General features: G+C 41.4%; 3 protein-coding genes across 3 annotated transcripts; 2 read left to right on the plus strand and 1 right to left on the minus strand.

The window, feature by feature from the left end:
- Positions 1–29739: 29739 nt before the first annotated feature.
- LOC133425010 (dolichyl-diphosphooligosaccharide--protein glycosyltransferase subunit STT3B) lies at positions 29740–95307 on the plus strand. Its single transcript, XM_061715653.1, has 16 exons — positions 29740–30262; positions 59991–60099; positions 62535–62822; positions 67809–67874; positions 69866–69965; positions 76316–76414; positions 76992–77138; positions 79608–79656; positions 82094–82248; positions 85296–85507; positions 86852–87039; positions 89822–89993; positions 90971–91144; positions 92013–92126; positions 93025–93234; positions 94591–95307. The coding sequence occupies exons 1-16, from the start codon at positions 30027–30029 to the stop codon at positions 94669–94671; spliced, it is 2400 nt and encodes a 799-aa protein (XP_061571637.1). The 5' UTR covers positions 29740–30026; the 3' UTR covers positions 94672–95307.
- A 2738-nt stretch (positions 95308–98045) lies between these two features.
- On the minus strand, positions 98046–103283 carry LOC133440852 (uncharacterized protein KIAA1143 homolog). The gene is made up of 3 exons (XM_061718180.1): positions 103071–103283; positions 100524–100671; positions 98046–98744 (listed from the first exon to the last, which is right to left on the minus strand). Exons 1-3 carry the CDS (start codon positions 103182–103184, stop codon positions 98455–98457), a joined length of 552 nt encoding a protein of 183 aa, XP_061574164.1. The 5' UTR covers positions 103185–103283; the 3' UTR covers positions 98046–98454.
- A 4132-nt stretch (positions 103284–107415) lies between these two features.
- On the plus strand, positions 107416–112147 carry LOC133440853 (transmembrane protein 42-like). Its single transcript, XM_061718181.1, has 3 exons — positions 107416–107571; positions 109545–109691; positions 111703–112147. The coding sequence occupies exons 1-3, from the start codon at positions 107434–107436 to the stop codon at positions 111844–111846; spliced, it is 429 nt and encodes a 142-aa protein (XP_061574165.1). The 5' UTR covers positions 107416–107433; the 3' UTR covers positions 111847–112147.
- Positions 112148–115646: the final 3499 nt, after the last annotated feature.

A 115646-nucleotide genomic window follows, 5' to 3' on the forward strand; every position in this document is an offset into this window, starting at 1 on the left:
TGCTCAAATAGCATGAAAACAGGCAGAGCAGTAAATGTGAGTAGCAAACCATCCGTCTTTGTTAAGAAAACTAAATTGTCAGCAGGAATTCGAAACTTTCCCAGCTGCCAAGCAGACAATCAAAACAATGAGCCAGACAAACATTGTGCCATCCATAACAAGCCTCACCCCCCCCTTCAAGTGTCGGGCCTTTAGGATTAAGCACCTGGATGACCATAAGGCTTATCTTAGAGAAAATTGTATTTGTTAATGTTGCTGTGCCTCCACTAAACATGTTGCAAAAGACTGCAAACTGTCTGTAAAGTGCAGAGAATGTGGCAGTGACAAGCATGTGTCTGCCCTACATCCTGGTCCCGCCGCGTGGTCATCTGAAAAGACCAAGAGTGAATCAGAGCCGAGCGAACAGCAACTTCATGTCACTATGAAATGCCTATAAATATGTGTCACTTCTCCCCAGACCAGGTCGTGCTCCAAAGTATGCCTGATGAAAGTTTATCCTTCAAAACATCGTGAAAGAGCCCAACATGTTTATGCAGTATTGGCCAAGACACAGTTCTGCGATCTGTTCCGTATTGAAGGTGACTCTTCTCCCTACACTCTGAGGACAAAGTTGAGATGGCGGGGAGAAGAGCATGTAGCTTCACAGTGGAGTCACTCGATGGGAAATCTACAGTAGCACACACAATGCCAGATGACAAATCCAGAAATTCCAACGGCAGACATCACACAACACTTTGCTCACCTCTTTCCAGTGCAAGACAAGATACCACCTCAGATACTTCTTCTCCTGGGGAGAGACATCCTGAGTGTGCACAAGGTACGTGAGAAGTACAATGGACCTCACAACACACCGTATGCATAGCGATTAGATTTGGGCTGGGTCATCGTAGGCGAGATCTGCCTCGACAGGGCCCCATCAGCCAGCTGAAGTTAATGTCTACAAGACGAACATACTCTCTAATGGCAGAACCTCATTCTTCACACCCTGCATAAAAAGCATCCAAGTCAGAGAGCGAGGGGGCCTTCGTTACCTGCTGCGCCGCCCTGATTCACCACGTGAAGCTCGTCACTCATGCACTCCCCTCATCGACCAAGACCGCCTTGGAAAGAGCGTTTTCAGGAGAAACGCAAATGACGAAAAACTTGCCCTCTCAATTGAAGACAAACTTCTTCCTGAAGGTGATGGAGAAGGGTGTGTATCGCAACGAAGACAACAACTGGGTGGCGCCATTGCCATTCGGCTCGCCGAGGACCGCAGGCCAGCCCGCAGCTCCTGAAGCTCCGGCCTGCAAACATGCACAAAAGAGGAAAAAGGGGGCAAGCACAAGAAACTACAGGAACGATGGACAAAAATGATATACTTATAATAAATAAAAATGGAAAAGGAGAAGAGAGGAAGGGAAGAAGAGAAAAGAAGAAGGGTGAGAGGCACCGCCCAGTGGATGTTGGTGCCCCCCTGCAGCATAGGCCTATAACATATGACTACTGACTCTAACATACTTTACACTAACTAGAAATGATGATGTACTACTCATGGGGCCTGACCTCAATAACGCTACCGCAAAGAAAAGATTGCCATTATCGCCGACATTGAGCAAATGTTTTAGGCAAGGCAAGGCAAGTTTATGTGTATAGCACAATTCAACACAAAGTAATTCAAAGTACTTTACATCAAGCTTACCCTTGTCACAACAATGAAACGAAAACAGCCTAGTACAACGGACATTAAAAAAAAAATGTCAATGTCAAAATGAAGGAGTCAGAGAGTCCCATCCAGGAGGACGATGAAGCAGACAAAAATGCTTCCACGACCTGCCGCCTTCCCGCCTCCACCCACCGCCCTCCAGGCACCTACAGCCTCTCTTTACACTCCGATCCTCCAGTCACTAGCCTACCTCACGACGACGACCCCCTCTCTCCAGGTAACGACCACCACCTTCCAGTCACCGGCCTACATGCAAACACCTGCTGTCTCCCTTCAGTCACCGGCCTCAGCCTCCCTCTTGACGCCGCCTGTTCATCTCCGGATACCGGATACCGCTCTACAGTCTCCGGCCTCCCTCCAGATACATGCTGCCCATCAGATTTAGGGCTAAGTATAGTGGTCCTGCGCAGCCGATTTTACCAGAGTATCCCAAAACCGAATTTGGTAAACAGACCAGAGCTTTTAGCTCTGAATATTTCAAAGCTTATTCATGGATTGAGTACAGCAAGCAAGTAGATGCCATATTCTGTTTCCCTTGCTGACAGTTTCTGTGCGAGTGTTAGGGACCAGGCTTTTACTGTTAGTGGGGTCAGAGATTGGAGAAATATTAAGAGAAAAAATGATTAAACACACGGAATCAGCTCAACACGAGTAAAGTGTGGAAAAGTGGCACAGTTATCAGCAGTCAAAACAAACCGGCTCTATTATTGCGCAAATGAGCACAGCTCACACGAAAACTGTAAAAGAAAACCGATCATATGCAACATCCATCGCTGAAATCGTCCTGTTTCTGGCAAAACAAGGGCTTGCTTTTAGAGGACACGATGAGACTGAAGGCTCAAGCAACCGTGGGAATGTTTTGGAAATGTGCAGCTACCTTTTGCCAAACCAGATGCATCATTCAGTATGATGCAGCAGAAATCAGCGTCATGACATCCAAAACAAGTTCATACAAATAGCCTCTGAAATGGTGATGAAAGAAATGATCAGAGAAATCGAGGCAAATGTTTTTTTCACTCTCATGGTTGATGAAGCTTGAAGCTGAACAAATGACTGTCTGTGTTCGCTACACAAACAATATGGAAATACAAGAGCGCTTCCTTGGATTTGGCAAAGGGAGCTGTACACGTCCATTTCAGAGAATCCCAAAGACAGATGGGCAAAACATGTCCTCTATCCCGTCATTGACACACTTGTTGGGGCCTGTAACAAACGCTTCTCAGGAGAGGCAATGCAAGTTGCAAAAAGTGTAGATGGCGCTTCAGGACTGATTAAACAATATGCTTCCACACTCTCCATCAACACTGGTCTTGCCCACGCCGAAATGTCCATGGTGAAAATGAGTTCAGGTGGAGTAACTTTGGAAAATCTAAAAGCTGCTGCCTTGACTGGGTTTTACCCAAACTTCACTAAAGTGCTTAAATTGGCACTGTCGCTTCCAGTTGGGACAGAGACTTGTGAGCGCTCATTTTCTGCGATGCGCCCGGTCCGCAATGAGGACAACTATGGCCCAGCAGAAACTGTCATCTCTGTCCCTTCTGTACAACGAGAGTGACATAACAAAGAGGATTAAACCTGAGGAAATCGTGGAGAAGTTTGACGCAAAGGCCCTGCGGCGAATGCTGCTTCATTAAGGTAAAAAGAGAAAAAGAAAAGAAAAATTAATTAACAGGAAAATGAGTATGATACCATTTTAGTGTAATAACAATAATAATAATAATAATAATAATAATAATAATAATAATAATAATAATGTAGCCTATCCACCTTTGTCCTGTAGCTTCCCCATACCTCTTGCCCTAAGGCCGCCTATGATCACCTCTGTCTTTTCTGCATTTAACTGGAGAAAATTCTGGCACATCCACTCATTGATTTGGTGAATACAGTTACTCAATGAGAGTAGGGGACTGTAGTCACGTGGTGACACTGAAATATAGAGCTGTGTGTCATCCGCATAAGTATGGTAGGAAATGTTGTGATGTTCCATAATCTGAGCTAGGGGTAACATATAGATGTTGAATAGAAGCGGTCCGAGAATGGACCCTTGAGGAACCCCACATGTGATCTTGGTTCTCTCAGATTTTCGTGGTTTCCAATTGACGGCCCTAAAAAAAAAAAAGGCCCTATCTTGCAAGTAAGATTTGAACCATTGAAGCACAGTGCCGGTAAGTCCCACCCACTTTTCCATTCTGCTGAGTAGCATGTTATGATCAACTGTGTCGAATGCAGCACTGAGATCCAGTACTACCAGAACAGAGGATTTGCATGCATCATTATTCAGATGAATATAATTTAAGACTTTGATGAGTTTTACAGTTTCAAGGTTAGAGAAGACCACTGCAACTATCTTCGCTTCCTGTGACACAAAGACAACTGTCCCAGCAAGGAAATCATTGACTACAGAATGACTGTACATGTGTTCGGGAACAGCCCTTCCCCAGCTGTATCCATATATGGGCTGCAGCGCACAGCAGAACATGGTGAAGCAGAATATGGCACAGACGCCAAACAATTTGTTCTGCGCAACCTTTATGTTGACGACAGGATTACTTCTGTCTCCAGCGAAAGCCTGGCTGTTGATCTTCTGAGAAGGACACAAAGAATGCTGGCACACGCACACCTGAGACTCCACAAGGTGGCATTTAACAGCGCCACAGTCATGGAGGCTTTCCCAACTGAGAAGAGAGCAAAGGAACTTAAGGACTTGGCTTGAGTGCCGACACATTGCCTCTTCAGCAGAGTCTTGGCATTAGCTGGGATCTAACAACTAGGGCTGCAACTAACGACTATTTCAATAGTCGACTAGTCACCGACTATTGAAACGATTAGTCGACTAATCGGATAATTAGTAATTTTTTCTTAAATTTAGTATGTCGCAAAGTCCTTTATTTTCTGTAATGCAAAAATGTCATACATTCTGGGTTCATTACAAATCAACTGAAATATTGCAAGCCTTTTATTATTTTAATATTGCTGATCATGGCTTACAGCTTAAGAAAACTCAAATATCCTATCTAAAAAAAATTGAATATTCTGGGAATCTTAAACTGTAAGCCATAATCAGCAATATTAAAATAATAAAAGGCTTGCAATATTTCAGTTGATTTGTAATGAATCCAGAATTTATGACATTGTTGTTTTAATTGCATTACAGAAAATAAAGAATGTTTATTCTAATTTTCTGAGACAATCCTGTAGATATTTTATTCAACTTTGCCCCTGTTCATACAGAAAATTAATAAAATGTCCTATTTAAAACCAAGGACAGGCACAGTGATCAGTCAGACATAAATCCATGAATAAATAAACCTCTGTCCATTATTTTTCAACAGGCAAATGTGTTATATAAAAAATAAAATAAAACGTCTCATATTTTTTCTCTGTCAAGTGGGTGAAATCGGTTCTGGATGGCAGGACGTTCTCTGGGTTGAACTGGCGTATCATTTGTTGAAACACGTCACCCAGACCCGACGTGCTTTCTCTTCAAATGCTCGCATTACCAACGTGCTCCCGTGATAAGCAAAGTCGGCTTTGCAAACCTTGCAAGTAATCTTTTTATTTACCGTATCGAGGCTAAAAGGCTCCAAAACTTTAGAAGTTTTGCTACATGCAGCTGCTACAGGTCGGGACGCCGTCATTATTGTTTACCCGCTACCGCTCGGCAGAGACGCTATCGTGCATGCGCGACTCTCGGCAGAGATTGTATTGAAGCCTCACTCCGTTGGAAAAACACATCTGGCGACTATTGTCGACAATGGAATTCATTGTCGACAATTTTGATTATCGATTTTTGTCGACAACGTCGACGAATCGTTGCAGCCCTACTAACAACAGACTGCTTCACATTCAGAGTGTCACGAGAAGTCAAACCGTTCACACGGAGAGAGACGCTCTCAACGGTCAACAGCGTGTATGACCCCCTGGGGCTTGCTTCTCCCATCATGGTGCAAGGAAAGGATTTGTCAGAGACTTCACCTCTCTGCAGCAAGACTGGGATGAGCCTCTCCCTACAGAAAAGTGGGCTCAGTGGGAAGCATGGACGACATCCCTCACTGACCTTGAGTGCCTGCACATTCCAAGAACTTATGTTCCAGTCTCGCTCTCTCAAGCCCATGACACAGAGCTGTGCGTCTTCTCAGATGCGTCCATTCTGGCCATTCCAGCAGTGGCGTATCTGCGGGTCGAAGATTCTCAAGGTAAGTGCCATTTTGGATTTGTGATGAGCAAGGCTAAGCTAGCCCCAGTTCCTGCTCACACTATCCCACGCTGTCGAGCTCAGGGAGCTCATAAAGGAAGAGTTAGACACGGAACTGTGTGTGAAGTTCTACACGGACAGCTTAGTACTTGGCTAAATTCACAACACAACAAGAAGATTCCACATGTACGTGGCAAACAGAGTAACGTGTACGAAAATCCACATCACCTTATCAGTGGCAATATGTACAGATCAGAATGCAGCCGACCATGGCACCAGACCCATGCCCCCAACTCACTTGAGCCTCACAAACTGGTTTTCTGGACCAGCGTTCCTGCAACAGCCAGTTGCAGCAGAAAACAGTGTGGTGGAGCATTTCCAGCTCATAGGCCCAGATCTGGACATGGAGATTCGACCCCAGGTAACCACATTAGCCACCAAGGTCACAAACCCGTCCCTAGGCACACACAGATTACAACGCTTTGTCACAGACCTGAAATGGCATACGTGCATGAAACTTGCCACTACAGAACTTTCACAAGCCAAGTCTACAATCATCAAAGCTGTATAATGAGAAGTGTACAAAGATTAATTTGAAATCCTAACATAACACAGAAGGGTGTCACAAGACAGCTCACTCAGGAGACTAGATCCCTTCATCGACAGCGAGGGACTGATGAGAGTGGGTGGACGCATACAAGCAGCTGATCTTTCTGACCAAGAAAAGCATCCTCTGATCATGCCACCAAACCACCACGTAGCCAATCTGCTCATTCAACATTACCACAGTCAAGTAGCACATCAAGGCCGTCACTTTACCATGGGCACGGTACTAAGCACAGGACTGTGGATCAAAGGTAAAAAACGCATCTCTAGTCTAATCCACAAATGCATTACGTGTAGGAAGATGAGAGGATGGCTTGAACATCAGAAAATGTCAGATCTGCTAGTGGTGTGTCTGTTGATCCTCCATTAACACAGAGGGCTGGACGTCTTTGGCCCATGGAGTGTTGTGACGCGCCGCACCAGAGGCGGCAGTGCAGAAAACAAAAGGTGGGACGTCATGTTTAGCTGCCTAACCCTGCGTTCACACTGAAAGCGTCACAGCCGGCTGCCATTCATTGTCTATGAAAACGCGGGTCGAGAATCGGCGGGAGCGGCCGGAGCAGCGCGTCAATTTGAAGTTGAAAAATCGGAACTTTATGCAAATGAGCAGCGGCGACGCCGAGGCGGCGTCCAATCACAGACCGGGATTCCTGAAGCAAGAAGCCTCAATGCAGATTGTACTTTCATGTACACACAAACCTTCACTCATTCACATGCGTACAGGAGCAGAGCTGTGCACTAACAAACTTATTTTATCAGGAATTAATATATTTCATCCAGCTAACTGACATTTTTGCTGATTTGACTGCCGTTTTTACCTGAACTGCTCATGTGAAACAATAACTGATGGTTGAGGAGCTGGATGGTCCGAACTATTTTATTTGCTACATTGATCCAACGCAAAATAATTAAAAACCGTGCTTATTAATCACAAAACACAGGTTAAACATCATGACCAAATCCGCTCCGACCCGGTGTGTCAGTATCAGCGCAGACAGACTGCAGCTTCGCCTGAATTAATTGTTTCTGCGTTAAATTGACGGGGTAGCCGACGGCGTAGGGTCGCGGTACAGTGTGCGTCGCCGCGAACCCTACGCCGTCGGTTCTGCGTTGGTGTGACGCTCACCGGGAGCAAGGACTCGCTGGCGGTTGATGTTGATCCGCGGACCAAACTTGTTAAGGAGCATCAAACTCACTCTTATCTACGCGGAAATAACGCTAAAATATAAAGAAGGCGTCCCAAAGTGTGATCTATGGTGAAAAAATCCAGCTCTTTCGATGTTCTGGAGATTTTTGACGCTTTCAGTGTGAACGCAGGGTAAGCACCAGGGCTGGAGGTGATCGAGTCAATGTTGACGTCAAGCTTCATCAATGCCTTCCGTCGTTTCCTGGCTACCAGGGGGCCAGTTCAACATCAGCAGTCAGAGGCACAAACTTCGTATCAACACGGAAGACCGGTCTTCTTGCAAGGTCTTCTTGCAAGACCGGTCTGCACCTGGTCATTCAACGCACCGCATTCCTCCCACATGGGAAGAGCATGGGAGATAATGATTGGCGTCGCACGGCACATTCTCGATGGACTTTTGTTGATAAACAGCGCCACACGACTCACACACGAAGTGTTGACCACACTTATGCCCAGGACATGTTTTTGTGAGAGTAGCTCACATTAGCTACCCAGGGGAACACGGGGAGAACATGCAAACTCCACACAGAAAGATCCTTTCGCCAACCCCACCCAGGGTGTGGGTGCTGAAGTCATGGGGAAACCCAGGACCTTCTTGCTGTGAGCGGGCTGCACCACCAGCTGCGCCACCGTGCCCCCCCAGGAGGCAGGAATATTTAACAACTCTACAGCCTCGAAGGAAATGGTCAGAGAACAGGCCGAACCGAAGGGGACATTGTCCTACTCAAAGTCTGTCAGGTGAAATGCAAAAAATGACCAGTAGGACTTATCACAAAGGCCATACCGAGCAGTGACAACAGAATTCATAAGGTCATGGTCAAGACTGCAAATCAAGGGACTGTAAAAGAATATCTGAGACCCATCAATGATGTTGTTTTGCTACTTTCCAGGGATAATAATTGAGTAAAATGTAGTAATGTAGTGGTATAATATTAATCACACCAGACGGGGAGTGTTCTGACTTAATTTACGGTGTTTGCTCCCTTTATTGTTTATATTTGTCCAAGAAGGACACCTACTGGTGTATTCTGGTACTGCACCTCAAGTGCCTTTGTTTTGTCTCGCTCGCGAGAATTCAGTTCTAATGTGTTCATAGAGCTGTGTGCATTGAAAATGGTGGAATGAGAGCAACAAAGATTTCTGTAAAGAGTGAACATCTAAGGAGTAAAGTTCATCAACAAAACATTCTGGAGCATCATTCATTCTGCATCATTAGTTAGCTATCTGTCTATGCCTTGCAAGGATGCACGCAATTGCTAGGACAGAATAACATCCCATCACTACCACCCATAGGTTCCTGAACTCGTTTGTTTCAGGTGAATAAAGCGGGAACTGAAGTCAAGTGATGTTGCAATTTAGTGTGGAAACATCCTTTCATGCAGCTGCTCCACAAACACGAGCGTCGCAGAGTGAGAGAACTTATTGGTGGAGGTAACAAGCACACAAGCATTTTTATTTCTTTCTTTAATAAAATAAAAAAGCGGTGGGAGATGTGTCAGTACGTGCACAACAAATGAAAACATGCGAACCCGCTAAATCTGTTCCTGCTGCGTCTTCACCTTGATTGATCTCATACAAGTGAAAGCATCAACATGTTATCACACCTTCATTTGCGTAGCGTGTGTTTATGGTTTGACGATACAACAGGAAGACAGCTCACCACAAACCGCTTCCTGTGTTTCAGAAGGGAAGTTTCACAGATTCTTCAGGTGGCTGGTGCACGAACGTGGCGGATGAATGGATTGGGCATAGTTGGAAAGCTCATCCTCTTCTTCATTCATTAGTTTAACAGCCTGCGCTGTTATTAAAACCTTAAAACCTATTTAAAACCTTTCTGTTTAGTAAAGCCTATAGTTAGTGTTTAGTAAACCTCTAGCTGGTGTTGGTAAATCTCTAGGTAGTGTAAACTCTAGTGTGTTAGAGTCAGTAGTCATAGTTGCAGCTATAGAACAAAACTATAATAGTTAGTCTCAAATATAGCTTGGTGGTAGATATGCTGCTATAGGCTTATGCTGCAGGGGGGCACCGACATGATCCGCTGGGCGGTGCCTCTCACCCTTCTTCTCCTCTCCTTTTCCCTGCCTCTCTTCTCCATTACCATTTTTATTTATTATAAATATCTCATAGCTATCATTTTTGTCCATCGTTCCTGTAGTTTCTTGTGCCGGCCCCCCTTTTTTCTCTTTTGTGTATGTTTACAGGCCGGAGCCTCGGGAGCTGCGTTCTGGCCTGTGTTCCCGGCCCTCCCCCCCCTCTGGTCATCCCATTGCTTCTTCCACCTGCCTACGTGGATGTCCGCTGTTGCTGCTTCCGCCTGCCTGCACCCCCCCCCCCCCTCTGGTCATCCCGCAGCTGCTTCTACATGACTGTTGTGTGCTGCTGACGCCCCCCCCCCCCACCTCTGGTCATCCCGCTGCTGCTTCCACCTGCCTGCTGTGTGCTGTCGACGTCCCTGACTCCCCCAGTCTGGCCTTCGGCAGGAGGGTCCCCCCTTATGAGCCTGGTCCTGCTCAAGGTTTCTTCCCTCCTAAAGGGGAGTTTTTCTTGCCACTGTTTGGCTTAAGGCTTTTCTCCCACTATGGGAGTTTTTACCAGCCATTGTTTATATAATAATTGCTCTGGGGTTTATGTTTATGTTTATGTTTATGTTCATGTTCATGTTCTGGATCTCTGGAAAGCGTCTAGAGACAACATCTGTTGTATTAGACGCTATATAAATAAAATTGAAATAAAATTGAATTATAACATGCACAGGAGCTGGGATTAATGCTGATGAATGAAATGCTCCTTTAAGCATGCGATCTCTCTTTTCATGAGCGAGTTACCAGGAATGGCTCTGTAAGCTACGATGAGCTGAGTCATACTCCAAAGTACAAGCATCATTATGTATTTGATGCTGGAGACAAATAGCCTACAGAGGCAGTAATGAGTGTGTGAGTAAGACCTCCATGTTCATGAACACACACTGAGCATGAGGCTGCCCTCTGCCTCGTCTCAGGTTACTGATGGTGGGAACCCAATAACGCTTTCAGAGGGTGCAGCGTTGCTCTCAGTTTCCTCATCTGTGTCATGAGCATTGGCACATATCTCTCAGTCTTACTTTCACATCTTCCACATCATGCAAAGTAAGTTTGAAGACACGCTGGGCATCACTGCCAATGTGCCTGACCTCTGGCTCTCAGCTGCAACGTCATTTCGTCCACGCTACCGTTGTGAGTCTTGACAGGTCAATTCACCCGGGACTTGTTGGACTTTACTGGACTTTACCCGTCTGTAGGCCTGTGTTGAAAAAAATGGATTTTCCGATTCTAAATCGATTCTCATCTTAATTCCTAAAAATCAATTTGTATGTCTAAAGACTTTACAACTTTTGGTATTTTTTTATTTATGCACAAAAAAGGAATGTTTTGTTGGACACGAGAATAACTACTGCCATGTTTTTGCCTTTAAATATGTTTAAAGGTATGAAAACATTAAAGTTTTAGTTATAATTGCATAAATTGTCTATATTTCCTTACTTTCTGTCTTGGGGTTACATTTGCATAAAATGCTAAAAACCAAATTCTCAAAAATTACAAACCGAAATAGACTGAAAATGGAAAAAATTAAAATGGAATGTGGGATAAAATAAAACCGATTTCTTACGTTCTCTGTTTCCTCCCTGGATCTGTTTGGTAATTCTGCCACACACGATGTTTCTGAAAGCAGTTCTATCAGCATTTTTTTTTTTTTTTTTTTTTTTTTTTTTTTTTTTTTTTTTTTTATTTGAATTTAATTTACAAACAATGTCAAACATTGAACATATACGTTAATACACACAATAAATGAGAGCTGTTTACCAAATACAAAAAGACAGTTAATAAACAGTCATTTAACAGTTCATAAACAAAAACAAATAAATACATACTGAATAAATAAGTGAATACAAAATTAAATAATCTTTCATCAAAAACATCAAATTTCAGGCAGCATAGTAAATATTGTAGTATACAAAATTCATTTTCAACAATTCATAAACAAAAACAAATACATAAATAATTAATAAATAAATACAAAATTAAATAATCTGATCAAAAACTTCATCAAATGTCAGGTAGCACAGTAAATATTTTATCATAGCTATCTAAAAATGTTTTATTCTTTTTATTATTAACAAGGGCTAAGGATTTATAAAGTGAGTTAAATTCGATGAGAAAATGTGGAAAGGTTGGCTTGGAGGCTGCAAATTTTTGCTTATGAATGAAATATTTTCCAAACAAAATGAAAAAATTAACTAAGTACTGAAGGCACTTGTTCTTATTTTCATAATAACATATAACATCTTTAAGAGAAAAACAGTATGACATATCAACAAAAGTGAAGATATGAGAACACATGTTCGACCAAAATTGCATTGTGATGTTACATTCAAAAAACAGATGGTTTAAAGTTTCATCAGCATGCCCACAAAAAACACAAGAGCTATCCACATCTGTGAATTTTGAAATGAAAACGTTAACAGGATATATCTTGTGAAGAATTTTGAAATGAGTTTCTTTTACTTTGTTATGAATACAGTACTTGTAAGGTAATAGCCATGCTTTTTCCCAGTCTATGTCCTCTAAATAAGAGCGCCAATAAAATTTTCCTCGTGGTGAAAACCTCTTTTTATCTTGAAAAATGTTCCTTATATGTTTATTGTTACATTTCTTATCTTGTATGTTAATACCATTCAAAAGTAAAACAGACAAGCCCTCTGGTCTACTTTCTTGACAGAAAGATAAGTGACTTTTCATTAAATTGAGTAAGCCAGAAGGGATTGCTTTTATCACCGAGTTGTATTCCTTGAAAGGTATAGGAAAATTATGACGAGATATGAAACTCTCATAGGACAGGACAAGACCATGTTCATCCAAAACTGATAAGATATTATTCATATTTCTCTCAGACCATTTGGGATAGAAAAGAGACTTATTCCTAATAGTTATACATTGGTTATTCCATAACAAAGTTTTGTGAGGAGAAAAATTGTGAATGAAGCACAGCTTCCAGGAAAGAAGTGACTGCTGATGAAATTTAGACAGTGTGATCGGAAGTTTGTCAGGTAGGTAGTTACAGTTTAAAACAAAAGCAAGTCCACCAATACTATTAAAAATATGATTGGGGATGAAGAACCACAATGAATTTTGATATTTTAAACATCTTTTTAACCAATTGACTTTAAAAGTATTAATGATATCAATGAAATTAATCACTTCAAGACCACCTTCCGCTCTGCGATTAGATAGAACTGCATCTTTAATTTTGTGCGTTTTATTTCTCCAGATAAAATCCAGAAATAGCCTGTTAATTTCATTAGCAGTTACATCATTCACAAAAAGAGAAAGAGATGGATAAACAAAATGAGAAATCCCTTCAGCTTTTGACAAAAGGACTCTTCCATATAATGTTAAGTCCCTCTGAAGCCAAAGGTTAAAAATATCTCTAGTCTTTTTAATTCTTCCAGAAAAATTGAGATGTTGCCTTGCTATTAAATTTTTTGTTATTTGAATGCCTAAATACTTGACTGTGGTTTTTACAGGGATATTATCTATGAAAGTATCAACACAATTATGTATGGGTAATAATTCACATTTGGATACATTGAGTTTCAGACCTGAAGCTAATGAGAACTGTGTAACTAAGTCAAAAGCTTTGACCAACTGTTCTTTGTCTTTCAGGAAAAGTGTTGTATCGTCCGCCAGCTGAGAAATTCTTATTTCTCTATTAAATATAGAAATGCCCTTAAATTCTTCATCATGTACTACATTTAATGACAATAGTTCGACAACTAAAATAAAGAGAAATGGTGCGATCGGACATCCTTGTCTTACGCCGCGATTTATATCAAATCTATTCGAGGTGTTGTGATTGATAATCACCGAGCTATTAATTCCTTTATAAAACATTTCAATAGTATCAATGAGTTGACTTCCAAAACCAAACAATTTAAGACATTCTATAAGAAACTTATGCTCTATAGTGTCAAAGGCTTTGTAAAAGTCTAAAAATAAAATGAACGCTTCTGAGTGTACTGAGTCTGCATAGTCCAATAGATCCAAAATAAGTCTGATGTTATTACTTATGTGTCTATCTTTAATGAACCCTGATTGTGTTTCAGCAACAATATGAGGTAGACCTGTTTTTAATCTAGTTGCATAAACTGAGGCCAGAATTTTGTAATCAATAGTAAGGAGAGTAATAGGCCTCCAGTTTTCTATCAATAAATTGTCTTTATCTGGCTTTGGGATTAGCGAGATAACACCCTGTTTCATAGTTGTACTCATCTGTCCCTGACCAACACACTCACAGTACATACAAAATAGAGGTTCCTGAATGATATCCCAAAAGTGAACATAAAATTCAACTGAAAGCCCATCTACACCAGGGGCTTTACCCTTTTTCATTGAGAAAAGAGCAGTTTTGATCTCCTCTCTGGTCAGATTAGAGTCACAAGTCTTTTTCAAGTCTTCATCAATTGTGACTATGTGTTTTTTAATTTTATCCATAAACATTTCACAAGAGGGGTTGTTGAATTCTGATTTGTACAAATTGCTATAAAAGGAAAAAACAGAATCAGATATTAATTTTTGGTCCATACAATTACTACCATTAATATTTAGCATACTTAGTGACTTCCTTTGATCATTCCTTTTCTCCAAAGCAAAAAAATAGCTGGAGTTTGCTTCCCCTTCTTCCAACCACTTGGCTCTAGATCTAACAAATGCACCCTTGGCTAATTCAATGTAAATCTGATCTATTTTTAATTGTATCTCCTTTACTTCTAACTCCTCTTCAGAAGACATACTGGGCTTAGATAAGAGGAGACCAATCCTGCTCAGTAACTCAGCCTCAGTTCTATTTTTTAGAGCTTTTAACTCTTTACCTCTCTTTACAGCAATATTTATTGTCATAAATTTGAAGTATTCCCATTTTTGTGTATATTCATTGCCCCTAATGTTATTAAAAAGTTCACTAGCAAGATGTTTTATACTGTCATTGAAGCAGTTGTCATTAAGGAGGGCATTATTAAATTTCCAGTATCCTCGTAATTTAGATCTGTTTTCTAACCTCCCTAATTTCAATGTGATCTTCTTATGATCCGACAAAGGGGCAAAAGAATGGGAGACATCTTTCACATACTGAAGTGCAGAGGAAGAAATTAAAAAAAGATCGATTCTAGATCTAGATGTAAGGTTACTCTTAGACCATGTAAAATCCTGTGTATCTGGGTTGAAAAACCGCCATGTATCGGTCAGGGAGAGATCCGAGCAAAGTTTTGAAACAATATTGTCGCTCACAAGAGATTGACAGAGCTTTGGGGGGAATCTATCTAATGTATCATCAGGACACTCATTAAAATCACCACCTAATACTACATAAGAGTTAGGATATTTGTGTAAGAGTTCATTTATTTTTGAGGTTATCCGACAAAAAAGTATCTTATTGGACGAATGAGAGTTATGCCCATAAATATTACATGCTATAAAATTTGAATTATCATGCTTCAAGATGACAAGAATCCATCTACCATCATGTGAAGACACCACCTCTAAGACCTCCCCTTTAAATCTATGCAAAAAAATAGAAACTCCAGCAGAACAGTTGGTACCATGACTGCAGTAAATCTTATTTCCCCACTGCCCTTTCCAAAACTTTATATCTGACTCACTTGAATGTGTTTCTTGTAAAAATACTAGGTCAGCCTCACTACTTTTACAGAATAGAAAAGTGGCTTTTCTTTTCAGCAAATCACGCATACCTCTGACATTCAATGACATAACCGTTAAAGAATCAAACTTAAGATCCATCAAAAAAATAAATAAATAAATAAATAAATAAAATTAAAAAAATTAAAAAAAAAATACAGAAATACAAGAATGAAGTAGCTCTCACAAATAGATAACCAGGACTTTAAAGTGTGTTTTAAATTCCTGAAACAAGGCTGTGATAGACAGCCAAAACAAAATTGTGACTATAGAAAAATTACATTTAGGCACCATAAATGTTTTTAGTTAAAACTGATTTAACCAATAACAATTAAAGATGTTTAGCTAAACCCAGAATAATGCCATTTTAACATAACACATTTTCCTTCTGTTTTTAACTGTAAGTTATATAAACTAAATATCATGAATATATTGTATAAGCTATGAACACACAATGAATTGTTATGAAAAGGCAAAAGTGTGAATATCTTATAGAATCATTTGGAACAAACAATTTGTATAGACTTGTATAGAAATGTGGAATTAATCCACTGAATGTAACTGCTGGTGGTTTTAACAACGACTTTCAACTACAAGGAGTCTCTTAAATCTCAGTGTGGAAACATCTGCTTCGGTCATCTCTGACCTATAATATTCCTGGAGATGTGAAATGTTTGGAAGAAGCAACCTTCCGTCACCCCCCAGAGTTAATAGTTCATAGTCAATAAGTCTATTAGTTCTTTTATAACCATCCTGGAGGCGTGCAGTAGGCTATATGACACATCTCTTCATTTATCTGACTTACTCAATGTCTAAATGGTCAATTTTCTTCCCCTCTATCAGAGCATACGGTCCTAGGAAGGACGCCTTTTTACCTTCTTTCCTTGCTTTTTCCACAAGTGGCCAGAGTTTTTCTCTGGCCAGTCGGTCTTCTGGAGAGAGCGCCTCGGTGAGACGCAGCTTGTTGCTCCGCAGGTACTTGCAGCCCCTGGCACTTTTCCAAACAGCATCACGCATACGGCGCAGCGCGAAGAGGATGATGAGGGACCGGTGGGACCCGTCCTTCCTCCTCGGACCAAGGCGATGCGCAATGTCGACACTCTCTTGTAGATATTCCTGAAGTCCCGGAGCCACTTTCCCGAGGATGTCAATCACCACTGTTCTCACGTCCTCGTTCACCTCCTCTCTTACTCCGTGTAGTTTCAATGCCCATCTGTAACTGTAGCGCTTGTTTTCAGCAACTCCTGCTCTCAAAAGCCGGTTCTCTCTTTTCAGTTGTTCAATGTCTGTTTCTGTCCGCTTCAAAATTTCTTTGTGGTGATTAATATCAACCACAAGCTGCTCAACTGTATGAGAGAGTTTTTCAATGTGTTGAGACGTTGTTTCCGTCGTGGATTCAATCACTGAAATCTTACGGTACGTCTCGTCATGTTTAACAGAGAGCTCCTGGATAGCTACCAAAATGTCCACACTTGCATTGTCACCGTTGAAGTCTCGTTTCTTCCTCTTGTTAGCACTCCTCGCTTGAGTGTCAGACTGGACCGAGAGTGTGTCCATTGTATCTTCGGGGGTAATTTCTATGTCCTCCTCACTTGTCGCAGCAATTTCAGCGGACTTTTCAGAGTCATTCATTTTAGCATTCGAAGACATCTTTCTTTGACGTTAACGTCCGTTGGCGCGTTAGCTAGCTTGTGTTCAAACTTTTACCTTCACGTAGTTCCCGAAGTTATTTACTTTTTCCACAGGTTTTTAGTCCTGGCACCAAAATATTAATTTATTAAAGTCACTTTTGTATCATAAAAACGTTTAAATTACCGCATGTTCTGTCTGCCTATTCACAAAGCCTCAATTTGTTTGACGGAGAAACTGCGCACCGAACAACCTACGCCACCGCCATCTTGGCTCCTCCGGGGTCTCTCCCCGAGTCCAGTTCTATCAGCATTCTGGGAGCTGATTGGTCCTTACAGCATCATTAGCTGCCAATACTTGCTTCTACCCGGGAAGTCTGGGTTTCAAATAGTCTCAAACTGTGCACCAGCGGGCAAAAACATGATCCAAAATCTGAAATACTAACCAAATTAACGAAATTAAATAGAAAAGGGAGAAAAAGAAATGAGTCAGAAATGTTTCCGCAGGTTTCAGTACTTTCAGTTTTGGCAGATTTGAATAGCGTGTTTGTTGGAGCAGGCCACCCCGTCACACCCTACTGGTTGTTTTGTCCCTTTAACCAGTTTCTCTTCTGACATCCATTAAAAACGCTTGATATGTTTGTCTGTTTGCTAGCGGGATTATTTGGTTAGTTGTCAGCAGTCTTGGCCTGATTTACTTTGGTCCCGATGCCGTTGCTTTGTGTCTTAATGTTTAGTGCCTTTTAATTGCGCTTTGCACCCCGTGTTGTGTAATTCATTTGTGCCTCTTTTAAATGTATTTTCCAAATGGAGCAGAAGTTTCTGGATTGTTTTGTCACCTGTTTATGCGCATGACATGAACTTTTTCATCCGTGCACTGAAATACCGGTCTAATCTCAGGCTTACGCCCTTAAAGGAGCTTGAGGCAGGATTGAGGCAGGATTTATGAAAAAAATTTGTATACGTTTTAAGTTTTCTAGTGATAATGTCAGATGAAGCGTTCCAAACCAAAAAGAATGAGCCCTCTAGTGTATCTCTCCGTTGCCTTGAACAGGCTGTGTGCTGCAAAATGTGCTGCAATTCGGGCCCAAATTTCCCGCGCTGTCCTGTGGATGTGACGTCACATGACGCTGCATGCACGTTCTCCCCGTTCTCCCGTGCCGGCTTCACTGTTGGCTGCAGTACCCCCGACGGCCGTCGTGGTGAAGGGTGGCGCTAGAGAGTCTCATTTCTTAATAGGAGCCTCAAGCTCCTTTAAATGACATTTTTTTATTTATTTTTATTTATGTATTTAATACAATTTTTATTAAAACAGTGCATGGAGGGAACGAAGCCCAAAGGGCTTGTACAGAGTTCCACTCCCATCAACAACTGTGATGAAATAACAAAGATAATGTACAACAAATTAAAAAAAATTACAAATATAAACGTAAAAGAGAACATGGATACAAGGTCTGGATTACATTAAAGATAAAGACATTGAAGGTTAAGACAGAATAAGAGGTTTTTTTAATAACTTTCTGAAGGAGGTAAAAGATAATGTTCAAGTCATTGCAGAGTTTTGGATCTAAATGTAACATTAAATTGATGACCAGATGTTGGACAGAAGGGTAAATGAAGATTGCCACTGTGTCTAATTGGATATGAATTAAAATCAGATGAAAAAGTAAAAAACTGCTGGAAAGTGACAGGAAGATCTTGTTTTCTAGTGATAAACTTATGCACAAACAAGCATGAGTGAAAAACATGAAGTTTTTGAAGGATAATAGTGAATATTTCATAAAAAGAGGTGCAGATGGTTGGTGCCTACCAGACCGATATATCGTTCTTAAAAATCTTTTTTGGATTATCAGTAATTTGTTGAGAAAAGTTGAATAAGTTGCAGACTGGACAATATTGCAGTAATTCATGTATGGAAATAGGAAACTATAATACAGTCAAGTGAGCAGAGGGACGGATCAAGGGACAAACCTTTTTCAGTATGCCAAGCATTTTCATTGATCTTTTGCAAACTTGATTAATATGATTATTCCAATTTAGACCTTCATCCAAAAAAACACCCAAAAATGTTGTGTGTGATACTTGAAGGATTTCAGTTCCGTTAATTAATATTAATATAAGATAAAAAATAAAATATTTGACCCCTATTTGACCCCACATTTGACCCCTGTACCGAGAGTTAGGGCATAACTCAATGCATCGGGGTGGATTTGCTGTAAGTGCAGAAACCCTAAAGAAAGACATTTGTAGAGGTGGGTGAAACAAACAAATACATACATAACCTGGGGAAGAAAACAAGCGAAATATTTGGGGCAACAAACGTACGCTTCACCCTGCTGAGAATCCTCGGTGTCAAGAAGTGGTTAAAACCTGCAGCGAGAGCTCACAGCCTGCAGCTTGTTCACCGGTGGAGGATGTTACCGTGGGATACGTGGGTGATCAGTTCCAAGAGAGGAAAGTGGAATTCACAAAAATCTGCATCTACAAACATCAGTACAAGACAACATAACTGCATCTCTACTACACACATGCTAACAAATACAAGAATAAATCCTCAGTAGCAACTACAACTAGGGTTGCCATCCGTCCCTTGAAAAATGGAATCGTCCCCTATTTATAATCTAAAGTATTGAGCTGAAAAGGGACGCACTTTGACCCGTATTACTGTGAGAGTCAAACAGGCCCGGATGGCCATAGAGAGAACCGGGAGTATTCCTGATGCACCGGTCTAGGATTGGCCTGATGGCTCTCTCTCTCTCTCTCTCTTTTTTTTTACATGCGGCTGGTGCGCCGCGCAGCGCCAGTGTTCTGCCAATTTCTGCTGCTTTGCCAAAAAAGGCTCCCTAATGGTTTTTCTACCTTTGTAGAGCTACAATGTTACTGTGTTTTACTCCCTAAACCACTTCCTTTCCCCCCAAGTGGTCCTTGTCTAAAAACTTACTTTTTTGCACAGGCGTTTGACTAAACTCATGGTTGGCAGGGTGATCGCACTTTTGTTAAAATGGAATTATGGTTGTTATTATTGTTTTTTCTCTTGTCATACTCATCATTTTGTTTGTTTGTTTGTTTATGTATTTTTGAGCACATTGAGTCCATGCTCGTAATGTGAAATGTGCTTTATAAATAAAATTGACTTGACTTGACTTGCCTCTTGCCAGGCCGTCATCGTAAATAAGAATGTTCTTAATGATCTGCCTGGTTAAATAAAGGCCAATGACTGAATGCATATCAAATAAAGCCATAGAATTGTTTTTTTTCTCTTTATCGTATAATGTTCACAAAGTGTAATGCATTCATGTCATGGGTAGTGTATTTTGAAGGATCAAATACTCAACATCCCATATTATCCATTTTACATCGTGCAAGAAATCAAGTGCCAATTAAACTTTGAAAATCCACTGTGCGCGTGCGCAGAACCACAAAGTAGCATTTCTCGGCAGGTAGCAAGGATTGGCAGAACACCAGCTATCTGACTGTTTTTCTAAGTTAGAGAGTCAGGCCCAGCCAATCAGAGGCCACTCAGGCCAGTAGCTTGTGAGGAGGGCAAGATGATTGGTTTGTTTCGATTAACACCCGCCCCAACAGTCCGTATCACCGAACAGACAGCGTGTGGAGGAAGGTGTGTGTGTGTGTGTGTGTGTGTGTGTGTGTGTGTGTGTGTGTGTGTGTGTGTGTGTGTGTGTGTGTGTATGTATATATTATAATTATTATTTACTGATTTTGAAATTATTTATTTGTGCAACAAATGGGATATAATCAGTACCAGACCGAAACACCTGCAGAAATACTGCAGGAATGACATAGCAGCAGTTAAATGCAGCCTTCTGTAAGCTTTAAATATCCACTGGGCTTACATCAAATACATCAAAACACAACAATAAAAAACACTTTTCTGAACTTATCAATATGACTCTGTCCTTCACAGGATAAGTAAAATGGATCACTGCAAAAACTCTAAATCTTAACAAGAATATTTGTCTTATTTCTAGTTAAAATGTCTCATTTTAGTAAAAAAAATCTCATTACACTTAAAACAAGACTCATCACTGGAAAAAACAACAATTTTCACCTGTTTCAAGTAGATTTTCACTTGAAATAAGTAGAAAAATCTGCCAGTGGAACAAGACTTTTTTGCTTATAATAAGAAGATAAATCTTGTCCCACTGGCAGATTTTCCTACTTATTTCAAGTGAAATTTTACTTGAAACAGGTGAAAATTGTCAAATAAGTTATTTTTCAGGTGTTATTTTTCTGGTGATGACTCTAAATGTTGAAATAGCAGTAAAACCACATTCATTGATGAAATGACATAAGGGATGGAAAGGGGGGATGGCAGTTTTACAGGGGGGATGATTTGGACCGTTTTATTTCAGGGGGGGGATGCCACCCCTGAAATAAAGTAGGTCCCATACGTGGACTTCTTTGGTGGTTCAACATCTCCACAGTTGAGTCCTGGCATGACAATGTCCATGTGACATTAGGGTGAGTGTTGTAGTGGCTCTTGTTCTTATATTGGAGTGTATTTTGTTTTAAATCAGCCAAAAACATACTAGTGTGCGCGTGTGGGCAAGGCCAAGGTGGCCCGGTTACATGACCTACTCCTGGCCTGAAAAAGTTTCCCAGTCCGGCCTTGGAGTCAAAAAATAGTTGTAAAATGTCAATGGAAAAAGGCATTGAGCTGTTGAGTTCATAAGTTATTTTTTTCTGTTTTACTACAACTGTAGCTACAGTCATGGCCTTTGAGGCACAAATATGTTTACAAGTTTTCTACACACTTTCTGTTTGCACTTTTGTTATTGCACTAAAAAAATTGCACTATTACAGAATGGATGTTCTGCTTTCTTTCTATTGTTTTATTTTAAGTTAATACAATTTTAAGTTAAGCAGGACAGGTTTCTGTTTAAGAAAGATACTTATTTTATTCCGTTCATTTTGTTATTTCGTATTAAAGGGGACCTATTATGAAAAACAGGTTTTTTCTTGCTTTAACATATATAAAGTGGTCTCCCCTCAGCCTGCCAACTCAGAGAAGGAGAAAGCAACAGAATTCTGCAGGGTCTGCACACCCCACCCGGAGGATCCTTCCAGTGCCATGTGGATCTACGAGCCGTTCAGATTCTGCTCCCGTCGTTACGTAACGACGGGAGTGATTTCCATAGTTTGGCCTCCGCTGCCGAAACCACGTCCACAACTAACTCCGCCGGCCGGAGCTTCTGCCGTTGTTTGGAAGCAGTGGCTGTTTGAACAACGTGGGTTGCCATTTGTGAACATTCAGTGTTGTGATTTCTTTTACAGTTAACATGATTAATTTGTCTTGTAACCTAAGAAATGAAATGATGAGGAATCTAAGTAAATAACTGTGGTGTACCTGTTTAGAATTCAATTAAAGTTTCCTGTGTGAATTAGTGTGAAGACGAGGTGACCCGTTCCCTCTTCAGGGAACTAAAGGCTGATTTATGGTTCAGCGTTACACCAACGCAGAGCCTACAGCGTAGGGTACGTGTCGATTTAACGCAGAACCGTAATTCAGGCTTAAGATCCCAGGGAGTTGTTTACACCGTGTCATAAATGCTGCGAGCGTCCGACTATCGCGTCGAGCTGCGTGACATCGGACGTGTTACGGTTAATGTAGAAAAATGGCTATTTTGCAAAATAGCCGGCTAATGTGCAAAATAACCGTCAGGGCGGCTAATGTAGAAAAACAGCAGTAGTCGGTTAATTCTGTGGATGTGTCAGACGGACCCCACACTTTTTCGGGGAGTGTAACGTTGTTCTTCTTCAACAGCCATAAACAGCCTTTTCAACAACAAGCATGTGCAGCATATGGGCTTGTTCCATTGGCTGCTACGCACCAACTGCACTGATTGGAGACTGTAAGTGACTGGTTTGAAGTGTGAATTTCATCCATTCAACTGAACTGTAGGCTATTCTGTAGTAACTGGACTCTATCTACCAAATGAATTACGTTTGCTTAGTTTGTTTTGGTTTCATCAATATGTGCAAATGGAGGAGGAGGAGAGACCTCATCTCATCATGATTCAGGTTTAGGAGCTTCACCTTCATGAGAGAGACGCAACAACTGTTAGTCTGTTTTGGAGGTGCAAAGAGAAGGTGGAATAGATCTTTCCTCACAAAGACTGTCACACTGGATATTTACAGTACATTTCCCAGACCTATAAGGCTGGTAGAGGTGAGTGACTCCACTGCTCAGTGGTAAAGCTCTATTCTGGGGCCAATGACGTGATCTGTAGTTTGCATTATTCGATTTGGAATACTCAATTGAGGAATATACTGCATGGGATTTGGACTCAGAATAATTGCTATGATTGCGACGGTCAGCTGTGCTCGAGCTGACCGTGGCATCGAGACTGGAGAGATGATTAAAAATGTGATGTCCGCGCACCATGAGCTTAAAAATGTATGTACTTTGAAAAATAGCAGTTTTTCTACATTAGCCGCCCTGACGGTTATTTTACACATTCACCGTTTGGCCGGCTATTTTGAGTATTCACCGCCCTGACGGTTATTTTCCACATTAGTCGGCTATTTTGCAAAATAGCCGTTTTTCTACATTAACTGTAACAGACGCTCTCTGTCCACACTGAAACCGTTAAATTCGCGTTCCAGTTAGGACAGTCCAATAGAAAACAAAGCAATGGAATTGATTTTGTCGCCAAAGCTCGCATCGCATGGGACACGCTTTAATAGTTTACGGAGCCGCTGCTCTTCTGCACAGAGAGGCTTTGTTCCCTCCCCTGCTACACGTAATTCAGGCAGCCAATCAGCGCAGAGCCTCATTATCATAGCCCCGCCCCCTCAGGATCCCTCATAGAGAAGGAGGTTAGAAGCGGTAAAAATAGAGACATGGCCCAGAGACTGAATTTCTGATTTATGTAGAAAAAACAAGCTTTTGATTATTTTTAAGACATTCAAGGCCTGTTTAAAATATACATTAAATGCCATAATAGGTCAACTTTAAAGTGAATTGCTGGATAATAATTAGTTTTCCATGTGTTCATGGCATTCAAAAATATACATCTAATTCAATTCAGGTTTGAGTCAAATAGTCAAAAAATCGTTTCACTCACAAAAAAAGGGGCTAAAAAAATTCACCACGCCAGGAAAGGTGAAGGTAATCAGGTTGGTCGGCCCTGAAGATGAGATGTCCCTTATTTATTTTACAGGGAGTTGGCAACCCTAACTACAAACCTCTATCAATGCTGGTTAAGACGATGAGCTGATCCGACTGGTCAATACAAGCTCGTCAGCGATGCACAGAAATGTGATCTTTCAGGAAAAACAAGAAAATGGTGGAAGATCCTGCAGCAGGATCCATCTACAGGTTCTCCCAAGTCCAGGGACACGCACGTTTATTTGTGTGCGACTGCTGTTCGTCATCAAGCAACGTGAGAGATGGATTTCTACAATGAAACCCTGAACTCATCTGTCCAAGTCCGTCTTCTATCTTCCCTCAGTTCACAACCAAGCATCTTTAGAAGCATTCACAGTCAGAGACAACAATAATGCAAGATAATCTGATAATCTGCATGCAGATATTGAAACCAGCACACTGCAGTCATGCTGGCCCCCAGGACAAGTCTCTATTTAATCCTTCGTTATCTCCCCCAAAACAGCGGTCTTTTGTTGCATGGGAGTCGGTGTCAGCACAAGCCTCTCCAGGCGCTTCTCTTTGTTCTGAACCCTTCGCTCAAGCAGATACTTGATGAGTTAAGAAGCCTTCTGGGTACGAAGAGTATTAGGGCCAGGCAGGAGAAAAATAAAGATAATATTTTAGAGGAAGATTTTTTTTTCATTATGCACTTCGAGAAAAAAGTCGAAATATCGAGAGAAAAAAGTCGAAATGTCGAGATTAATGTTGAAGTATAATTTCGAGAAAAAAGTCGAAATGTTGAGAAAAAAGTCAAAATTTGATGACGATATTGATTTGAAACACATATCACACATATGCAGTTGCATAACTTCAGAAACGTCCCCTTAACGTTCCACTCCAAGGATGTAAGTTAGTTAGTTAGTTAGTTAGTTACGGCTGCTGCTGCAGAGCTGTCAGTCACTCTGCCATCTGGATTTGATGGAGGAAGAGACATTTACACTTTATTCACATAATTGTATTTCAACTTTATTCTCGAAATTTTGACTTTATTCACAAAATTTCGACTTTATTCTTAAAATTGTATTTCTTTTTTCTTTTTGGGGGGGGGGATCTGGCCGGAATAACGTGATCCTTCCACACGCTACGTCCGGCCGGAGAAACCCCACCCTGTCTGGCGAAAAGAAGCGGCCTGCTCACTCCTCAGGGTAAGGAGGAGACCTGAGCTCAGTGCAGGGACTCCCGGGGTTGGTAGAGGATGGCAATGCCCAGGACTGTTACTTAGGTAGGAGCACTGGGTGATAAAATGGCGGAAAAAACCGGGATAAAAAAATATTTAAAAAAATTAAAATTGTATTTCAACATTAATCTCGACATTTCGACTTTTTTCTCAACATTTTGACATTTTTCTCGAAGTGCACAATAAAAAAATCTTCCCCACTCAAATATTTTTTCTCGTGCATGGCCGTGATACTCTTCCGTAGAATTCTGAGAAAAAAGTCAGAACCGTATTATCTCATTCAGTGGTCCTGGTACCCTCCCGTAGGGGGGCACCAGTGCAACCTCACTTAAAGACCTTCCCCCAAACCCTCCAAGGAGCAGCAAAAAGAAGTTACACAGATACTACGCGTGGATGCCACTGATGGTTTTCACACAGAAATGAATGTATTTGCTTTCTAATGATAGAATAATGATGGTGTTAACACACCTGAAGCTTTTGAAATGCTTCACCATGACAACGATGAACCCGTTCACTGGCGTGTCTGGGGCACAGCGTGATGCCTGGTGGAGTCAGCTCGGCGGGGGTTTCCTCAGTCTTTTTCTAAAAACGTCACTGGCCATTCAGATTATGATGGGAGGTTTTTAGGGAGGAAAACGCTTTCATCATTTCCATCTGCCATCAAGTCCATGCCAGGACACAACACTGTGGAAGAGACTCATCTCTCTGCAAACATTATTCCACTAACTTTCAGCAAAATAGTGCCCTGAATGCAGGCATTGTGACGTAGAATAAATTGGTTTAATTCACCGCACGAATCGGCACAGATTACTTTTGTAAATACTGTATTTGACGTTTTGACCGTATAAAAACGTAGTTCTCCTCAGTTGTGTGAAATAAGACCTGGAAACAGGCATTGTGGCATAAAATTCTCAAATTGGTTTAATTCACCGTACGAATTGTTACAGATTACTTTTGTAATACTGTATTTGACCTGGTCTTTGTACATTTTGACCGTATAGAAACGTAATTCTTGCCATTGTAAGAATGAGATGTACCTGCTGTACTCTACTGCCCTTACTTTTTAACAACTTGTACTTTTTATTATTTTACCTCTTTTCTTATAATTTTATGTTATTTACTGTTTAATTGTGTCTTGCTGCTTTTAATGTTGATGTAAAGCACTTTGAATGACCTTGTGTTGAATTGTGCTATACAAATAAACTTGCCTTGCCTTGTAAAAGCAGAGAATAGATCAAAGAAATCAGGGTTGTAAATGACACTATCACGTGTAGAATGTATTTATTTATTTGACTATTATCCAGTTAAATATGTACTTTCGTGGGGACACTGAAGACTTTTGCAGGACACCTTTGCAAGTCATGTTCTCATTCGAGGCTCAGGACCACTAGGTCCTCCGATCCTGGAACCAGCCCGGTCTGCTTCACTGATCAGAAAGGGAGATCAATACAATTGATCACAGTAGCAGTGTGGATGACCGCCAACGGGCCTGGTACCGGAGCTGGTACTGGAGCTGGTACTGGAGCTGGTGTTCTGCCAATCCTACCTGCCGAGAAATGCTACTTTGTGGTTCTGCGCACGCGCACAGTCGATTTTCAAAGTTTAATTGCCACGTCCATCATTTCTTGCAAGATGTAAAATTGATAATATGGGATGTTGAGTATTTGATCCTTCAAAATACTCTACCCATGACATGAATTGCATTACACTTTGTGAACATTACACGATAAAGAGAAAAAAAACAAACAATTCTGTTGCTTTATTTGATATTCATTCAGTCATTCGCCTTTATTTAACCAGGCAGGTCATTAAAAACACATTCTTATTTACAATGACGGCCTGGCAAGAGACAAGGATCACTTGGGAGAAAAGGAAGTGGTTTAGGGAGTAAAAAACACCATATATATAAATGTATAAAATATAAATATAAAACCATTAGGGAGCATTTTTTGGCAAAGCAGCAGAAATTGGCAGAACACCGGTGCTGGAGCCGACTGCAGCCGCTACTGTCTCTTTATCCAGCACTTCCCGGTGTGGGACCTGGATGTCCGTGATTGGCTGCGCGGCTGCAGCGCATCTGCCGTCCGTCCTTCCCGCCGCCGCTCCCCCCGCGCTCGTCCCCGCACCGAGTCGTCTCTGCACCGGCCTCGCTGCCGGGCTCTCATTGGCGGTCCCGGCCGTCCGTCAGGCGCGTCTCCGCGGGATTGGCCCCCCCCGGGGCCGCGTGCTCGCGGCTCTACCTGTCTGGCTGTGAGAGGCTGCTGGCGCTTCCTGCCCGCTGCCCCCCCCGGAGGAGTGAGGGGGGGCAGCGGGGACGAGCCGGCTCAGTTTCTTTAAGTATTTCTCAGCCTAATAATAATAATAAAAAAATATATATATATATAAAATATATATATATGATATATTAAAATATATATGATGTATATATATATTTTATATAAAAAAATGCATATATCTATGCCTTAGGCCTAATAATATATATATATATATATATATATATATATATATATATATATATATATATATTTATATATATATATATATATATATATATATATATATATATATATTTATATATATATATATATATATATATATATATATATATATATATATATATATATTTATATATATATATATATATATATATATATATATATATATATTTATATATATATATATATATATATATATATATATATATATATATATATATATATATATATATATATTTATATATATATATATATATATATTTAAAAAAAATTATATATATTAATAAACTAAATATATGACACATTAAAATATATATGATATATATTATATATTAAAAATACATATATATATATATATATATATATATATATATATATATATATATATATATATATATATATATATATATATATATATATATATATATATATATATATATATATATATATATGCCTTAGGTTTTTACCAACATGGTATTAACCATTAATATATATGCAGACAAGTTAGAAAGTAAAAAAAAGTATTTCTGAGCCTAATAATAAAAAATATATATAAAAAATAGATAAATAAAAATAAATATACATATATTAATAACTAGGGGTGTAACAATATATCGTGCCACAAAATTACAAAAACGTCACAATACGTGTCGTGGAGGTGACAAAAGTGTATCGCGATATTGGAATATTAATATTAATCTATTGTGTTGACTAGTAACGCGCATCCGAAAAAAGAAAAAAGTCAAATCATACACGAGAGAAACTATTCAGTTTGTGGCAAAATATTTGTACTTGTATGAAACTGAAGATGCATAATGCAAGCCTGACATTTACTTTTAGTTCAGTTTGTGGAAAATGGTTGGCCTGGCTTTCTCTTTAAAACTTAAACAGTTATAAAGCATTAAAAACTGTAACAATAGGGCATTGTTTTGTATTTTGTGTCTTTCAAATAAAAGACCATTTATTCCAGTCATATGTTCCTCATGCAAGGTTGTTAAAAAAATACTACTATAATATTGTATCGTATCGTTATCGTGACCTCAATATTGTGTATCGTATCGTGAGATTAATGTATCGTTACACCCCCTATTAATAACATAAATATATATGATATATTAAAATGCATATATATATGCCTTAGGTATTTCTGAGACTAATAAAAAAAATATAAAAAATAAATAAATAAAAATGAATATATATACATATATATATATTAATAAAATAAATATATATGATATATTAAAATATATATGATATATATTATATATCTAAGGCATATATATATGTATATATATATATATATATATATATATATATATATATATATATATATATATATATATATATATATATATATATATGCCTTAGATTTTTACCAACATGGTATTAACCATTAATATATATGTAGGCAAGTTAGAAAGTAAAAAAAGAATAAATTAAATATAATATATATATAATATATATAATAATAGCAATAATGTAAATCCATAGAGTTATAAAGGGGTAGGAACTGGGAAAAAGTGTACACTTCTTCCTACTCCTTTTTTTGAACATATGTGAATATGAAGATGTAAATGTTTATCTTTTTATTTTTACTTTCATTTTATATACATGTTCGAAATAAAAATTCATTCATTCATTCATTCATTCATTCAAATAAAAATACAAAAATAAAGTATTTCTGAGCCTGTATACTACAACACTATAATAAAATCCTGTAATGAAGGCTTTTTATTTTATTTTTACTTTTTTATTTTAGTTTTGGTGTCCAGCCCAAGAATTTCAGTGCCCCCCCCTAGGAAACACTTCCCTTCGCCCCTGTTCGGGAGGAGGGCCGAGAGTCGCGGGCACGAGCCTCGGGAGCGAGCAGGAGCCGCGGGAGCGAGCCGCGCTTGTCACTGGGCCCTGGCCGCTGCTGCTGCTGCCGCTGCTATGAGTCTCCCCCCCGGGACCGTCTAGCCCCGCTCACTGTCTCCGGGAACCAAGCTCGCAGGCTCAGGCTCGGGGGTCGCTGCTGCCCCGCGTCCCCGTGTCGGGCTCCTGCAGGGGGGCCGCTGGGAGACGGTACTGCGCAGGCGCAGAGAGACAGCTTCCCCTGCCGCTGCTGCTGCTGCCACGACGGGAGCGACCAGAAACATGGCGGAGCATCACCCGGCTCCCGACGGCAGCAGGACCAAGTCCGCGCTCAACGCGGGGAACGGGACCCCGGCCCCGGCCCCGGCCGTCCCCGCAGCCGGCGGCCTGGCCCACCCCGCCGGCTGGCAGTCGCTGCTGTCCTGCACCGTGCTGGTGCTGGCCTGGCTGGCCGGCTTCAGCTCCCGGCTGTTCGCCGTCATCCGCTTCGAGAGCATCATCCACGAGTTCGACCCCTGGTGAGTCACGGGGCCCACACGTGAAGGGTGATTTATGGTCCCGCGTCACACCGACGCAGAGCCTACAGCGTAGGGTACGCAGGGTGTGCGTGCCGCGTACCCTACGCCGTAGGCTACGCCGTCGGTTTAACGCGGAACCATAAATCCGGCTTTATTGTCATGCACCAGCGTAAGGTGGTGGTGGGGGGGATAGCTCCGTGCTTCTGTACCAATAACTCATAAATCACAAAGCTTGATGGTCGTTTCGGACCAGGGGCGCCTCCAAACATGTCTCCTAGGGGGGCCAGATGGGGCCACTTTAATTCTTGGGGTGGAACCTAAACTAAAAGCCATCATTATAGGACTTCTTTATTTATTTGACCTGTTGTAGTATACAGGCTCAGAAATACTTTTTTTTTTTTACTTTGTAACTTGTCTGCATATATTTAGTTTATTAATACACACACACACATATATATATATATATATATATATATATATATATATATATATATATATATATATATATTATATATATATATAATTTTTTTTATTATTATTAGGCTCAGAAATATATAATATTTATCATATATATTTTAATGTATCATATATATATATTTATTTTACATATATATATATATATATATATATATATATATATATATATATATATATATATATATATATATATATATATATGCATTTTTAATATCAGATTCAGAATCGTCTTTATTGGCCAGGTTCGAAAATTGTCCAACAAGGAATTTGACTCCGGTTATTTCACTCTTTAGATTTAGAATATCAAACAGTAAATAAACAAATGTGGCACTTATTGACATATATACAATTAAAGAACTAAGGTGCAGCAGTATGAGGTAGAAAAAAAAAGGACGGCTCTGAATAAAATAACATATACAATTATACATAAGATTTTGAAAATGCTTGAATTTGACCTTGGAAAATGTGTGTGTGTGTGTTTATATATTATATATATATTTTTTTATATTTCCAAAAAGTGTCATATCCGCCCCAAAATTGAACTACGGTTTGTTCTTCCTCTTCCTTGATGTCTTTTATCGATCTACCGTTATTTTCTCCCGGCTCTCATGACGAGCCACTCAAGTTCACGACCGGCCAAACCACGCTCATTTGAATGTAATAAAAATGAAATAAAAAGAGCCCTGAAATAAAAGCAGCAATGCAAAATAAGTGCCATGAAATACGTTAACTTGGCATTACAAAATAAATGTCTTTTTACTAATCAAAATATACCAATATGTAATGAAAGTGTCGTGAAATAAATAAATAAATATTCGGTTATGGAATAATTTGTCCTGAAATTAATAAGTTGTCATGTATATGTTTTGGGAATGTTAATGAATTTAAGTATTAATTGATTTAATTCGTCATCTTGGGTTGAAAGCAGAAGTTAGCAGCTGTGGCTCAAGTCCGTGTCCCGTTGTTTACGCAACACCTCTGGTTTTGGTGCAGAAAACCAGCACTGATTACAGGCTCTAACGTGGTTTATGAGCAGCAGCGCGCCACAGTCCTGCTTCAGCTGCAGCGTCATCACTCAAACAAGTGCTTCCTCCCTCCACATGCAGACTTTGACACTTGCACAGGATCCTCCTGAGTTCACAACTGGCCCCGTTTTAAAAACACTCCTTTGTGCACTACGCTGATTAATGTCCTCAACACTTTCACCGTGCAGCTTAATCTGGCTTTTATTCACCTGAATGTAATGCTTTGCCAGCATCAAGAAACAGTGTATTTCTTTCAAGTATGAACACGACTTCCTCCTGCTGGCAGTTGCCTAGTCAGTGGAGCAGATGTTGATCCAAGATAAAGGGTGACAAAGCGTGGCGAACGGACAGATTTGAATCTCGATGTTTGTCGAAACTGAACAGGCGAGCACTCTGCTACCTCAGCAGAAGTGATGCAAACTCCTTCTCATTGTGTTTACATCTACCCGACTTTGTCTAGAGAAGTTTGATTCCTTGTGGAAGTGTCTTTGGGCAAGGCATTGAACCCCCCCCACTGCCTCTGATGCATTCACGGGTGTGTGGCAGGAATAAAGCCGTTTGTAGACTCAACAGAGGAGACGTCTGTAAGATGAGCCCGTGTGTGTTTGGATGGTCGTGTAAAGCACTTTGGAGGGTTAAAAGACTGGAAAAGCGGTGTAAAAATACAGTCCATTTCCCATTTATTGACCCGCGTGTCCCGTCTGGAATTGTCCAAACTTTTTTTACTTGTACTCCGGGTGACTGTTGCCTGGTCCGAGCCCAGGTTGCATCACTGAAAGCATTGGATGATTATTCTGAGAAGTGTGCAGCGTGGGCTAAATGGCCAGCTCCGCGTCTGCCTGCTAGCTCAACACGGGGACTTGAAAGCTTTGGCTGGGTGAGAATCCTTCAGATTGTGTGGTGTCGCCGTCTGAAAGCCTAACATGGCATGACACAGTGAAATGTATTCATACAGCACTTCATTGTTCTAGCGCTCCCTTCACGGCCAGACCGGCAGCATTATGCAAACTAGATATTTGGAAAGCAAAGGAGTTGTGCGTCCTCGTTCGAGTGCTTGACAAAGAGTCTCCTGAAGGTTGTGAGCAGATAATGGGATACAACTATGGCGGTAATCGTTGAACGTTTCACACATAATGTAAAACTGTATTTATATGATTCAGAGAGAGTTCAGACTCCTGTATCAGGTGTAGTGGTGGGGGAAAAATCGATATTGCAATATATTGTTGCGCTCTCTGTCGCAATAAATATTCGATAAACTGACAGCAAATATCAATATTTTATTACAACTCACATAATGGATTTACGCGGTTGTCATCGCACTATTGTTCATGCATTTTAATTTGTCCAGCTGTACAGTGTTTACATTTATTTATTTAAGACTAGGAGGCAGTGAGGTACTATGCAAAATTAAATTGCTTACTTTCAGTATTAGAAACAAAGCAGTGCACTGTCCTGGTTGATATAAAACATGTTATTAATGTTCATACACTTTAATTTGTCCAGCTGTACAGTGTTTACATTTACAAGACTAGCAGGCAGTGAGGCTCTACACAATTTCACTTTCTTTGTACATTGTATGAAGTTTTGGCATCGAATAAATGCACAACTACAGACGTTTTCCTTTTTATGGGTATTTTTTCTTTTTCAGACACATATGTCGTTGATGAAATCTCTTACAATATATCGTAGATATCGTGTATGGTGATATTATCGTTATCGTGGGCCACATATCGCCACAGTGAATCGTGAGTTACCCGTATCGTCCCACCCCTAATCAGGTGTGTGTTTACTGTTTTGTGCACTTTTTGTCTCCTTGGTGGAGGTTTTCTTTGCTTTTTTGCTTTTTTTTGTGTGTTAAAGTCATACTGAGGAAACTTGAAGGCTGTCAGACTCTCTGAGGAGCAAAGCGGGTGATTTTGCCGGCACCCCAAAACGGCCGTTTGTTGCCAGAACCCCCGCCAATGCAGCCCCGCGGCCTCATTAGGAGGTTTCCATCGTTCAGATCATCTTTGAAAGAGCATCGCAGTGGAGCGTCCCCCTATAATCCTCCTCACGTCTCTCCCTCGCACACCCTCTCTGATGTGGCCCTTTGATGTGGCTAGTTAACGTTCTTTCAGAACTTAGATGGAGCCATTAGATCCGAGAGCAAAGAAGGTCATTTCTGCCTATAAGATGGTTAGTGATGCTTTATGTCTGGGCCGTGTTGAACATGCCCAGAGCAGCATCAGAGCAGAGGAAAACCAGCTTACTGCGTACTCGTGTCTCCATCTGAGACATGTAAGGTTTAGGGCTGGGGATCCATTCAGATGTCAAGAACCGATTCGATTCCGATTCTTAAGATTCAGAATCGATTATCAAGATTTGATTTGATTCAATCCAATATTGATTTGGGTTTGTGTTATTAAAACAGTTTTTTGAGCTGTTGCATGAATTATATGACTGTAGTTCTGCAACATATTAATACTAGTATTATATTGAGATTCAACAGCAAGTATGTGCAGCTAATGATGCTGTAAGGACCAATCAGCTCCCAGAATGCTGATAGAACTGCTTTCAGAAACATCGTGTGGGTCAGAATTACCAAACAGATCCAGGGAGGAAACAGAGGACGAATGAAATTGGTTTTATTTTTTCCATTTTCAGTGTTTTTCAAGTTTAACATTTTTTGAGAATTTGGTTTTTAGCATTTTATGCAAATGTAACCCCAAGACAGTATATAACGTAATGAAATATAGACAATAGATAATTCATGCAATTATAACTGAAAACTTTATTGTTTTCATACCTTTTTTAAACATATTTAAAGGCAAAAACATTGTGTCCAACAAAACATCCTTTTTCTGGGCATAAACAAAAAAATACCAAAAGTAAAAGAAAAAAAATCGATCTTTAGACATACGAATCGATTTTTAGGAATTAATATGAGAATCGATTTATAATTGGAAAATCAATCTTTTTTCCAACACAGGCCTATTTATGAATAATGTCTTGCTGGATATTTAGTTGGCGACATAATCGGTTACGTTGAATCTGAAAAGTTGTCGGTTGTGCTCCCAAACCCCTGGTTCCCGATAAGTCGTCTGGTCTCTGGTTTCTAATGAGCTCTTTTCTCCGTTCTTTGTTTTTCTTTGTTCTGAACTTACAGATTTGATCCCTTCCATCACCTTTTTCATTCAGCAATTTTTAGTTCTGTTCACAGATCCACAGATGAGACCAGCGAATGAGACGGATTTCCTTTTCTTCGCTTCATTGACGACTGTCTCAGTTTCACATGCAGTGAAATCTGGTTCTACTAGCGTTAGTTTCATTCGCGTGTGTTTATTTGTGGTGTCAACAGTGTTTTTATATATACCTTTTATGAAGTAAGGGAGTGTCTGCATCCATTCATGGCTACAAATGACGGATATGGATGAAAACACATAATTCTGCAGTTATTGAGATTTCTTTTTTGATACCAAATCCATGAATATGTGTGTGTTTTTATAAAGTTTACAAGAATAATTCTTATGCGGGCACATTTTTAGTTGTGAAATCCCAGATTTCCACGCTGACCCCCAGAAAACTGCAGTAGTGAGATTATACCAGTAGGGTGTGGCGCTAAAGTAAGGGGACCAAAGTAACCAAAGTGACCAAAGTGGAACCAAAGTAAATCAGGTCAAGACTGCTGACAACTAACAAAATAATCCCGCTAGCAAACAGACAAACATATCAAGCGTTTTTAAGTCAGAAGAGGCAAACTGGTTAAAATGACAAAACAACCAGTAGGGTGTGGCGGGGTGGCCTGCTCCAACAAACACGTTATTCAAATCTGCCAAAACTGAAAGTACTGAAACCTGCAGAAACATTTCTGACTCATTTCTTTTTCTTTCTTCTCTATTTCATTTCATTAATCTTGTTAGTATTTCAGATTTTGGATCATGTTTTTGCCCGCTGGTGCACAGTTTGAGACTATTTGAAACCCAGACTTCCCGGGTAGAAGATTGTAACGGCTCTAACTAGTACGTGTGTGCGACTGGTAACTGAGGACAATAAAAAACATTCCCATATTGATTTAGGTTAGTGTTATTAAAACTGTTTTTTGAGCTGTTGCCTGAATTGACCCGTCAAGACTCACAACGGTAGCGTTTGTCCCCACGTCCATTGCGACACCAGGAGACGTCACTTCTAGTTTGAATCATTCAGATTTAATTAAAAACAATGTTTTGGACGGACTTTAATGTACTGAAGTGTCCTTGCACCTGATTGGACGGTGGATTTCGTTGTATTTAGCTGTAATAACATAACACCACCACATCCCCATGACTCGGCGTGATGCTTTGACATGTAGACGAGGGAAACTGGGGCTAAAACCAGCAACCCTCTGGCTGAAGGACAACCAGTCTGCCTTATCAATCAGTTATGGTGCTTTTCCACTAGTACCTACTCAGCCCGTCTCGACTCGCCTCGCCCTCGTTTATTTTCAATACTCAGATCAGAAGTAGGAGGTTGGAGAGAAGCTGCTGTGACGTATTTGATTGTTTAATCTAAACGAAGAAGAAGTAAAGATGTAGAACCTGGAGGAGATGATAGATGTGCTGCTGGGTCTGTGGCTTGTGTTTAATACCAAGTTAAAAAATGAGAGAGAGAGAAGCTTCAAGCGGCAACACTTTTTTTTTTTTGGTCTCTGTGCTGCTGAAAAGTCCGTTGGTAACTGCGAGCTGCTATGAAGAGACAGAGCTCCTGGTGGATCTGGTCGTTCCTTATCGCCCGTCTAGATCCCTTTTTAATTCTCTCCTCAGCACCAGGTTTATGAACATCTGCACCTCAGAGTTGGATCATGAAACAGACTTTTGCTGCCTTTGCCTGTGGAATAAAATGAACAAGAAGCCGTCAGAGTTGCTCTTTCGCTGATTTCCTCCTCCTGACTCAGACGTCTGACTCCAACCCCCCGACCAATCCGTGGCCTGTAGTGTAATTAGAACCTCGGCAGAATAGTTACAGAAAAGTATCTACTCAGCACGTTAGACCCCTGGTGGGAAAGAACCAAACCGAGGCGAGTCGGGCTGAGTAGGTACTAGTGGAAAAGCACCATTACTTCCCAATAATTTACACGTTATTCAAACCATAGTTGAAGGGCAAAGTGGACTCCAGTCATCACTTGGGCTGCCAGCACATGCTCCCGTGTCCGATGTAGCGGTGTGTTCTTCACATCTGCAGACAAGAGGCCGCTGAACGGCGTGACGTCTACTGCGGGCGGAGGCGATGACCTGCGTGTCCCCGTCACGCCAAGCTGCCGCAGCGGTTATCGCTGCCGGAGCGGTTAGAGCTCACAGGTATCAGACCGATACGGCGTTGCTGGTGTACATCTGCCTCAGAAGGTTAAGCACTTCCTCTATGTTCTGCAAGAAAAGGTTTGAAATGGAGAAATAAGTAAGTGCCTGAAGCAGAATCAGCGAAGCGTCCGTTTAGCCCCGCTGGCTTCATTTACTCTTCAGATCGGCCTCTCGTCTCTCGTTTTTGTGCTTTTATCTCTGCTCCCATCGAGGTCCAGTGGCTGCCTCCTTTTATTTCTCCTCCTCGTCTTTACGTTGTCATTTATGTGGAAACGCAGTAGAATAAAGGAGTCATGAGTGTTCTTGTTCATGCCGTTTTAATTTGTTGTGCTACATATCCAGCTGAGGTGAAAACAGAATAGTGTGTGTGAATAACGCCGTCAAGCTCTGCAGTTTTCAGTCGCAGGTTGCGGTTTTGTTTCCTCTTCAAGGAAGGGGGCTCCATCTGTGCGGATGGAGCGCTCAGTAGTGATCTTGCTTTCGTACGAGCGTCCTCCCAGTTTGTGCCTCTGATCAGCTGTGTGGGTTTGTGTGTTTCTCCTTGAGCCGGTCCACCTGGCACAGGATTTTTCAGCAGTCGTGACGCCGCCAAGCACCACGACGGACGGGGGGGACGAGGGGCCAGACAGGAGGCCTCACGGGCGGCTAACACGAGGGCTGGGGATCAATTCAAATGTCAAGAATCGATTCGATTCCCATTCTTAAGATTCAGAATCGATAATCAAGATTTGATTCTATTTGATTCCGATATTGATTTGGGTTAGTGTTATTAAAACTGTTTTTTCAGCTGTTGCATGAATTATATGACTGTACATATTAATACTAGTATTATATTGATATTCAAAAGCAAGTATTTGCAGCTAATGATGCTGTAAGGACCAATCAGCTCCCAGAATGCTGATAGAACTGCTTTCAGAAACATCGTGGGGCAGAATTATCAAACAGATCCAGGGCAGCAAACAGAGACGGATGAAATCGGTTTTAATTTTTTCCATTTTCGGTCTATTTTGGTTTTTAATTTGTGAGAATTTGGTTTTTAGCATTTTTTGCAAATGTAACCCCAAGACAGTATATAAAGTAATAAAATATAGACAATTTATGCAATTTTAACTGAAAACTTTAATGTTTTCATACCTTTTAACATATTTAAAGGCAAAAACATGGCAGCAGTTATTCTCGTGTCGAACAAAACATTCCTTTTTGGGCATAAACAAAAAAAAAAAAAAAAAAGTTGTAATCGATCTTTAGACATACGAATTGATTTTTAGGAGTTAATATGAGAATCGATTTAGAATCTGAAAATGGATTTCTTTTCAACACAGGCCTAGCTAACACATTTACACCTCATTCTTCACATTTAAGGACACATTCACACCGCTGCTTTCCCCTCCTTTCTGATGCCCATCATGTTCAGTCTCTGACAGTAGCGTGAGACGAAGGTCTGCATTACTGCAGTAACCTGAAGCCGACCGCTGAGTTCAGCTCATCCGTCAGCACTGCAACACTCCCAGCTGCTTCTTTCAGCCTCTAACATTTAATGGAAATAATGCAGATGGAAATGGGATATTAAAAAAAGAACTATGTTTCAATTCAATCGGATTGTGACAGGGAGAGACACAATGTTGAGGTTAAATTGCATTATGTTGAAAGCTTTTTCTAACATGTCATCTTTCTAGATGAAAAACGGCCGATTTTACTGCAACACTTGGCAGTGTGGCCAAAATATGAAGAATTAAACTGCGACTTGGAGCCTGTTACTGTCACAGCGTGACTTTTCCCCTCCGTTTTGGCCAACAGCACAGTAATCAGTCCCCGCTACCTGTTTCCTTCTAGCTTTATTGTAATAATTTACAATGGAGAGTGTAATAATTTACAATGGAGAGTTACTTCAAATGGTGCGAGGCGTGACGTGGACTTGGCTCTGCGGTAACCTCGTGGTGTTTACTCCACCAGGAAGTACAGTAAAAAGCAGTTGCAATGGAAAGGCCGTTTGTGGTTAAATAAGAAGGAAATGCACGTTGAATGTTTAGTACCCGTTTTGGAGTTTCATTGTGAGAATAATTTCTGTCAAAAGTAGCTCAGAGCAACGGTACAGGAGAGGATCTGTGACGGCCTTCAGTTGTCCTCCAAAACTGTTTCATAGCCTGTAACTTGTCCCGCAGCATTATTTGCTACTTTTTTTTATGGCCTACATGTAGTTTTTTTTTTGTTGTGTAAGACCATTGTAACGTGTTTCGACTGTGTTAATAAGTTCTTTGTCCCTTCTTCTAACAGACCACCAATGCTTCAAATCTCTTTCTGTCCTGTTCTCTCTTCTTGTGTTTTTAACAACTGTTGTTGTTCTAGATGAGCTTTTTGTTAAAATCAAAATCAGTTTTTGAGCTAAACACCAACGCGACACCCAGTGTTCAGCTGCAACTGCTCAAAACGCTCCCCCATCGGTTGTTTGTCACGTTGATGATGTTAGCAAGTCCATCAGCAGCTAATAGAGTTCAGTTATCTGGGCTACGATTTTAAAACCTGACACTTTTATTGTGTCTATGCCTGACATCAACACACTCCGCTGAGTTTGACCTTCAAAACAGGACAGTTGTGATGTCTCAGCTTCCTGTGAAAGTACAAACCTGAAAACATTTATGGCGCTTTTCCACTAGTACCTCTTCACCTCGACTCGCCTCCACTCGGTTTGGCGCCTTTCCCACTAGAGGTCTAACGTGCCAAGTAGATACTTTTTCTGTATCTATTCTGCCGAGGTTCTAAGCTGCTGAGTTGGGCCGCGTCTGTCATCACACTACAGGCCACCGATTGGTCCGGGGGTTGGCCCAATGGCACAATCGAGTACGTCACAGCAGCTTCGCTCCAACTCCGATTACTTCTGATCTGGGTATTGAAAAGAAACAAGGGCAAGTCGAGTCGGGCTGAGTAGGTACTAGTGGAAAAACGCCATTAAATGCAGTGATGTAGCTGCTAGGAATGGGCGATATTTTACCGTTCACGATATACCGTCAAAAAAATTCCCCACGGTAAGAATTTGTCATCTCGCGGTAAAAAGGATAAATTCCCGTTGATGACGTTTTTGTGTAACAAACATGGCGGAAGGCGGATCTGAGAGCGAGGAGCTCATTAAACGAGGCTCCAGCTCCGTTATCTGGAACTGGTTTGGACTTAAAAAGAGAGACGAGGAGCAAACATCATCTATTATGTGCAGAGTCTGCAAAAACAGAAGGAAATGGTTGTTACATTTTGATATAACGTTTGGCTATTACGAAAAACTATTGCAATAGTATCTAATTTGTGGCATGTTCCAACCACAGGTTAATTTGCACATTTTATTTATATTAGAAAAGGTCATCACTGATAGGATTTTATTTTCAGTGAACTTTAATTTATTTGTAATGTTTCTTTACGTTACTTTTGCTGTTTGCACTATTATCCCACAAGCCATACAGTTTGAATAAATGTTGAATCTGTTCTTACATTTCAAACTTGTTTTTAATTTGAGTCATTATAGTTTTGCAGTACAGGTGTACTAATTTAATTGGTTTTTATTCATTCAATTTAATTGGTGTAGTTTAGTAGCATTTAGTATTCTTTTAGAGCAGTGTTTTGGCTCCAAAGATGTGGTGATAGATTTATAGTTACAAAGGTGGAGTTGAATTGGTATTTCTTTTATCGTTATTGGGATAAATGCCAGAAATTACCGTGATAAATGTTTTAGTCCATACCGCCCATGCCTAGTAGCTGTTTCCTCCTCTGAGGAAAGGAGGAAAGCCATCGTATCCTATGTTTAAAAAAAGAAAAGGGTCAGCAGGGTCATGTGATGTGGGGTTACGTGGTGGGTGTGGGTTGGGCCCCTAGTGTGGACGTAAGTTCAGGCTCACTGTCTCCATTGTTTTTACACGTATTATCACTTGAAACTATGAAGCTGGTGATGAAGGTTCGGTCGTGGAAATAGTTGTGTGTTTACTTTATCTGCTTCAGCTCTCTGAATAACAGCCCATCAGTACTGCGTTACGGTTGACATTTACCTCCTGCTGCTTGTACCAACATCATCAGACGGCCGTTAGATTAATTAACACGGGATTTACTTGCATGCTCACACAAGAAGACGACTCCATTGCTCAAGATGAAGAATCGCTGCACGACTGACTTGAAGTCGTGAATAACGTGGATGAGGCAGTTCAGGTTTCTCCTACTTTCTCTGAAAAAAAAAAATAAAAAAAAAACTTCAGTAGAGCCAACAATTCAAACATTTGACTTACCTAATAACAATTTAGTTATTTCATTACGTAACAGTCGGGGTGACGATGAGTCATGACTTCTGGATAGCTGAACCGGTTCCCTGATTTGACGCTGATGCTTCAGGTTTATCTGATGTTACCTTGGTTGTTCTTACTTGGATTCTCTGGAGGGGAAAAATGTTTGACTTTGCCTCTGATACAAAAGCAAATTAGAGCTCTTAATTTGTTCAGCCAGAAGCCAACTGGATGTTATTCCCTTCCCTGTGATTTACGGCTGCAGCTTCATCCTACATGGCGGCCGGCGCCAGTAAAGGGCGGACTCATTTATCTGCATGTTTGTTCATTTGAAAATAACTTATTCATTTATTTGAATCATTTTAACTACTCAGCAAGGGTTAGTGAAGGCGGATTATGATGGACACTGTAACCACTGCGACGGCTGTTCGCATTTTCTTCTTCTTTTGTCTTATCTACCTTCATTGGATCATTCTTTAGTGGAAAACCCTCCTAAGCAGTTTGTGATGTGACGTCATCAGGAAGTGGGGTTTTAAAATATTCATTTGAAAAGTATAAAACATTATGGAAACCTGATTGAATAATTATACTACAGTCACGTTCGCTCGTATTTGAGCCGACAGCTTTTACGGTTTTGGCTTCATAAACCACCCCGATGGATTTGAGATAAATCAAGATGTATAAGTGTAAATCAAAGTAGCTCCAGTCAAACTCCGTACCTGAAGTCAAACCTTTTATGGGCCTCATTTGGCTTGAAGGACAGAGCAAATGGGCTGAACCGGGCCACTTGAGTAACCGCGTCTAGTCTTCTCCTCATGGGATGAATTTATTCTGGGTGTTACTGGTCATGAGAGAGACTGTTGTCCCCCCGTTAACAACCTAGCATGTTCACAGGATAATTAGTAAAGTGGATCCGGGAGCATCCTGTCTGTCCGGCTGATCATTCTCACAATGAATGTGGACGACGTTAGACGAGGAAGAACATGGTTTTGATCACTAATGAGATTACACCTGCTGTAAGAACCTGTTTTTTCCTATTTCCTAACACAAACGTCCCCTTTTGCCTGCTTTGTCCAACACATGCAGTAGCAAAAATAAGACTAGAGCCACAAGAAATCTTAAAACACCAACAAAACACCAACACCAGGTGCTCACCCTCTTGCCGAGTGTCTTTGAAAAGAGTGTGCCCTCGTGGGACCTGACTTTCATGCTGGAAGGTCTTTGTAGTCCTCCGTTTGAGCAACTACAGTCTGTGGATGTGAAATTCCTTTCATACGAGACGGCTCCACTATTGCTTTGTTTCTCGCCAAGAGGGCGACGACTTTCATGCGCTCTCTGTAGGCTCTTTGCTCGTGTCCTTTGTTTGCATCAGACGGCTCGAAGGTTGCTCCGTGTCAGCTGGGCTGACAAGTTTCCACCCTTCTCCATTTGCATCTGAGCAACCAAGGAGGCCCCTGCTCCCCCGGTGGCCGGTCGGTGCTTCACGTTGAGCACAGAGCAATGCCGCTTTTCCACTAGTACCTACTCAGCCCGACTCGACTCGCCTCAGTTTGGTTCTTCTCCACTAGGGGTCTAACGGGCCGAGTAGATACTTTTCTGTATCTATTCTGCTGAGGTTCTAAGCTGCTGAGTCGGCTGTATCTGACATCATCACACTACAGGCCACCGATTGGTCGGGGGGTTGGAGTCAGACGTCTGAGTCAGGAGGAGGAAATCAGAGAAAGAGACTCTGACGGATTCTGGTTCACTTTATTCAACCAGCAGCGGCAGCAGAAGTCTGTTTGGTGATCCAACTCTGAGGGTCAGATGTTCATAAACCTGGTGCTGAGGAGAGAATTAAAAAGGGATCTAGACGATAAGGAACGACCAGATCTACCAGGAGCTCTGTCTCTTCATAGCTGCTCACGGCTCCAGCTGACTTTTCAGCAGCGCCGAGACAAACTAAAAAAAAAAAAAACTTTGCCCCTTGAAGCTTCTCTCTCTCTCTCTCTCTCTCTCTCTCTCTCTCTCTCTCTCTCTCTCTCTCTCTCTCTCTCTCTCTCTCTCTCTCTCAGACCCAGCAGCACATCTATCATCTCCTCCAGGTTCTACATCTTTAGTGTTGTCTTCTTCATTTAGATACACAATCAAATACGTCTCAGCAGCTTCTCCAACCTCCTACTTCTGCTCCAGGTGCTGAATTGTTATGGAAAAGAAACCAGGCTGAGTTGAGCTGAGTAGGTGCTGGTGGAAAAGCGCCACAAGTGTTTCTGTGATCAGCTGTGTGTCTGTCTGGCTCATCCAGTCTCCTAAGCAGAGTCTCTCTCCCTGGCTTCAACCAGCATCCTGGGCCGGCTAGGGGAGCTCCTGTGGGGGCTGTATGTGCTGTGGCCAGCTGGCTGGATTGGACGGTACCTTCTGTAGCTCACTCTGCTCTGTCTGCTGGGCCCGTTCAGCACTGAAGTGCCGGTGTGGACCTCGGTTCGGTGGCTGTATATATGTCCCACACTACATGTCCTAAAAAAACAAAGAACTGTAATAAACAATATTACCACAAAAGAACTAAAATAAAATAATAAAATAATAAAAATTATTAAAAAATAATAAAAAACTAGCCCTCCCTACACACACACACACCACACACACACACACACACACACACACACACACACACACACACACACACACACACACACTTAGCTTTCATCCAAGTTTGTAGCACCTACTACTGGCTGGGGATGGGTACATACTGGAAAGGGCTGCCATATGTCATAGAATTTCTTCCTTGAGCCTCTCATAGTATATTTTATTTTCTCCACTTTCAAAAAGAACATGACATCCTTAAGGCATTGGGCTATGGTAGGGCTCCTGGTGGACTTCCAGTGTAGTAGTTGTATTACACGTCTGGCTAATAGGGAAGTAAATGCAATAATTTGTTTTTGTTTAAGGTTAAGAGCTAACTTAACAGAAGGGGTTCCAAAAATTGTTCCGTCTGTAACTTCTGTTCCCTGAAGGATAGGAACGAGGTCCAACACTCGCTGTGATGACAGGTTTGTTTAAGTGTGGGCGGGGTCTCTCACTTGTCATCACTTGTCATCGCCTTCCATTTTCCTAAAACCAATATTAGATGTGTTTTCAGTCACCACGTGCAAGAGTGTGATATCCCATCCTGTAAACATTGGGCCTCATTCCTCTCCTTGAAGGAAAAGAGGATATAGACATGACATTTTCTTGTTTTTCCGACAGTCGGCTCCACAGTGCAACATTTTATGGTACAACGTAGTGAAAGGCTGCTTGGGAGAGGAACTCTGCCAAAATACATAGGTTTGCTATCTGTCACCCCCCCAGATCTATGTACAAGTAATTCAGGCTGCAGCATCCTCATTTTAGCTACAAGATACATTTTAGCAGGAGGTCACATCAGCTGTTGATTTAAATGCCATCAAGGAAAAAAAAGCATCCTCATTTTAGCTACAAGATACATTTTAGCAGGAGGTCACATCAGCTGTTGATTTAAATGCCATCAAGGAAAAAAAACTGGAAAGATTCAGTGTTGCTGTCAGTTTGTGTTCGTTTTTTTGGTCTGTTTTCTTGACGTCTCTGCAGCCATGAGTGGGCTGATACGCTGGTTCAGCACCAGACTGGCATCTAGGACGAGTCTGTGTCAATAAAAAGCAGCAGTTTTTGACCATGCTACGACGTACATAGACGAAAGGTGACAACAAAGAAAGCTGCTCGTATTGCTGCATTGAGTGAATATCTCGCACAACCTTTTTTGTCTTTAACTTCTGCTACTCTGAGCGCTTCTATTGCGGCCTGGGAGAATCCCAGCTGGGGGGTTCTTTCCAACTACATTATAGATGGCATGGCCATTAAAAAGTCACCACCTGCATTTAACCAAGCCAGCAAATAAGGCAGGACAATTAAGAACCTCACCCTGTAAAAGTGCTGCAGTGATTAAGTTTCAGATGGAAACAAGTTCTCTAAACCTAGATGGCACAGTGAGTAGTCGCACTGCTGTTGCACTCTTTTATATTTACCAAGAAACGAGGCGTATCCCGGTCCATGTGTCCCGATACGATACGTATCCCGATGCGAATCCCGATACACGTGTCCCGATACGATACGTATCCCGGTACATGTGTCCCGATACATGTATCCCATTACATGTGTTACGATGCGTGTCCCGATGCGTGTGTCCCTATGCGTATCCCGATACGATACGTATCCCGATACGTGTCCCGATACGATGTGTATTCCGATAAGTGTGTCCCGATACGATGCGTATCCCGATACGATGCGTGTCCCGATACGATGCGTGTCCCGATACGTGTGTCCCGATACGATGCACATCCCGATACGTGTCCTGATACGATGCGTATCCCGATACGTGTGTCCCGATACGATGCACATCCCGATACGTGTCCCGATACGATGCACATCCCGATACGTGTGTCCCGATACGATGCACATCCCGATACGTGTGTCCCGATACGATGCACATCCCGATACGTGTGTCCCGATACGATGCACATCCCGATACGTGTGTCCCGATACGATGCACATCCCGATACGTGTGTCCCGATACGATGCACATCCCGATACGTGTGTCCCGATACGATGCACATCCCGATACGTGTCCCGATACGATGCACATCCCGATACGTGTCCCGATACGATGCAGATACCATACGTGTCCCGATACGATGCACATCCCGATACCATACGTGTCTCGATACGATGCGTATTCCGATACGTGTGTCCCGATACGATGCGTATTCCGATACGTGTGTCCCGATACGATGCGTGTCCCGATACGTGTGTCCCGATACAATACCTATTGTAACATTGTGCTATATCAAAGTATTTTACTTTAACTTTACTTTTTACTTTAAAAACACGAGTTGCTGTACATGTACACTGGGGGGATACTGATCAGAGGACAAACTGAGTCAAAATGTAATTTTTAAACAACTGCTTCATTTTACTTAACTGGATTTCTGCTAGGTGCTTTGTAGATCAAGTAAAAAAAAAAAAAAAACTATAAAGATATTAGGATATGATAAATCTATGTTTTAATATGGTGCAATATATTGCTGCATGGATATTTTTTCACACTCCTAGTATATATTAATACAACTTTTTGGCTAAGTATCTGTATCATCCTGTGATGACCTGTCCATGACGAGTGTGGAACCAGCAGTCCACTACAGTTGGAGATGTCGCTCCGGCAGAAAAGCAAGGCAGACCCAGAGAGAGAAGTGATCGGCTCCACAGGATTTCCTCTGTGGAGCTTCCTTTCCTTTCCTCTGAACTTGTCCTCACCTTTGATCCAGCTGAATAACTTATTCAACAGTTTCTACATTGCTAATTTTCCATCAGAGAAAGGCTGTTACCCAAATGAAATGCACAAACAAAACTTGAAATTACCATAATGGGCTTGCCGCCTTTTCACAGCTGATTAATATTTTAATGTGACAACAAACACAATCTCCATGCTTTTCACTGATAATTATTTGTCCCAGTTTGGAGGCTGACAAAATAGCTTGTTTGCGCTGTGCCGTTTAACTTTGCAATATGCAAAAGAGGACAAAAATAAAGTTGATGCACAGGTTTGAAATGTTTCTCACCTCTGGTGGCAGCAGTGAACTGCAGTTTCATATCACTCAGTAAATTCAGCTAATTAGATCTTAAAACAGTGTCTCAATGGGAGAGTGTTGAAATTCCAGCTTTCCAATAAAGCTGAATTGATCATAGATCGACATTTTACGTGGTGTATATTTTAATTGTGAACAACGTGCCTTCTGATGGCTTTTGATGGCTGTTCAAATGACAATCATTCACAAAATTTTTTTTTTTTTTAATTATTCGGAATCACACAAGCATTACAGCAGCATAACATAAGCATACCGACATATCTCTACTGCGATCCATTTTTTACTTATGGGGTGTTTTCATTAAGATAAAGAGAAAAAAAATAAAAACTTTATATAAAGACAAATGGGTAAATGAAATGCATCTCAAACAAAAGCAGGGCGTCTCAGAGAGATAACTTTTCCAATCTTCCCAGATTGCTTCAAATTTGGATTGTTGCAGCCTCATAAAGAACGTTATCCTCTCCATTACAAAGATATTGTAGATTATGTCATACCAATCATCTAGTGAAGGAACATCTGGCTTAAGCCACTTCTTGGTAATAGCTTTTCGCGCAGCTACACTTAGCAAACCAAACAGGTATCTTGATTCCACAACCAGAGATACAGAGTGATCAAACCCAAAAAGACGTTGGTCCCAGTTAAAAGCAACATCTGACCCAAAAATCATCACTAACTCTGAATGGATTTTATGCCAGAAAGCATTTACTTTTGGACAGGCCCAAAACTTTAGAGGGGTCTTTAGAAGAGACAGAAACTTGCATCATTGAAGTGTTTTCTTTGTGTGATCTGTCATCGAGCCTTCAGGGCCACCCAACGTGGCATAAAGTGCACGCACCACGCAGTAAAACCTCGAAGCACATTCTGGCATTTTACTTGTCTGATTTCCAGTGGCTGAGGATCAGCAGAGGCTTTAAAAGTCATGGAAGCACCTCTTCTCCCATCATGTGGGCATCCACCCACCACAGATGAGCCCGAGACCTTTAGATTTAAGAAATGATGCTCCGGGTTACAAGCTGCGTCAGATGTGCGTGCATCACGCCTCAACTCCCACTTCGTGCTTTATTACATTAAGTGTTGCTTTGCACTCAACTCTAATGGTTAACTGTCACATAGCAGCTTGAATTAGTGTCAATGGCTCGGTTCTTTTGGTTTTGTTTTTCAAATGACGACGTGAACAACGGCCATTTTCACTGCTGTGTAAATTATCATGAGGTAATTAACCTTATTATGAAGGAAGGTTTGGGGAGTTAGAGAAGAGGCACAGGAAAAGGTGCCTGGTAAACACACAAAAATGCATTTAGCTACACTTTTTTTTTACCCCTGACATGGATATTATATAATCTTATTTATGAATCTGTACCTACTCACAAAACTGTTACACTTTTCCAACTTCAGCTGCAGAGCTGCCAAGCTCTAACTCTTGACAAAAAAGTGTGGCTGCTTATCTAGTCTCAGCTTCCTTCCTTCTGTTACCAGGCAACCACCTTTTTCATTTAGCACCTAATTGCCTCTTTCTCCTTGGCGTTTTCATGACACCCACACAATTTCAACCCGGACTGAAGTTTAATGTGACCCTTAAAATGTCTTTCAGGGAAAGTCTTTCACACTTCTTCTTTCTTAAATGATTATCCTGATAATGTTATTTAGTCAAAGCCACAATTGACACCAGTGGCTGCAGCTATTCTGTACCACAGCGTTCGAATGTTGACAAACGGTGTGCTTTTTCTTGGTTTAATTGGCTGATTTTTTTTTTCCTGGTTCCAACTTTTAATGATCCTGACATCCAACTACTCCAGAAAAGAACTGTCTTTGCACCTTTTATTTTGTTGTCATGAGTGAGACTGCTTCCTCGTCCATGCTGCGCTGCGGTAGGCTCTGGGAAAGTTGTAAAGCTTGAGGTTCCCTGCAGGACTTTCTCAGTTCCCCGTCTCATCAGGGAGGGAGGATGCTTAACCATTACGCGTTATAAATAAATAAACCTCTAAAATTCCTTATCAAGGCGTGCCCGGTAATGTGCACAAGTGGCTACACACCTGCTGTTATTTTCAGCTCGAACAGAGTTTGGCAGGTAGATGCAGCACTTTGGACAACTTGAGCCAAGTGCTTGTTATGTTGACTTTTCAAGGTCGGCGCTCACGAAGTAATCGAGCAAACAAAACGCTGAGATACACAGACATGCCTGCTGTGTTGTTAATCCAGCTCCTAATCCCACGAAGCTGCTGCAGAGCAGCTGGTTTACAGAGGTGACACACCTGTACCCCCCCCGGCCACGGCTGCACGGAGACTACCGGGGTCACTGCTAACGAGCCTCTGACGGCAGGTTGTTGTGCAGGGTCTCTTACTGCAGCGTTCCTCTGCACTGCATGACTTTCTGCAATGTCACTAACGAGCCCGATGCTGTTAAACTAAGCACGTGGCCTTGAAAGTTGTGCAGGAGGCTGGAAATCACACCTGAATCTAAGTTGAGTAAATTAAACAAACTAAACTGACCTCATTGCCACGTTTTTAGCTGACTGCAGTTGCTGTCATTCATTGTTGGGTCATGGTCATTCGTCTTTAATCCTGTTTCCAGTCGCTGTATGAAACCGTTCCTCGATCCTGTTTGTGGCACACATGCAGTAAATGATTATCTGTGATCTGCACATGATGAGGACTTAAATGCGTTGACCCTGACCCCCACTGACCCCCACTGACCCCTGCTGACCCCTGCTGACCCCTGCTAATTCAATGTTCAAGGTCCACTTTATTGTCATTCCAAAAGACGAAGTACTAATTTCGTTGCCACTGGCTCAAAGCAAGCAATAAAAACAATTAACTCTAAAGACTAAAAGATAAAGACACTAGGCTATAAACTAAAACGCTGCGTGCAGTACTGTAGACAGTCGTTGTGGAGGGTAGACAGGGAACGGGTTCTGTTTATTTAAAAGTCTTATGGAGTGAGGGAAAAAACTGTCATGGAGCCTGGCTGTTCTGCACCTGTCGCTCAGAAACCTGCCCGAGGGCAGGAGGGTGAACTTTCCACGGTCAGGATGGGTGGGATCCACCAGGATTTTGTTTGCCCTTGATAGACAACGACTGTGTGCGATGTCCTGGATGGATGTGAGGGAAGAGCCGGTGACTTTGGCGGCAGCATCCACCACTCTGCAGGGCTTTTCCATTGGCTGCCGTACAGCTTTCATGCCAGACGGAGATGCAGTTGGTCAGTCTGCTCTCGATCGGGCCCCTATAGAAGGTGCTGAGGATGGGCGGTGGTAGATGAGGATGGGAGGTGGTAGGTGAGGATGGGCGGTGGTAGGTGAGCTCTCCTCAGCCCACGTCGGAAGTGCAGCCTCTGGTTGGCTTTCTTTGACAGTGATGCTGTATGTGTGGACCAGGACAAGTCACTGGAAATGTGAACCCCCAGAAACTTTGTACTCTGGGCTCCAGAGCAGCTCCACCTATGAGGAGTAAGGGTGAGGGTAGGCTGGCTCTTTCTGGGGTCCATGAGGACCTCTATGGTTTTGTTGACATTCAGATCCAGGGTACTCCCAGTGCTCCAGCTCACCTATCGTCCGCGTACTTGATGATGTGGTTAGTAGCGGAGCGAGCAACACAGTAATGTGTCATCAGTGTGTAGAGCAGTGGGCTTAATACACAGCCCTGGGGGGCGCCCGTGCTCAGGCAAAGGGTGTCGGAGGTGTTGTTGCCCACGCGTACAAACTGGTGCCTGTTGGTGAGAAGGTCCAAAATCCAGTTTGTTGACCAGGAGCTGTGGAATTATTGTGTTAATGCTTCTGACTGAGCAACAGTTACCGCTGAGATGACCTCCAATCAGCCCCGGACACTCAGATTTTATTAAAAATATGGATAAATGACACAGTTTTAAACTTTGTATGGTTGAAGAGTAAATTTGCTGGAGCTGATTAGAAATGTAAATTAACTTTCTGAAAAAGAGATGTTATTTGATAATATCGTGTACATGCACCAGAAACTCGCCACTTTGACTTCTAAGATGAAATAATGCCCTGTAGGAGTTTCCGTTGTCTTTTTAAACCTTTCAAAACCTCTTCTCACTCTCTGAAATTGCACAGGAACATAAACGCCAGGGAAAAAGACTTGGAAGCTGTTTAATTTCAGCCAATATTTCCATCACGTTGGAAGCAACAGACCCGGTGGACAGATTTTTGTTTGCTCTTCCTCACATCCAAATCCTGGTTCATTGCATCATAGGTTTATGTCCGTATCACAAAGGTCATCCTGGGAAATGTAATGTGGATAAAAACCCTCTTTAAAACGGATCTATTCCGTCATAAATGGAAATGATGGCGCTGATGCAGCATACGGGGATGCCGTGCCAACAAGCTCCTATGTAAGAAATCAAACTAATGATTAGGATGTCAGGAACTATTATGCTTCTTTTTGCAGGTTTCCTTCTTCCTCTTCAGCTTCTGACATTGACTGAAGGAGCCGACGATCAGACCATGAAATAGGCCGCTAACTCAAATAACTTTCTTAAATAGGATTTTTTGGTGTTCTTGGCTGCAGTCAAAAAGCGACTGTTTGAAGGAGGAAAGAAAAAAAGCCAAGCCGTGGTTGCTTGTTGCTCGTCGCTAGGCTCTGAAGCTGCGATCTAACGAGCTCCACTTTTCTGTAGTATGACTTGACAGTTCTTTTATAGAACTAAAAACTTCCCTGGCCTTTTTCAGAGGTGTTTGACGTCCCATTTTCCCCTCATTTTTGAGGGAAATGACAGAATAACACGCTACTTGCTGTGGTCATCTTGACCCCGGCTTCAGAGGGTCAGCTAGTCTCTCTGACTTACAAACTTATAGGTCATTTAATGTAATAATTAGTTGCTACAGAGCCAAGAACGAAACAAAAAGTGACATTTTGGAAATTCACTTTTTCTTTCAAATGATAATTTGCCATTAAATGTCACAATTCCAGGCGAGCTGATAGCAGTTTGTTATTGAACACTCCCAGTAGAAATGTAGTGTTGGTAGAAATATTAGATAAACCTATACGATAGTAATCAGTCAGCTCTGAAGTCGTTTATAGACCTGGTTTCCTGCGGTTTGGAGGCAGCAGGAGATAAAAGACGTGCTCGACGTTTGCTGTTCATAAGAGGCTAACGTGAACCGCGTATTTCAGAAAAAGAGATCCCTGACAAAGTGGAGAGTAATTGAGCTGCTTAAGGCTTGAAAGGGATAAAAAAAAAAAAAGATTTCAAAGCATCCATCAGTCCACAGTCAGACAAATTATCCTTAAGTGGGGAGGGTTTCTACTCTTCCTAAGAAACGGCAGCCAGCTGAGATAATTCCCAAAGGCACAATGCAAAGTCCTCACTGAGGTGCAGAGGAACCTTTAAATAGCTGCTGAAAGCTGAGGATTTCACTGGAACTGGAGTGTTTTCCTGCTCATGACTCTGCCGTACACAGGTCCCTATTTTCATCGCTACAGGCGAGAGACGGAGAAGGACATAAGCTAGGCGGCCGGGCTACTATCAGGGCTGGGGATCCATTCAAATGTCAAGAATCGATTCGATTCCAATTCTTAAGATTCAGAATCGATGATCAAGATTTGGTTCAATCCAATTCGATTCCGATATTGATTTGGGTTAGTGTTATTAAAACTGTTTTTTCAGCTGTTGCATGAATTATAATGACTGTGTAGTTATGTAACATATTAATACTAGTATTATATTGAGATTCAACAGCAAGTATTACAGCTAATGTCATCTCCCAGAATGCTGATAGAACTGCTTTCAGAAACTTCTTGTGTGGCAGAATTACCAAACAGATCCAGGGAGGAAACAGAGACCCATGAAATCGGTTTGATTCTTTCCCAGATTCCATTTTTATTTTTTCCATTTTCGGGCTTTTCATTTTTGAGAATTTGGTTTTTAGCATTTTATGCAAATGTAACCCCAAGGCAGTATATAAAGTAATGAAATATAGACAATTTATGCAATTATAACTGAAAGGTTTTCATACCTTTTAAACATATTTAAGGGCAAAAACATTGTGTCCAACAAAACATCCTTTTTTGGGCATAAACACAAAAATACCAAAAATTGTAATGTAAAGAGGAAAAAAAAAAAAAATCGATCTTAAGACATACGACTGGATTTTTAGGAATTAATATGAGAATCGATTTAGAATCGGAAAATTGATTATTTTTTTTCAACACAGGCCTAGCTACTGTATCAACAATTTACCACAAACTCCCATTTTCTTGCTGCCAGTGTGTGTGTGATTGTTTCTAACAGTATCTACCTGTAAACCTGCTCCCTGACCAGGATGCAGCTTCTGGGGACCCGGGGATGAATCTCTGCTAACAACGTCAGGTTCATCTCCCACAGGAGGAGGATTAGGGAGAACAAAATATGCATCTAGCTTGGGCAATTTGGCTTTTTTTTGCTCCTTTTTTTCTTTTTCTTTGCGTTTTATCGCTCCACTTTTGTGTTTCTAACTCCCGCTCATGTTTAGGCCATAGGATTACTGCTCTGTTGACAAGGGATCCATGATGATGATTTTACCCAAAATACATTTGGAGATTCATTTGCAATTTTTGTTTTAATGTTAACTGAGTGTGAAAATCTCAGCAAAACATATTATACAAAGCTTTATATCTAATATGAACCAAGTGGTGCCACAAAAAAAATAAAAGGTGTCCAGTACATTTGGATGGAAACCCAAATCTGTAAGACAGTGAGAGGGAGAGAGAGCAGCAACCTACTGCTGTGAGCTGGACTGTGAAGACATGGCCGACACGGGAATTGTTGGACTGCATCCATGTTACGACTGAAGCATGAACCACCAGGAAGTAAAGGCACATCCTCCTCCTAGTTAATGATTATTTGGTTAAACAAACTTTCTTATCAACTTTCTGCATTTGACTGGCATGCAAAACTTTTTTCAAACCAATCAAGATCGGGGATCCAGGACAGCGTTAATGTCCCAGTCATTTTCAGCTTGTCAGTAACTCCACGTCACAGATGAGGGACATCAGAGATGTTTTGTGAATGAAACCGTCAGCTCTCCAAACATCTGCACTGGTTCTGCAGCTGTTTGTGTCCTTGCAGGGAGGCGAGTACAGGCAGATCTTTGTTTCCTGACAGAGAGACACTTTGTGGTTTGTGCTTTTGCAACTTCAGGATGCCATTTTCATACTTTTAATAAAAGCAACCAATGAAAACGTTTATCTTTGTGTCTGAATAGAATCAATGTTACCATGGAACCAACTTCCCCCTTTAAAACCAAACTTAAAACCTCTGTTTAGTAAAGCCTATAGTTAGTGTTTAGTAAACCTCTAGTTAGTTAGTGTTTAGTAAACCTCTAGTTAGTGTGTTTCTCTCTCTTTACAAGCAAACGTGAAGACGGAGGTTTTGCAAATCTCCACTTCAGCCGGAGTTTTCAGAACTGATAGTGTTTGGTGACTTTGAGCTTTGTTTTTGTGTAAACGAACGTCCAAAAGACATGAAAACACCACCGTTTTTGCTACATGTAAATGGGGCCTAAGACAACCCGCACTTTTTCAGTCTTATTTCAATATAAAAAACAGTGTGTTATATTCGGAGGCCAATACGGTACATCTGTACATGCTGTAGAAGTGTACAGTCGTGTGTGAGTCAGTTTGAAGTCACCTCCTGTCTTTCCTCCAGAGGTGTGTGTTCACTTGCGCCGTTGGAGCTCCGACACGCAGCATGAGAGCAGCGGGGGGCAGGAGCCCCCGCCAGGGCGGCAGGAGCCCCCGCCGGGGCTGCAGGAGCCCCCGCCGGGGCGGCCGCTGCCCTGCGTGTCCTTGGAAAGCGCTGTAGCACGGCTCATTAAAGGGGACACTGCTCTCCCAGCCACCCTCTCTGTTTCATCTCTGGAAACCAGCCAGATTTTAAAGATGCTGCGTAGCGAATGTGCGTGTGAGTAGAGCAGCCTGGCAGAGCTGATGAAGCGGAGCGGCAAGCCCCTTATTTGACAACATTCAGCCTCAACACGGCCCAAGACCTGCAATGTTTGTTTGAGGGATCCTTCAGCAGATGCTAACTCCGTGTAATCTTCTGCCTTCACTCTGCAGGGGTTTTTATTTTATTTATTTTTTATTTTTTTCTCTTTGTCTGCAAATATATTAATGGTTAATACCATGTTAGTAAAAACCTAAGGTGTATATATATATATATATATATATATATATAAATATATATATATATATATATATATATATATATATATATATATATATATATATATATATATATATATATATAAATATATATATATATATATATATATATATATATATATATATATAAATATAATTTTTTTTAAATATATTTTTCTTATATATTTTTTCTGCAGGAGTTTTTAGTCAAAAAATATTGTCCACAGGAGACTCTGTGGCTGCTGCTACGATACAGGCAGCTGGTTTAGAAGTTTAACTTCAGATGTCCTTGTCGCACTAAGAATGATTTTAAATGTGCAGGAGCAGGTGTTGCCATGGTGATCTGTCTGAATGATTTTGAGTTTTGATTGTTGCTTCACTGCCGTCACCCTGGGAGCACGGGCAGACGTGTGGTCTGTGATGAGATAGATTTACCCCAGAACGCTGAATAATAATAATCCAAACGGCTCACTGGCTGTACTGATACAGCTGATGAACCCGCCATCTCCAAGATGTTCTTGAGAAAATATCAGTCCCGAGCGGGTAATGCACCGAGTTCATCCAGCAGCGCACGTTTGATAAGTCCTTTATTTGTTTTAGGAGTTTATCTGCCAGGCGCAGGGCCGCGTTTGTGTACGATGGAGGTTATCTGCAGCGCCGGCCGACTATTACACTGCAGTCTGAGCTGCCTCCCAGATTCCACACCAGCTTTATCACACTTAGTGGAGATAATGTTGGTTGAACTGTTGCTTTTATGAATGACTGGTTTCTGTCTTTCATACTTGTATTAAAGTTTTGGGTGACTGTAATAAATGGCATCAGCCGAATAAAGCTCCTAGCCACATAAGTTTAGACATTACGGTGTACATTTCAGCCCCACTAGGGTCAAGGCTCCGTCGTACGCAGTCGGTGCACCTAATAACCTAATAAAATGCTTTTTGTTTTAGGAATATTGAGGACTAACCTATTACAAGAAATCCAATCATGTAGAACTTGCAGTTCCTTATTAAGGACATCATTTAATTCGCTGCATGAGGGCGCAGCATAATACAAGGTTAAATCATCCGCATAAAACACAACTTTTGCACTTTCAGTAGCCCAAGCTAGATCATTAATAAACACAGTGAACAGTAACGGTCCGAGGCAGCTGCCCTGAGGCACACCACACTCTAGATCCCTACTGTTCCATATGCCACCATTCAAATGCACCTGTTTTGATCGAGAAGACAAATAATTATGGTTCCACATTAATGCCAGTGGTCCAAAACCATAACATTCAAGTTTCTTTACCAAGAGCATAACTAATGTTTCGGATGCACTAAAAAATCTCACAGACCGTTTTTGCTACTCATTAGTGTGGAAGGATGGGATGTCGGACGCAGCTCGTGTCACCGAGCGTTTACACGAATACAAACGCCCAGGGCTGATTTAAGTGTTTGAACGGTCCAACAAAAAACAGGAAACAGGATGTCTACCTCACAAATGTATATGTGGACATGCCGTGGATCCAAGCCCTCAAACAAGAGGCTCAACCTGCGAGCACAAGCAGAAACTAAGCTGCTACCGAGGTAGACTACGCATGTTTCTGTCCTCTGAACCCGGTGCATCGGGTCCTGCCAGAAAAGGACCTGTGTTAGCGGAGGTTAGCAGCAGATCTCCACCTCAACTGAACAGCGTGGCTCAGGCTGTAGCTCGGGCTGTAGCTCAGGCTGTAGCTCAGGTGCATTTTCTCACTGCCTTGGGTAAAAAAACAACAAAGAAAGTATCAACACTTGCATATTTATTTTCTTTCAAGCAGTTGAGGTTCATTTCATGTCCTTTTCTGATGCTAGAGGAGCTCGGTGGCCTCTTTCTAGTAAATCTGTGCCTTAAAAGCCTCTCTATCTCTTAATGAGTTTGGATCCCATGGGCAGGGCAGGATTTGACTTCATCCCAGGCAGAAGCGCGTTTGAGGAGCCCGTCCAGAGAGTGGAGAAGTGGGCGGTGAGGGCTCCTCTGAAAGCATCAGCAAACCCTTTATTCCCATTGACTACGTTTACATGCAGTCAATATTCCGGTAACTGAAACATTGGGAATAATGTGTTTCCATGCGTGAGCTAACAGGGTTATCCCTGTTTACATGGTAATTAATCATTTGGGATACCTGGATCAAACCAGCGACGCAGGGAGAACATCATGACGCAATTCCCGTCATTTCTGCTTCTTGTTCCTGTATCCAAATCCAAAACAACAACAATAACAGCAACACGGTGGATAATCAACAGCCCAGTAGAAGTTGTTTTGTTTCTCGGCCCTGTAGTTCTCCTTTTTCAGCGTCTTCCAGCAGAGCTTGATCTGGTCTGGCGTTCCTACAAATCATACAAATCCTCCTTCGCGCACCTTTTGTAAATCTTCTATCCCGGTACTTTCTACCGTCTACAAATGCCAAAATGTTCATATCCTTCATTACATTTATGAAGTGATTAGTCTCCTCCTGGTCTTGTGTTTCTCCATGTTTATAAGAACTTCCTGGAATCAAAAGACCAGGATTCCTTGTGAACAGAACACGTGCAGAAAACAAATTCCTGTTCCGTTTGATGGGGATATTCCGTTAGGCGTTTACGTGACCAAATATTCAGTTAGAAAAGGAGGACCCCAGGGGTGTGTTTACATGGCCGTGTGCAACCGGGTTATTGCTAATATTGCAGGTAGAAAAGGGTTATTGACTGCATTGAAATGTAGTCATTGACTTTAACTGTAAGGAGAGAAAGGACTGGGCAGAAACGAGAGCGTCAGAGATGCTGAGGGTCGTCTGCCTCTACTCTCTCCCTCCCTTCATCCAGTTAGTTGGTGTAAATGCCTGCTCACGTCTCAAGGCTGAATTAAGCTTCTGCGTCACACCAACGCAGAGCACACGCCACAGCCGTGACGCCGTCGTGAACCCTTCGGACTTCTCCGTCTCTCCATTTGGTCGCGGTGCAAAACCCCCCGCGACCGCTAGTTAGCGATCTTTTTCTGAATGGTTTATCCGACTTTTTCCAGTCACAGTGAATCAAAGATATAAGGACAACTATTGTGCAAAAAAACAAAATAAAAAAAATCACATATAAACGAAGAAAAAAAGCCCTGAAAGTTCACGACTGCTTCAAACCGGAAACCGGAAATGCTTCGCTTCCAAGCGAACCAATCACAGCCCTCTCCGTCTGCGTGTGGTCTGAGTCGCTCGACGCGTAGTTACAATTTTTGGGAGGTGACGTCAGTGACGGCGCAGGTGACGGCGTGTGGTCTGCGTGGACGAAAACCACACGCCGTAGGCACGGCGTCGTTTTGACGCAGAACCATAACTCAGCCTTCAGGGGGCTGAGCAGGCCGTACTCTGAAACCCCTCATTCCCGTCTCACGGAGGAACCGTTTTTGTTGAGCATTTTAATACTGGAGGAGAAGCTGATCAGATAAGCTGACTAACTTTAGTGTATCAGTAGTCTAAAGCGGAGGCTGTGGGCTACACCCTGGATTTGTACGGCAGCAGGCCGTCAGGCGGCTGGATTTAGAGTGTCACATCTCAGCCTGCACAGCTGTACACAAGACAGGAAGATGAGGTTGAAAAAGAGGCTGAGAGGTAAAATCGAGGTTGACAGAGCTACGTGAGAGACAATTATAACAAAGGTTTTGGGTGTGACATGAGATTGCAGCATTTTGTGAGGATATAGAAGAAGAGAAATGGTCTGTCCAGTCCAGGAAATGTTTCCTGCTGCTCCTCAACTCCATAGTCATCTCCTTTTTGTTATTCACCCTCAAAATGACATGATTGTTCCCACGAAGAGGTCCACCACTTCTCTGTCCTCAGTCTCTTGTCCATCACTGATACACCCCCATCTGCGGAGTAATCAGATTATTTCTGCAGAAGGACTTGTACTGGGAGTCTGAGGTGTACAGAGAAGAGGAGTGGTGAGAGTACGGTACCCTGTGGTGCTCCAGGGCTGCTGGCCACCTGCTCACATGCTGCATAACTACTTACTACCATTTATCAAGTGCAAACCTTCTTTTGTTTGTTAAACTGGATTAAACAAAAGTTTAACGTCGTCTGTTGTCAAAAATAGCGTTTTTGTCAGCGCTCACAAAGCTGAGCCAACAACGAGGAATAGTTAGAAACGGTAGAATAGCTGTAGAAGATTACATGTGGAGACTGAGATGGTCACGCTAAGGGCAGGGCTGGGGATCCATTCACATGTCAAGATTCAATTCCAATTCTTAAGATTCAGAATCGATTATCAAGATTCAATTCCGATATTGATCTGGGTCAGTGTTATTAAAACTGTTTTTGAGCTGTTGCATGAATTATATGACTGTAGTTCTGCAACATATTAATACTAGTATTATATTGAGATTCAACAGAAACATTGTGTGGGTCAGAATTACCAAACAGATCCAGGGCAGCAAACAGAGGCCCAATGAAATTGGTTTTATTTTTTCCCACATTCTGTTTTAAATTTTTCAATTTTCGGTCTATTTCAGTTTTTCATTTTTGAGAATTTGGTTTTTATTTAATTTTTTTTATTGCATTTTATGCAAATGTGACCCCAAGACAGTATATAAAGTAATGAAATATAGACAATTTATAGACGCTATGTAAATCTGCATCTGTGAAGTCAAGGCTTTTCCAAATAAAAGATAAAAATTTAGAAAAATATAACTGATGTCACACATGAACCTGTGGAGGGTTGCAGCTCTTAATGTAATGTAATTTTCTCTTTAAAACTATCAGTTTACATTTGTGTATTTATTTTTGAAAGCGGTCGGTGGTTCAGGTCAAACCTGAGACCAAACAGAGGTTGATCCCGGTATGTGTGACTGCTCTGTTGCTCCTGGAGCCGCGCCACGGCTAACAGCTCTCCGTCTGTGTGCAGGTTCAACTACAGGTCAACTCACCACCTCACCACCAACGGCTTCTACGAGTTCCTCAACTGGTTTGACGAGAGGGCCTGGTACCCTCTGGGCCGGATCGTCGGGGGCACAGTAAGTATCTCCTGTTCCCTCCGTGTGTGTCGGGCAAAAGTACAGGCGTCGCTACAGCACACATCCCATCTCTTCTGTATGTCGCCGTTTTAATCCGTCCCCAGAGACACTTCAGCACATTCTGCTCCGCTTCTAAAACAACCGCTTGACTGTTCTGACTTTGCATCATCCAGCAGATGGTCTCGGAGGAAAGAGAATAATATACATCTCTGCATTGAAATCCCTGGTAAAGACGGGGCTTTGCATGGAGCTGAAAGCAGGAGACCTCGGGGGGGTGTTAAGAAGTTTATGTTAATTGGTAATAGAGGGGTTTGTTACGGCGTATAGAGATCATAGACATAAAACTGGCCAATTATCATCATCATCATCATGGCCGTGATCAGAGGCTGGGATCGCTTCCTCCTCCTCGCTGCAACGGCAGAATTACCTTGGAAGGTTTTCAGCTCTCAGCAAGGACCGACAATGTTTTGAATCCAAGGATCTGCTAAGCTTTTATTCACTCAGCATTATGTCTGTAGCTTTCAAGACGTCTCCAAAGAAATCGGAGTTCACGGACTGTTAAGTGAGCGAGGCCCAGCATGCCGCTGGGTCTGTAGACGGGCTGAGAGCTGCGAGACGGTTTAAAAGGCTCCACCACAAGTGTTACGTTAACTTCCTGTCTTGTGTCAGCAGCTGGCGTGTTTCTGCGTTTTAGTGTGAAGCCACAGCGATCATAGCTGGAGAGTCTCTCCCCTTTTGTCAGTCTCACGCTGCAACCACAAACATGCAAACTAGAAAACAATCTTTCACTGAGAAGCTCCTTTAGTGTTCACTGTAGCAGCAATAAGCTCCGTCTGAATCTCGCTGTCGCTCCAATGTGGATCCTGTTGATATGTTGAACGCTTCTGTGTAGAGATGCACCGATCAGGATTTTAAGGGCCGATCACCAAAATCAGTATCTGCAGATCCCAATATTGATGATCACCAATCACAGCGTGAAATCCATAAATTCGTCAATATTGTTGTCTCATGTACACGACACTGACATTGTATTATTAGGTCTAAAAATTAGGAGATGAGAAAGTATCATGAGCCGCGAACCCTACGCCGTAGGCTCTACGTTGGTGTAACGCGGGACCATAAACCAGCCTGTAACACGCCGGCTGACTCCGCGCTCCCAGCGTAATCAGCCGGCCGAGTCCTAACAGTTTCCCCCCTTTGTTGAAATGTCCACATTGCAAGAATTGTTGCCCTGTTGTCATCCTTTTTGGTAAAATGTAACCAAACCTTCGAGCGTTTAGGCCGCTTTGTCCCCGTGTTTTCCTGCTGGGCGCGAATGCGCACGGTTGGCAACGTGCTTGGTGACGTCATTCGCGCCCACTGGAATCGATAAGGGAATCGTTTGCGAAAAAGGCAAACGATTCCAAGGAATTGAAACACTGGGAACCGGTTCTCCATTCCCATCCCTAATGAGCAATATGTAACCCTTTAGAAACCACTTAGACACGACTCACAAAGAGTAAGTGTAGTTTAGTAGCTTCAGCTTTCCTGTGGTAATAACAGTAGACATTTCATTCTCTAAAAGTTGATACAAGTTGTAAACTCTAAACCTTAGTTTTCCTGTGATAAGAGGAATTAAATCTTAAGATAAAAATGAATTATGATAGCATCCGCCGTGTGTGAGGAAACTCTAGAACTCTTAATGTCACTCTTGAAGCGACTGACACGACTGTCGTCCTGCGTGAGGGTTTGAACTGTATAAATTCTGGTATAACTCTGGGGAACATTCATCAGTGAAATAATTACGACGCAGCAACGCTAGGGGCATTGCTCCTGTTCTCTCTCTGCCTTAGCAGCAGCCAACTTTGAAAACTCAATATACTCATTCGTGTGGAAAAACTTTCAAATGTCTTATCAGCTTCTTTGTGTTGAAATTATATATATATAGTTATAACATTCCTACTCAGGGTGTCTCTTTGCACTTTGCAAACTGCAAATATTTGTCCTATTCAGACATTGTAAAACTCCCACACCGGCGACTATTATTTTCCGATCTCTGATCAAAACCGATAGGGGCATTATCGGCCGATACCGATCGGTTGTCGATCGATCGGTGCATCTCTAGCAAAGCTGCTCTAGAAACGCCGCCGATTCCAATTAGGAGGCTGGAAATGCACACATGCCCCTTTAAGAGGGATAAACTAACAACATTAAGTCTTGTTTTAAATCAAATCTCTGCTGTTTTTAATAGAAACATAAACACAATTTCTGTCCACTAATTGTTGATTATTTTGAAATGCTGTTAGATTCCTCATTTATATATCGCTGTTGTGGACTGAAACCAGCTCTTTTAGCTCTCACGTCAGTCTTATTTATAACACGGGTGTTTTCCACAGGTGAAGAAGGAAATGTTAACCTCTAAAGGAGAAAGTCTGACCCCCTCCTCCCTCCCGCAGGTGTACCCCGGCCTCATGGTGACGGCAGGACTCATCCACTACGTGCTGAACCTGCTGCACATCACCGTGCACATCCGGGACGTGTGCGTGTTCCTGGCGCCGGTGTTCAGCGGCCTGACCTCCATCTCCACCTTCCTGCTGACCCGGGAGCTGTGGAACCAGGGCGCGGCGCTGCTGGCCGCCTGCTTCATCGCCATCGTGCCGGGATACATCTCCCGCTCCGTGGCCGGCTCCTTCGACAACGAGGGCATCGCCATCTTCGCCCTGCAGTTCACCTACTACCTCTGGGTAGGCCCCCCCCCCCCCCCCTACAGTCCTCCGGCTGCAACAGGAAGTCTTTCTCTGCATGAGCTGAGGATCTATTTAGGCCATGTCCCAATATTCCCCCTACCCCTACTTTTCAGCACTACCCCTAAATTTTGCGTGTTCCCGTGAGGGTAGTGGTGTCCCAATTCCTCTTTTCACCTAGTGGTAGTGAAGAAAACTAGTGTAGTTGCTATGAATCTGTCCCTACGGATGGAGGGATTTTGGATGCTGACTAGCTGAACTAGGGCCAGAAAGATTTCCCAGAATGCTTTACGTCATCATTTGCAGACTGAATAAAAAAAAAACAACATGGCAGACATTTCTTATTTTTTAGTGAATAGCGAGAAATATATATTTTACTTTCATAATATTCACTCAGGGAATGTACATAATTACTCTCCCGTTGTTGCGAAGTCTTTTTCAAACCTTGCCAGAATAATGGTTGATTTATGGTTCCGCGTTACACCAACGCGTAGGTTACGCAGCGCCATACGTCGTACCCTACGCCGCTCCCTACGCCGCTCCCTACGCCGTTCCCTACGCCGCTCCCTACGCCGTTCCCTACGCCGTTCCCTACGCCGTAGGCTCTGCGTCGATTTAACGCGGAACCATAAATCAGTTCCGTAGCTGGCAGGCAGAAATCCCGAAATTTTCGGAACAAATTTCTTTACAGGCGTAGCTACAACTGTTAGATTTCATCTATTAAACCAACATTTATCTTCCTAAATGATTTATTTCAGCCAGCGGTAATTCTCCACAAGTGCCCTAAAATCTGTCCCTTCTTTTTTAGGGGGAGTGATAGTGAGGGAGGGCTAGTGGTAGAAAGTAGGGGGTGTATTGGGATTGGCCCTTAGTCCACAGTTCACTTGTCAGTACCACTCAAGGTGACAAAACTTGCTTATGATTTTTGAAAAGATCCATGTCTGTAGATAATATTTTGGTATGATAACCTTCCTGAGTGGCAGCTGGATCAGAGTTTGAGTGACATTATGTGATGATTCTGTCCTTGGTTAACCTTCTTAACACTATCTTAAGTACACACAGAACTTGATAGCCCAACTATAATCAGATCTTGACATATTCCCATTAATAACAATGTTAATTTTGTTTACAATATTATGTTTATAATGTTTATAAAACTAAGCTGGTTCCTTCATGTCCTGTATTTGCAGATAAAGAGCAGTTTGTGACATCAGCCTAGTGGCTGTTATAGTTTAATAGGAGCCTAATGATGCTCTTCTAGTTTAAGTCTCACAATGACCTGTAACAATGATATATTATGGGGTATATTATACATTTCCTGAATCCTTATGGTCCTGTGAGTATTCCAGTTTTTGTATTTTGTGTCTCTGTTGTTCCTAGATGACACAGGGATAAAAGATAGTATATCATTTAAGTGAAAATTGTGTAAAAATGTGTGTTGTTTATAGTTTAAAGAGCTGCAGTGACCTCTATGTTGGTCAGAAAGATTCACATCTTAGCTTGAATGAATGCTTAAAAGGTCCCCTTTAAAATGATACCAAAGACAATATTGTGAAACATTGACAGATATCCTGTACATGAGTCTAAACCAGGATATGCACCAGCATACAAAATGTAATTTTCTGAACTTCATGAGCTGATAACTATGATCCAGCTGCCACTCAGGAAGGGTATCATACCGAAATATCATCTACAGACATAGATATTTTCACAAATTATAAGCAAGTTTTGTCACCTTGAGTGGTTCTGATACAATCAGAGGGCGGAGGTGTTAAGCTTCCTGCTGTGTTTCAGTATCAGTATGCAGAAGGATGTTAGCTAGAACTGAACAGTAGTGCTGTCATGCAATTTTAAAAAAATTGAGAGATTAATTAAGATCTGTAAGCAAAGGCTGGCTTCATCATCACGATTATTGAAAATGCTAATGGCAATTCAAAGGTACACATGGCAAAACTGCAGAAGAGGTTGCAACTAAACTAACAGATGTTATGGTAAATGTTACATCCTGGTTTAACAACTGTTTTTTACAACTGAATGTTTCTAAGACAGTTTGTATGTTCCTCTCCAAGGTTCATAGTCGTGTTGTAGAACAGGGTGTTCTCATCTTAGGAGAGAGACTACAGGTTGTCTCAGAGTACAAGTATTTAGGAGCACACATTAATCTCAAATTCAAAACCCACATCAAAAAAGTCTGCAATAAGGTCAAGTTTAGTTGATCAAATTTCAGGTTTACCCGTGACTTTCTTTCAACTGAAGCAGCAAAGCTTTACCTTCGTTCAATGGTTCTTTCCCACATTACTTACAGTACTGCCTGATAAGTTGGTCAAATGCACACATTACTGATTTAAAACCCCTGGAGTCACTATATAAACAAGCACTCAAAAACCCTAGATAAGAAGCCATTCACTTATCATCACTGCCAGATCTGAAAAAAGTATAATCTGTTTAGCGGGGAAAATCTTATTAAATACAAAAATCTCTGCTTGGTTTTTAAAATCATGCACGGGTTAGCTCCTCCTCCTCTATCTGGCTTCATGGAACTCAAATCTACCTCCACCAGGGTAACTAGAGGTGCAGCTAGGGCTGACTGCACATGCCCAGTTAGAATCAGTGCCTTTAGCCAGGCAGTCTTCTCCTTCAGAGCATCCCGTCTCCATCCTACTACTCTTTAAAAGTAGTGTTAAGAAGTGTCTCCTGGAGAACCAACACTGTCAACACTGATCCGTTGTGTGTGTCTGCTTGCTGAGAAAAGCTGCAACGAGAAAAGCAACTTGAGGTGTTTTCATTTCATTACATTATTGTGGCAGATCAAAACATTGATATATAATATATAAAGTCATTAGGGCCCAAGCACTTACAGTGCGAAGGCCCTATGGTATCTGTAGGAATTTATTTTTCTCATTTTTTTCCCTTGTTTTTATTTTTCCGACAAAGTGAGGGCCTTTTTTCCCCCTAAACGTGCCCCAAAAGTCACCTAATTTTGCACCAAGCCAGGCCTGTCGAAAAATGTGATATTTAATGGTTTGCATTAATGGGCGTGGCCTAATGGCTCAACAGCGCCCCCTAGAAAACTTTGTGCCTCAAGCCCCACAATACGGTTTGACGTACATGCACGAAAATTGGTACACACCTGTATCATGTCGCAACTTAAAGAAAAGTCTCTTGGCGCCATGGCCGAAACCCAACAGGAAGTCGGCTATTTTGAATTAATTTTGCCGCAATTTATGCCATTTCTTCAGCCGCTTCTTCACCCGAACCGTAACGTGCACCCAGGTGTGTTATACATCAAAATGTGCGTCTCCATCCTGCGACGACGCGCATTACTTTTCTCATTCAAAAGCGTTACCGTAGCGACGCTAGACGCACAAAAAGCACGCCCCCCCTTCATCTGATTGGTCAATGTTAGTGTGATAGTCCCTATTTTCTGCCATAACTTTTGAATGGTTTGATACAGAGAGTCGTGGGTGGTTTCATCCACTAAATGTCCAGGCCTGAAGAATCTACATCAAGTCATACAAGCTTCCACTGCAGCCTGAACGTGCACAAGGGTGCGAGGGCCCGTTCATAAATTCATAATTTATTAATATTTTTAACAGACTTGAACAGATGCAGCCATTTACATCCACTTGGCAAGAACAAGCCAAGAACCACAGCACACGTCAGCACGTCAAGAACACATTTTTATTTACTTTGACTGCCCTGAAGAGATCGAGACTTAAAAAAGAAACTGAAATAAAGAGCTCTGCTGGAGCCTAAGCTATAAACCTGGACCCAAAACAAATCAGATATGGAAAACATGAGCAGCTGTAAGATTGTGACTCATTTAAATCTGTGTCTATTGGACGTGGAAAAGGACAATGGCTTGATGAAGTGAACCCCGAGTGAACCACGATGGCCTCGTCCTCCTCGTCCTCTATCTCTGCGTCCCACAATCCCCTGCAGCGGAGCTGCTCATAACTGTTGCTCCCAGCGGAGCTCCTGTCGGGTCGGGGCTCAGCCATCCTGGCTCGTCCTCATTAGTGCCGGGGACGGTGAAGAGCTGGAAGAGAGGAAAATAGTGATGCACCCAAACAGAAAATACAGTAATAATAAACACTTGGCCGATGCCGAATAACATACCAAACATGGTTCTTCGCAGTTTTTCATTTATTTTGCCCATTTTTTTCACCAATTGCATAAATCAAATAAATGTGCTTCAGGCATGCTTTTCAAAAGAAAAAAATCTTTTACTAAATTACAAGGTAGAAATATTTATTGAACATGAACAACTGAACATTTTTTAATTTCCCAGGATTTTTTAAATATTCCAGCAGACATTATACCAACAAAGCACAATAACTTAAAATGAAATATAAATTAGCAAAAACAATTTTTTGGCTATCTTTGAGCTTACATTAGGCCTATAACTGACTGCTGTAAAATTGTAACATGGACCTTAAAATACAAAAATGCAAAAGTGCATTGTAAAAAAAGCACAAAAGAAGTGGATGAACCCACAACAAATGAATAATTGTCCTGGGCATTGATTGCAAACAGCCATTCTAGTATCATTCTCAGCCACTTTTGAAATACTTCCACACTGCTGACATGTTTGCTGCATTTAACACCACACACCCCTCACTCCACGCTGGTCGCTGTTTGATTGCGTCATCTAAACACGCCCTTATTAATTTTTCAGTTTTTTCCCCACTTATTCCACCGAACACCGAAAGTGTTCTTTTGCTATTTTCGGCCGAACAATTTCGGTTACCGAACATTCGGTGCATCACTAGAGGAAACCATGAGGAATCCTGCTGGCTGCCGTGCTGCAGAGCACAGACCCAGAGTTTAGAATAAACAACAATAACCGGCCTAATGGAGCCGGTGATGGTAACTAAGAAATTTGTTCTTAATCTGCTTGCCTGGTTAAATAAAGGTTAAATAAAAAATAAAAAATAAAAACTTGATTGTGTGTGTGAGATTAATGCTCTCCTGTTTCAACTCCAGGTGAAGTCGGTGAAGACGGGATCAGTGTTTTGGGCCATCGGCTGCTGTCTCTCCTACTTCTACATGGTGAGGACTCGCTCTAATGCACCCAGGTTGTTGTTGTGAGGCATCTGCTGGGGATTGTAGCGTCCTTAACTGACTGAAGCCTCCGTTTGAACTTACAAACGTAAAGAAACCACTCAAGAAGTCTCAGGTAGACGTCTGCGTTGCCGTGGTTACGATGAGGGAGTCTGGCCTCTGATCCGCCCTCCCGTTGTATCCTCAAGCGTTAGCTGATGCGTGTTTCTAAGAAAACAGCTGATTATTGAAACCAGGTCCCCAGATACTGAACTTTAACACAGTTAAAGATTAAGATTCCCAGAATATTCTAATTTTTTGAGATAGGATATTTGAGTTTTCTTAAGCTGTAAGCCATGATCAGCAATATTAAAATAATAAAAGGCTTGCAATATTTCAGTTGATTTGTAATGAATCCAGAATGTATGACACTTTTGTTTTTGTAATTGCATTACAGAAAATCACAATATTCAAATTTTCTGAGACAGTCCTGTACAGTCTTCGTCTTAGAAAATTCCATATTGTTTTTCTCCAGTAATGCAGTTATTTAGAGGTGTTAAATTCAGGATATTTTCATATTTGATTGAGCATGATGTCTCTGAGTTTAGGGACGGCCCTCCTAGTAGGAGCAGGGTCCCGTCATAATCACCTCACAGCTCTGATGGCTGTGCAGCTGTGCACCTTCTCTACTCCTCTAAGGCAGTGTGCACGTTGCACGAGTAATCCTGGATTCACACTGAAAGCATCAAAAATCGCCTGGTGAGACTCAGGTCGCCTGCATGGTGTTGCTGGTCAAAGTCTGTCGACGCCTGCAGTGGGCGGGGCTAAAGCTGCAGAACTGGAGGAACAAAGTGCATATAATCTACACATATCTATATATAGCTGCACATCTCCAGTTTCATATTTCACCATGGATCACACTTTGGGAAGCCTTCTTTATATTTTGGCATTATTTCCGCATAGATAAGAGTGAGTTTGATCTTTAACCAAGTTGGTCCTGGATCAACATCAACCATCATCGTTGGTCCCGGTGAAGCTGCAGTCCGTCTGTGGTGAACACTGCAGACAGTCAGTTTGCTGGATGAAATATATTATTTCCTGATAAAATAAGTGTTTTAATGACAGCTCTGCTCATGTACGCATGTGAATGAATGTACGTTTGTGTGTACATGAAAGTACAATCTGCATTGAGGCTTCTTGCTTCAGGAATCCCGGTCTGTCATTGGACGCTGCCTTGGTGTCGCCGCTGCTCATTTGCATAAAGTTGAGATTTTTCAACTTCAAATTGATGCTCTGGACGCCTCCAACACCTCCAACACCTCCGGGGCCTCAGGCACCTCTCGCAGTGCTTTCATACACTGCAAAAACTTAAAATCTTAACAAGAATATTTGTCTTATTTCTAGTTAAAATGTCTCATTTTTAGTCAAAAAAAATCTCACTACACTTAAAACAAGACTCATCACTGGAAAAAAAACAACAATTTTCACCTGTTTCAAGTAGATTTACACTTGAAATAAGTAGAAAAATCTGCCAGTGGAACAAGATTTTATTGCTTGTAATGAGAAGATAAATCTTGTCCCACTGGCAGATTTTTCTACTTATTTCAAGTGCAAATTTACTTTAAACAGCTGAAATAGTCAAATAAGTTATTTTTCTGTTAATGACTCTTGTTTTAAGTGTAATGAGATTTTTTGACAAAAAATGAGACATTTTAACTAGAAATAAGACAAATATTTCTGGTAAGATTTTGAGTTTTTGCAGTGTAGACAATGAATGGCAACCGGACGCCTATGTGACGCTTTCAGTGTGAATCCAGGGTAAGCCGGAGTAGCGGCACGCTTCACCTCTAGTTATTGTTATTGTTGGGGTGTAATACTACTTATCTGCCCAAACTTGAGGCCAGGGAGCAGCGAGCGAGCCCCGTGCAGCTCTGTCGACGTGTGCATGCATGAATGTGAGCTCAGCTCAGCCTCTAAGTGACTGTCCTCTCTCTCTACAGGTGTCAGCCTGGGGCGGTTACGTCTTCATCATCAACCTGATTCCTCTCCATGTGTTTGTGCTGCTGCTCATGCAGCGCTTCAGCAAGAGAGTCTACATCGGTAAGCCCTTCTTCTGCTCACCTCAACTCAGGGACGCAGGCTGCCGCCTGGGGGTGCTGCTTATCTGGCATTCAGTGGAACACCAGCGGGATAAACAGAGAGGGCCCGGTAGCTGCTCGGCCTGCAGCTTCTGGCTCTACACTTGTGTTTTCTCTGCCTGGGGGAGTCAGAGCTGGTGGGGGGGAACCACACGGTAGATCAAGACCCTCTCAGGTCTGGATCTGGGGAGACAATCCATCATCAGCTGCTATTCAGCCATGGATCCTCAGAGGGGTCTGAGGTAAATCTGAGACAAATCTGAAGGAACATTTCAGATTTATCCACTCAGTCCTCCGGTACAGCCATACTGAGTCCTAGATATCAAAACATGGAGAAAGAGAGCAGCTCTGAAGTGTTGAGTGAGGAGGAGGGGGGGCGGGGGTGGGGGGTGGTGGTACTGGTACCGGTGAGCTCTGCATCCTCCACACATCTTCCATTCAGCATCATCTTCACCTAGGGTCGCCAACCATCCCTTGAAAAACGGAATCGTCCCGTATTTATAATCTAAAGTACGTCCCGTATTGAGCTGAAAAGGGACGCACTTTGTCCCGTATTACTGTGAGTCAGAAAATAGTCATAAAATGCCAATGGAAAATGGAATTGAGCTGTTGAGTTCATAAGTTATTTTGTTCTGTTTTACTCCAACTGTAGCTACAGTCATGGCCTTTTGAGGAACAAATGTTTTATACAGACTTTGTTTGCACTTTTGTTATTGCACTAAAAAATGTGCACTATTACAAAATGGAAAAAATCGATTTTCCAATTCTACATTTTTTATTTATCATTACATTACAACTTTTGGTATTTTTTTTGTTTATTCCCCAAAAAAGGAATGTTTTGTTGGACACGAGAATAACTGGTGCCATGTTTTTGCTTTTAAATATGTTTAAAGGTATAAAAACATTAAAGTTTTCATCTAAAAAGGGTTTTATTTTTAAAAACACTGGACTTAAAACATACTTAAAAACACAAGACGTTTCGGTGTTCATCCAAACACCTTCATCAGTTGTTTGGTCCACAGGAAGTAGCTCTGGCAGTTATAGACTCAAAGGAGTCACATGACTAAGGTCACATGACTGCTCAATGAGTGAGCCAGAGAAGATGGTGTCCCAGGAGCCTAAACAGATGCCCCTCCCCCCACCTGTGAGGTGGAGCAAGTTGGTGGGGGGAGGGGCATCTGTTTAGGCTCCTGGGACACCATCTTCTCTGGCTCACCTTCCCCTTTCTGAAAGGGTGTTCAACTCAGGGAGGAACAAATATTGTTCAAAATTGTTATTATTGTTTAAATTATTCAAAGGTTTGTGTAAAGAAGACAAGAGATGTTTATTGTTATTATATTTTTGTTCAGCTGTTGCAAAGTTAAACTAATAAGTGCAATAAATTTTATATTGGAAAAAAATCGTGAGAGAATCGTGATCTCAATTCTAAGCAAAAAAATCGTGATTCTCATTTTGTCCAGAATCGTGCAGCCCTACTTTATATACTGTATTGGGGTTACATTTGCATAAAATGCTAAAAACTAAATTCTCAAAAATTAAAAACCGAAATAGACCAAAAATGGAGAAAATAAAAACGGAATGTGGGAAAAACTAAAACTGATTTAATTCGTCCTTCTTTTGCTGCCCTGGATGTGTTTGGTAATTCTGCCCCACGATGTTTCTGAAAGCAGTTCTATCAGCATTCTGGGAGCTGATTGGTCCTTACAGCATCATTAGCTGCAATACTTGCTGTTGAATCTCAATATAATACTAGTATTAATATGTTGCAGAACTACAGTCAAATAATTCATGCAACATCTCAAAAAACAGTTTTAATAACACTAACCCAAATCAATATTGGAATCTAATCAAATCTTGATAATGAATTCTGAATCTTAAGAATTGGAATCGCATTGATTCTTGACATTTGTAATGGATCCCCAGCCCTGGTTTCACTGTAATATTACATATTACAAAGCTGTTTTTTTGTCATTTTCTCCCCGTTTGTTGCTCTCCACTAATTGAATCTCTCCCGATGCTGCAGTCGCCCCATGTTCCAACCCCGAGACCCTGCTTTTGAATTCTACACTTAGTTTGAATTATTTACCTTTTTCTCCGATTATTTGGTAATTTCAGAAAGCCTCGTAACAAGGGATGCTTTTCTTTAGAGCTGGCTGCTTCATCGCTTCTGTAGCTGTTTCTGTTTGTCACAAAATAATGGGATTTATTGGGTTTTTTCTTTTTTTTCCCTTATCCTTACTTACTTTTTTCTCCCTCCCTTACTATTAAATTGCAAAAACAATAATGAAGGATATTATGAGGGGAAGCCGCCGCCTCACTCTAAGAATAATATTCTAGTTGTCACTCAGTGGTGTTTGTAAACTCTCATAATACTCTCAGATACTAATAGCGTTTAAGGGTGTGTCTGATTTTCTCCAGCTTTAAAAAATGCCTGACATCTCTAATCCACCTGGTGAAGTTACAGTAGGTGGAGCTTGTTCTTTCCAGGAAAGAAGGATGAGACGTCTGGCAATCAAGGAGGAGAAAGCTATAATTACCTGAGCTTTGTCTTTAAGGGAGTTTCAGGAGTGAGTCCAAATAGGGCTCATACAGGGTTGGGGTTGATGACTTTTTGAAGCATCGTGGAGTAGGCGTTAAAAAACGTCCAGAATGTGTTGATCTGGGGCAGAACATGTGTTTATAATCTGCTGCTTGACCTTTACAGCGAGGACATGAAGGGTCAACAGTAGGAAGATCTGGGCTAGTCTTGCCTTGGTCACGTGTTTGAGTTTGAGGAATTTATTTTGAACATTCATATTAAAAAAAAGAATACAAAAAAGTAAAAAAATACAAATGTGTGTTCAAAACGGAGTAGGATTGAAGTAAACACTTATCCAGTCCTACCCCTGAATCTTACATACATTCTTACATATAACAAGAGTTTCAATAAGGTTACTTATAAAACACACATAACCAAACACCCATACTTTAATAACTGTTCAATACAGTGATATAATACTCAATTATATGTATATATAAATATAGTTAAAAACAAACAAAAACAAAACAAACGCCCAGCATTTAGTTGTGCTACTCTGTATGTATGTATGTATGTATGTATGTATGTAATAATACATACATAGTATGTATTAAAGAAATGTAATAGAAGTAATGTATAGTATTACATTATCACTACTTTACTATAATACTATAATACTATACAATAATATAATAGAGAACAATAGACAGCAATGGTATAACAATATACTTGACTAACTATATAAGAGTAGATATGTTATATATATTGGTTCATATATTTACCCCCAATTATATACATAAAAATTACTGTAAATGTATGGTGCCCTCAAAACAATTTAAAGTTGTATCACGGTGTGCGTGGCGAAGGGGAAGAGGTTTATACCAGGTCAAGTGCTGTCTCCCATTGATTGTCTGTCATCTCCTCACCAAGGTCGTCCTCCCAGTCTCTAACATCCTGCAGAGTGAGGGCTGATGTCACATATAGTGTTACAGAGCAGAAATTAGAGCCTTGTGGAAAGGGGATAATGACAGAATATTATCAATCGTGCTGTTCGCTGGAAAATTTGGAAAGGAAGTGATACTTTTCTGAACAAAATGTTTAATTTGTAGGAATCTAAAGAAGTGGGATTTTGGAAGATCAAATAGTTGCGAGAGTTGTGCGAAAGATCCAACTTGCCATCACGCATATAGGTTAGAAATAGAATTAATGCCCTTTGTGGACCAAGTTCCAAAGGTAGAATCAGAGAGAGAGGGTTGGAAGTTATAACTGACTACATTTCCATACAGTCAAAATTGGGGTTAATGTCAATATTCCGGTTACTGAAACATTGGGAATAATGTGTTTCCATGCGTGAGTAAACAGGGTTATCCCTGTTTACATGGTGATTAATCATTTGGGATATCTGGATTAAACCAGCGACGCACGGAGAATGTAATGAAGCAATTCTCGTCATTTCTGCTTCTTCTTCCTGTATGCAAATCCTAAACAACAACAATAACAGCAGCACGGAGGATAATCAACAGTCCAGTAGAAGTGGTTTTGTTTCTTGTCCCTGTAGTTCTCCTTTTTCAGCGTCTTCCAGCAGAGCTTGATCTGGTCTGGTGTTCCTACAAATGCTGCTTCGCGCAACTTTTCTCTCACCTTGTTGTAAATCTTCTATCCCGGTACTTTCTACCGTCTACAAATGCAGAAATGTTCATATCCTTCATTACATTTATGAAGTGATTAGTCTCCTCCTGGTCTTGTGTTTCTCCGTGTTTATAAGAACTTCCTGGACTCAAAAGACCAGGATTCCTTGTGAAAAGAACATGAGCAGAAAACAAATTCCTGTTCCTTTTGATGGGGAAATCCCGTTAAGCCTGGGATAAACTTGCAGTTCAGAACGTGTACGCATCATGGCCGACTATTGGGCATATTACATGCCCAATAGTAATAAATAAAGTTAGGTTAAGCTAGGCCAGCAGGCTTTTTAGGTCTTTGGAGGGCACTTCTTTTAATTCTGTGAGGTTTACCGTTCCAAATAAACGATGATATGCTCCTTTCTAATGAGTTAAAGAATGTTTTCTTAATGAGGATCGGGATATTCTGAAAAAGGTAAAGACATTTAGGTAATATAATCATTTTAATGAGATTGATTCGGCTGGATACAGACAGTGGGAGGTTCATCCATCTAGCCATGTCTTTTTTTACATTTTTCAAACAAAATACCAAAATTCTTTGTAAAGAGGGACAAAAAAAGCAGGAGTGATCTCGACCCCAAGATATTTAGGGTTTTTTCTTTTTTATTAAACCATATGCTGAAGTATTTGTCATGTGATCGTGTGAGTACTTCAGGACTGATGCTTTCCTAACGTCCTGCAGGACTCCACACAGCCCTCCATGAACGGAGAAAAAGATGGATCTGACTCCTAGAATTTCATTATTATGCGGTTTTGTGCAACAAAATGGCCCCAGTTGCACACTGACACTGTTTTAACAAGCCTGGTAGCTTTTAGATCCGCTGCACGGCACTGGAACCAGCAGATACTTGATACTTGATGCACGTGTGCACAAGTCAGATCTGCAAGTCTGCTGGTGTAACGTCAAGGTCACAAGCTACACGTCAGATATCTCCTGGGTTCTTTTTTCATCAGCTCTGCATTGATCCGACCTGTTTGAAGTTGAATGTGTGCAGTTGAAATGAAACATCAGCGTCAGTGTTGCTGCATCACCAGCAGTAACACAACTGTCAGCTTTCCTTGGGGTTCACGTATTCTGTTATTTGAGTGTTTCTGCACCAGTCTGTAAATGCTGAATACCGTTTTAAGGGGGAATACTTGAATCCCTCAGAAACCCTCCTAGGAGCATGTACTTGTTCTGTTCTGGCGCTCCCAGCCGGGGCCGCTGCAGATCCGTTTAGTACCGACGGCGTTGTTACTGCATCCACACCACTTTATTCTGCTATAATCCATTTCATTTTAACGCTCACATGCACAGGCCTGTGGTACGGAACAGTATTAGGGCCATGCAGGAGAAGAAATATTTGAGAGGGGAAGATTTTTTTTTATTGTGCACTTCGAGAAAAAAGTTGAAATGTTGAGAAAAAAGTTGAAATGTTGAGATTAATGTTGAAATACAATTTCAAGAATAAAGTCCAAATTTTGCTTTTTTTCCCCCAACATTTCAACTTTTTTCTCAAAATTTTACTTTACATTATTCTACACATTTTGACTTTTTTTCTCAACACATTGACTTTTTTCTTGAAATTGTACTTCAACATTAATCTCGACATTTCTACTTTTTTTCGACATTTCGACTTTTTTTCTCAGAACATTTTTTTTATTGTGCACTTAAAAAAAGTTGAAATGTCGAGATTAATGTTGAAATACAATTTCAAGAATAAAGTCGAAATTTCGCCTTTTTTCTCAACATTTCAACTTTATTCACACAATTTTTACTTTTTTTCTCAACATTTCGACTTTTTTCTCGAAATTGTACTTCAACATTAATCTCAACATATCTACTTTTTTCTTGAAATTTCAACTTTTTTCTCTCGATATTTCAACTTTTTTCTCAAAATTGTACTTCAACATTATTCTCGACATTTCAACATTAATCTCGACATTTTGACTTTTTTCTTGAAGTTCATAATGAAAAAAAAATGTTCCTCCTAAAATATTTGTATTTTTCTCCTGCCTGGCCCTGACACTCTTCCTGAGGTGTGAAAGCAGCGTGGTTGGTTTCTTTGATCCATCTATGCATTTCCAGGTGTATGCTGCACCAGTATGTGTTTGTAACCAGTGTTTCTCCTGCAGCCTACAGCACCTTCTACATCGTGGGCCTGATCCTGTCCATGCAGATCCCCTTCGTGGGCTTCCAGCCCATCAGGACCAGCGAGCACATGGCAGCCGCAGGTCAGTGAGACTCACACACTACCAGATGGGAAATAACAGCACAAATCATGTCTGTCTTAGATCTTAACACCTTTACACCACAAACCTCACAGAGCAGAACTCATCATGTCAAAATCTATGTGCTTTAAGCTATTCTCATGTAACTTGGTACAGTTGTAGTCAAGGAGTTGCTGAATCCAGGCAGTGGTGTCTTTATAATTACATGCATTGCTATCATGGTGTTTTCCACTGTGCAAACTAAAAATAAATTAGACGAGAATAAATATTTCATTTTTTTTCTTTGGTTTATCACAATTTGCTCAGGCATGTGAACATTCACAATTCTTCTGACAGTATAAATGTATGCTGTGAGGTCTTAGCTATCCATTGAGACCAAGATTATGCATATTGTCCTTATAATTGTGGAGATATTGTTGATTTAATTTGGATAGGCCTGTTCAGGTGAAATTCCCCTCCAGAATCCCCTAGGGGTGAACAGGTTTTAAGTCCCAACAGTTAGTTTCTTTGGCGGGAGCCTCTGACGTGAGGATGCTGACCTGGTCCTCTGGTGTGTGTGTGTGTGTGTGTGTGTGTGCAGGTGTGTTCGTGCTGCTGCAGGTCTACGCCTTCCTGCAGTACCTGAAGGATCGCCTCACCAGGCAGGAGTTCCAGACGCTCTTCTTCCTGGGCGTCTCTCTGGCCGCCGGAGTGGTTTTCCTCTCCGTCATCTATCTGACTTACACAGGTGGGTTGAAGTGTGACTGCTAGTTTATCTAAAAATGGAATGTAAAGGCGCTTTTCCACTAGCACCTACTCGGCTCTACTGAACTCAACTCGGCCTGGTTTCTTTTCCATAACAATTCACCTGGATCAGAAGTAGGAGGTTGGAGTGAAGCTGCTGTGACGTATTTGATTGTGTATCTAAAGGAAGAAGACAACAACACTAAAGATGTAGAACCTGGAGGAGATGATAGATGTGCTGCTGGGTCTGTGGCTTGTTTGATATCAAGTTAAAAAATGAGAGTGAGAGAAGCTCGTGTTGTGGAGGTGACAAAGTGTATGGCAATATTGGGTTATTATTATTAATCCATTGTGTTGACTAGTAACGCGCATCCGACCGCGGCCGGACCGCGCGGACTAAAATCTTCCTCCGCTCAGAAGACATCCACTGCCAATCCAGGAAGCAGGAACACACGGAAACACACGGAAACACACGTCAAGCACTGGAAATCTAAAACAAAAAAACCACAAACAAAACACGAAACCGGCACGGAGCCAACCAAAACATGAAGGGCAATCGACCCAAATCTTGAGATCTGATCGCAGTCTGAGCTAAGCTATTGCTACCGCTACCTAAACCCAAATACTACAAAGCAAGCATGCAGGTGAACAAGCCAGTAAGGAACGACCAGATCCACCAGGAGCTCTGTCTCTTCATAGCTGCTCACGGCTCCAGCTGACTTTTCAGCAGCACTGAGACAAACTAACAAAAATTAAAAAATGTTGCTGCTTGAATCTTCTCTCTCCCTCATTTTTTAACTTGGTATCAAACACACGTCACAGACCCAGCAGCACATCTATCATCTCCTCCAGGTTCTACATCTTTAGTGTTGTCGTCTTCTTCGTTTAGATACACAATCAAATACGTCACAGCAGCTTCACTCCAACCTCCTACTTCTGCTCTGGGTGTTTAAAAACAGGACGAGGCGAGTGGAGGCGCGCTGAGTAGGTACTAGTGGAAAGTGCCATTAGAACCTCGGCAGAGTACCGCCAGAAAAGTATCTACTGGGCACGTTAGACCCCTGGTGGAAAAGCGTAAAGTCGAGTCGGGCTGAGTAGGTACTGGTGGAAAAGCACCATAAGAGAGACATCTACACGGTGCAGGTGGAGTAAAAGAGACAAGCTGGCGGGTCTGCATCGTCTACAACATCCTCAAGTGAGGGAAAGATCTGGTCCACAGCTGCCTCTCACAGAGTTTCCCATCAGCCTGATTAGCAGGCTGACTTATTGATTGGTCCAGCGGGGGTTCAGGATGATCAGAAGCACTTTGATGAAAGCAACGTCTGTACTGCTCTGTGATCTCTGCGCTGCTTCCTCAGCCTCAGATCAAAGCTGAGCTCAAACCAGGCCGTTCCAGTCCCAGCTGGCCCTCGGTGCCCCCCCAGCAGAAACGGCTCTGCTCTGCCGGCACCTGGAGGTCCAGACGCAGCGCAGGGCCAGGGCTGCTGAAGACTAGAGAGGAGGGGGGCCAGGTCTGGTCCAGGTCTGGTCCCGGAGGGCCTGGGGCCGGTCCTGGGATTTGGGTGTTTTCAACATCTCTTAGTTTAGCTTGAAAATAATAAATCTGCTTGAGAAGATGAGGCTTTTTTCTTTTTTTTTTTAAGATTGTTTTTTTGGGCTATAGTGGACCTTTTATTGAAGTTGCAGACAGGAAGGGGGTAGAGATAGAGAATGGGGATGACATGCAGCAAAGGCGCGCAGGCCGGGATTGGAACCTGTGACCACTGCAGGACTGTAGCCTCAGTACAGGACTGTCTCAGAAAATTAGAATATTGTGATTTTCTGTAACGCAATTACAAAAACAAAAATGTCTTACATTCTGGATTCATTACAAATCAACTGAAATATTGCAAGCCTTTTATTATTCTAATATTGCTAATCATGACTTACAGCTTAAGAAAACTCAAATGTCCTATCTCAAAAAATTTGAATATTTTCAATATCTATCTTAATCTTAAACTGTAAGCCATGATCAGCAATATTAACATAATAAAAGGCTTGCAATATTTTTAGTTGATTTGTAATGAATTCAGAATGTATGACATTTTTGTTTTTTTAATTGCATTACAGAAAATAAAGAACTATATATACAACTAGAATATTCTAATTTTCTGAACCGCTGCTTAACCCACTGCACCACCCAGCGGCCCAAGATGAGGTTTTTTAGACACGAGATGTCTCGTGGTTCACTTTTTCAGCTTGGAAATGACAGAAACTTCTCATTCTTCAGTTTCGTATGTGCGAATAAGTTTGAGCAAATCCACTGCTGCCCTGGTCCAACGTGTTGACCGTGATCGATGCGTCTTTTTGTGCGAGCTGGCCGTGCAACAGTCTGGAAGTGTTACTACGGCCTCTCTAACGGCAGAGTTTCACGTCCTCATCTATTGTTGCAGCTCATCATCATAATAATGTGTGTGTGTGTGTGTGTCTCCAGGCTACATCGCTCCGTGGAGCGGCCGCTTCTACTCCCTCTGGGATACCGGGTAAGTCCTGCTAGTTGTTTTTTTTTTTTTTTTTAAACAATATTTTTATTAGGGCCCCAGCACTGACAGCTAGAGTTGATCCGATCACGTGATCGGAAATCGGGGCCGATCACGTGATTGCAGACTCGATCCGGACTCGGACGTTATGAGCCGATCAGGAATCGGCTATATATATATATATATATATATATATATATATCAGGGTTTCCGTTGTCCGGTAATTGCCGGACTTTGTCCGGTAAAATATGCCGAAATCCGGTATTTTATAATCTCTCCGGTCAAAATGTCCGGTGAAAATACTCACTGGCGCCGACATCCACGTGTGCGTTGATTTATGGTTCCGCGTCGCACCGACGCAGAGTCTACAGCGTAGGGTTCGCTGCGACGCGCACCCTACGCCCGACCCTACGGCGTAGGCTCTGCGTTGGTGTGACGCAGAACCATAATTCCGGCTTAAAAGTAAACAACATGCGCCCAAGTACCCGTGCATGACAGGCAGACACACACGGGGAGAAGAGACAATTTCTTTAAATTTAATTTTTTTTTTAAACTTTATCCTTATGAACGCAATTGTTATATACGGTAGTCCAACTTTCCCTATTTTAATCAGAACACTTTCTTTTTTCCTCTTCGGCGTGGAGTAGTGGGCTTGGAGCGGCAGCCATCGGTTAGTTTTTTCTTTTTAGATCCGAGGCTTTGCGTAGATGGTGGCTTCCGCAACTTTCAGGCGCTTTTTCTGCGCAAGCAAGCTTTATAGATGAGGCCCCAGGACTGAAGCGGAGCTGCGGCGCCGACATTATGGTTCCGCGTCGCGGAAGGCTATGCGTTGGTGTGACGCGGGACCATAAATCAACGCACACGTGGAGTAGTGGGCTCGGAGCGGCAGCCATAAGCCGCATGCGCGCAGAGCACGCCTGTTTGTTTTGAAGCTGAAGCAGCCCTATGCTTAAAAAAAAAAGAAAAAGAAAATAACATTTTTTTATACTGACTTAAGAATGTTCAAGCTGCCTACCTCCTATGTGCTCAGTTTACAGTACACATGTTAAAATATAATAAAAGGGTCATCCTGCATAATTTTCTTTTTCTCTCCTTCATTTTTTATTGTTTTATAAAAGTATCGGATCGGGACTCGGTATCGGCAAGTCCTCAAAATCAAAGGACTCGGACTCGGACTCGGGGGCAAAAAAACCTGATCGGGACATCCCTACTGACAGCGCGAAGGCCCTATTGTATCTGTAGGAATTGTTTTGTTTTTTTCCCTTCTTCCGATGAAAGGAGGGCCTTTTTGTCCCCCTAAACGTGCCCAAAAAGTCACCAAATTTTGCACACAAGTCAGTCCTGGCCAAAAATGTGATATTTAATGGTTTGCATTAATGGGCGTGGCAAAATGGCTCTGTAGCGCCCCCTTGAAAATGTATACAATCGAGCCCGTCGCCCCAGATTGACTTAGAAAAAACTAAATTTGCTACACATGTACAACATGTCAAGACGAACCAAAAAGTCTCTTGGACCAAAACCCTAACACCAACAGGAAGTCGGCCCTCTTGAATCAAATGACTGATTGTTCGCCATTGTCACACATCGTATTTGAACAAACTAGTCCTAGGGATTTTATCACACCTTCTTCTGATTGTTCAAAAGAGTCGTGGGTGGTGTCATGGGACTCGGTTTTGAGTCCTTGACCATAATTGGTGCAAATTAGCCCCGACTCTACATAGTTCAAGTAGGGCTCCCAAACTTTATAGAATTGGTCTGTTTTTAAATGTAATATACATGTCGGGTTCTCTAACAGCCCCAGATCAAACACCATTCTTTGCCAGCCTTTAACACCTGGTACCTTTTCATTGATCCAAAGCAATAAAATATTCTTCCTCGCTGCAAAAGTAAGAATACAATACAGCCTCAGATTATGTTTTGATGTTAAATGTTGTCTTGGGAGGCCCAATATGAGAGATACGGGCCCATCTCCAGTTTTAAACCCAATGTCTTTACTATTTCAGATACACATCAGACCAATAAACTGCAGTTTACAACACGACCAAAAACAATGAGTTAGGGAACCAACTTCTATCTTGCATTTAAGGCACGTGGGTGAGAGAGTAGGAGTCCTGGTAGTTGATGTACGAGTGTGTAGCTCTGGTGATTAACGGGGCGGGTGTACAAAGATGTGTGAAGCTGAAGAGCAACGAGGGGGAAAGGATTTAAGCTGAAGTGTAGATTTATTCAGATAAAGGTCGTCTGTGATGGAACTGCTCCCAGTCTGAGCTGCTCCATCAGCTGTAACGTCTGACATTTTGAGAAGTCTAACTATGTTTTTACAGTTTCCCACCCACGAGTGGTTGGTTTGATTGCTGTCAGAGAGTCGACATAGCAGACGTTCAGGTTTAAGTGTTTAACAGCCCTACTGTCCCCCTGACCTTGGTCTCGTCCTCCACAGCTACGCCAAGATCCACATCCCCATCATCGCGTCGGTGTCGGAGCACCAGCCCACCACCTGGGTCTCCTTCTTCTTCGACCTGCACATCCTGGTCTGCACCTTCCCAGCAGGCCTGTGGTTCTGCATCAAGAACATCAACGACGAGCGCGTCTTTGGTGAGCCTGTTCTTCATCTTTCTCTTTAGGAAGGAGAAGAAGCTGCTGTTCTGCAGCCCGGTACTGATGAGCCCGGCAGTGCCGCGCTAGAGTTTCCTGGTGCCGTTACGGTGCCGTTATAGTGCTGTTCCTGACGTAGCGTCACCAGTCACCACTGCAGCCCCACCAAGACCTGGGAGCAGTTATTAATGCATGAGATCAGTTATTCTGAAGAGCCAATAAATAAATAAATAAATACTGTATTTTCTGGACTATAAGCCGCACCTGCATATAAGCCGCATCCGCTCTATTTAAAAAAAAGAAAAGATCTGCAAGCCGCAGATATTTCTGTTGTTAGATTAGATATTTACTACATGTACAGAATGATTTTGAACTGTAAATGATGTACATGTACCTAAATAGATCTTTCCTAACAGTGTCTTTTAACACGACAGCAACTTTGCTGATTAAAACGGGACAGAACCAAGAGAAAATAACCAGTATTTATTTATCTATTTATCTGTTTGAAATCTGCTTCTACTTACTTCTATCTGCTAAAGAAGAAGTAGTGTATTCTTCTTTGCATTTATTTTGTCTTAGTTTTGATTGTAATTCCGGTTAGAGCGCCCCGAGCATTGGAAGAAAAATCCACAGAATAGAATAACCTTTGTATAAGCTGCATGGTTGAAAACGTATGAAAAAAGTAGCGGCTTATAGTCCAGAAAATACGGTAAGTTGTGCTGCTCCTTGGTGGTGAGTTTGGTTCTTGTAGCTGAGAGAGATGAGCTCTGGGCTCAGAGTGCTGGTGTGTTTAGCCTCGCCAGCGGCAGTGACGGTACTGTTGTCCTCCGGGGGGGTCACGTTTCTCTCCTGCTGATGCCAAACGTTGGTTGATTCTTTGTTCTTTCATGTTTTCAGTGTTTCTTCGTCTGAATGTTAGTAAATACGGGAAGACTTGATATGGTTTCCTTTTTTTGAAGTGAGAGTCCTCGCAGTATTTCCTCTTCCTTTCCTCCCAAGAGTGATGCAGACGAGGGCCGAGCCGTTCACGTCCATCTAACTGATGTGGCCTGTCTGGTGAAGTTGTCGGTTCAACTCCCCCAGAGTTCAGAACCAGTCCAATTAGATGAGGCCTGAGCGTACGTTAGCTGTAACCTCAGATAACAGCGGCTCCCAGTTCAACATGGAATCATTAGTTTTAGTCTACGGCAATTAGGTTTTTATGCAACGTTTTAATTAGTGATTATTTTCTATCTTTCAAAGGACAAATTTCCATATTTTCACATAAAAAAGGGTTGAGGATCAAACAAACAATTACACGCTCAGCAAAATCATATCAGTTGAGATTCGTAGTGAAACTGAGAACGTGATCATTTCCTCGGGGGTTTCTCTCTGCTCTTATGTAGCGAGTTCTTCCGTCTCTCTCTCCAGCGATTCTGCCGTCAGTGGTGTCGGCTGACCGTTGGGTTTTTGCTTCCTATCTGACTGATTAGCATCTGTAATTTGGTTAACTAAACATAGTAGCATCGCTGGTCGTCCTTCTCCTCCGTCTGCCTGCACAGCTAGCTGTCTCTCTCCATCTCACGTGTAAATTAATCCAGACTTTTACCATAATTGTTATTTGTATATTCAGTGTATCTTTAGTCCGAGCCATGACTGGTGTTTGTGTGAGTGAACAGAGCAGTGAACAGAGCAGTGAACAGAGTTGACGGTGGTGTGGTGTAGAAGGTTGTTACAGGAGAGAGGGGTAAAGGGATGGTGGTGGTTCCGGTCCTGCATCAGGAGACCGCAGCACCTGCAGATCCTCCACCAGAACTTGTGGTTAATTTCAGTAACGTCCTCTTGTCTCGTCCTCCTTGGTTCTGCAGCTGATGAATAATTGATGGAGTGAAATGCATCTCTCCTGACGGGGCAGGATGATGCTTGTCGGTCGGCTGAGTGCTTCCTGACAGAGAGCCTGAGAGCTTTCTGGTCACTCTCTCTCTCTCTCTACTCCACCTGCTTCTGGTCTCAACTCTGTTTAGTTTCCTGCGCCTGTTGCTCCTCATTATCCCGCTGAGTCTCTCTGATCTGATTCTCATCAACAAGACTCCCCGAGCAGAGCTGAACATGCACTTCTGGATCATGTTGAGCACCTGGAAGTGGCTCTTTTTTTCTTTTTTCTTTTTTTTTTACTTTGTCTGCATATATATGAAAGTGCTTGAATTTCAATGTTGCGTTTTCAAGGCCTGAAAAGTGCTTGAATTTTAGTTTTAAGTGCTTGAAAGTGCTTGAAATTATGACTCTGTCTTTCACAAAATTGGGATCAGACTGTATAGTTTAGGTATTACAAGGAGGAATAAAATCAGTAAGATGAAACATAACTAGATGTTTACAGCACGATACAAAAAAGAATTATGAGTATATACAGGACTGTCTCAGAAAATTAGAATATTGTGATAAAGTTCTTTATTTTCTGTAATGCAATTTAAAAAAAAAAAAAAAAAAAAAAAAAAAAAAAAGTCATACATTCTGGATTCATTACAAATCAACTGAAATATTGCAAGCCTTTTATTATTTTAATATTGCTGATTATGGCTTACAGTTTAAGATTAAGATTCCCAGAATATTCTAATTTTTTGAGATAGAATATTTGAGTTTTCTTAAGCTGTAAACCATAATCAGCAATATTAAAATAATAAAAGACTTGCAATATTTCAGTTGATTTGTAATGAATCCAGAATGTATGACATTTTAGTTTTTGTAATTGCATTACAGAAAATCACAATATTCTAATTTTCTGAGACAGTCCTGTATATGTTCCTGTAGATATTTTACCCCAGAGATAAGGTGCTTGAAGATTTTGAAAATCACCCTTGAAAGTGCTTGAATTTGACCTTGAAAAATGTGTAGGAGCCCTGACAAGCCTTGGAGATCTGTAAGAGAAAAAACAAACAGACACGAGAACAAACAGGGACACAAACAGCAACCGTTCCAGGTCCCTGAGACTGAATCAAAGACTACTGCCGTTATCTGTCCCCCAGAGCTGCATTCTCCTCTAACTCCCCCCTGTCTCTGCTGCCCCCTAGTGGCCCTGTACGCCATCAGCGCCGTGTACTTCGCCGGCGTCATGGTGCGGCTCATGCTGACGCTCACGCCCGTGGTGTGCATGCTGTCGGCCGTGGCCTTCTCCAGCGTGTTCGAGCACTACCTGGGGGACGACCTGAAGAAGCAGGGCCCGCCGGCCGAAGACAGCAGCGACGAGGACGACCGGAAGAACGCAGGAAACCTCTACGACAAGGTCAGGGGCCGCCATGTTCCACCACAGGGCTGGGGGGGGGGGGCACACTTAGAACCAGGGAACCAGGGACATTCACATGTCAAGAATCAATTCTGATTCTTAAGATTCACAATCGATTATCAAGATTTGATTAGATTCCAATATTAATTTGGGTTAGTGTTATTAAAACAGTTTTTTGAGCTGTTATCTGAATTATATGACTGTAGTTCTGCAACATATTAATACTAGTATTATATTGAGATTAAACAGCAAGTATTGCAGCTAATGATGCTGTAAGGACCAATCAGCTCCCAGAATGCTGATAGAACTGCTTTCAGAAACATCGTGGGTCAGAATTACCAAACAGATCCAGGGAGGAAACAGACGGATGAAATTGTTTTTTTTCCCACATTCCTTTTTCATTTTTTCCATTTTCAGTCTATTTTGGTTTTAAATTTTTGAGAATTTTCTTTTTAGCATTTTATGCAAATGTAACCCCAAGACATTTTATAAAGTAATGAAATATAGACAATTTATGCAATTATAACTGAAAACTTTAATGTTTTCATACCTTTAAACATAATTAAAGACAAAAACATGCCTGTAGTTATTCTGGTGTCCAACAAAACATTCCTTTTTTTGGCATAAACAAAAAAAATACCAAAAGTTGTAATGAAATGATGAAAAAAAATTGATCTTTAGACCTACGAATCGATTTTTAGGAATTCATATGAGAATCGATTTAGAATCGGAAAATAGTTTTTTTTTCAACTCAGGCCTCAGGCCCAACGCAACGATAACAGCTGCAGGTAAATCCTCACAGGCTGGCCGGCTTACAGCCGTAACGGCCCGTTTAACCCTGATCAGCCTCCGCCTGACGCCACCACAGGGAACAAAGACAGACACTTGACAGCTTAACAGTCAGTTGTCCTTGCCGAGAGGTCAAAGAGAACAAAAAGGAGGGTCAAATATGTGAAACACAACTTTAGATGTGGGCTAAAGTGGTTCCAAGACTGCAAAGACTGCTTTTCAGAGCACCAACCTTCTGTAAACAAGAAACAGAAAATGGATAAAGATAAATGGACTGAGAGTCTCTCTCTTCTCTGATGATCAGACAACTATTCAAAAGTGTTTGGGTGTCAAGTGTAGTAAACATCTTCTTTTCAGTCATGAGCCTTTTGTTTTAAGGAAGGTTGGAAACCTCACATTCAGGTTTTCTGCTGTTTTGTATAAAGAGTAGGTAAAATAAGCTTTTGCTGCAACCTGCACCTCTTATTTTTTTTTAATGATTTCCTTGTTATTTGGGTGTGTGTAATAAAATAAAAATAAAATAAACTAACAGAAGTGTACCTGTCTCCCCTGCAGGCGGGGAAGGTGCGTAAACACGTGTCAGAGCAGGAGAAGGCTGAGGAGGGTCTGGGTCCCAACATCAAGTCCATCGTCACCATGCTGATGCTGATGCTGCTCATGATGTTTGCTGTTCACTGCACCTGGGTGACCAGCAACGCCTACTCCAGCCCCAGCGTGGTGCTGGCCTCCTACAACCACGACGGGTAGGTTCTGGTTCTGGTGCTGGCCTCCTACAACCACGACGGGTGAGCTGAGCAGAGTAGAGGCTCCACCCAGCCTCCCTCAGGGACTATGGTGATGCTGCTGACCAGTACAGGGCTGCACTGGGACCCAACGTAGATCTGGTGGGAGCGGGCGGTTTAAAAAAAAACCACTGCGGGATCGGAATGTAGTCTAGCGACAAGATGGAAATCAATGGCCAGGGTTACATGAGGTTTTTTAATTCAGAATTAATTATTCCGAATTTAATAATTCAGAATTAAACTATTTTCCTTCGAATTTACATGGAAATAGTAATTCTGAATTGAGGTTTACATGGATCGGCTTTCTCCAATTCCTCTTAAGGTCTGGGGGTTGGGAAGGTTCTGATTGGATAGGGGGGACCGGAAGTTAAACTACCGGAAGAAAAACTAACTTAGCCGCTACAACTTTGAAAAGCTCACCATTGTTATGATTCCTGTTTCCATCTGTTCTTTTAATTATTTCCAGGTCCTCCAAGCTATTTATTAAATAAATGGTCTCTGCTCTTGACCAGCGTAGAAAACCAGCCCAGCGTGGAATATAAGCGTCATGGAGACAGACGGGCGAGGGAACGAGCAGAAAGAAAGACCGGGATTAATTTAAAGAGGAATGAGTGTTAATAAACCAGCCACTTACTTCGTAATTAAGTTTAATTCAGAATGGGCATTTTCATTCTGAATTAGGTGTTTACATGGTCATTTTTTACTCATTTTAAATCGGATAATTTTAATTCTGAATTAAAGAGGAATCAAACTTCCCATGTAAACGCAGCCAATGACGTGGGAAAGAACCTCAAACAAGGTCTTTACAAAACAGACAAACCAAGGCCAGTCAGATATTTGGAGAAACTGTGTTAGTGTGTGTGGAGCATCTTGGAAGAGACGAGGGATTGGAACCTCAGTCAGTCAGCAAAATTCTCTCCCTCCACAGATATGTAATGGCCAAGTGATTAATTTGTTAAATGAATTTGTTTCCTTCGTTAACTTTGTTTATGTCATGTTATTTATTAGTGTTATTTGAGCCAATCACAGCTACTCTCGATTTGATTTGATTTGATTAAAACCTTTATTGTCCCCTCTGGGGAAAATCAGTTGCCAAACAGCTCATTCAAAAAGAGGAAGACAAACAGAAAAACAGAAACAACATTGCAACAATAGTATACATATAAACACACTGCTGGTCCAACAAACACCAAGTGCTGGTAGTTGTTTGCCAAAGTGCAACATGTGCAGATAAAAGTCCAAGTCAGCTACCTATCAGCTCCAGGTCCAGGTCTCCCTGGGCCTGCAGGAATGGAATAAAACACTGTCCAACTCTCTCTGTGCTCTGACGGGGGAGGACAAATCTGTCGCTCAATTTGCTCCTCATTCCCGTCAGCTATAACCTCAATCACATAATTGATGCTGCGAGAAAGGTGAAATAGCTTGTGTGATGATGACAATGATGCATCTAACTTTCAGTCAGGTCAAGTCAATTTTATTTATAAAGCACTTTAAAAACACCAACATGGTCCAAAGTGCTGGACAGGCGAATGGAAAACAAAGACAAAACACCGTAATGATAACATGATAAGTTAAGTGAATAAAATAGGATAGAATAGAAGATAAAAGAATAAAATAAAGAATAAAGGGATAAAATAAACTCGACTGTCTTGTTGCTAGGTGTTAAAAGCCAAGGAGAAACGGTGGGTTTTGAGAAGGGATTTAAAACCAGACTGAGAGGATGATGTCTGATTTGCTGAGGCAGGTTGTTCTATAGTAAAGAAAAGAAAAAACATGCTGTAAGATGCATATCATTATTAAAAGCAGGTGTTATTTCAGTCTGTGGGTGACTGTCAGTAGTAATTAAATGTTGTTTAAATATTTATTTGGTTACAAAATGTGTTTTTATTTATTTCCGGAGGTAAGGGGCGCTGGACAAACAGAATCCATTTGATCAGCACGTGACCCGAGGATCTCTTTTAATTGGTTTGAATTAGATTCGTAAAGGGACGCAGTCGTGTGCGTCCCTTTTTTAATCTAATGTGATCGGACAATTCATTCCCCGTCTTTTTTAGAAAATCAAACTGAACTACACAAACCAGATTTTTATGTTTGTTTTAAATAGGTTAAATAACACTTGCTTTTGAAATAATATTTGTAGATTTTGTACATGATCAATTATCTGTAAGAAAGGAACGTTATCTTTTCAAATAATACAAATTCCAGATAGAACAATGGAAATGTTCATGTTTTTCTTCTCTCTAATGTGTAAAAATAAACTCAACCCAAACCAGGAAGAAAAAAAAAACCAATACAAAATAACAGTGGACTTGAAATGAAATGATAAACCCCGACTGTACGTTCAGTTCTCTTTTTCCACTGCAGCAGAACTGAACTGCTTCACTAAAACTTAGGACCAATAAGCCATTGTTGGATGGTTACATTTTTCAAAATTAAAGGACAAAAATATTATTTTCTACCTTTCTTTTTTACCAAACTTGTACCGTTACACCCCTATGTATGCCAAGGTAAATAGCTCCACAATCATGTTAACATTAAATCAGATAGATTTGTCTGGAGATCTCGTCTCTTGCGGGACTGGAGAAGACACTAAATCAATGCATCTCTATTATCGTGCATGAATTGTCAGAGTTTTGTGGATGCGGGCGGGAGCGGGATGAAGAAAACAGTCCAGCTATAGCGGGATGATGAAAACAGTCCGGCTACAGCAGGGCTGTACTAACGAGGATCCGTGTCTCCACAGCTCCCGGAACATCCTGGACGACTTCAGGGAGGCGTACTACTGGCTGAGGCAGAACACGGACGAGCACGCCAGAGTCATGTCCTGGTGGGACTACGGCTACCAGATAGCAGGCATGGCCAACCGGACCACGCTGGTGGACAACAACACGTGGAACAACAGCCACATCGCTCTGGTGAGAGCCGTCTCCTCTCCCTCCACCTGGCAGGGTCAGGGCTGGGCCTGGTCAGGAGTGGTGGGAGTCCCTGAGACTCCTCTGGGTGGTCGTTAGTGCCCATCCTGCCATCCTTAAATAGTACCTTTGCTCAGGAAAGATTGCTTGTCCGATAAGAGCTGCTCCAAGAGCTTCCTTTGCCTCCTCTGGTAGAGGAAACACCTCTATCGATTTTCCAATTCTAAATCAATTCATATGTCTAAAGATTGATTATTTTTTTTCGTCATTACAACTTTTGGCATTTTTTAGTTTATGCCCAAAAAAGGAATGTTTTGTTGGACACGAGAATAACTGGTGCCATGTTTTTGCCTTTAAATATGTTTAAAGGTATGAAAACATTAAAGTTTTCAGTTATAATTGCACAAATTGCATAAATTGTCTATATTTCATTGCTTTATATACTGTCTTGGGGCTACATTTGCAGAAAATGCTAAAAAACCAAATTCTCAAAAACTAAAAACCGAAATAGGCCGAAAATGGAAAAAATTGAAACGTAATCTGGGAAAAATTTAAACCGATTTCATCCGTCTCTGTTTCCTCCCTGGATCTGTTTGGTAATTCTGACCCACAATGTTTCTGAAAGCAGTTCTATCAGCATTCTGGGAGCTGATTGGTCCTTACAGCATCATTAGCTGCCAATACTTGCTGTTGAATCTCAATATAATACTAGTATTAATATGTTGCAGAACTACAGTCATATCATAATGCAACAGCTGAAAAAATGGTTTTAATAACACTAACCCAAATCAATATCGGAATCGGATCAAATCTTGATAATGGATTCTGAACCTTAAGAATTAGAATCGATTGGATTCTTGACATTTGAATGGATCTCCAGCCTAACTGGGTTGGTTCCACTTTCAGACGAGCCGTTAGTAAAAGGTCCTAGGTGTTGCCTCCGGTCCTCCTAACGCTCTGACCCGTTTGTCCCGGTCCAGGTGGGCAAGGCCATGTCCTCCAATGAGACGGCAGCCTTCGAGATCATGAAGTCCCTGGACGTGGACTACGTCCTGATCATCTTCGGAGGGGTGATCGGCTACTCAGGAGACGACATCAACAAGTTCCTGTGGATGGTGCGCATCGCGGAGGGGGAGCACCCCAAGGACATCAGGGTGAGCAAGGCATCTCCTCTCTGTGACTATGTCTCCATGCATCAATAACCCTTTTCTAACCGGAATATAAGGAATAACCTGGTTTTGCACGGCCATGTAAACACCAATAACCCCTTTGAAAACCGCAATTTGCTCATATTCCTGTTTTTAAAAACCCAAAAATGACTCCTGGGTTACTCCTTTTTTAACTGAATATTTGGTCATGTATAAGGAAAAAAGGAACATGAATTTGTTTTCTGCACATGTTCTTTTCACAAGGAATCCTGGTCTTTTGAGTCCAGGAAGTTCTTATAAACACGGAGAAACCAAGACCAGGAGGAGACTAATCACTTCATAAATGTAATGAAGGATATGAACATTTCTGCATTTGTAGACGGTAGAAAGTACCGGGATAGAGAGATTTACAAAAAGGAGAGTGAAAAGTTGCGCGAAGCAGGATTTGTAGGAATGCCAGACCAGATGAGGCTCCGCTGGAAGATGCTGGAAAAGGAACTACAGGTCAAGAAACAAAACGACTTCTACTGGGCTGTTGATTATCGTCCGTGCTGCTGTTATTGTTGTTGTTTAGGATTTGGATACAGGAAGAAGAAGCGGAAATGACGGTAATTGCGTCATGATGTTCTCCGTGCGTCGCTGGTTTGATCCAGATTTCCCAATGATCAATTACCATGTATACAGGGATAACCTTGTTTGCTCACGCATGGAAACACATTATTCCCAATGTTTCAGTAACTGGAATATTGACCTTAACCTGAATTTTGACTGCATGTAAACATAGTCTGTGTTGAGTTCAACCTGCTGTGTAATTGTGGCTGTTGAATGAAACCCCGGCTCCCCCGTGACGGTCTCCTCCTCTCCTCCTCTCCAGGAAAGCGACTACTTCACCCCTCAGGGAGAGTTCAGAGTGGACAAAGCCGGTTCCCCCACTCTGCTCAACTGCCTTATGTACAAAATGTCGTACTACCGCTTCGGCGAGATGCAGGTAAGACACTCATCATCACTGACAGGTTTGCAGATCACGTATCAGCGGGTCTTTAAAGTTCTGTTTGCCTCAGAGGAACAGTACAAACATCTGAAGCCGTCGTTACCCAACCAACTCAAAGTAGAAACAAGTCGCAGCAGCAACTTGAAGTAGTTGTGATGAGCATGATATTGTTTGGGAGGAATTTTGGCCCACTATTTACTATGGAGGTAGATTTGTGTCTTAATTATTCAATCAAAGAAAAGATTGCTTCAATCAAAAAATATATTTTCAATCAAAGAAGAATTTGAAACTCAGAAAAATGCATTTCAAACACTGTTTTTCTTTGATTGGAAATGTTTTCTTTGATAGAAGTGATGTTTTTTGTTTGAATCAACTTTTTTGATTGAAGTAGTGTTGTTTTGTGTTTGGGCTATATTATGGGTAGGACATTTGTGTCTTTATCATTTAATCAAAAAAGAAGTTGCTTCAAAAAAAATATTTTCAATAAAAAAAAACTTTTTCAATCAAAATAAAAGTGTTTGAATGCAAAAAAATATTTCAGACCCAAAAACTTTTTTTGGATTGAAAATGTTTTCTTTGATTGAAGTGAAGTTTTTGTGTTTGGGCCATATTATGGGTAGGACATTTGTCTTTATTATTCAATCCCAACAAAGTTGCTTCAATCAAAAAAAATATTTTCATTCAAACAGAAAAATATGAATAAAAAATAAAAGGTTTTAAGTGTTGTTTTTCTCATTGAAAATATTTTTTTCGATTGAAGCAATCTTTTTTTGATTGAATAATTAAGACACAAATCTACCTCCGTATATGGAGGGTTGTTTTCTGCTGCCGCGTTGGAGCCAGACCCCACTCAAATATATTAACTTGCTATGTTTTCTTTTTTCCATCTGCTAAGCTGGACTTCCGGACGCCCCCCGGCTTCGACCGGACCCGTAACGCAGAGATCGGCAACAAGGACATCAAGCTGAAGCACCTGGAGGAAGCCTTCACGTCGGAGCACTGGCTGGTCAGGATCTACAAGGTCAAAAAGCTGGAGAACAGGGACCGCCTGGAGCACAAGCTGCGCAGCACCGACGCCACCAGACAGAAGTACACGTCTAAAAAGGTGAGCTGACGTCTCCAACCCCGGCTCGTTTAGCAGACCCTCCATCACGCGGGACAACACGTCCTGCTGTCGGTGAAAGTAGGTGGTTGGTGTGCAGAACTCAGGGTCACCTTTACCACTACTATGTGGTACGCGGCGGTTTTACTGTCGACACGCATTTTTGGAGATGCTGATCTGCAACGACTGTAAAGAACCCTGAGGAGGCTGGAAGGCTGCCGGGGAGATAAACTCTGGACTTTTGTAGGGGACACCTGAGTTTAACTCTTTCAAAGGGGCTCCAGTAGATACAAGAACCCACAAGTTTAGTAAGTAGATGACGGTCGAGCTAGAAGATAGTCGAACTACGTTTGAGTTCATGCACGGTTCTGCAACTTAACTAGAGGTTTACTAAACACTAACTAGAGGTTTACTAAACACTAACTAAAGGTTTACTAACACTAACTAGAGGTTTACTAAACACTAACTAAAGGCTTTACTAAACAGAAATGTTTTAAGTTTAGTTTTAAAGGTGGAGGTGGTGTCAGCCTCCTTAACCCAGATTGGAAGTTGTTTCCATAGTAACAGTTCCTGATAGCAGAACGCCCGCCCTCCAAATCTACATTTGGATACTCTAGGAACTACGAGTAAACCTGCACTCTGAGAGCGGAGAGCTCTGCCAGGAACATAAGGCACTATCAGGTCTTGCAAATATCGCGGAGCTAAGCCATTTTGGGCTTTATACGCAAGTAATAAAATTTTGAATTTGCGATATTACGGAGATGAAACATGTATTTTACAAACCTGATTAATATATAGTTTAAACGACAAATCCTGGTCGAAAACAACACCAAGGTTTCTCACAGTTCTACTGGAAGCCATCGCAACACCATCTAATCCCTTCCTAAAATGCTTTGGACCAAAAATAATAAGCAAAAAATTTCCGGACATCCAGTCCTTGATGTCCCTAAGACATACCTGAAGTTTAACTAACGGTTCTGTTTGATCCAGCTTCATAGACAAATAGAGCTGCGTATCATCAGCATAACAATGAACATTGATGCCGTGATTCTGGATTATACTTCCCAAGGGCTGCATGTATAAACTGAACAAGATTACAGTTAGACAGCCTCGATATTCAATAATCCATATAGTTTCCTTCAATCTACCAAAGACCAGAGTCCAATGTGTCATAAAGACCTGACGCACTAATGTTTCCTAGTTTATCAGACGTTTGCATGGAGCTGCTGAGGAGGACGGGTGGAACCAGGTTTTAATTTCCATCCATGTTCATTAGGAAGGTCTTCATCAGTTGAGAGGCCTGTGTGGTCAGTTCAAGTGCTCAGCGTTGACGTGTCTTGTGTGTTTTTGCGTCCGCAGACGGCCAAGAGGAAGCGGGGGCACGTCAAGAACAAGATGCTCCTCAAGAAGGGCAGGAAACTGAGCAAGAAGTCTTTATAGGGAGTCCAGCACCCACGCAGGCAGACTGTGGACGGGAGGGAGGGACATTTTACACAAACTTTCTACACACACGCAGCAAGAGTCCAAACACACCCATCCAGACGAACGATGAACTGATCTCCAGCGGTACCAGGAGCCCTGGAGGAGAGGAGACGGAGATCAGGAGGCCAGTTTGAACCTGACGAACTGTGACCTTTGACTTTTCTTTTTGTACTTGAACATGCGGAGGCGTCAGAGACCAGCCGTCCTGCACCCAGAACTCTGCTGAGGCTGCTCTCTGCATGAATCCAGGAAACCTGCCCCTCTGCCGGCCCTCACACCCCACCTGAGGTGACCAACGTCCCTCGGGTCAGTCCGGGTCTGACGGGACGGGTGTTTGTGACTGCGTGGCTGCTGTTGTCACGGTAACGCAGCTAGATTCATGAGACGGGGTGTAAACAAACCTCCAGGTTTCACCGGGAGAAGCAACGGTTAGCAGGCACATTCTAAACTCTGCTGCTGACGTGGCAACGACGTCCACAAAGTGGTGTTTTAACCCCGTCATGCTGTTTCTGACGGAAGAGTGTCAGGGCCAGGCAGGAGAAACAATATTTGAGAGGGGAAGATTTTTTTTATTGTGCACTTCGAGAAATATTCGTCAAAATTTCGTGAATAAAGTTGAAACGTTGAGAAAAAAGTCGAAATGTTGACAATAATGTTGTAATACAATTTCAAGAATAAGTAGAAATTTCGCCTTTTTTCTCAACATTTCAACATTTATCTTGAAATTTTGACTTTTTTCTCAACATTTCGACTTTTTTCTTGAAATTGTACTTCAACATTAATCTCAACATTTCAACTTTTTCCTCAATATTTCGACTTTATTCACGAAATTTTGACCTTTTTCTCAACATTTCGACTTTTTTCTCAATTATATTTCAACATTTATCTCGAAATTTCGCCTTTTTTCATAACATTTCGCCTTTTTTCTCGAAATGCATAATGGGAAAAGATCTTCCTCCTCTAAAATGTTTGTATTTTTCTCCCGCCTGACCCTGATACCCTGCTGCATCAGGGGGTTATTCTGACTCTATTCTGACTACACTGGAGCCTCCATTTCCCATAATGCAAACTAACATCACTAATGATCAGTAATGGAGAGAGCCGCTCTGATCCGGTTTGTTTACATCCCGTCAGCTACTGCCTGTGTGACTCCTCACAACTACTAATTACGGTTCTGAACGAGTGTCAGAACCGGTAAAGACGGTTTCCAAAACATAAAATAAGAGAAGAGAAAAACCCGAGCCGTAAAGCTGCTGGTGTCAGCACCCCAGAGCCGGGCTTCCCCAGGAAATACCCGCGCTGACTGCAGCTCGGAGGGTCCACAACCAAGACCTGCTGGTCCTAGTCCAGAACCAGGACCACGTCCTCCTGGTCCAGAACCAGGACCAGGACCTGCTCTCCTGGTCCATCCCCTCCAGAACCCTCTAGACCCAGAGCATCTTCGGCAGGAGGCTTAGTGTCGCCACGGTTACGGCAGCATCACACTTTGCTCTTATGTTTTTTTTCCTTTTTCTTTTTAAGATTGGATCCCTAAATATTCACTTTTCATAACAACACTTCCCTTTAATAATAGTTCTCATTCAGTTTGTTGTAAATATTCCTGAAAACACTCTGCCTTTCAGAGATTATCCGAGGATCCGGCTGGTGAAGACAGCGGAGGCCTGACAGAAATAAAAGCCCTCGTGCTCCAGAGCTGCAGTCAGTGGGTGTATTTATGAAACCAGCACAGCCGAAATCCCGGGATTTGATTTGGTTGGGAATATTTAAACAATGTCAATGCTCTTCCATCAATTGTAATGATCTGGATGCAGGTGTGAGAGTGAAACATGCCTTTTTGAATAAAGAGGTTGAAATAAAACACGCTTCTTCTGGTCTTTTCTTCCATGTTTGGCAGCGAGACGATGACGTCCTTATCAGCACGACGCACTTTTTTTTTCATCATTACATTACAACTTTTGGTATTTCTTTGTTAAAGGAATGTTTTATTGGACACGAGAATAACTAGTGCCATGTTTTTGCCTTTAAATATGTTTAAAGGTATGAAAACATTAAAGTTTTCAGTTATAATTGCATAAATTGTCTATATTTCATTACTGTATTTACTGTCTCGAGGTTACCATACCAAATTCTTAAAAAATTAAAAACTGAAATAGACCAAAAATGGAAAAAAAATAATAATCATACGTCTCTGTTTCCTGTTATCTGTTTGATAATTCTGCCCCATGATGTTTCTGAAAGCAGTTCTATCAGCATTCTGGGAGCTGATTGGTCCTTACAGCATCATTAGCTGCAATACTTGCTGTTGGATCTCAATATAATACTAGTATTAATATGTTGCAGAACTACAGTCATATCATTCATACAACAGCTCAAAAAACAGTTTTAATAACAAACCCAAACCAATATCGGAATCAAATCAAATTTTGACATTTGAATCCCCAGCCCTGATACACACGGCTCAGATTCTGATCCCCGCTGGTCGTGGACGAGGAAGGAGCGGGACGTCTGATTTCCCCGGAGCAGCAGCAACGATAAAACGACAAGAACCCAGATCCCTTTTCAGAGTAAAAACAACTTTAATGGCAAATCCCAAAAAGAAAGTCACATCAAATTACACAATGACATTGACCACAATGCACCACTTCCAACATGAAACGTTATACAGCTCCGTCGTCGAAGCCAGAATATATTCAAACATTCAGTTTAGGACTGAATGTCAAAGTGTTTAATAATAATAAACCGGTGAGTTCTCTGCACGTTCAGCTCCATCACAGATAGAAACAAGTCTAGGACTCGGACGAGAGCAACGGCGGACTAACCAGAGCTCGGTTTGGGGCGGACGGCCGGGCGACACAAGGAGTTAAACAAAAGCACGTTATCATACAAATGTCTGATATGAAAAGAGACACATTCCCCAGAAAACCTCAGAAATGACACTTAGGGAGTTAGTGGGAGCCCATTAAGTACAAACAGCCAGTTATTTACAACATGCTATGTAGGATGTACTTTGTTGTGTTGGTCTAAACTGGGCGTGAGGTGAGAGGGAGCTGCACCCTCGTATCCTGAACACAACGGCTCGTACGAGGCTGACGCTGCACTGCTTTTACTGGAAATGTACATTATTATTTATTGTTCTTTATTTCATTTCATTCATTTAAAGAAAAACAAAACAGTTCAATATAATTACGACAAATCCTTGAATGAAAGGGAACGGAAAAAAGACTAAGCTTATTTTATCTGTCCCTTTTTCCTAAGAAATCAAATTTTAATTAATGTAATAATTAAAAAAATAAAATAAAAATTACACTTATAACCTGCTCTGATGGGAAAAACTGACGGACGGCGTGTTACGAGAAGCTGCGACTCAGCAGGAACTGTTACCCGTGTGTGTGTGTGTGTGTGTGTCAGCTGGAAACTATGGTCTTTGCAAATCAAAATAAGCGTCTGTTAGAATACGTGTGTGTTGGAAGGACTCTGACTCTGACTCTGACGCGTCACCAGTGATTCTGACTCCAGCAGATCAAACGCTGGACCGTTGCTAGTTTTTCGAGCTCTGCTCGGACTAGGAGTCTGTGTCTCCGTGGGAACGGTGTAGGATGAATGTATGACGTCTGTCCTGTTGTCGGGTGAAACAGCAGAAAGACTGAATGATGCCACATGACTTCAGGCCTCTCTCTCTCTGACCAATCCTCTCAAACGTTACCGTGATATACACACTACTCTAGGAACGACGGGGGGGGTTTAGTCGTCGTCCTCGTCCTCGTCTCCTCCGAACGACAGCAGGCTGTTGTTCTTCACTTTCTTTCCCGACTTCGGCTCCTTCTTCTCCCCGTCCTTCTTCTCCCCGTCCTTCTTCTCTCCGTCCTTCTTCTCCCCGTCCTTCTTCTCCCCCTCCTCCTTCTCTACGTCCTCCTTCTCTCTGTCATGGCTCTTCTTCTTTTTGCTGGAGCTGGCCGTGATGCCCTGGAACTTGTCTGAGGAGGAGCGCTTGGCCGGTTTCTTGAACAGGATTTTACCGTCGGCTTCTTTGTCTGTGAACCGGAGAGAAGCATGAGGTCGATTAATGCAACGTTGTTTCTGGAAAAGTTATCAGTTTATGGAACAATCTGGATACTACGGAAGAGTATTAGGGCCAAGGCAGGAGAAAAATAAAAATCATATTTTAAAGGAGGAAGATTTTTTTTTCATTATGCACTTCGAAAAAAAAGTCGAAATGTCGAGAAAAAAGTTGAAATTTCGTGAATAAAGTTGAAATGTTGAGAAAAAAGGCAAACTTTATTCTTAAAATTGTATTTCAACATTAATCTCGACATTTTGACTTTTTTCTCAAAGTGCACAATAAAAAAAAAATCTTCCCCTCTCAAATATTTTTTCTCCTGCCTGGCCCTAATACTCTTCGGTAGGATACAGAAGCCAAAGAATGCAAATCAAACATTACATTTAAAAGAATAATAAAATAAAAGCCAGTTTGATGAAGAAATATCAAGATAATTGTTAAGTTAGGTAGTTTTTTTTTCTCTTTAGCAACATTGTCATATTTTTTTCTTTGAATCAAAAAGAATACGACTATCTGTGTTTGACGACAGCTATTTTGTGTTATTTTATAACTTTGTTGTAGTTTTGGTTTTAGATTTTTTATTGCTTTTTTTTTTTGTTTTTTTATTACATTTATTGGAAAGTGTTTTTTTTTTATTAAAATTGCATAATTAGTTTTTTTATTATTATATCAATTGAAATTTGATTTCTTAGGAAAAAGGGACAGATAAAATAAGCTTAGGGCCATCCCAATACACTCCCTACTTTCTACCATTAGCCCTATTTTCTACCACTAGCCCTAAAAAAGAAGGGACATATTTTAGGGGACTTAAAATCTTCCCAGGGCCCAGTCCCAATACACCCCCTACTCCTACTTTTCAGCACCACCCCTAAATTTTGCGTGCTACGTCACTGTGTGGTTTACGTTCGGGTACGTAAGCGACTGCGTAGTTACGTTTGCACAAACGTCACACCATATCAGGAAGCCCAGAGCTAAAAGCTGTTTTAATTTCTGCTGTAGCGCTGTTAATATGCCACTTTATTAAGTTTTAATATTTTTTCCAGGCGTAAAAGTAACCGTTAAGATCCCCAACCTGGGCTCAGTTTATCCAAATAACACTGTTAAAAAATTTGATCCGATGCTTTCGGAGAAGAGCCTCTGGCTCGGGGCAGCTGCAGCTCACGGCCGGGTCAACCTGCGCCGTCGTCCCGGAGAGAAACCTGCAGCTCTGTGGAGAATTACAGCTGGCTGAAATAAATCATTTAGGAAGATAAATGTTGGTTTAATAGATGAAATCTAACAGTTGTAGCTACGCCTGAAGAAGAAATTTGCTCCAAAAATTTCGGGATGATGATGATGCCTGCCTGCCAGCTCCGGAGCTGATTTATGGGTCCGCGTTAAATTGACGCAGAACCTACGCCGTAGGGTACGGCGTACGGCGCGCGTCGCCGCGTAACCTAGGGCGTAGGCTCTGCGTTGGTGTAACGCGGAACCATAAATCAGCCTTTATTCTGGCGAGGTTTGAAAAAGACTTTGGGACTGGGCCTTAGTCTTCTTTCTGTTCCCTTTCATTCAAGATTCGAGATTTGTTGTAATTATATTGACCTGTTTTGTTTTTATTTTAATGAATGAAATAAATAAATTTAAAAAAATGATGAAGTAGACGGGTACGTTTGGGAATTCACTGCCAACTCAAATAAATCCCAAAATATGGGCTCTTTGCCTTGTTCCTCAACAGACCTTGAGCTAATGAAACGTTAGTGCTCCCACTGACCTTTCTCTGCTCCTCCTGCTCCCGTCTCCCCCTTCACCTTCTTCACCTCCTCTGCAGTCAGGTCTCCACTCTTCAGCACCACCACCTGAGGGAGCTCGTCCTCTCGGTCGCTCCCGCTGTCGTCGTCCAGCGTCGGCATCAGCTGGCGCTGACAAGACACAAGCAACACACAAGTTTTCAGATGTTTCAAATTCATTTATCTCGCAAGTACAGTACAAACCAAAAGTTTGGACACGCCTTCTCATTCAAACAAATGGGGAAGGGTGTCCAGACTTTTGGTCTGTACTGTATATCTAAGTCCACTTTACTGTCATTTCAACTTTACATCCAGCACTTACAGAGAAATTGAATAGCATTTCCTTCGGCCCACAGTGCAATATAAAAACAAAACAAACAAATGGACATATACAAACTATATGAAACTAAGTGGATATAAACCCCTGGAGTGCAGTGCAAGTATGTCCATGAGGCAATAAGGGTCAGAGTAGATGAGCTGCAGGACTGGCTGTTGCAGCTCTTCCTGAGGGCGGGGGGTACGGGCACCCGGACGCTGGTCGCTGAAACATGAGGGAGACGACTGTTCAGGACAGGAATGAGGAATGAAGGTGGTGGCTCTGAGCCGTGTGGACAACAGCCGGACCCAGGAAGATGTTGAAGATGTCCGTGAAGACATCGTACGTTTACATGCAGCAAAGAGATCAGATTTCTGATGGTATCAGATAAACATCCAGAAGACCCAATCACTTGTCTGAGTTTACATGCTGTTCAGAGAATGGGATAAATGTCCAGAGCATGGCTGACTCTGTGACGCTATGTGGCGCTGTAACCATGGTAACCATTTCAACAAAGAGCCACTTCCAGTTCGCGTTACTAGTTTTGCGCCCATCCATATATTTTAAAATGTTTAGCTCTTGTATTTGATGGAGCATGAACCGGGTCTCCTCGTCCGTCCAAAAGTGAGTTGAACTTGCTGAAGCCATGTTGGTGTTTAAACAACTATTTAACACGCGCCGTCTCCTTTCACTTCCGGGTGAAGCCCCAGGGAAATTCTCCAGCATGCTCTGCAATTTCCGACTGTGAAAGGGTAATCTAGGTGTTGCTATCCGATTATTAAATGTCCAATATAGGTCCGAAATAGATCGGAGAGAGGTGTTTACATGCAGTTTAAAAGTCCGAATTTTGTCTTATACGATCAGAAATCCGATTGAACTGCTGCATGTAAATGTACTGACTGTCTCAACACATGACCCGGTATGTGGTCAGGACCCGGAGCTTTGTGTGCATTAATCCTGCAAACGGACCTGCTCACACTTTCCGGGTACGGTGTCATTACCAGGGGGTTGGGGGTCCCTGTCCAGGGGGGCTGCTGTGTGCATCAAAGATGAAAGGAGAAAAAGAGACAGTGGCAAGAAAAACTCCCCTTTAGGGGGGAAGAAACCTGGACCAAGACCTGGATCATAAGGAGAAACCTGGACCAGGACCTGGATCATAAGGGGGGTAGAAACCTGGACCAGGACCTGGATCATAAGGGGGGGCCTCCTGCCGGAGGCCAGACTAAGGTGGTCAGAGGGTGGGACTGCAGTTCATTGCTCATTCATGTGCAACATTCTTTCATCCATTCATTCATATGCAATATTCTTCCATCCATTCATGTGCAATATTCTTCCATTCATTCATGTGCAATATTCTTCCATCCATTCATTCATGTGCAACATTCTTTCATCCATTCATTCATGTGCAACATTCTTTCATCCATTCATTCATGTGCAATATTCTTTCACTCATTCATGTGCAACATTCTTTCACCCATTCATTCATGTGCAATATTCTTTCACCCATTCATTCATGTGCAATATTCTTTCACCCATTCATTCATGTGCAATATTCTTTCATCCATTCATTCATGTGCAATATTCTTTCACTCATTCATGTGTAATATTCTTTCACTCATTCATGTGTAATATTCTTTCACTCATTCATGTGTAATATTCTTTCACTCATTCATATGCAATATTCTTTCATCCATTCATGTGCAATATTCTTCCATTCATTCATGTGCAATATTCTTCCATTCATTCATGTGCAATATTCTCTCATTCATTCATTTTCATAGTGTATATATATTTATGTTTCCTGTTTCTAATTTTGTTTTTTTACATAGTCTTTACATGTGTGCTGCCTAATCTCATTATAATGATAATAAAGGTTTTTCTATTCTATTCTATTTCTATTCTATTGACAATTCTCAAAACGCGGATGGATGAGCTCGATTTCACAAACTGATCAGTTTATGTTCCGATACGGCAGCAACTCATCTCCATCCTGACCGGGGAGTAACTACTATTGACCTGCGAGGCGGACTGGGCTCTGGTGTTTCTGGTTAACTGGATATCGATGATCGATCATCAGTTCTGCTCATGTAGCCGGTGTAAAGCCTGATTTATGGTTCCGCGTTACACCAACGCGTAGCCTACGCCGTAGGGTACGCCGTCGATGTAACGCAGAACCATAAATCAGGCTTGTGGCTCCGGCGCGGCCCCAGCTCACCTTGGTGTCCACATTGGGCCCCTCCTTGTAGCCAACATCGCTTTTAAACTTCTTGAGGAAGGTGGGCTCCGCCGGCTTGACCCAGGCCACGCCGCTCGCCTTGCTCTTACTCATGGCGAGGAAAACACGACACACAACAGTCCAAAGAGCTGGAACAACGAGCTGGAACAACGAGCACAACACACAGCAGCCGCGCAGAGTCACGTGACTGCAGCGGCTGCTCTCATTGGTTTAAATTAGATCGTCTTCAAAATAAAAGCCTTTAAAATTCGTCGTGGAAAATACAACTGTAATCAGTACTGGAGTTGAGGGGGGATGAGGGGGGATGGCACATAATAGATCCATGGGATGGCATCGCCTCCTGAAATAAAAACGGTCCAAATCATCCCCCCTGTAAAACTGCCATCCCCCCTTTACATCCCTTAGGGGAGAGTGAGGTAATGTGAGACACTTTTTACATTCCCTCCCCTCCAGGCAAGCTAAAATGATATATCAATACTATTTGCACATTTACTATTAGAATAGTTCAGGATGTTTTCTAGCAACATAAATAGTCAGAATGTGTTTAGGACAAAGGGCAGTGAAAATATGATTGTTTTTAAAAAAGTGATCAAGTGTCTCACTTTGCCCCAGACCCGGTGTAAAGTGAGACAGACCAGAAAAATCAAGGGTGTAAAGTGAGACAGCTTGGGGTAATCTGATACACTTACCTTTTCCCCTTAAAAACTACCATAACCACACATGTTGTAGCATTAAGACTCCTGACAGCTAACTTGACAGCTATACATTCTAGAAATAATGTCAGAGAAGTAACAGAATCATGGGGATTGGTCAATAAGCACAAGTTTTTCTCAACACTTGAAATCACTCTAAACAAAATCAGAATCAGAATCAACTTTAATGTTGAAAAACTTTAATGTTGGAAAATTGTCAGTAAAACAGTTATTTTTGCTGCAACAGAAGGGCAGTGAACATTCAAATGACAGAACAGTTAGATTAGAACAGTCTTGGGCTCAGAACACGTGACCAGCTATTACTCAGTCTGGGGTAGAACACAGGACAAGACGCCGGTTTCGTCAACGTTGTAAATCATGTGTGGAAGAAATGTATGCCTGTTAAAGGAGAGGTAAGGGTAGAAACATATCAGAGTCAAAAACAAATTCTACAGGTAAATCCTCCATAAAACATTAGCAATAAAGAATTATTTCTGTCACCTGTCCATCACTACAGCCAGATTATTAAAGAACTCCCCCAGTGTCGTTCTGTTAATGGCTCTAGCTCTATCCAAGGATGTTAAAGGTTCTATCCAAGGATGTTAAAGGTTCTATCCAAGGATGTTAAAGGTTCTATCCAAGGATGTTAAAGGTTCTAGCTCTATCCAAGGATGTTAAAGGTTCTAGTTCTATCCAAGGATGTTAAAGGTTCTAGTTCTATCCAAGGATGTTAAAGGTTCTATCCAAGGATGTTAAAGGTTCTATCCAAGGATGTTAAAGGCTCTAGCTCTATCCAAGGATGTTAAAGGTTCTATCCAAGGATGTTAAAGGCTCTAGCTCTATCCAAGGATGTTAAAGGTTCTAGCTCTATCCAAGGATGTTAAAGGTTCTAGCTCTATCCAAGGATGTTAAAGGTTCTAGCTCTATCCAAGGATGTTAAAGGTTCTAGCTCTATCCAAGGATGTTAAAGGTTCTAGCTCTATCCAAGGATGTTAAAGGTTCTAGCTCTATCCAAGGATGTTAAAGGTTCTAGCTCTATCCAAGGATGTTAAAGGTTCTAGCTCTATCCAAGGATGTTAAAGGTTCTAGCTCTATCCAAGGATGTTAAAGGCTCTAGCTCTATCCAAGGATGTTAAAGGTTCTAGCTCTATCCAAGGATGTTAAAGGTTCTAGCTCTATCCAAGGATGTTAAAGGTTCTAGTTCTATCCAAGGATGTTAAAGGTTCTAGTTCTATCCAAGGATGTTAAAGGTTCTATCCAAGGATGTTAAAGGTTCTATCCAAGGATGTTAAAGGCTCTAGCTCTATCCAAGGATGTTAAAGGTTCTATCCAAGGATGTTAAAGGTTCTAGCTCTATCCAAGGATGTTAAAGGTTCTAGTTCTATCCAAGGATGTTAAAGGTTCTAGTTCTATCCAAGGATGTTAAAGGTTCTATCCAAGGATGTTAAAGGTTCTATCCAAGGATGTTAAAGGCTCTAGCTCTATCCAAGGATGTTAAAGGTTCTATCCAAGGATGTTAAAGGTTCTAGCTCTATCCAAGGATGTTAAAGGTTCTAGCTCTATCCAAGGATGTTAAAGGCTCTAGCTCTATCCAAGGATGTTAAAGGTTCTAGCTCTATCCAAGGATGTTAAAGGTTCTAGCTCTATCCAAGGATGTTAAAGGCTCTAGCTCTATCCAAGGATGTTAAAGGTTCTAGCTCTATCCAAGGATGTTAAAGGTTCTAGCTCTATCCAAGGATGTTAAAGGTTCTAGCTCTATCCAAGGATGTTAAAGGCTCTAGCTCTATCCAAGGATGTTAAAGGTTCTAGCTCTATCCAAGGATGTTAAAGGTTCTAGCTCTATCCAAGGATGTTAAAGGCTCTAGCTCTATCCAAGGATGTTAAAGGCTCTAGCTCTATCCAAGGATGTTAAAGGTTCTAGCTCTATCCAAGGATGTTAAAGGCTCTAGCTCTATCCAAGGATGTTAAAGGTTCTAGCTCTATCCAAGGATGTTAAAGGTTCTAGCTCTATCCAAGGATGTTAAAGGTTCTAGCTCTATCCAAGGATGTTAAAGGTTCTAGCTCTATCCAAGGATGTTAAAGGCTCTAGCTCTATCCAAGGATGTTAAAGGTTCTAGCTCTATCCAAGGATGTTAAAGGTTCTAGCTCTATCCAAGGATGTTAAAGGCTCTAGCTCTATCCAAGGATGTTAAAGGTTCTAGCTCTATCCAAGGATGTTAAAGGTTCTAGCTCTATCCAAGGATGTTAAAGGTTCTAGCTCTATCCAAGGATGTTAAAGGTTCTAGCTCTATCCAAGGATGTTAAAGGCTCTATCTCTATCCAAGGATGTTGCCTCCGGAGTTCGGACAGGGAGATGGCGACGTGCTAGGAAGTCGGAAAACCAAGATTCTAGATTCTACAATGGTTATAACATAAAAAATAAAACAAATGTAATGTAATATTACTTTAAAATACCTTTCAGACTGAACTGAACTTCTTAACTTCATGATACGGTAAAGTGACACATGTCTCACTTTACCTCAAACCAATTGTCTCATTTTACCCCACAGCCACCTTTTTAGAAATAACACCCTCTCTAGCATTTCAGGTGAATCTTCAACGAGCATCAATCACACAGTGTTATATAATGGTAGTTCATGAACATGGATCATATAAGTTTTTCTACCTGAATCAATTTGTTTTGACACAATCGTTGATTAAGTTGATAGGAAGAAATTTTACTTTTTCATGCAAAAAACATATTTTTATCAAAAAAGCATGCTTACCAAATCACCATGAGGTTCTTTACTTCATAGCCAGTGGGAAATGGGAGGGGCTTGAAAACATGATGGTCACTTGACCACAAATGTGTACCATTACCTAGATACAGGGGGTGTCTCACATTACCCGGCGTCTCACATTACCTCACCTTCCCCTATGTCATTTCATCAATGAATGTGGTTTTACTGCTATTTCATTTCATTTCATTATTTAGAGTCATCACCAGAAAAATAACACCAGAAAAATAACTTATTTGACAATTTTCACCTGTTTCAAGTACATTTTCACTTGAAATAAGTAGGAAAATCTGCCAGTGGGACAAGATTTATCTTCTCATTACACGCAAAAAAAATCTTGTTCTATATTTCTGGTTAAAAAAGAAAAGTACAAAGGCTTGCAATTTTGTGCTACTTGAGCTTAATTTTTTTTATTCTGTTATTATTTTATTATTTATTAAAGTACTTGAATTTACTTCAAGATTATTTTAATTTTTTTTTATTTATTAATTTTAATGAATTTTATTATTTTATTGATTTAATTTGCCTGAAGATGATTATTTTGTACTTTTGTCTGTTTGAATGGTTGTGTTAAAAAAATAAATCAGATGTTACTCAACAGTTACTCAGTACTTTAGTAGTCTTTTTCAACAAGTACTTTTTTACTTTTACTCAAGTAATTATTTGGATAACTACTTTTTACTTCTACTTGAGTCATATTATTCTGAAGTAACAGTACTTTTACTTGAGTACAATTTTTGGCTGCTCTACCCACTTCTGCATGTTCAATAATTACGTCCCGGGTTGGTAGAGGGAGGTTTTATTGTGAAGGTGCCCCGTGTGTTTCCGGCGGCTCCAGCTGATCCACCGTGGATCACCGTGGTTGTGGTGGACATGGTTCCGGGGTCCGTGTACGCGTGTCTGGCGGGGTTCCTGGGGGCCGCGGCCTCTCTGGCGGCCAAGCTGTCTCTGGGTCCGGACCACCTGCGGGACATGTGCCAGTCCTGGCACGGAGGACCCGCCTGCGACTGGGTAACTAACTACCGCCTCCACCACAGCTCCGAGTCCCGCGGTGCGTCCGAAATGCCATACTAAAAAGTATACTTAAATTTGGCACACTTTTGAGTAAATATCAGTAGTATGCATTAATTCGGACGTACTTTTAAGAGCAGTACTCGAGCTGTAAAAAAAAAAAAAAAAATCAGTGGGGATGGTGGATTTTATCATATGGGGACAGATAATTTGTGTTGATTACAAATGATATAATATATTACAAATAATAGCACTGACCAAAACACCTGCAGAAATACTGCAGGAATGACATAGCAGCAGTTAAATGCAGCCTTCTGTAAGCTTTAAATATCCACTGGGCTTACATCAAATACATCAAAACACAACAATAAAAAACACTTTTCTGAACTTATCAATATGACTCTGTCCTTCACAGGATAAGTAAAATGGATCACTGCAAAAACTCAAAATCTTAACAAGAATATTTGTCTTATTTCTAGTTAAAATGTCTCATTTTAGTAAAAAAATCTCATTACACTTAAAACAAAACTCATCACTGGAAAAAACAACAATTTTCACCTGTTTCAAGTAGATTTTCACTAAAAATAAGTAGAAAAATCTGCCAGTGGAACAAGATTTGTTTGCTTGTATTAAGAAGATAAATCTTGTCCCACTGGCAGATTTTTACTAGTTGTTGGGGAGTTGTTACCATGGTAACATGTCACAGCAGCAGTAGCAGCTCCGCTCCGCTCTTTCCTGTTTATCCTGGCCTAAACAAGATGACATTATATAATATTATTATATACGAATATTATAATATTACGGTAATATTATATAATAATATTATTATACTTAATATTATACTTATGACATATACGTATCACTTTGCAACCAAACACCGCTGCATTGCATTGTGGGAAGTTTCTGCTCAGCTAGTGTCCATACTAATCCATACTAATAAATTTCTCCAGAATGAGTATGGATAGTACATACTATTGAGTACGTTCTAATGTTTCAGACACACTAAAAAATCTTGCATACTAATTTTGCTACTCATTAGGGTGGAAGGATGCAATTTCGGACGCAGCCCCGGTGTTCTGTCGATCCATGCTACCCGCCGAGAACTGCTACTTTGTGGCTCTGCGCATGCGCACAGTTGATTTTCAAAGTTTGATTGCCCATCTTTTCTTGCATCCCTTCAGTCCACGCTGAAAAATATTGTGATGTTAGATTTTGCCCTCTGTTCATCTACTGTTTTAAATGATTTTTGAAATGAGAAATTGAGACACTTTGTTTGTGTGCCTTTACTTTTATTTCTTATTACTTTATACTTACTATCAATCCAAAAATAGTGATTACAAAATGGATAAATTGAGGTATAAGTTTGCTGACATTCATCCTACAGTGGCAGTGAGGTGATTAGTATTGTACCTGAATGCATTAAGTGATGGGAGCATTATTTGATAGGACGTTACTGGACTATCAAATTATGCTACCCCTGAAATATTGATTTTAAAATTGATAATATGGGATGTTGAGTATTTGATCTTTCAAAATACACGACCCATGACATGAATTGCATTACACTTTGTGAACATTATACGATAAAGAGAAAAAAAACAAATCTATCACTTTATTTGATATTCATTCAGTCATTGGCCTTTATTTAACCAGGCAGGTCATTAAGAACATTCTTATTTACAATGACGGACTGGCAAGCAACAAAGACCACTTGGGGGAAAAGGAGGTGGGCTAGGGAGTAAAACAGTAAAATTGTAGCTCTACAGAGGTATAAAAAACCATTAGGTAGCATTTTTTGGCAAAGCAGCAGAAATTGGCAGAACACCGGGTAACTACCGCCTCCCCCACAGCCCCTAGTCCCGGGTTAGGGGCTCGAGGTTCGGGCTCAGGGCTGGGGATCCTGGGTAAGTGGTGCTTGTTAAAACTGTGCAGTAATGTGAGGAGTTCCCGCTGTGACAGAGCTTGTCCTGCAGCTGCACGTCCCCTTGCGGCTGCTGTGTGCAGGTGTGCTGCTCACCTGCAACACCGTCATGTGGACCTTCTTCTCCAGAGCTCTCCATCACTGCTCCTCCTCAGCCAGAGCCACCGTCACCACCACCGCCTCCACCTTCATCTGCTCGGTGAGCCTCTGCAGCCTCCCTTCTGTTGCACGGAAGCACGGGTGCTTGACATCCAACATGCACACGATTAGTGATGCACTGAAATGAAAATTTGTGGCCGAAACCAAAAATGATAATAAAGACTTGGCCGAATACCGAATAACATACCAAACATGGTTCTTCGCAGTTTTTCATTTATTTTCCCAATTTTTTCACCATTGCATAAATCACATAAATGTGCTTCAGGCATGCTTTTCAAAGAAAAAAATCTTTTACAAAATTACAATGTAGAAATATTTATTGAACATGAACAACTGAACATTTTTTAATCTCCCAGCATTTTTTAAATATTCCAGCAGACATTATGCCAACAAAGCACAATAACTTAAAATAAATAAATTAGCTAAATATTCTTTTTGGCCATCTTTGAGCTTACATTAGGCCTATAACTGACTGCTGAAAAATTGGAACATAGACCTTAAAACAAGTGCATTGTAAAAAAAGTGCAAAAGAAGTGGATAAACCCACAACAAATGAATAATTGTCCTGGGCATTGATTGCAAACAGCCATTCTTGTATCACTCTCAGCCACTTTGAAATACTTCCACACTGCTGACATGTTTGCTGCATTTAACACCGGATCCCCTCACTCCACGCTGTTTGCTGTTTGATTGCGTCATCTAAACACACCGTTATTAATTGTTTGTTTTTCTTCCCCACTTATTCCACCGAACACCGAAAGTGTTTTTTTTGCTATTTTTGGCCAAACAATTTCGGTTACTGAACATTCGGTGCATCACTACACACGAAAGTAACCTAAGTGGATCTCAGTGTTTTGCAAATACAGCCTGGACAGTAACACACAACCTTCTCATTGGGTCATTGTTATTAGACAAAAGTGAGAAAACATCAAGTTGGCAGAAGCACGTATGTGCATGTACCAGAAAAAGGCTCGTAATCCGCCTGTTCATGAGTTTTCTGGAACTAGCAAAGGTCTAATTCCCAGCAGGAGTAACCTCAAGTCGGGACTTTTATCTTTTCTCCCATGTTTTTGGAGGAATGTTGGCCACCCCCGTTGACAGCTCCTTTAGGGACCTGCCAGAGCAGCTCGGGTGGAACCAGGTCTGGGATTGGACTGGAAACTCGTATTTTTTTTAATCCATTTTTGTAGTATATTTGCTGGGGTACTTTGGATTGGTGACTGACTGATCTAGAGAGATGTAGGGTCTGGAAATGACTTTTGGACATAGTTAACGAGCTCCAACGGACGGTAGCGAGACGTACCTGCATAGCAAGTTTAACCTGCTTTGCAGGGACGTCCACATTTCCAGGTTAGCTGCACGACCACAGTTTAACCAGATTTTGACTTGAATTCTTTGGTTATGTTGTTTTTCTCAGCTTGTATTTGCCCACTGCTGTACAGAAGAGTGTTAGGGCCAGGCAGGAGACAAATAAAAATAATATTTTAGAGGAGGAAGATTTTTTTTCATTATGCACTTCGAGAAAAAAGTTGAAATGTCAAGAAAAAAGTTGAAATGTTGAGATTAATGTTGAAGTACAATTTTGAGAAAAATAGTCGAAATGTTGAGAAAAAAGTCTAAATTTCGGGAATCACACATGCAGTTGCATAACTTCAGAAACGTACCTTAACGTTCCACTCCAAGGATGTTTGTTAGTTAGTTAGTTAGTTAGTTAGTTAGTTAGTTAGTTACGGCTGCTGCTGCATAGCTGTTTCCTTTATTCACCAAATTGTATCTCAACTTTATTCGCGACATTTCGACTTTATTCACGAAATTTCGACTTTATTCTTGAAATTGTATTTCAACATTAATCTCGACATTTCGACTTTTCTCGACATTTAGACTTTTTTCTTAAAGTGCACAACAACAAAAAATCTTCCCCTCTCAAATATGTTTTCTCCTGCCTGGCCCTGATACTCTTCCGTACTACTGAGACCCACTATGATGAGATAATTTCCTTGCTTTTGTACAACGTACCGTCCACTCAGCGTCCCTCTGTGCTGCTTGTGCAGGGCGTCCTGGGGAGGCTGATCTTCGGGGAGACCCACGCTGCTCTATGGTGGGCCGGCATCGCCCTCACGCTGTGTGGTCTGCTGGTGCTTCACAGTACGACGCCGCAGACTCCTCCACAAGTGCACAGCAAAAAGGAGCAGTGACGTCTCAAGCCGGGCTCTTACTGTCGGGTTAAAAAGAAAAACCCTGGACTCAGGTGCAGAGAGCAGGGTGCAGCTTTTCCACTGGCTGGTTGTTCACTACGGCCTGTGGATGGTTACGGCACCGTAATGGACGTTTATTATCACTATTGACTCATCCTTCGATGGAAATCTTCTCGTTCCTTAGCAAATGTCACTTTTTTAAATCATTATTTTGACTGTCAGAGTTTTGCCTTTATAACAGGGAACAATATACACATGTCAAACGATATATACAGGACTGTCTCAGAAAATTTGAATATTGTGATAAAGTTCTTTATTTTGTACAATGCAATAAAAAAAAAAAAACAACAAAAATGTCATACATTCTGGATTTATTAAAAATCAACTGAAATATTGCAAGCCTTTTATTATTTTAATATTGCTGATCATGGCTTACAGTTTAAGATTAAGATTCCCAGAATATTCTAAGTTTTTTGAGATAGGATATTTGAGTTTTCTGAAGCTGTAAGCCATGATCAGCAATATTAAAATAATAAAAGGCTTGCAATATTTCAGTTGATTTGTAATGAATCCAGAATGTATGACATTTTTGTTTTTGTAATTGCATTACAGAAAATCACAATATTCTAATTTTCTGAGACAGTCCTGTATGTGCACCAGTATGTTACACTGATGGTTAAACTTTGGTATGAGAATACAGTCGAGTCTAATCTTGGTGGATCCGTAAGGTCTGCCCAAGTGCTCTACATATATATATTTATTATATATTTGCATTCTGTTTTATTACTTATTTGTACACTTTCTGCATGTTCGAAATAAAATCTTCTCATCAAATCAAATTCTAAACACTTACCATTGCTGAATTGAATGTGATTTAGTTTTTTATTTTTTCCACTTTGAATTCTTTCCATGCACTCAAAATGATTTGGGATCTTCAAAACTGTCAAAGTAACTTTTCATACGTTGATTATCACCAGTTTTCTTAATGCCTAAACAAATATTGTTGCTAACAGACATTCATGAATAAAATGACAGAAATGCATTTCATAATCCCGGCATGGTTGATTATTTCCATGACACCTGTAACAGGACAATTTATATCTGTACTAATCACCTCCACCTGAATTTAATGCAGAAAAAGACTCAGCATCTTTGCTTTAAGGTGGAACCAGAACATTAAGAGCATAAGCTTAAATGACCTTTGTTTGGGTTTTTTCTTTGGCTCCATCTGGTGGTAGTTTCAGGTATGACATCATAGTAGACTTCACCTCCAAAACCGTGAAGAGCTGGAAACGTCCCTTCATCACTGATGGGTCCAGAATGTGTCACATGATGAGGCCAAGATTATAATGTTTTATCTGAGACGACGGTTATTGTTGCTAACTGTTGTGCTGGATGCACCGTTTTTCCTTCAGAAATATCGTACTTAAACTATCCTGAAGTCAGATTTTACATTTAAAAAAAAAAAAATATTTCAGTTCCGTTCCCAAGTAGTATGTAATTTTATAATATATAAGGAACACCTCATCAACCCGATTGCCTTCACCCTTCCTGGACTGGTGAATTTTTTTAGCCCCTTTTTTTTTTTGTGAGTGAAACAATTTTTTTAACTATTTGACTCAAACCTGAATTGAATTAGATGCATATTTTTGAATGGAAAACAAATTATTATCCAGCAACTCACTTGAATACAAAATGAATAAAATATGTATCTTTCCTAAACAGAAACCTGTCCTGCTTAACTTAAAATTGTATAAATGAATATAAAACAATAGAGAGAAAGCAGAACACCCATTCTGTAATAGTGCACATTTTTAATGCAATAACAAAAGTGCAAACAGAAAGTCTGTAGAAAACTTGTAAACATGTTTGTGCCTCAAAGGCTATGACTGTAGCTACAGTTGGAGTAAAACAGAAAAAAAAAACGGTTGGCAACCCTAAGGTCAAGTAAAACCCGAGTTGTAATAACTGCTATACAGCTGGTGTTTTCGGCACATTGCCATCATGTTTAGATTTAAAATATTCTCCTGCAGCTGCAGCCATCGGCGGCTGGGGAGAGCAGAGTGAAGGAGACGGATGCCCCGGGTGGATGGGAGACACGACGCCCTGGAGGTGTCAGGACAGAATGTGCATCTGTGTTTTGGACGATAAAAATATTTTTATTGTGGCAAAAATAGTTTGAGTGGCGTCTTATTTGGACACTTGATTTGTTTGGAAAGCCAGAAAACCAGAGAATGTCTGCATTTTAATGTAAAAGGTCTGTCTAACTTTGCTCTTTGCTAAATGTATAATTGATATTTTCATACTTAGCTATAAAAGCTAAGCTTTTTATGGCACCGCACTTTCTATTTTATTTTTACCTTTTTATTTTTATCTTTATTTTTAATTTTCTTATCTTTTTATCTTTATATGTGTAGCAGGGCGAGTGCTACCGGGGCCGACCGAAGGATGGAGAGACACAGAGTTTCGTGCAGACCCTTTTATTAGACCATGAAACACCGCCAACACGTGCAGAAGCACCTTCACACAGCTTCTGAGGAGCCCTTGCTGCTGTGCAGCTATGCCTTCAGCTATGAAGGCTGGCAGAGTGGAGAGGCTAATTGGGCCCACCTGTGCCCTAATCAGCCTGAGTGGCTGCAGCTCCTCCACCCTGCCACAATATGGGTGTTTGATTTGTAAATGACCGTGTTGTGTATGAGATGGCGATGTCCATTTCCCAGAGGGAACCTCCCAAAGGGATTATTAAAGTCATCTGAATCTGAAAAATGACTCGTTATATATTTTCACAGTAAAAAATAAATCAAAAGTTTTCATTCTCTTGATTTTAAGTTTTTGTGTCATTTTTGGTCCAATGCTAATACAGTTTGTTGGAATTTAAAAGATAACTACATTCAAACGTGAGGTCGTGTTGAAAATGATGCCAAACAAGGCAAGTTGGAGCCAAAATTAAAAGTCAAAATCGGTCAGTTATAGCCAAGACCCCAGCTGATGTAAGTAGAGACTAGAAAGCACTGCTGAGCAAATCTCTTAAACTTTGTTTCTTATAAATTTCACACATCAAATGTTAAAAGTGAGGTATTTTAGTAACGCGACCGTGACCTCCGGGTGGCGGGTTCAGGGTCCGGCCCCGGTCCATAACGAGACATGAGAGCGTGAGACCGGAACACCCGGAGAAGTCTGTCTGCTAAAAACCCTGAGAGGAAAAGTGCAGCAAAGACGGATTGATGACATTTCTCTTCTGGACTCCAGTACCAGAGTCCAACTTCAACTTCAACATGCGATGATGCCGTCAAGTTCATTCTGATATTTCTGATTGGTTTAAACATTTGATGTTACGTTTTTTGTATATAATTTAAGGACAAACTTCCTGTAGACCTGAGGTCTGCTCCAACTGTCAGCTCCTTTAAATCAGGATAAAAACATTACTGTTTACTGAAGCTCCATTCTCACGCTCCACCGACCTTTTCTCGACCGGAAAAGGGTGGCATGCCTTCTCCGGTTGGGTGGAGAAGTCCTGCCTCAGGTGGAAGAGTTCAAGTATCTCGGGATCTTGTTCACGAGTGAGGGAACAATGGAGCGGGAGATTGACAGACGGATCGGTGCAGCGTCCGCAGTTATGCGGTCGATGTACTGGACCGTCGTGGTGAAGAGGGAGCTGAGTCGAAAGGCAAAGCTCTCGATTTACCGTTCAATCTACGCCCCTACCCTCACCTATGGTCATGAACTTTGGGTAGTGACCGAAAGGACAAGATCGCGGATACAAGCGGCCGAGATGAGTTTCCTCCGCAGGGTGGCTGGAC

Source organism: Cololabis saira, chromosome 3, assembly GCF_033807715.1.
Source record: "Cololabis saira isolate AMF1-May2022 chromosome 3, fColSai1.1, whole genome shotgun sequence".
Classification (NCBI taxonomy): domain Eukaryota; kingdom Metazoa; phylum Chordata; class Actinopteri; order Beloniformes; family Belonidae; genus Cololabis; species Cololabis saira.

Excerpts from the sequence above, each read along its gene's own strand:
- LOC133425010 (XM_061715653.1), top strand. The coding sequence starts at position 30,027 with ATGGCGGAGCATCACCCGGCTCCCGACGGCAGCAGGACCAAGTCCGCG. Across the intron at positions 62,823-67,808 it reads AGTTCACCTACTACCTCTGG|GTGAAGTCGGTGAAGACGGG; the intron begins GTAGGCCCCCCC and ends TTTCAACTCCAG. Across the intron at positions 85,508-86,851 it reads CAGGAAACCTCTACGACAAG|GCGGGGAAGGTGCGTAAACA; the intron begins GTCAGGGGCCGC and ends TCTCCCCTGCAG.
- LOC133440852 (XM_061718180.1), bottom strand. The coding sequence starts at position 103,184 with ATGAGTAAGAGCAAGGCGAGCGGCGTGGCCTGGGTCAAGCCGGCGGAG. Across the intron at positions 100,672-103,070 it reads GGCCCAATGTGGACACCAAG|CGCCAGCTGATGCCGACGCT; the intron begins GTGAGCTGGGGC and ends GTGTCTTGTCAG. Across the intron at positions 98,745-100,523 it reads AGCAGGAGGAGCAGAGAAAG|ACAAAGAAGCCGACGGTAAA; the intron begins GTCAGTGGGAGC and ends TCCGGTTCACAG.
- LOC133440853 (XM_061718181.1), top strand. The coding sequence starts at position 107,434 with ATGGTTCCGGGGTCCGTGTACGCGTGTCTGGCGGGGTTCCTGGGGGCC. Across the intron at positions 107,572-109,544 it reads GAGGACCCGCCTGCGACTGG|CTGCACGTCCCCTTGCGGCT; the intron begins GTAACTAACTAC and ends CTTGTCCTGCAG. Across the intron at positions 109,692-111,702 it reads CCTCCACCTTCATCTGCTCG|GGCGTCCTGGGGAGGCTGAT; the intron begins GTGAGCCTCTGC and ends CTGCTTGTGCAG.